This window comes from Triticum urartu, chromosome 3A, assembly GCF_056163025.1.
Source record: "Triticum urartu cultivar PI428250 chromosome 3A, HENAU_Tu73, whole genome shotgun sequence".
Lineage (NCBI taxonomy): Eukaryota > Viridiplantae > Streptophyta > Magnoliopsida > Poales > Poaceae > Triticum > Triticum urartu.
The window spans coordinates 54,983,700-55,124,720 of record NC_141875.1 but is presented as its reverse complement, the minus strand read 5'-3'; the positions used below and the strand labels follow the sequence as shown (position 1 = coordinate 55,124,720).

At 44.7% G+C, this 141,021-nt stretch overlaps 13 protein-coding genes, 1 long non-coding RNA gene and 1 pseudogene across 18 annotated transcripts; 9 read left to right on the top strand and 6 right to left on the bottom strand.

The window, feature by feature from the left end:
* Nucleotides 1-10,833: 10,833 nt before the first annotated feature.
* LOC147978494 (SUMO-activating enzyme subunit 1A-like) lies at nt 10,834-19,066 on the bottom strand. Its single transcript, XM_087546323.1, has 11 exons — nt 18,870-19,066; nt 17,843-17,965; nt 17,397-17,448; nt 16,688-16,883; nt 16,288-16,367; nt 16,067-16,183; nt 14,705-14,758; nt 13,870-13,936; nt 13,224-13,327; nt 13,035-13,142; nt 10,834-11,280 (listed from the first exon to the last, which is right to left on the bottom strand). Exons 2-11 carry the CDS (start codon nt 17,938-17,940, stop codon nt 11,158-11,160), a joined length of 999 nt encoding a protein of 332 aa, XP_087402449.1. The 5' UTR covers nt 17,941-17,965; nt 18,870-19,066; the 3' UTR covers nt 10,834-11,157.
* Nucleotides 19,067-19,985: 919 nt separating this feature from the next.
* On the bottom strand, nt 19,986-23,869 carry ALG3 (asparagine-linked glycosylation 3). The gene is made up of 13 exons (XM_087546322.1): nt 23,628-23,869; nt 23,508-23,542; nt 23,254-23,391; nt 23,068-23,136; nt 22,548-22,705; nt 22,303-22,369; nt 22,172-22,225; nt 21,571-21,659; nt 21,304-21,420; nt 21,057-21,163; nt 20,887-20,965; nt 20,738-20,794; nt 19,986-20,420 (listed from the first exon to the last, which is right to left on the bottom strand). Exons 1-13 carry the CDS (start codon nt 23,758-23,760, stop codon nt 20,237-20,239), a joined length of 1,287 nt encoding a protein of 428 aa, XP_087402448.1. The 5' UTR covers nt 23,761-23,869; the 3' UTR covers nt 19,986-20,236.
* Nucleotides 23,870-28,269: 4,400 nt separating this feature from the next.
* LOC147978493 (uncharacterized) lies at nt 28,270-31,483 on the top strand. Of its 3 annotated transcripts, XR_015618140.1 has the most exons (5): nt 28,273-28,756; nt 28,848-28,960; nt 29,480-29,693; nt 30,012-30,182; nt 30,819-31,483. It is a non-coding gene; the product is annotated as an uncharacterized LOC147978493 (long non-coding RNA). The 3 variants fall into 3 exon arrangements; XR_015618141.1 differs by having other exon boundaries at nt 28,270-28,756; nt 29,480-30,182; nt 30,869-31,483; XR_015618139.1 differs by having other exon boundaries at nt 28,270-28,756; nt 29,480-30,182.
* A 4,068-nt stretch (nt 31,484-35,551) lies between these two features.
* On the top strand, nt 35,552-36,108 carry LOC147978492 (uncharacterized). Its single transcript, XM_087514770.1, has 2 exons — nt 35,552-35,941; nt 36,010-36,108. Exons 1-2 carry the CDS (start codon nt 35,552-35,554, stop codon nt 36,106-36,108), a joined length of 489 nt encoding a protein of 162 aa, XP_087370896.1.
* A 2,289-nt stretch (nt 36,109-38,397) lies between these two features.
* LOC125546643 (uncharacterized) lies at nt 38,398-39,261 on the top strand. The gene is made up of 2 exons (XM_048710820.2): nt 38,398-39,029; nt 39,145-39,261. Exons 1-2 carry the CDS (start codon nt 38,442-38,444, stop codon nt 39,259-39,261), a joined length of 705 nt encoding a protein of 234 aa, XP_048566777.2. The 5' UTR covers nt 38,398-38,441.
* A 24,336-nt stretch (nt 39,262-63,597) lies between these two features.
* Nucleotides 63,598-64,412, top strand: LOC125546642 (uncharacterized). The gene is made up of 2 exons (XM_048710819.2): nt 63,598-64,245; nt 64,338-64,412. Exons 1-2 carry the CDS (start codon nt 63,598-63,600, stop codon nt 64,410-64,412), a joined length of 723 nt encoding a protein of 240 aa, XP_048566776.2.
* Nucleotides 64,413-76,592: 12,180 nt separating this feature from the next.
* Nucleotides 76,593-79,504, bottom strand: LOC125546640 (uncharacterized). 2 transcript variants are annotated; one of them, XM_087546320.1, is made up of 4 exons: nt 78,542-79,504; nt 77,959-78,026; nt 77,013-77,499; nt 76,593-76,891 (listed from the first exon to the last, which is right to left on the bottom strand). In XM_087546320.1, exons 3-4 carry the CDS (start codon nt 77,352-77,354, stop codon nt 76,787-76,789), a joined length of 447 nt encoding a protein of 148 aa, XP_087402446.1. In that variant the 5' UTR covers nt 77,355-77,499; nt 77,959-78,026; nt 78,542-79,504; the 3' UTR covers nt 76,593-76,786. The 2 variants fall into 2 exon arrangements, with proteins under 2 accessions (XP_087402446.1, XP_087402447.1); XM_087546321.1 differs by lacking the exon at nt 78,542-79,504 and adding an exon at nt 78,408-78,521.
* Nucleotides 79,505-83,212: 3,708 nt separating this feature from the next.
* On the top strand, nt 83,213-84,247 carry LOC147978491 (uncharacterized; annotated as a pseudogene).
* Nucleotides 84,248-88,635: 4,388 nt separating this feature from the next.
* On the top strand, nt 88,636-89,507 carry LOC147978490 (uncharacterized). The gene is made up of 2 exons (XM_087546319.1): nt 88,636-89,191; nt 89,247-89,507. Exons 1-2 carry the CDS (start codon nt 88,652-88,654, stop codon nt 89,505-89,507), a joined length of 801 nt encoding a protein of 266 aa, XP_087402445.1. The 5' UTR covers nt 88,636-88,651.
* A 1,907-nt stretch (nt 89,508-91,414) lies between these two features.
* Nucleotides 91,415-96,781, bottom strand: LOC147978489 (protein trichome birefringence-like 18). Its single transcript, XM_087546317.1, has 4 exons — nt 96,629-96,781; nt 96,379-96,517; nt 95,935-96,212; nt 91,415-92,421 (listed from the first exon to the last, which is right to left on the bottom strand). Exons 2-4 carry the CDS (start codon nt 96,494-96,496, stop codon nt 91,645-91,647), a joined length of 1,173 nt encoding a protein of 390 aa, XP_087402443.1. The 5' UTR covers nt 96,497-96,517; nt 96,629-96,781; the 3' UTR covers nt 91,415-91,644.
* A 2,131-nt stretch (nt 96,782-98,912) lies between these two features.
* Nucleotides 98,913-110,653, top strand: LOC147978487 (putative serpin-Z5). Its single transcript, XM_087514769.1, has 4 exons — nt 98,913-99,149; nt 99,255-99,545; nt 108,614-108,631; nt 110,051-110,653. Exons 1-4 carry the CDS (start codon nt 98,913-98,915, stop codon nt 110,651-110,653), a joined length of 1,149 nt encoding a protein of 382 aa, XP_087370895.1.
* LOC147978488 (uncharacterized) lies at nt 99,990-106,149 on the top strand. Its single transcript, XM_087546318.1, has 2 exons — nt 99,990-100,008; nt 105,236-106,149. Exons 1-2 carry the CDS (start codon nt 99,990-99,992, stop codon nt 106,147-106,149), a joined length of 933 nt encoding a protein of 310 aa, XP_087402444.1.
* On the bottom strand, nt 109,915-116,859 carry LOC125542761 (uncharacterized). 2 transcript variants are annotated; one of them, XM_087546316.1, is made up of 17 exons: nt 116,523-116,859; nt 116,360-116,416; nt 116,045-116,215; nt 115,878-115,943; nt 115,633-115,725; nt 115,073-115,216; nt 114,866-114,985; nt 114,612-114,758; nt 114,387-114,512; nt 114,175-114,300; nt 113,946-114,080; nt 113,702-113,830; nt 113,454-113,588; nt 113,204-113,329; nt 111,590-112,565; nt 111,256-111,503; nt 109,915-110,573 (listed from the first exon to the last, which is right to left on the bottom strand). In XM_087546316.1, exons 1-15 carry the CDS (start codon nt 116,689-116,691, stop codon nt 111,667-111,669), a joined length of 2,643 nt encoding a protein of 880 aa, XP_087402442.1. In that variant the 5' UTR covers nt 116,692-116,859; the 3' UTR covers nt 109,915-110,573; nt 111,256-111,503; nt 111,590-111,666. The 2 variants fall into 2 exon arrangements, with proteins under 2 accessions (XP_087402442.1, XP_087402441.1); XM_087546315.1 differs by lacking the exon at nt 109,915-110,573 and having other exon boundaries at nt 110,951-111,503.
* A 3,196-nt stretch (nt 116,860-120,055) lies between these two features.
* On the bottom strand, nt 120,056-121,272 carry LOC125547912 (uncharacterized). Its single transcript, XM_048711649.2, has 2 exons — nt 120,566-121,272; nt 120,056-120,453 (listed from the first exon to the last, which is right to left on the bottom strand). Exons 1-2 carry the CDS (start codon nt 121,199-121,201, stop codon nt 120,361-120,363), a joined length of 729 nt encoding a protein of 242 aa, XP_048567606.1. The 5' UTR covers nt 121,202-121,272; the 3' UTR covers nt 120,056-120,360.
* A 4,731-nt stretch (nt 121,273-126,003) lies between these two features.
* On the top strand, nt 126,004-126,963 carry LOC147978486 (uncharacterized). The gene is made up of 2 exons (XM_087516610.1): nt 126,004-126,756; nt 126,886-126,963. Exons 1-2 carry the CDS (start codon nt 126,013-126,015, stop codon nt 126,961-126,963), a joined length of 822 nt encoding a protein of 273 aa, XP_087372736.1. The 5' UTR covers nt 126,004-126,012.
* The last annotated feature ends 14,058 nt before the right edge of the window (nt 126,964-141,021 follow it).

Below are 141,021 nucleotides of genomic sequence, written 5' to 3'. Positions count from 1 at the left end.
TTCCATTTCGGCGAGAATTTTGGCACTATGCATTCTTTTTGGTCCTATTTTTAGGGAAGGTCATGCCAATTTTTTTCTTAGTTCTAAAATATCGTTTTGCTCTACCCCGCAGGCGACCATGGTCCGCACGATGACCGAAGGCATCGTGAATAGGTTTTTGAGCTCCGCGAAGGCCGAGATGCTTCAAAAGAACGAGACGGAGATAAGATGTCCGTGTCGAAGATGCAAGCTGAAGAGCCTTATTGCGGACCCGGATTCCGGGCAGGTGCGGGACCACCTGTTCTTGTGTGGTTTCATGGATGGCTATCGGTGGCAAGGTGATGAAGATGACTATGAAGTCGTCCATGGGGGCCGGGCAAGAAATGAGGAAGGGCAACAAGACAAGTACCACCGCGGCGAGGCCGGGTGAGAAGACGAAGAATCTCCAGGACATTATCACGACGGTGATGCTGTACACAGTCATCATGTAGAAGATGTCATACATGATGACGAGGAAGATCAAGACAAAGGGCATGATCATGAATGTGAAGATGCCGGAGCAGACGGCGATGGAGGCTGGGTGCAGGACCCTCATATTCAAGAGCTGCTTCTCAAGCAGACGGATAATGCAAGAGCTGCCGCCTGAGAGAAAGCCAAGCTGGATCAACTGGAGATAGACGCGGTTACTCCATTGTATGAAGGATGCAGGCCCGAGGATACCCGCCTGAAAGTAATGCTCATGGCTCTGGAGATGAAGGTAAAACACAAAATGACCGACGCATGCTTCGACGAGAACATGTCATTCTGGCACGAACGTCTTCCCAAGGGGAACAAGTGCCCGACCAGTTTCGAGGAGGCAAAGAAAATCATGTGTCCTCTGGATTTACCGCACATGAAATACCATGTGTGCATGAACAATTGCATAATTTATCGGGACGAGCACGCGGAGTCTACCATATGTCCGGTGTGCGGCGTCACTCGATACAAGAAGAGGAAGAAAGCTCCTCGAAAATCGGTGTGGTACTTTCCGATCACTCCTCGTCTGCAGCGGTATTTCGCGGACCCTAAGGTAGCAAAGCTCCTGCGTTGGCATGCGGATAGGGAGGAGAAGAAGCGGGAAGATGACGGAAATGATCCGGAGATAAATAAAAAATCCAAGATGCTGAGTCACCCTAAGGATGCGAGCCAGTGGCAAGCGTTGAACTTCGAATACCCAGAATTTAGGAAGGATCCAAGGAACATCGTGCTGGGCGCAAGCACCGATGGAGTCAATCCGTTTGGCAGCCAGAGAAGCACACATAGCACGTGGCCTGTGTTTGTGTGGATGTACAACCTTCCCCCCTGGTTGTGCATGAAGAGGAAGTACATTCACATGAGTATGCTAATTGAAGGGCCGAAACAACCAGGGAACGACATCAATCTGTATCTGGGGCTGCTGAAAGAGGAGCTAGACACGCTGTGGAAAACGCCAGCCAATACGTGGGACACCGCAGAGAAAGAATATTTCCCTATGAGAGCCGCACTGCTCACGACGGTGCACAACTATCTCGGTTACGGATATCTCGCGGGGCAGGTAGTCCACAGATTTTCTGGATGCGTAAGTGTTGGAAATATGCCCTAGAGGCAATAATAAATTGGTTATTATTATATTTCCTTGTTCATGATAATCGTTTATTATCCATGCTAGAATTGTATTGATAGGAAACTCAGATACATGTGTGGATACATAGACAACACCATCTCCCTACTAAGCCTCTAGTTGACTAGCTCGTTGATCAATAGATGGTTAAGGTTTCCTGACCATGGACATTGGATGTCGTTGATAGCAGGATCACATCATTAGGAGAATGATGTGATGGACAAGACCCAATCCTAAGCCTAGCACAAGATCGTGTAGTTCGTTTGCTGAAGCTTTTCTAATGTCAAGTATCATTTCCTTAGACCATGAGATTGTGCAACTCCCGGATACCATAGGAGTGCTTTGGGTGTGCCAAACATCACAACGTAACTGGGTGGCTATAAAGGTACACTACAGGTATCTCCGAAAGTGTCTGTTGGGTTGGCACGAATCGAGACTGGGATTTGTCACTCCGTGTGACGGAGAGGTATCTCTGGGCCCATTCGGTAGGACATCATCATAATGTGCACAATGTGATCAAGGAGTTGATCACGAGATGATGTGTTACGGAACGAGTAACGAGACTTGCCGGTAACGAGATTGAACAAGGTATCGGGATACCGACGATCGAATCTCGGGCAAGTATCGTATTGCTAGACAAAGGGAATTGTATACGAGATTGATTAAGTCCTTAACATCGTGGTTCATCCAATGAGATCATCGTGGAACATGTGGGAGCCAACATGGGTATCCAGATCCCGCTGTTGGTTATTGACCGGAGAGTTATCTCGGTCATGTCTGCATGGTTCCCGAACCCGTAGGGTCTACACACTTAAGGTTCGATGACGCTAGGGTTATAAAGGAAGTCTGTATGTGGTTAACGAATGTTGTTCGGAGTCCCGGATGATATCCCAGACGTCACAAGGAGTTCCGGAATGGTCCGGAGGTAAAGATTTATATATGGGAAGTCCTGTTTTGGTCACCAGAAAGGTTTCGGGTTTTATCGGTAACGTACCGGGACCACCGGGAGGGTCCCGGGGGTCCACCAAGTGGGGCCACAAGCCCCGGAGGGCTGCATGGGCCAAGTGTGGGAGGGGACCAGCCCTGGGTGGGCCGGTGCACCCCTCCACAAGGGCCCAAGGCGCCTAAGGGGAGGAGGGGGGCAAACCCTAAGGGCAGATGGGCCTTAGGGCCCATGCCTGGTGCGCCTTCCTCTCCCCCTCCCCTGGCCGCCCCACCAGATGGGATCTGGGCTGGCCGCCGCCCCTAGGGTGGAACCCTAGGTGGGGGCGCAGCCCCCTCCCTCTCCCCTATATATAGTTGAGGTCTTTGGGGCTGCCAACACATGAGTTCCTGACCTCTCCCTGGAGCAGACCTACCTCTCTTTCTCCTCATATCTCGCGGTGCTTGGCGAAGCCCTGCTGGATCACCATGCTCCTCCACCACCACCACGCCGTTGTGCTGCTGCTGGATGGAGTCTTCCTCAACCTCTCCCTCTCTCCTTGCTGGATCAAGGCATGGGAGACGTCACCGGGTTGTACGTGTGTTGAACGCGGAGGTGCCGTCCGTTCGGCACTAGGATCTCCGGTGATTTGGATCACGACGAGTATGACTCCTTCAACCCCGTTATCTTGAACGCTTCCGCTTAGCGATCTACAAGGGTATGTAGATGCACTCTCCTTCCCCTCGTTGCTGGTTTCTCCATAGATAGATCTTGGTGACACGTAGGAAAATTTTGAATTTCTGCTACGTTCCCCAATAGTGGCATCATGAGCTAGGTCTATGCGTAGTTTCTATGCACGAGTAGAACACAAAGTAGTTGTGGGCGTTGATTTTGTTCAATATGCTTACCGTTACTAGTCCAATCTTGATTCGGCGGCATCGTGGGATGAAGCGGCCCGGACCGACCTTACACGTACTCTTACGTGAGACTGGTTCCACCGACTGACATGCACTAGTTGCATAAGGTGGCTAGGGGGTGTCTGTCTCTCCCACTTTAGTCGGACCAGATTCGATGAAAAGGGTCCTTATGAAGGGTAAATAGCAATTGGCATATCACGTTGTGGTTTTTGCGTAGGTAAGAAACGTTCTTGCTAGAAACCCATAGCAGCCACGTAAAACATGCAAACAACAATTAGAGGACGTCTAACTTGTTTTTGCAGGGTATGCTATGTGATGTGATATGGCCAAGAAGAATGTGATGAATGATATGTGATGTATGAGATTGATCATGTTCCTGTAATAGGAATCACAACTTGCATGTCGATGAGTATGACAACCGGCAGGAGCCATAGGAGTTGTCTTTATTTATTATATGACCTGCGTGTCATTGAACAACGCCATGTAATTACTTTACTTTATTGCTAACCGGTAGCCATAGTAGTAGAAGTAATAGTTGGCGAGCAACTTCATGGAGACACGATGATGGAGATCATGGTGTCATGCCGGTGACAAGATGATCATGGAGCCCCAAGATGGAGATCGAAGGAGCTATATGATATTGGCCATATCATGTCACTATTATTTGATTGCATGTGATGTTTATCATGTTTTTGCATCTTATTTGCTTAGAACGACGGTAGTAAATAAGATGATCCCTCATTAAAATTTCAAGAAAGTGTTCCCCCTAACTGTGCACCGTTGCGAAGGTTCGTTGTTTCGAAGCACCACGTGATGATCGGGTGTGATCGATTCTAACGTTCGAATACAACGGGTGTTGACGAGCCTAGCATGTACAGACATGGCCTCGGGACACTTGCGAAACACTTAGGTTGACTTGACGAGCCTAGCATGTACAGACATGGCCTCGGAACACGGAGGACCGAAAGGTCGAGCATGAGTCGTATGGTAGATACGATCAACATGAAGATGTTCACCAATGATGACTAGTCCATCTCACGTGATGATCAGACACGACCTAGTTGACTCGGATCATGTAATCACTTAGATGAGTAGAGGGAGGTCTATCTGAGTGGGAGTTCATAAGATGAACTTAATTATCCTGAACATAGTCAAAAGGTCTTCGCAAATTATGTCGTAGCTCGCGCTTCAGTTCTACTGTTTAGATATGTTCCTAGAGAAAATATAGTTGAAAGTTGACAGTAGAGATTATGCGGACAGTAGAAAGCTTATGTCCTTAATGCACCGCTCAGTGTGCTGAACCCCAAACGTCGTTTGTGGATGTTGCGAACATCGGACATACACGTTTAGATAACTACGTGATAGTTCAGTTAAACGGTTTAGAGTTGAGGCACCAAAGACGTTTTCGAAACGTCGCGGAACATATGAGATGTTTCGAGGGCTGAAATTGGGATTTCAGGCTCGTGCCCACGTCAGGAAGTATGAGACCTCCGACGATTTTCTTAGCCTGCAAACTAAGGGAGAAAAGCTCAATCGTTGAGCTTGTGCTCAGATTGCCTGAGTGCGACAATCACTCGAATCGAGTGGGAGTTGATCTTCCAGAGATAGTGATGTTTCTCCAAAGACATTGCCACCAAGCTGCTAGAGCTTCGTGATGAACTATAACATATTAGGGATAGATATGATGATCCTTGAGGTACTCGTGATAGTAGAAATCAAGAAGGAGCATCAATTGTTGATGGTTGGTGAAACCACTAGTTTCAAGAAGGGCAAGGGCAAGAAGGGATACTTCATGAAACGACAAATCAGCTGCTGCTCTAGTGAAGAAACCCAAGGTTGAACCCAAACCCGAGAGTAAGTGCTTCTGTAATAAGGGGAACAGCCACTGGAGCAGAATTACCCTAGATACTTGGTAGATGAGAAGGCTGGCAAGGTCGATAGAAGTATATTGGATATACATTATGTTAATGTGTACTTTACTAGTACCCCTAGTAGCACCAGGGTATTAGATACCGGTTCGGTTGCTAAGTGTTAGTAACTCAAAATAAAAGGCTACGGAATAAACGGGGACTAGCTAAAGGTGAGCTGACGATATGTGTTGGAAGTGTTTCCAATTTGATGCAATCAAACATTGCACGCTCCCTATACCATCAAGATTAGTATTAAACCTGAATAATTGTCTTTTGGTGTTTGCGTTGAGCATAGACATGATTGGATTATGTCTATCGCAATGCGGTTATTCATTTAAGGAGAATAATGGTTACTCTGTTTATTTGAATAATACCTTTAATGGTCTTGCACCTAAAGGAATGGTTTATTGAATCTCGATCGTAGTGATACACATGTTCATGCCAAAAGATATAAGATAGTAATGATAGTACCACCTACTTGTGGCACTGCCACGTAATTCATATCGGTATAAAACGCATGAAGAAGCTCCATGTTGATGGATCTTTGGGCTCACTCGTTTTTGAAAAGTTTGAGACATGTGAACCATGTCTATTGGTGTATATGCATGAAGAAACTCCATGTAAATGGACCATTTGGACTCACTTGATTTTGAATCACTTGAGACATGCAAATCATACCACATGGGCAAGATGACTGAAAGCCTCGTTTTCAGTAAAATGGAACTAGAAAGCAACTTGTTGGAAGTAATACATTTTGATGTGTGCAGTCCAATGAGTGCTGAGGCGGTTAGTGGATATCGTTATGTTCTTACTTCACAAATGATTTGAGTAGATGTTGAGTATATTTACTTGATGAATCACGAGTCTGAATTATTGAAAGGTTCAAGTAATTTCAAGGTGAAGTTGAAAGATTGTCGTGACAAGAGGATAAAATATCTATGATATGATCATAGTGATGAATATCTGAATTACGAGTTTGGCACAGAATTAAGATATTGTGGAAATTGTTTCACAACTAATACAGCCTGGAACACCATAGTGTGATGGTGTGTCCGAACATCATAACTGCACCCTATTGGATATGATGCATACCATGATGTCTCTTATCGAATTACCACGATAGTTTATGGGTTAGGCATTAGAGACAACCACATTCACTTTAAATAGGGCACCACGTAATTCCGATGAGATGACACCATATGAACTATGGTTTAGAGAAACCTAAGCTGTCATTTCTTAAAAATTTGGGGCTGCGACGCTTATGTGAAAAAGTTTCAGGCTGATAAGCTCGAACCCAAAGCGGATAAATGCATCTTCATAGGACACTCAAAACAGTTGGGTATACCTCCTGTCTCAGATCCGAAAGCAATAAGGGATTGTTTCTAGAATCGGGTCCTTTCTCGAGGAAAAGTTTCTCTCGAAGGAATTGAGTGGGAGGATGGTGGAGACTTGATGAGGTTATTGAACCGTCACTTCAACTAGTGTATAGCAGGGCACAAAGAGTTGTTCCTGTGGCACCTACACCAATTGAAGTGGAAGCTTATGATATTGATCATGAGACTTCGGATCAAGTCACTCCCAAACCTCGTAGGATGACAAGGATGCGTACTACTTCAGAGTGGTACGTAATCCTGTCTTGGAAGTCGTGTTGCTAGACAACAATGAACCTACGAGCTATGGAGAAGCGATGGTGGGCCCGGATTCCGATAAATGGCTCGAGGCCATAAAATCCGAGAGAGGATCCATGTATGAAAACAAAGTGTAGACTTTGGCAGAACGGCTCGATGGTCGTAAGGCTGTTGAGTACAGATGGATTTTAAAAGGAAGACGGGCAATGATGGTAAATGTCACCATTAAGAAAGCTCGACTTGTCGTTAAGATGTTTCCCGACAAGTTCAAGGAGTTGACTACGGTGAGACTTTCTCACTCGTAGCGATGCTAAGAGTCCGTTGGAATTATATTAGCAGTCACTGCATTATTTATGAAATCTTGCGGATAGGGTGTCAAAAACATTGTTTCCTCACGATTTCTTGAGGAAAGGTTGTGTGTGATACAACCGGAAGGTTTTGTCAATCCTGAAAGATGCTAATAAGTATGCAAAGCTCCAGCAATCCTTCTAAGGACTGGAGTAAGCATCTCAGAGTTGGAATGTATGCTTTGATGAGATGATCAAAGATTTTGGGTGTATACAAAGTTTATGAGAAACTTGTATTTCCAAAGAAGTGAGTGGGAGCACTATAGAATTTCTGATGAGTATATGTTGTTGACATATTGTGGATCAGAAATGATGTAGAATTTCTGGAAAGCATATAGGGTTATTTGAAAAGTGTTTTTCAATAGAAAACCTGGATTAGGCTACTTGAACATTGAGCATCAAGATCTATGAGGATAGATCAAAAATGCTAAATGGTACTTTCAAATGAGCACATACCTTGACATGATCTTGAAGGTGTTCAAGATGGATCAGTCAAGGAAGGAGTTCTTGCCTGAGTTGTAAGGTATGAAGTTAAGACTTAAAGCTCGACCACGGCAGAAGAAAGAGGAAGGACGAAGGTCGTCCCCTATGCTTTTGTCATAGGCTCTATACGGTATGCCATGCTGAGTACCGCACCTGATGTGTGCCTTGCCACATATCTGGCAAGAGGGTACAAAGGTAATCTAGGAGTAGATCACCAGATAGCGGTCTAAATTATCCTTAGAGGAATAAGGATATGTTTCTCGGTTATGGAGGTGATAAAGAATTCGACGTAAAGAGTTACGTCGATGCAAGCTTAACACCTATCCGGATAGCTCTGAGTAGAGATACCGGATACATATAATGGAGCAACAATTTAGAATAGCTCCAAGTAGAACAGTTATTTGAAATGGCTCCAAATGTAGCATAGTAGTTGCATCTACAAGATGACATAGAAATTTGCGAAGTACATACGGATCTGAATGTTGCAGACCCGTTGACTGAAACCTCTCTCACAAGCATAACATGATCAAACCTAGAACTCTTTGGGAGTTATTCACATGGGGATGTGACCTTGAGTGTTAATCACATATCGATGTGAACTGGATTATTGACTCTAGTGCAAGTGGGAGACTGTTGGAAATATGCCCTAGAGGCAATAATAAATTGGTTATTATTATATTTCCTTGTTCATGATAATCGTTTATTATCCATGCTAGAATTGTATTGATAGGAAACTCGGATACATGTGTGGATACATAGACAACACCATGTCCCTAGTAAGCCTCTAGTTAACTAGCTCGTTGATCAATAGATGGTTAAGGTTTCCTGACCATGGACATTGGATGTCGTTGATAACGGGATCACATCATTAGGAGAATGATGTGATGGACAAGACCCAATCCTAAGCCTAGCACAAGATCGTGTAGTTCGTTTGCTAAAGCTTTTCTAATGTCAAGTATCATTTCCTTAGACCATGAGATTGTGCAACTCCCGGATACCATAGGAGTGCTTTGGGTGTGCCAAACGTCACAACGTAACTGGGTGGCTATAAAGGTACACTACAGGTATCTCCGAAAGTGTCTGTTGGGTTGGCACGAATCGAGACTGGGATTTGTCACTCCGTGTGACGGAGAGGTATCTCTGGGCCCACTCGGTAGGACATCATCATAATGTGCACAATGTGATCAAGGAGTTGATCACGGGATGATGTGTTACGGAACGAGTAAAGAGACTTGCCAGTAACGAGATTGAACAAGGTATCGGGATACCGACGATCGAATCTCGGGCAAGTATCGTACCGCTAGACAAAGGGAATTGTATACGGGATTGATTAAGTCCTTGACATCGTGGTTCATCCGATGAGATCATCGTGGAACATGTGGGAGCCAACATGGGTATCCAGATCCCGTTGTTGGTTATTGACCGGAGAATTATCTCGGTCATGTCTGCATGGTTCCCGAACCCGTAGGGTCTACACACTTAAGGTTCGACATTCTATGTGCCGCACACCAAGTTTCGCAAAAATTTGACATTTCGTGTCGCCCATGCAAAAAAAAGTCTCATAAAAAACAATTTTAAGCACCAATTTTTCTCTTTTTATACAAGATACAAAAAATGTGAACACATAGAATGCTAAGATGTGCACATAAAAAAAATATCCGAATTTTGTGACGTTTCAAAATATGTTCAAATCAGATTTTAAAAACCAGGAGCAGCAAAGCGCCACCCTGCTTTAATTTTGAGCACAAACCATATGTTATAGATGCCACAAATTCTAGTGCATCCCTTGGTGGCAGCTCAAGTTATCTGCCTCAACATCACACCAGATATGCTGGAGTTCTGCCTCAAGGAGAAACTAGGGCCTCCTATTTGTCATTCCTCAGAGGAAATGATCCTGTTAGTTTAGTTCCAAAAACAGGCCAAAAACTACCTCATCACCTATCCAGTGTAAGAATGCTTCAGGAAAAAAATTTCCTGAACAGCTAAACTTACTTGGGATGACCTTGATATAAGCGTTTTTCTTTCTTTCTTTTCTGATCCATTTGCACATAGTTGTTTCAGTTTCCCCCTGTTTTTCCTCGGAACAATGGTAACAGCAGGGGTTACTACCATCACCAGCGACCTGCCCAGTACTATTGTGACCAACTTGGAAGAAATGGGCAGCTGCCATTGCCATCCTCCTGCTGGAGCTCCCAGAACAACAGCATGCGGCCGACCACTTCCTCCGTCCTCTGCAAGCGACCCGCCAACCCAGGCAACCCTGCTTGGACCTCCTTCCAGTTGCCGCCACCACCGCCTCCCTACACGGATGACATGACCCTAGTGTGCAGACCACAGTGCAAGCTCCAGACGGATGACCTGCTTGGCCTTGTTCGGTCATTTTCTGGCCACTTCGGAGAAGGTGTTGAGCTCAGGCAGATTGCCGCACAAGGCACAGACCACCCTATTCTTGTTGTGCGGCCAATGAGTCGGACAGCTTCAACACCACGTCTGCATCAAGCTTGCACCTTCTTGGGTTAGGTGCCGTCAATGGCGATGGCAGAGGGAAAGGCAATGAGGCACAGTCATACCAGGACTTAGCTGCAGCGGCCAAGGCGAAGGGGTCCATGAGGAAGCAGAGGCCGGAGACAGACCAGTTTTGGCTGTGAAAGCGCGGGGCTTCGAAAGGCAAAGAGCTGAAGTCGTGCAGCGAGCATATTAGTCCATGAAACAGATTTGCCCTTTGGGCCGATGAACATCAGCAGATCAAGGAGACAATAATAAACTCCAGATACAGGAGTATTTCATATATTGCCTATTTTAATTTTCAGAATTGGACAATTGTACTGCCATGGCCGGTTTATGTTACCTCTGGAATAGAGTATGAACTACCTGTAAACAGACATGAACTACATGTAAGCCATTCTGCCCACCTCCAGAGGCAGTCATGAACCAACTCGTAATATCCAACTACTTGTACCAGCACGGGCACAGGGCAAGCAGAATCAATAAAGCATTTCATCATTCAATGAGAATGAAAATCTGGCTGACTTCAGCTTTAAAATTGGTCAGAGGAGATCAAGAGAATGTCAATTCTGTTCAATACAAAACTGGGGTGCCAACGCTAAAATATTAAGTACGCCCTCTGTCCCAAAATTCTTAGTTTTTGATTTGTCTAGATACGGATGTATCTAGTCACGTTTTAGTGTTAGATATATCCATATCTAGACAAAAAAAAATGGAACGGAGGTAATATGAGTTATCTGCCTCAGCCATGATAAGAAGTTGTCACATGTTCGGCTCTAATGATTGGGTACAATAATCAGCGATTAATGACCAATGCGAGCTAGACATCATGCAAATTGCTCTACGGGAGTTGGGGGGATGTCCTCCATGATCCCTTTACCATCAGCTGCGTCGTAATAAAAGAAATTCTTGATCGGATCGCCCTTACAAGATATTGACTTAATCACCTCCTGTTAGATCCAAAAAACAAGTGCAAAGCTGTCATCATTATGCCACAGAAAATATCCAAATATAAGAAGGCTTGAAATGAAAATAGATTCACACTCCTGCAGTTTTTTTTTTGCAGCAAAACATAAATGGAAGGTTTGTCTACCTGTTTCAGCAAACATCACAAGTTCTAATGCATCCTTCTTAGATCAATTACGTTTGTGTGCTTGATTTTTTTCTCTTTGAACAATTCATGTGGAAAATTTCAAACCACAGCTAGCTTCCACCAAGTGGTTTGTTAATGCAATTTCTAAACTTACCAAGAGCTATCCATAAACCATAGTTTTGAAAACCAAACCAGTGAGTACCTTGATCGGAACTGCCTTACATATGATTTTTTCTCATCCGATTCTGTACGACAAGATCTGTACGAATAGATCGGAACTGGCTTGATTCAATCTGATGTGGCCCACAAGCCCAGATTAGCCTTATCGTACACAACTTCGGATGAATTTTCATCGTACGTGTAGCAACACTCTACCTTGATTCACTGGTTCAGCGCTTGGAATGCCGGTTCATTCGTTTGATCGCTGGCCTAGCAAGTATAAAATTAGTAGTACTACTGTTCTTTGGTTATGGAGCAAGTAACTTTATTTCTGCATCACAATCACCAAAACAGCACAGCCAAGTTCACTAGGTAGGGGGCGCTAGCTCTGCACTGAAGCATTAGGTCATGAGTTTGAGTACTTGAGCCTGCAACTTTTTTCTAGCGCGAGTGATGTGCAGCAGGTTGAACTGCTCCCCGGTGTGCAAACAGGCCTGGTTTGACCATGGTTTTGTTGAAGTGTATATGTGGGTTGCCTAGCCCTTTTCATCGGTTCGGACTTTTGGTTGCGTTGGCTAGTGCATGAAGCTTGACATGATATCAGGGCCTAAGGTCTTGAGTTCAAGTCCACATATAGGCCTCATGTAAATTTTAAATTGATTTAGGAAACAAACATATCGAACTATGTAACCAGACAGGTAATCATTCTTTAATTATATTTTCAGTTTCTTGTTACAGAGATAGATACATTCACAGCGCAAGAACATTTTACAACGAAAAAAGAAGAGCAAAAGAAGTTAATTTGGAATAGAACTCAAATCCTTTCAACTCTCCTAAGAATCTAATCCCCTCTAACCAATTCAACTGAACCCGTAACTGATGCAATTTTTTATTAAACAAACAGTAGCATTATAAAGGCTGAAACAAATCCTACAACTGGTAAACAGAAAAGCTAGTAACCTTTGCATCCGATCCAACAATCTATGCAGTACTTGTCGCAAAAACATAATTATATATAGACATGGACTCTTTAGGCTTGCACTATGATTATCTCACCCACTATTTGAGGGCTCACAGTCACATGTGGGAAATCACAAGAGAGATGTATTTTATATTATCATATTTCATATTGATACATATTTTGGTTGCCTTCCTTTCCCTGCTAGCACAAGTACAAATGCCCTAGACTGCGAATTAAAACGGAAATAGTCCATATATAAGAATTCAAAGTATCATCTCCGTATGTCGCCTACTTTTTCCTAGTAATAACTTAAATACCATACGTTGCTTGAGATAACTACATTTTCTATTGAGCTACTATGTTCCGCATTTGAAGAAAAAAAAGACACTGATCTATACCTAAATTATATAGATTACTTTCTTATTTTCCGGCTATCACAAGAATTAAACAATAGAAGAAACAGAAAATAGCGGATGGAAGATTGGACCTACCTGACCAAGAATGCCACCAAGGATTGCACATACAGGAGGATGTTCCTTCTTTCCAGCTGCTAAAAGCCGTTCCAGGAGAGCCGTAGGAATTTGAGACTCACTTAAAGACTGCAGTTTACAGCAACAGGAAAAATATCTTAAGAAACGTGACTCAATTACTCAAAGTACGACAAACAACAAAAGCTGTACCATTCTATCACACATATCCTTCCTCCAAGCCAAAACTGCAGGTAGATCAGAAAGTCCTGTCTCACCAGGATCGCGCCCTTCAGATAATTCATAACTTTCCAAGACTGCAAAACGACATATTTATGCTAGTTACAAAACCAAGACAGCGAAAAATACACAGGTAACAGTCAAAAGGGTTCTGTATGGCAGATCAAGTGAACATACAGACCAGTAATTTTTTTGTTGAAAAATAAATATAGGAGTCCTACAGAAAATCTCAGAAAACTAATTGAATATAAGATGTTATGTTCTCTTTCTGTGAAATATCAGGAGCAAGCTCATTTGCTTTGAGGTACGAAAAAGAAAATAGTTAGTGAAACAACGATTCAATTTGATCTGTTCCACTACTGTACATCACAAATGAATCACATCGATCTTAAATCTTGCAAGGATATGGAACATGCACCCACCCCCTACATCTGATAATGTTTATTTATTCTGAAATTTCAACACCTGAATTTCACGAGTTCTCACCATAATCACATTTTTGCCTGATATTTACCCAGGAAAAAAGAAGGCCAAGAAAGCAAACAAACACCCATTTTCAGTTGTCACTATTAGACGAGATAAACCTTAGGAACAGTAACTTAAGTTATCATATCATCACCTCTCATGGCGTAGTACAATTTAGTTGTTTTCTTGGGCAGATTCTTCCAGGGCACAGAAATAGCTTCCTGTATAAAAACAAACAAAATGTAAATGCAGCCATTGTACTTCAATTTGCAATACTTGACGCCTGAAGCATGCAGAAGGGTAGTGATACAATTGCAATCATCGGAATTGATTGTTATATTTGGCAATTGAAGCATCCTAAAGGGTTTGGTAACATCTCCTGCAATCAAATCATATACAGGTATTCCAGTAATATTTTATAACTGGACTACATGACAGGAGTAATATAGCATCATGAGTACAATAACAGATTGAACCAGTATTTAAGTGGTGACAAACAAAGAAAAAACAAGATAACATTAGCAATCATGCATAAGTATCTAAGAAAGCACAGAGGCAGTGTAAAAAGAACAAAGACCAGACACCAGAGCTACCTCCAAGAAATGTTTTACACAAAAAAGAAAATGCAGGCCTTTCCAAATAAGGGTAGGTGGCATCGTAGAGCCACATCAGAACTAAAGGAAGAAACGAAAGGCAATAAAACCATTTGCTTTCATCTTTTTACCTGCTGTCACGAAAAATAAAATGTTTATCGTAGGAGGTATCAGCATGTTTTTCATATTATAATATAAACACATAACTTGAATTGCTTCTGTGCATCATGTAATCATGTAATATGTATAAGTTGCAAATAAAATACTCCTGAGAACAGCACATGGCAGCAAAACAAGGATCACCAACTTGAGGAATACAAAACATGAGCATGCATACTGAAAGAGTTTGTCTCAACGAAGACCAAACTACCAAAAAATCAAATCGAACTTCCATACCTGCAGGCTAGCATATGTCAACTCCTGCTGTTCAGGTTCTCCTCCAGGCTTCTTCTGAAAAAATAAACACAATTTCAGAAATACATTTTAAGAATGAACTGAAGATAGAAAATGTGTTCCACTAACTAACGACCTAACGTTAATTTGCAAAGCATAAGAAACTGAATCACCATGGTAATTGAACCAGAAGCGGTTTTTATAGAACTGAATCCCTGGTACCAGATTCGATATGTAAACTGTGCCCTGTTTAAGCACCATAAGGTGCCCACTTTTGTTTATCATCCATTTAAGAATTGACAGACCAAAATATAGACAGCCAGTGAGATCACCACAGGAATATTGGGTTTTTATATGCTGACAAGTTGAATAGCCCGCCACAATGCGACAATCAATCCAAAATCAAACATGCCAATGCAGAAGGTGCCACCATTATGTATCTTGAAAATAAAGTAGGCACGACCCAAGATTACTTCGCTGGTAGCCTAGAGTCGAACTTCAAAATAATCAGAAAGGCCATTTACTTTTAGTGGAGGGGAGGTAGATGGCAGTCAAACCATCATTGCCAACTCAAGTATTTATAGGAGTATAGGAGTAAAGATAAAGATATGGAAAAGATAACGAGATATTTATGAATTACAAGAGAATAGCACAAACAACAAGAAAGCTTTTCAGTCCCAAACAAGTTGGGGTAGGCTAGAGTTGAAACCCATAAGATACCGAAACCAAGTCATGGTTCTGGCACGTGGATAGCTAATTTTCATGCACTCCTGTCCATGGCTAAATCTTTGGTGATATTCGAGTCCTTCAAATCTCTCTTTACAGACTCTTCCAATGTCAAGTTTGGTCTACCCCGACCTCTCTTGACATTATCAACATGCCTTAACCTCCCACTATGCACTCCTTAACGGATGCACTCCATAACGGCCCACTATTCACTGGCCCTTCTGGATGCCCAAACCATCACAGACGATGTTGGACAAGCTTCTCTTCAAACGGTGCCACCCCAACTCTTATCCCGACACGATCATTCCATCTCAACATGCGCGGCTCTGCAACACCTAGCTGTTGGACATGTCGCCTTTTAGTAGGCCAACATCTAGCGCCATACTCAATGACCCTCTCCCATTGCTTCATTGCATGGCTCATCAGCTTAATTGCATGGTAATTAGTACAACTTTGAACATGCATGCACACAAGCAGGTATATCTTATTAGAGGTGACAACTGAACATAGAACAATCGCAGGCACACTTAGAAGGCATACATGTCCTTCAACTTCTAGTTGTGAAAAACAACGGAAGTAATACAAAGTTAACTGATGTATCAATAGACTAGATGTCACATGTCCTTGAGTAATACATACCTGAAGATAACTATGGTTCTGCAAATCAACAAATATTTCACCACAAGAATCCTTGCACTCTACAGAGTAGAAGGCAATATGCTTGCTTCTCTTCCGACAGTTGTCATTAAGGAACAACTAAAAACATAACACAGATGCAAAAACAGTGAGGATAAGAAACAGAACACGTGACAAAAGAAACTTTAGCTAGTGAAAATATTACTTTAGATAAGGATCTGCACCTTTGTTTTAAGAGATGCACAGCTAACTACAATGATGTCGAACCTGTCAACGAATCCTTCATCAATTAGTGATGGATCACCTGGAGGAAACAACATGATAGTCATAACTTTTCCAATCAATACTGTAAAAAAGAATATCAGATTTTATGGCCACCAAAGAATGGTTGAAAATTTCTCTTACAGAACTAATATTAGTAAAACAGACATAACAACTGCTTGTTCCTATCACAAAATGATCTTTCTTGTAAGAACTTTTTCAACTATAGCAGCATTATCAGTAGACACAATAAACTGAACGCCAATTCAAGAATACAAGACATGATCACTTTGTATAATATATTTTTCTTAAATCTAATAACCAAACTAATTAAAAAGAAGTGCATCAAACTATACACCACACCTATTGCGACAGCAACTCGGACCATTGGATTGAAATCTTTCAAGGACTCGCAGCAAGCCTCAGCTCGTGAGCTAACACCTTGCATACATACGTCATGAGGAATTAGGAAGTTTGCACTGAGATCATCCTCAGTGACTATGTGATCATCCATCAAGGATAAGCTGCCAACTCCTGCTAGAACAATATTCTTGCAGAACTGCGGAGCAGGAGAGAAATCAACTTAGTGTATGTGGGTACTTTCAGTAAATTAACTAAATTGTAAATGACATATGAGAAGTTAAATTATTGAAATTCGACTAAAGTTCAGAAGAATTGGGGACCTCTGTTTGAAAAATAAGTGCGCATTGGCAAGATGGAACATGAGATGACAGAGGGCGAAAAGCTAAGTTAAGAATATGCCATCAGAAATGAAAGGAACGATGAGTTCAAATTTAATTCCCTTTATCTAGCAAAGAAAAAGATTAAGCGCTTACAAAGAAAAGTAGCAGTCTAGCACACAGACAGTTTAAAGAAACTAAAAATGGCTGAATTGTAACTTATTCATTTGAGCGATGCAAACACAGAACATTACCGCAAATACTAGTTATAACACCTTGAACCCTAATTTTTCAATGCTATCTTTCCATAAACAATATGAGACCATCAAAGCTCCTTTTAAAGGCAAATTAACTGCGAAGCATAATAATAGAAGACAATTTTAGTTACACACCTCAATAGTAGTACCGTTCACGCCGCACACAAGCACGTGCGCTTTACTTAGCCTGTTCCAAGCAACACATATATAACAGTCAGTTAAAACGATGAATGCACCCAAACAGTGTTACAGAAGGTAGCAAAAACCAGTAAAAGACAGATGTTATAAATAAACGAAATAGAGCACAGAACATTGGCAGAAAAAAAAAACAAGTCTAAGAGTTTCTACCGAAAGGATAAAACCAGGTCCACATAATCAGGGGAAAATCACTAGTCGTAGCAGAAGGTTAAGTTTCATATGATCCAAAAAGTTGAATCTTGGTTTGAAAAATCGCATAAGACCAAACAAGGTTTTCTCGACACAAAAACCTAACATAAGTGCAAAAATGATGCAGTAAAAGAAAGAAAAGAAAAAGGAAATAGCAGCAACAGAGCTGGGTTCTTGGGAGGGGAGGGACACACCTCTTCTGAGCATCAACGCCCCAGACGCGGATCTGGCGGTCATAGAGCGCTGTCTCCTGTGCCGTCAGCTCCTCCTCCGTGCCGCCGTCTCCTCCCATCGCACGGAACGCCCGGATCCTGAGCCTGAGACGCAAATCCAGTTAGCAGCCAAGGAAGGGAGAAAGACGCAACGGCTTTGGAGTTGTCAGAGAAAATGAGTTTCTTTTCTCTCTTCCCCAGAAGGATATCCTACAGGTTCAAGGACATCCGTCCATCCGTCCTGGATGAAGGGTCAAAATTTCGACTCATGCAATTTAGTAGCCAAACTACTAGCAGAAGATGATCCAAGCCATGCTTTGGTCTGGGACCATCAAATCAAACTAATAGTAGGTTCGTCATCATCATCATCATCATCATCATCTAAAAAGGGAATCGGGCATATACTTGGACAGTACATAGGAGATTACTGTTTAATTGTTTGGCACGAAGACTTAATTCGTCCACATACCTACGGAAGAAGGATATCAGATAGGTCACATACTTGGACAGATCCATCATGCAACAACAAGCGAAACGAGAGAGAGAACGGTGCCTCCGGCCTCTATCTATATATGCTGCTCCCGTTGGTGTGAACAAATATGCGTGTGTACCGGTATATCACACCAAGAGACATACTAGCAGCTAGTAATCAAAGTGCGCCCCTTGATGTTCCACTGGGAGATTTGTGAGCAGTTAATTTTGTTGCGAGTGCTCGCGGAAATCAAAAGACAGACGGACATCAGGCTTCTCAGATTTCCCTCTGCACTAAAGCCTAGAGGCGGGCTTGGCAACCCAAGCAGCAGCCGGCATTAGTATTGCAAAAAATGGTAGTACTACTCCCCTCTGCCCTCCGGGAGCAGAGTAGAGGAGGGCCCCTCCCCGTCGGCCCTCTGTAAGCCGGCCGCAGCAGCCATGGCCTGCCTATCTATGCTGGTGACAGGACGCTAGCTAGCGTGCGGGCCGCGGTGCCAGCGCCGGACGGAATCAGGGAGGAGATGCAGAACCGAACCTGTTCGCCGGCTCCGCTGCTTGGCGCTGCCCCGCCTCTTGCCTGCCGCCGGTTCGCCGCCGCGCTAGGCAGGAAGGAGGAGATTGGGGAACCAAACGAGGAGCGAGGTTTGGTCGGGGTACTCCGGGGGGACGGAAAGGAACGAAACGAGTGTGCCTGTGGGCTTTGGGCTCAGTTGTGGCCTTGTGGTCCGCTGAATTAATCAAAGGCCTGTATATATCTGCCATAGAACAGGAAGCATCTTCCTCCTTGAAAGTTGAAACACCCCTCAAAAAAAATAAAAATTCTTCCTTCTTCAACTGATTCGGCAGATGAACAGCAGCAGATCAAGGGGGCAAAAGGGAGCTCCAGATACATTTCACGTATTGCTTATTTCAAATTTCAGATTTGGGCGATTTTTTTTAGCATCAACACAAGCGCTCATATACACGCGCATACACTCACCCCTATGAACGCACGCACGCACACCCTACCCTATGAGCACATCCGAGAGACTGAGCCGGCATATCATCTTGAGATTTACGAAGTCACCGTAGGCGCCTCGTCGTCGACGGGAACGTCTCCTCCCACTGAAAGCGCATCGCCGGAAATCCTGAAATAAATCCAGGAATACTGCGAGCACCGGGATTTGAACCCTGGTGGGTTGGGATACCACTGTCCACCTAACCAACTCAACCACAGGTTGATTCACAGATTTGGGCGATTTTAGTGCCATGGCAGATTTATTTAGGTTACTTTTTTCTCAAAATGGCAGTTATCCTACATTCATTAAGAAGAAAAGAGTTGCTCGGTTAATTAAGAAAAACCGAGCAAAAACCAGATTGCCCAGTTAATTATGAAGAACCGGGCAAAAACCATCACAACCGATGAGCGGCACACATAAGAAACCCCACACACGCCACTCCAAAGAGGGCCTGGCGAGACAGCACGCAGGGGTCATCGTCATCACTCCTTCCCTAGAGGCGTGAAGATGTTGGGTCAACCGACAAACTGCTTTTGCCTGGAAAAAATCATTATGATTATTTTGTCCAGTAATAAACTTGCTGGTATATATTTCCAGAAGATCTTTCAAGTCAAGGAGAAATGTATAACCGCAGTGGCTACACACAAGGAAGATAATACAACGCCATATTTGGTAAAACTGTTTTCATCTATGCTGACAGGTTACAAATGTTGCATCTTTGGTATGGCAAGATGTCCCTCTAAGAAACTTGGACTCACATCAAGAGTGTAACCATACTAAAAGACTAAAAGTACAGTGTGTCAAAGTACATAGTTTCAGATTTAGAGAAGACCTCTCTGATGTCTGTATCAAGGTTCTTGTAATACTGCTACATCAAAAGATCGCAATATCCTGCAGGGAAGCTTCACATTGCCTTGCCCGATTCTTTACTGTCCGCCTTTTCCTTTTTATCGACATAGGGGTACTCGGCAGGCGAACTCCATAGGCCGAACAAGATGAAGAGGTGCGCGAACAACAGAAGTAGTGACGAATAGGCGGTAGAAGGATAAATGTTCCAGCAGAGCTCGACGGCAACAAATAAAATTATCCTGAAATGATGAAGGATATGACATAACAGAGGAAACCAAGGATGAATACTAGAAAACAAAGGAAGCACCTCTGAAGAAACACATAAACTTTAAAAATTGCAAACAAAAGAACTTCTATTAGAATTTACCCTAAACCCATAACTATGAGTAATTTGTTCAAACAGCTACTGCTCATGATTATTATAAAAATTAAGGTGGAAAAAGGATGTAAACATGCTGGTGCCTCACGGAACAGAAGCACTCAACATGTTTGTTCAAGCAGTTACTAAGCGCTGATTTGAGGTGGAAAAACGATTAAGACGAGTGTGTTGCCTTACCTTACTACTGTTGGAAACTTTGTTCTCCACAACAGAAAAGGCAATGAATAGAAGTACCTGCAAACAAAAGAATAAACTTTAGTTCCAGCATCTGTAGGTACCGGGGTACATTTGGGCGGTGACAGTGGTGGTGGTGATGGGATACTTACCAAGAATAAAACTGGTAATGTAATGAACGGGCACACACAATGCCAATGAAGTTTCCAACAAACATCACAGTCACAATATCTGGATTGAAGTTTATTATCTCATTAGTCTGGTAAAAGAACAGTTCCAAATGCTGTGAATACAAGTAATTCAAGCTTTAGAGTCAACATACGCTCTTTACTGAGAATGGACTGTCTGGGCTTGCACGAAATGAGCTGTTGAATTGATGTAGCATCTCTAAATCTGGAATGCACAAAATGGAACAAACCACCTTCATGCCTGTCAACAAGTGCAAGAAGAGTAAGTATCGGGAAGAACCATAGAGTTTAGAGAACAACTGTGGTGAAACTTTTACATGCATATCTTCACCACAATTCTAGCATGTAACAACTGATTAGACCCAATATAAGTATACTCACTTAAACCACTTGTAGTGTGCAAACACCATAAGAGTAGTGAGGTGAAAAATCAATAACCCAATAGCTAGCTCTTTTGATACAAAATACTTCTCAGGAACAAACTTAAAGTTGACAGACCTGAAAAGCATAAAACAGGTAAGATTGTATCAGTGGCGTGTACGCAATAATAAATATAATAAATCTATGAAGCCACAGCTAGGAATGTGATATACTGGTATAGTTATAGTGCTGCAATGGTTTGAAATTCAAGAAGTATTGCATAAGCACCAGAAATGGATGAAGACACGCCCAAGATTGAAAGCTCTTGAGATGTACTCAACAGGATGCGACAATAAGAATGGGATACCCAACAAAACCTAGAGAAGAGAAATGCAAAGCGTTAGAGACAAAATGAGATACTTCTTATCCACTGGCAATCTAGCCACTTCACAAGCAACATAGAGCATGGTACTACAAAAAGTTCATGGTTTCCTGAGGACATTGTTTTATCAACAATCGCTAGCTTTTCCATGTAGAATCGCAATATCTTAAGACAGTCTCATATACTAGAACTGAAATTTGCATTTAGCAGAAAATTATAATAATCAAACTGTTCAAATGAGGGTGAATTTGATCCCTTACGATGCACTACTGGAAGATGTCACTACAACTAAAAATAAAAAACGCAAGACCTAGAAACATTCAGTTTTACCGTACATAGCATTTGTGAAATATAAACAACTCATGTTGGCATGCTAGAAGGAACTATCAAGCATAGGCGCATAGCACAGCCTAAATGTGGTTAACACATGGTGATCAGAAAACCATTCAAGAACTTGTAACAATGAAACTAAGATGACAAGTATGAATAAAGTAAAGCACGACACACCTGTACTCCTGCAGCTCCCAACAAAGCAAGAAAAACTCCTTTGATACTCATGGCCTTTATCGAGAACTTAGTAAGATAAAAGTTTATAGCATAAGTTGTAAGGAACAGAGGATGGTCATATAACATTATACCTTCAACATTAGTAGAAACAAAGATGGAGCAAAAAGGAGCACGTTCATCTTAACTGAGACAGCTCCACTGCAGCAAAAGTAGTTGCAATAGAAAGTGAGCAAAAGGCGTGTACTAACGGTATGGTATGTTAGTACTCCCTCCGTAAAGAAATATAAGAGCGTTTCTTTACAGAGGGAGTACTTTGTAAGAAACAAGCATGGATGAAATGATAAATCAATGTCATACTCACGCAGTTTGTAATCACCTGAAAATAATTAGGCCGAGGTACCACTTGTGATAGACAATCAAGACCATAGCAGCATGGAGCAACGTCATGGCAACGCAATCGTTGAAAAGACGGAGCACAAAGATGGAGTGAACTCGCTTTGATAAGCAAAGCAAACCTAAAGCCCACCAAGGAAGCTGGTCGTCATGATCAAGAAACAGGGAGGCATCAGAAACAAATCTAGGTAAACAGCTCTGCAGAAGTGCTGCCAATGGAAGCCTGGGCGTACAGATTTGCTACTCCCTCCGATCCATATTAATTGACGCAGCCTCTATACAACATTGTATAGAGGTTGTATAGAGGCTGCGTCAATTAATTCGGATTGGAGGAAGTACAATATTTCTTACTGTTAAAAGAACGCTTAAACGGTTTTGGAGTCCCTTGCAAAATTATAATTGGAGTTATCCCCCATTGAACTAAACAAACTAGTGTTTTAAGTTTGGAATTGTGAAACTGACGCAGAATTAGGTGAAACGCATCATGAATTTCGCACTCATACCACTTCAGTCTTGACGTAGAGCAGCAGAACAAGGCTCATGTTGACAAGGTACAAGACGCCGAACAGAATCTGCAGACACAAACACAAAAGCGCATTGAATCAGCACAGCTACCGGCATGACTGATGCTGGCAAAACAAGCAAAACAAGACGATGCTGGCAAACAAATTTAGCACTGAAAAGGTGACCTGAGCAGGGAACACTTGGCCTGCAGTGAGGAACTTGATGGCGGAGTAGACGTAGAGGAAGCCGGCCGGGTAGACCAGCGGCCCGGTGTCGCCCTCGATCTTGGTGTAGTCCCTCTCCCCCTCCCGAAAAGCGTCCACCTTCCACGCGAAATCAACACTCGGAAGTCAGAACCTCTCTGGTTTAACCCGAATTCGAGATTCTCCGCCCAAAAGAGGATAAAAAAAAAACGAGCTTGGTGCTCGATTGCAGGTACCTGAGACATGTAGGCGTCCCAGTCGATCTTGGTATCTGCACACGGAAGCAACAACGAGGAGGTGAGCTGCGAGCGGGGGATGGCTGGGAGGGAAATAGGGGGAAGGGGCAGGGCGCGAACAGGGGACGAAGGCGACGATGAGGGCGACGAGCGCGGCGTCGGCGAGCAGCAGGAAGGCGGCGAAGTGGATCGGCCGCCTCCGGTCCGCCGGCGTGCTCGCGGGGCGCTCTTTCACCAGCCGCGCCCGCGCCATGCTGGCCGGCGACGAGGCGACGCGGCCGCAGATCCAGAGGCGGCTGAGACGATTTTGGCCGGCCGGTGAGCAACTCGCCGGTTGGGTTGGTGGAGCTGTTGCGCGTTGTGGGCATTGGGCTTGTACGCTCTTACGGTTACGGGTTACGGTCTGCTCGGCCCATGGAAGGAGGTGGGCTCGAACGACAACCGCCCATGGAACGTTTGGGTTTCAGGCCATTATTCTTCTCTGCGTAAACTGGAACTGGCTCGGCCCAAAACCAGCTTATTTACTTTATTATTTTATTATTCCAAAAAGTTTTTACTTGAAAGATATTTGTACTAAAGTAAGTTATTTAAAATGCACAGAAATTAAAATGTTCATGTATCTCAACAAAAAATGTCCATATGTTTGGGGAAAAATGGTACTCTCGTATTTTGAAAAGTGATCGTGTTTACAGAAGAAATATTCATGTGTTAAGGAAACTCATGTATTTTGAAGAAATGATCACTGACAACTGGGGAATAAAATATGTTTATATACTTCTGGAAGAAATGTTCGCGCGTGTGCCGAAAAGAACATAAATAAAAAATAGGATAAAACTTGTAAAATCGGAACAGGCCGCCAGGTGTTGTGCTAGGGTGCGTGTTATAGGGGCAGTTTATTCCTGTGAGTGTAGAATACGAATTTCCTTCATCGCTCGATTTATATGCATCAGGAGCTCCCTACTAAATGTAAGTACACCTATGTATATGTCGAAAGAAAAAGAAATATATAAGCGTCTGTGTAAATGTCATCCTCAGGTATAAATTATTATATTATGTGTGTGCCAAAACTAACATTTTAGTGGTGCCTAGACAACAAAAAAGTATTAAATTTTTACTTAACCATCTAACTGGAAGTTAAACGTCAATGCCAACCTCTAGATTGGGAATAAATCCTATACAAACTACTTCCTCTGTTCCAAATTACTCGTCGCAAAAATGAATATATTTAAAACTAAAATACATCTAGATATATCCATACCTGCGACAAATAAGAACGGAGGGAGTAAATGACTAGGATTTTGACCTCAAGAATCTATTTTAAGTGTTCCACTGCAGATGACCTTAGCATGCAATAAAGGAGTTTCAACTCAAGGAGAGTAGGCCATGGTTGCCGCTCGGGCCAGCCCCATCCTGGCCTCCATCACCACCATCCAACCATTGTCACAATCACCATTGTCATGCCCCTGCCAGCCAACACACAACGTTGTCACTCCCTCCCTCCGTTCCGAATTACTTGTTTTGGATTTGTCTAGATACGGATGTATCTAGACTCATTTTAGTGCTAGATATCTCCGTATCTAGAAAAATCTAAGACAAGTAATTCGGAACGGAGGGAGTACAAAGCAGTAGCATCGTGACCTTGCCACCCATCTTGCCCTGGCCCTCACCGATACTAAGGGCATGTACAATGGTTGATAAGATAGTTTATCTTAGGTCTTGCATGTAATTAAAAGATGACAAAAAAAGATGTCTACAATGGGTCATTTCTTAGCCTTATCTTCATAACTAGTTATTCCTAAAAACATGGTGACATATATTGTGCTAAGATATCATCTCTTGTCTTATCTTAAATAAGAGAAGACAAGCCTTTTCTTATGAGTTCTCTCTCCTCCACCTCATCATTTATCCTACATGGCACTCTTAAGATAGCACCATTGTACATGCCCTAATGCGCCATCCCAAGAATCTTAATAAAACCCTAATCGCGTCGTCTCATCCATATATTATCGCCCACGGTGAACGAAAGCATTGGTGTTCTAATCAGATCATCCCTCTTTCTTTATAAATCTCACCCACTTTATTAATGCAGAATGTTCATAGGTAGAACGTTATCATTATACGGATTATCCAACCAAATACAGTGTCCTATGTATAGATTACATGCAAACATGGCGATATTGTGTGCTACAAAATTAAAATTCCTATGCTCGAAGATAAATTTACAAGATTGAAACCCAGTCTTGTGCTCCAATATTTCTTGTATAATTGAACCTTGACTTCCTCCGGAGCTACTGAATGTCCTACACCACTAAGCAAAGTTTATGTACGCCTAGATCCTCCACAAGTGACATAATGTCGTCTCGACAAGCCAAAGCTTCAAGTGTTTGTTGGGTCAGTGATGCCACTGAATACTGTCGCCGAAACTCCTTGGTAAACACCATTGGCATCTCTACAGATAGCCGCCGCTATTTCTCTACGGCCATTGCTTTCTACAGCCCTATCCACCTTGAATTTCATATAACTCTCCGCATGTGGCAACCAGCGTTTTGAGAGATCCCCCGTTTGACGGACAGGTCTGTGCATTGTCGCTGCCGGTGGTAGTGATGCTAAGTCCATCGGGTACGTGTTGATGAAGGAGTTTGTATGTCGCATACCAAATTGTCCACAAAGTCATAGCCAGCCTTGTGAACTTCTCATGGGATAAACTCTCAGCACTTCGCATTAGGCTCAGTGTTGTCGACCATCCGCTCAACCAAATCCTTGTCAGACAAGGCTCATGTGCAACGAGCCATGGCGCAACCTATCATTGCATTGCGTCATGATTCCAGAGTACTCCCCGCCGCAAAGAGGGCATGCATTAACACATGACATGTTCCTTTTGTGAAAACGCCCGTCGTCGGGAGCGAGTGGCAGGGAAAGTCGCCACAGAAACACCTTGACCTTTGAGGGGACCGAGATGTTCCATAGAGACGTCCAAGCCTTCTCCTCCATCGCACTATGTACCCATCCGACATTTTGGAAATCATGAAATATGATAATCGCCCAGAAACCCAAACTGGCGCCCTTAGCGGAGTGCTTATCTTTATCTTTACCTACCAATAAACCAGTTGTTGCTTCTGGTCGTTCGTCGCGGTTGTTTTGCAAAAACGCCCCTCGGTTTACAGGAAATCAACCCGCCCTCCCTGTTTAAGTGGATCTGAGAAAACGCTTCGTTTTTTCACAAAACACCCTGCCATTTGAAGCATTCAACCCGCGGTCCGAGCAAATTTGTGTAAAGGAAAAAAACGCGACCACAAAAGGAGCACGGGCTCGCCTCCTCTCCCTCTCGCACATTAAGTCATCGCCGCCGCCAAAGAGCAAAGGTGGGCTGGGGTTCAGGGATCTACATAGTTTCAATCTTGCCCTACTGGCCAAGCGGGTATGGAGACTGTTGGAGAACCCGGAGTCGCTGTGTGCACAAGTCTTAAGAGCGAAGTACTATCCGAACGGAAAACTATTAGAAGCGAAGATGAAGAGTGGGTGTTCTTTCACGTGGCAGAGCATTTGTGCAAGAATTAACACCTTCAAAAGAGGTGCCATTTGGAGGATCGGTGACGGTTCTCAGGTTAATATTTGGTCTGACCCGTGGATTGCTGAGAGCGCGGACGGACGTGTAGTTACCCCGAGAGGAGCTAATCTGCTGTCAAAGGTGGCCGACCTGATCGATCCGGTGACAGGTGTATGGGATCGAGATCTTGTAATGGATACGTTTTGGCAGGTTGATGCGGAGAGAATTCTGGCGATCCCGCTCGCGCCGCAGGGTATGATGGAGGATTTCGTGGCCTGGAGATTCACGAAGAACAACATGTTCATAGTCCGGTCGGCGTACCATGCTGAATGGGATCACCAGTTTGGACGATGGTTTGAGAAAACGGAAGGCCAACAATCACAGCGTTATCCAGTATGGGCGAAGCTGTGGGAGTCCTCATTGTCGAGAAAGATCAAGATTCACGCATGGAAAGTGTTGCATGGGTTCGTTCCATGCTTCGGAGTCCTGGCGACATATTGCTATGCCTAGGAACTGTCCTACGTGTGCAGGAGGATGTGAGGATGTCAAGCATGCACTATTTACTTGTCCAAGAGCGGCGGAAATATGGAGGTGTCTAAAACTAGATGGATTGGTGGAGGAGGCAAGTAATGTAGACAGAGCTGGTTCTTCAGTTTTGGACAATATTTTATGTATGCCGACGAGAGGAAGCCTGCTTCCAAAGGTGAGCGCACAAACATTAATCCTCGTTGGGATATGGTATATATGGTGGGAGAGAAGGCAACTAGTTCATGGAGAAGAGGTCCAATCGCCAGCTCGGTCGGCCTTGTCAATTTCTGCCCTAGCTGCAAATTATACTCATGCAAGGAAGAAGGATACAGGGGTGAACAAGGAACGATGGATCAAGCCTATGGAGGAATGTGTTAAGCTCAATGTTGACGCAACATTTCATGCAGAAACTCTCAATGGAGTAGTCGGAGCAGTACTGAGAGATGACAGAGGGGGATTCATAGCGGCGTCCAATGGAAAACTAGAGCATGTGGCGGACGTGGCAACAACGGAAGCATTTGCTTTGAGACATGGGCTCCTACTGGCGCAACAGGTGGGCGTGAACAAGCTGGTGGTGGAGGCGGATTGCCTGGAGGTGATTAACACGATGAACTTGGGTGGATTCACGGTGACAGGAGCGGCGGCAATTTATGCAGATTGCAATGTATTCGTAGTAGGTTATACTTCGGTGTCTCTCATGAGCTAGCTAGGCTGGCGGTCTCCAACCCACCCTCGCTGTGAGTTGAGGAACCACCGGCATCCATTGTAAGGTGGCTGGTGGAAGATGTAATGGTTATTTGATCTAATAAAGAGGCCGGAGTTTCAAAAAAAAAGTCATCGCCGCCGCCGCCACCCACGCCGTCCGCTTCCGGCGACCTCCAGCGCCGCGCAGCACGCCCCCGAGCTCTCCACGGTCCGCGCCTCCCTTCCCTCCGGCGATATTCTCCGCTCCCGTTCTCTACCACCCGCTCGCCCGTGGCTAGGGTTTCGGGCAGGGCTTCATCGGAGCCACGAGCGCGATGACGGCGGCGGTGGCTCAGAGCCATGAGCGTGACGGAGGCTGGGGAAAGAATAGAAACACTACTGCTCGCGATGACAGGATGGTGCCGTGCGTGCGCTGCCCCAAGGCTGCAACTGCTTCCTCCAGTCGCCCCCCCTCCATGGCTACATCTTGGTGAGACCCCTTCCACCCAAGCCTCTCCCCCTTCCTTTTTTTAAACTGATTCCCAATTCCTTGATCAAACCATGCACCTCTGCTCCTGTAGATCTCGCTTAGCTACCAGTACAGTGCAGATTGCTTTCTCTATTCAATTGATTTTGTTGTCTATGTATTACCTGAACTCCAAGGGAACCAACTTACATGGCGTAATGGATGGAGGTCAGTAGATGTTTTCCTGATATGTTCACTTGTTTTTAATAGTTCCCATCAGATTATAAGCATGGGCTTTGTGCAATAGGCAGAAATCTGTTTGTAATCAATCAAAGATAATGAGAACGTTTACTGAAATCTTTGTAATAGTCGATCCTATGAATTGCTTTGATTGGAAGTCCGACGATGATCTCATATTATTAGGAACTCACTTTTCAAACATATGCATTAGTAGTTTTTATGTCTTTGCTTTTGCCTTCTGAACATACTGGATTGCACTCTGTAGGAGATGGCACAGATTTCTCCTTCTGAACATGGTATTAAACATTGCAAACAACTGATTATAGTAGTTAGCAAATGCAGATCATTGTATATTGTTAGTTACGTGTCTTTTCATATGAAATACTATTATTTTGGGAAAAGGCATCTCGCTGAGTTTTAATAAAACTCCTTAGATTTTGTATGGTGAGACTGTCTTCAGCAAACAAGATCTGTATTGTTATTGGGGTTCTTTTATTTTTGTTCTAGGTGTTATTGGGGCGTATTTTTTCATGGTTGGAAACAAGATGTTGCTGCTGTTGGAGCTCACAGAGAATGGTGTTATGATAGTCTACTTACTTCTGAAGGTGCATTAGAAGATAAGTGGGTGTCCAGATTCTTTGGCCTCAGAAAAGTGGTGATAAAAATCTTGAAGTATTGTTAGCATTTTCCTCTAAAAATGGAAAGAGAACATACAAAGAAGGTACACAGTGATGTTCATTGTCATGGAAAATTATTATCCTTTTGTTATATTGAGTAGTTGTTGTTGGATGTTATTTGTCTCTTTGAAAAACATCTGATGTAAATTTGGTGTACTTCAACTCAAATGCCTACTACTAGAACCAAAACCTACTACTAAATGGTTCCAAAAACATTGCATGTTATTGTAAAAGTCTTGGTCAATATTCTCGTGTTACTGTGATGTAGTAGACAAATTTTTATGCTTGGACATTTTTAACTTTTCTTATAGCAACTATTGCTCTAAAATTCTTTGCTGGTCTCTTACTTCTATTGATGGCAGAAAAGAACACATTTGGGTACACCTACCAGGACAGTTTGTTCTACGTTTATCTTGCTTTGAGGTTGCAGACCCTAAGATATCAAGATAGCTCTTGATGGTATAACATGACATTGGCAGGAATTATCGATGACTACTTTGATGGGTACTTTTCTGAAGAAATGATTGTCCCAGGTACTGTGATGCTCGCAGTTCTATCTTTTTCAATACTTGCATATGCCATTGTGATACAAGATACTGCTACATTTTGCAATGTCCGTGATTCAGATTGACCATGATTGCTACTGCTGTTTAAGATCATAAACTTTGTCATGGTTGATTAAATAGGCACAGCTGATTTTAGTCACAGACCCTAAGATATCAAGAAAGCACTACTACAAATTTAGAACTAGGATGTAGTTTTAAATAGTTCCTGTCAAGTATGCTTATTTGCAATCTAGGATCACAGTTCTAAGGTTAATACTTTTAGTTGTGTAGCATTGCGAATCTCGGCTCTTGAAAATTTTCCTACCATACCAACACATTTGGTAGGATTTGCCTTATTTTGTAATGAGCAAACAAAAAATGTTGTAAATATAACAAATAATTATGTGCAGTAGTACATGGTTGGAAATTCCTTTCCTGTTCAATGCATATTAGAGTGGAATTTGTACTGTTTGGTATGCATTCACAATCAACATGGGGTGCTGTAGTGTAAATTGTTTGAAGTTGCCTTTTGGCCAGTATATATAAGGATGGAGTACTGTACTGTTTGGTCTGCCTTTTTGAAAATCGGAAGCGGTTTTAACATTTCACATCATGATATTGTAGTTTACGGTACTAAGCTTGACGCTGCTCGGTGTGCTGTTGTTCTTCGTCAGCGTGGAGCTAGCCGTCGCCACATATACCCGTTGCCTCCGCTTGACGTAGTTCGCTATGGACATAGACATGGGAAAGTCGCGACGGAGATCCCCCACTTCAACCCACGGATCCAGGGTGGCTGTGGCGGTCAGCTGGTGACCGAGCTCAAAATCTGGTTCAGCGTCAATGGTTGGCTGCGCTCCAGTGCGAGGGGTGGTGGCGCTTCGAGGAGACAGCTGCGTGCCTTCGTCAGTTGCTTTGTGTACTACTTTTCACTTTCAGAATAAATTCGTGATTCCATAGTGAGTCATTACCAACGAAATTATGGGGGGTTTTGCTCTAGGCATCAGATCAGGAAGCAACAAGCCCCGTCTCTTTGGTGGTCTCTTTGGTGCTCCAGTAGTGGATATTGCTGGAATAGCTGAAGGACTTGGTTGTAACACTTGCTCTGACCTTTACTCACCAAGCAAGTTTTCCAAAAATTGAAGTCGGATTTTTTCAAGGTTCCTATACATATACACAAATAGTGGGAAATTAATCACCCTTAGATATTGTTGTGCTCTTTTGAAAAGCAGGTCTGTGTATACAACATACAGTGGATTTCATATATATATATATATATATATATATATATATATATATATATATATATATATATATTATATATTCTAGGACCTATGGTGCCCAGCAAGCATAAACAAATTTAGCTTGCAGCTTTGTTAACGCATCGCTATGCTTTGATACAAAGTTTAGGCGTAGTGCCAGTCTATTGATAAATAACCCTCCGGCAAGGTTCATATCTAAGTCTTGGTTGATCAACTGTTGCACGCCTAACTAAAATCTTTCCTTCAGGATTTCCTAAAAGATTTTTCATTAATCGCATCATTGCCATACAAATGACGTACTGAAGTAGGCCATGGACCCTCTCGTCTAATATAAAAAATCCATGAGATCTAGCATAGCTAGCCAGCCCATGATCTACTTGGTTACACTCTCGACGCATCAGGGATGTGCATCACTACTGAAAACGAATCATCTGCTCCCTAATATCCACATACCCAACAAACAGTCTTGATCTGCAGGTCCCAGTGAATTGTAGCACCTCAAAAACTGCGAGCTGTCGATTTTCAAGATTACCGGGCCAGTTACCAACTTACCATTCATGTGGATGAGTGAGAGCAAGAAACAGCCTCAGCTTTTGCTTCCTCGGTGGTGTCCGAGCACTGTCGGAGTTCAGTTCCCAGCGAAAACTACAGCTGTCCTTTGTACTGGAATGATTATTCCTGTTGCAACGTACTCCTTAGTACTTCCCATTACCTATGGATATGTAATCTTAATGAAAATAGTATGTTTCTGAATATTGCCATGTATGCCTCGCTTGATTTTTCCACACACCAAAGTTTTTATCAATCAATGTGTGCGCGGGTGATTAGATTAGAACAAAAATACAGTTTTGAAATTTGATAAGGAGTCCTGATGGACGTGTATATATATGCATGTGTTGTTTATATTTGAATCGAGAGAAGGTACAAAAACAATATACACTTATGGCAAATGTGTTAGTTGGTCTTCTTAGATGCAGAGCCTGGGAAGATGGTGGTCTTCTCTCATTCTCTTCTAAACAATGTATACACTGCAGGTAGGGGAGAAGTATAGAAGTATTGTACTGCTTGGAGAAAGATATGAGAAATCAGCAGGCATAAAGTTGACTAGGTATACAGGCTCATGCCGCTCTGGTGCCTGCAGTATGGCGTGGTATTCTACCCAGAACTTGCCGCGGAAAAGGACAACCGCGCCTGCTCCGTCCCCTACAACAGGGGCTCAATTCTTCAATGGGTGACTGAATGAGACCACGGCCAGTCTCACTCACAGGGTGGCCCTGCTTCACCTACATCGACGTGTACTCCACCAAGTATAGGCTCATTAGTCGGGCCAAGAAGCTCGGTAAACGTTTGATGTAACCTCACCAAAGACAGTTAGCTACATGCTGCGATGAAGTTTGGAAGTCAATGTCGGTTGCTAGAATTTGCGGCCAGGCATCAAACTGGTAATGTTCAGTCTTCAGTCTGCAGTCTGCACTCGAAACTATTACCGTGCATCGACGGCAGTAGAGCCTCGGCAAGACATATTAACTTTCAAAGTCTGAAGGCCAAGCAAGGGACTGGCCCCACTTATTAGTATGTCGTTAATTCTCATGAATCCACCCATCTTTTTAATTAATTTTTTTCTTCCTGTATGTTTAATATGGCTTGCACTTTATATTGCTAATGTTCTGCTCAGTTTGTCTCACTTCTGCTATGTATTATATTAACAATTTTCGGATCACATTTAACAAGAACGACATTGTTAGATATTGATTTCTCATTTGCATATTGTTTAGGATTCAATGGATTTGATTTTTACAGTTACATGCCTACGCCTTGGTGGAAGTTCTATCTACTGCTACTTCGGAGAAGATTAGGTTCCGGTGCTTGACAATTAGGTTGAACACAGACACATCTGTTTCTAGAATCTTGCACTCTTGTTGTATGCAAAATAAACTATTGTACTCTACTAAACTGAATCTGTGCAATGGTTTTTTTTTTGAACGAGCCTGTGCAATGGTTGTTGACTAGCAAAGTTTGTTTAAAGGCTTTCCATTTTATTTCCATCCTTTGAACCATAATTAAGAGATTTTGTGGAATTATTTGAGTTGATTCATCCTAGCTTATTGTTTATTGTCATATGACGAAGTACGAAATATGATAGTTCTACATTCTCTCCATGGAGAGACATGATGCAAGAGAGGACTTTACTAGAGATGGCGAGCATTACTATTTAACCGGCTGAGAAATTAACTAATTAAATTTTCTTTTTAGTGGAACTGGCCAGTTAGTATTTGATTGGATAACTTTGAACTAGCTACTATTTTTAAATGGAGTGTCTTGTTGAAATAGAGGGTGTGTATCTGTTTGGGCTCTTGAGTCATGTTTATTGGGCTTGGGGGTTTGATATTTTTTCTTCCATTGCAATGCACTGACATGTTTTCTATAATCTGTAATTTTTATAAAGCAAACACATGGGTTTTCTCTAGCTTGAGGTCCAATTTTCTACGAGCATACGTTTTGTAGGTGTAACAAAACATACAAGATGCTCGCGTTGCACGGCACATCCTCACGTTTTCATATGTTTTCCCAGTAATGAAGCACTACTAGGAAAAAGCCTAGTAGTAGCGCGGGTTAAAAGCTAGTAGTAGCGCGGGTGCCTGCGCTACTACTACGGTGCTATAGCTAACTAGTAGTAGTAGCGTGGTGCATCCCGCGCTACTAGTACGTGTGTTAGTAGTAGTGCGTGTCTGTGACCCGCGCTACTACTATTAATTTGGAAAACCAAAAAAAAAGAAAATCTCGACCCCATGACGCGCGCACGTTGGCCGGGAGCAGGGAGATCTCGTCCATGACGCTTGCCTCGTGGAAGCCGTCGAGGGCGGCCGCGGAGGCCAGCCCGGCGTGGGCCAGGAGCTGGAGGACCTGCATCTTGGCATCGTGCGTGGGGAGCAACACCTCACGGCGGGCGTCGCCGTTGAGGTCGGCGACGAGCGGCGGCAGAAGGCGGTCCATGTCTTCCGGAACGAGAAGTCGCCCTCGTGCTGCCGGAGGAGGAGAGGGATGGGTCAGCTAGCGTTCCGGATCGAATCGGAGAGGGGGGGAGGAGGGCTGACCTAGAGCAAGAAGAAGACGAGGGTGAAGGCGGCGAGGAGGAGGATGCCGTGGTCGCGCTTCCGCATCTTGGCGGTGGCGAGGAGCTCCGGCGACCGCCCACCGAAGGGATCTCGGAGAGGGAGAGGGCGAAGAAAGTAGAGTGTACCAGCGGCGGCCACCGCTGGAGTATGAGGGAGAGACGAGGAAAGTGAGAGAGGGGGAAAGTGAGGGAGAGAGGAGGGATTCGGCTGAGGATACGGGGATTTCACCTACCTCGTACTTAGTAGTAGCGAGGGGTGTAAAACCGCGCTACTACTATCAACTTAGTAGTAGCGCGGGTTTGTACCCCTCGCTACTACTATGGCATGTCCCGGGAGGACACGGTAGAGACCGCTTAGTAGTAGCGAGGGTTAAAAACCCGCGCTACTAGTATCAAGTTAGTAGTAGCGAGGGTTAAAAACCCGCGCTACTAGTAAGTAGCAGTAGCGAGGGTTATAAACCCTCGCTACTAGTAAGCGTCTGTCTATAAGCTTTTCCCTAGTAGTGAAGCATGGCGTTGAGCTAAAGACATAAATGTCAAATTTATCGATTGAATAATATGTACATTTGTATACTAATGTAATTTGGAGTATGTTAGTATAATTATTGTAGGTATTATATTCTCAGTGGTATGATTTGAAGGTGCTATTTTTTCATCCCGTTGCAACGCACGGGTCTTTTTGCTAGTAGTCTATAACACATGTAAGAGCATCTCTAACACAACAACAATAGCGCGCGCGGAGCGTTTTCGCACGCTCGAGCGTGCATGGAAAATTTCGGCGCGACAAAGAATCGCGCGCGGGAAAACGGACCGGCGCGCGGCAGTTTTGGACGGGGCGTGCTCTATAAAACGCGTGTGCCCGTGCCGTCACCGCACACTCGAGCGTAGCTGTCCCCTTCTCCCCCCTCCCCGCCGCCCTCTAGTTCCTCGCACCCGGCGCCCCACCGCGCCGCCTTCTCCGACGCTTTCTCCCTGCCGCCGGCATGCATTCGCGCCGCCGAAGCGCCTCCGGCTACCGCGGCGTCCGCGTCCGCCCTTCCGGCGCGTTCTATGCGGAGATCCGCTCCGGTGGCACGCTTCTCGTTCTCGGGACGTTCAAGACTGCGCACGAGGCCGCCCGCGCGTACGACGCGGCGACGTGGCGCCTCTCAAGGCCTCGCGCACAGATGAACTTCCAGGACGTTTGGACTTGCAAGCAGGTGCATGACCTCGCCCCTCCGCCGCGGCTAGTAACTGACGCCGACCTTCAGGAACACCATCGGCAGCAGCGCCGCCTCCTCATCACCCAGGCGGACGAGCGAGCCATGGCGGAGTGGCGCCAGCGCCACCCGGAGGATGTCGCCAACGAGAGCACTTTCTGGGCGGAGAGGATGGCAAGGCGGCGCGCGGAACGGGCGGACATGCGTCGTCGAAAGGCACTGGCGATATCGCAGTGCGACAGACATCATTCTTCTCCGACAACGACGATCGGTGGGAAGATGTGTTTCTTGATATGTCAGACAACACAAGCGAGGAGGAGGAGGACGACGACTCAGAGTAGTCACTGTAGTTTCTAGTTTTATATTTGTATCGGACTAGTTTGTACTGTTTGGTTGAACTTTTCTATTTGTATCGTTGAATTTATCTATGTGGTTGAACTAGTTTGTGTTCTGCTTGCTCGCGTGCGCCCTTTTTTTGCAACGTCTGTTGGAGTGGGTCGCGCGCGCGCAATATTTTGCAGCCGCTGCTGAAGCCAGCGCCCTGCCGCGCGCAAAAAACCGCTATTTCTGCGCGCAAAAAACTGTTTTAGCACGCCGCTCGTTGCACGACTGTTAGAGATGCTCTAAGCATTGACGCCTGTAGAAGCCAAACAAGGTTTATACATTGCAGAATATTTAATTAACTCAACAAAGGCCAACTTAAACAATAAAGAAGCCCAAGAAAACCAAAAACAATTGCATCAAAATGGAGTTTTAAAAAAGCAAAACTAATTTTTTGAGTGGTTTTTAAACGCAAAACTAGGAGGTGCCTGTTGCCGGGAATTCAGGACGAGAAGTCCGGGCCTTCGATGGACAAAAAACAGGGCGGCTATTTCCATAGGAATGCCCTACTATATGGCCCAACCAACGCAGCCGCAAAACCCTCGCTGAGTCGTCGCCCTGATAGCTCGTCAAATCTCTTCTTCGATCGCCGGCGGGCGGCACCATAGGCGACACTGTGAGCGACATACTCTGTATCCACCGTGCTATGCACGGACTACTTCTCCTGCCTTTTGCTTTTTAATGTAATCTGCGCCGGCTGGGTGCTGTTGGGTTTGGGTGCGAGAGGCTAGGTAGATCTACAAGGGTATTGATCAGTTCATGGCCTATATCATCATAATCGGATTTAGGTCATAACTGAATGCTGATCCATGTCTTGTAAGATACTCCAGAACCTTGTGATGCCATATCATCTGAACTCTTGGTGTTTATATTTTGTCATAAATATACAATTTGGTAAGAGGGATTCGCACATTATGTGATGCCAGTTGACATCACAAAGTATGTGTAGCGCCACCACCGAGCAGAGTGGTCCGCACATACATACATACATACATACATACATACATACATATACGTTTATTGCGCTGCTAGATCTGCCATATATCATGATATTTGGTATTTGTTATCCGTTTAATTTTAATTCTCTGCTACATTGACATTGCTATATCATTTGAAGGATATAAAAACTTATATCTACCCCTAAAAAAGACTTATATCTGAAATGTACACAGTGGGGAAAAAACATGCATGGTTGGGCTTTGAGATATTTATAGGCTAACGTGAATGGAGGGTCGTTTCTAGAAGAAGAAAGCACTAACATTTGGTTTTCTGTTTGAATAAATCCTCCTAATTCCTTGGTCTTTCTACCAACAATCCTCCTCTGATCATTGGCTACTTTTTTCAGTGAATGTCCTCTGCTTCAACGACGTGTTTGCATCTCTTACTCTATTTGTGTTTGTCAGTTGTCCATAGATGGCAAAGTAATTATTGTATGTATATATATAGGGTAACGCTATTCTAAGCGTGAGTGTAGAATAGCTTATTCTACACCCTGTAGTAACGCTATGTACAAAATCTAGTAAAACGGTGTACAAAATGTAGTAATTCGGAAAATATTTTTTTATCATCTATGTTTGTAATTTACTACATTTTTATGAAAATTACTATATTTTACATAGTGTGTTACCATATTTTGTATGTACCGTTACTGGGGTGTAGAATAAGCTATTCTACACTCACGCTTAGTTTAGCATTACTCTATATATTTCTATATTTACAAATGAGCTAAAACATTTCCCCTATTGATATTCAAAACCGTTGGCTGAGTTGAATATCCAAAAATATATATTAACATCCACTATAGAGAAATGCATGCACTACCCCCACATTATGCATTTGTTGTTCATTGCGGTGTATGTATCCTAGAATTGATCAAGTGCACTGGATAAAATTGGATAGTAAAGATATACCCTGCATGAAGAAAGGGAGGGAGCATATTTATCACAAATATGAGCTACTAAAAGTTTCGTGTTGATTTAGTGTTTCATAGCTTGCGTTGTTGTGCTAATTACCTTGTGGTTTACCCTTAAATTTGACTACTAATCTGAAGTTATTTTCCATATGGGGATCTCTTGGTAGTGGGTACAGTCTACAAAAAATTTGTGGTTGTTCCATCTTTTTAAAACAGCTGTTGGAAGATACTGATATGCATATTTCTGGCCAAGTGTTACCATTTCGTAAGAACTGAACTACAACAGTTGTAAAGCCTGAAAGTTTAGTTGACTTTATTTTACTCCTGGCAGGCAGCAGGAACCAGATAGTTGAGAAGAAACATAGGGAACTAATAAATAGCATGGCGACCACCAATGAGTTATCGATGAAGCTCCTGATCGACACCAAGTCTCAGAAGGTGTGCTTTGCCGAGGCCGGCAGCGACGTCGTGGAGTTCCTCTCCGGCCTCCTCTCCCTGCCGCTGGGCACCGTGACCACCCTGCTCACCAAAGAGCGCATGGTGGGCAGCATCGGCAACGTGGTCGGCAGCATGGAGAAGCTGGACGCAAACTACAAGAGCAAGGAGCTGCGCCTCAGCCCGGAAGTTGGCCCTGCCATGCTCTCCCGCCTGCAGCAGCTGCTGAGCGCGCAGCTCACCAACGGCGATGTCACACACCGTAACACTAGAAACTCGTACAATGAGCATAGCAGTGAATACGCGGCCGCGATGCTCGCCCCCGCCAGAGCCTACGGGAACGTGGCTCCCGCCGCAGCAGCCACGACCACGGTGCTGCCTGCGTCCACATACACGGTCCGGGACGACCTCTCGGTGACGCCGGCGTCTTTTTTCACGACGATCCCTATGCTGGGCATCACGCGGTTTGCACAGTGCGGCGTCAAGGACTTCAGCGTGATGCAGGAGAAGACAGTGAAGATCGGCAAGGAAGAGGTACTTCTACTTGGTGTAGTGCCTTAATTTCTTCCGAGCCTTTGAACTTTAGGTGGTGATTTTTCCCTGAACTGAACCGATAATTGATTTTAATGCATTGGATTTTGAAATGTAGGCGCTGGGAATACTCGCTACTTCCCTCAAGTCGAAGACCGTCCTGACTGACGTCTTCCTGCTGAAGAAGAATGCTCGCTGCAAGAGAGAACCTCCTGAGGAAGTCATTCAGTTATGAACGAGTCCACAAACTTATTGATAGTGTTACGAGAGAAAGGAGATAGATTTCCATATGACTTTGTATTGTTATAGTAGTACTTGCTTGTTTAGCCGTGATGCTTCTTTGGTTTCTGTTGTGATTCTGCCAAAGTGCATATGAATTAATACAGGGACATTTCAATAATCCTAGTTACTACCTTTGCTTGGTGAGGAGCATTTTGTTAGAATTGCCAATTCACTCGAGATTTGAACTATGTTCCGACCATTTTAACTTTGTTTAATAATCCTAGTTACTACCTTTGCTTAATAAAGTTAGGGCAGGTTTTTCTCCGGGATTCCATTAATCAGTACAGAGCCATGAGGAGCAGAGGGATATAACAGAAAAGCAAGCTATCCTATTGCATGACCAATTTTGGAGCAAGACATATCAGCATATCTAGATACCACAGCCTTTTTTTTTTCTTGAATTATTTGGATTGCTTACCACATGTGTCACGTTGTCTCTAGATACCATAGCCTTTGCGCTTCATACCCAAGTTGACAGGAAGCACGCTCGGGATCAGGGGTTTAAAAGAAAAACCGGTTGGTGAGTAGGAGCTGCTGATGTAGTTCTCTGAGTCCATTCTCCATTCTCTATAGGGAAAATGCATATGCTACTTCCATATGATCAGTGGCAAATCCAGAAAAAAAAATGAAGGCTGGGCTCAAAGTTAAGTTAACGGCTAGAAAACTAAATCTTATTTTGAAGGTAAATAGACATTACCTCCTAATCATGTTGTCCAAATAAGCTCAAAATTTTCAGATTACTACTAAAAACATTACCTTTTTCACTTTTTTCAAAATTATCATTATCAAAATTTGAACCAAAAATCTGGATCTGTAGCAAACTAGCCAATATCACCTAATTTATTACCAAAATAAGCTCAAACTTTACTAACTAGATTACTATTTGGGAACATGCAGTATTTGCTGGATTTTTTGAAAAATATTTTTTTGAACCAAAACTTGGGTCTGTCTAGCAAAATAGCAAATATCTACCAACCTTGTTGTCCAAATAGGCTGAAATTTTCCCAGATTCCTACTGCAAACATGTACTACTACATGTTTGCAGTAGTAATCCAGTATAAGTATGACATATTGAGCCACTCCTTCTCATCCATTCATAAACGGGCCTTGACTAATTGGGCCCTCTATTGGCTTATTGGCTTGGGCTTCTTTACTTATTCCCTTCATCTTTAACTTGATATTTTATTTAGTACTATTCCTTTGACTTGTTGACCATGATGGCTTCCTTGGACTTTTTGTTAACCATGATGGCTCTCTTGGACTTCTGTTAACCGTCTTAGACTGGTGTTTATCAGCCATGTAGGACTAATGGGACCCACATATGCAATTAATTATTTCCCACAACAACTATTGTCTGTCCTCAGAATATCCAGGACCCGCCTTCAGTACTTCCCCCAATTCCCCAAGCAAGAGAATTGCAGAGTATACCTATTATCATTGAGTGCTTGTTTAAGAACGTGCTAAGCTAACTTCCATGTTGACCCCATGTTCTTGATGAACTAATATTGGATGCACTCCTTGTCCATACATATGTACTCTAGCCACTGCCATCCAACAAGTAGACAATGCCGACAAGGGATCTTCCTCCTAAAAAAAATCACATGGTCCAGATCTTCCTTCCGGAGTCCTAGGCGCTCCATCATGCACTCGGTGTCTTCCTTTCCCGAGGGACTAAAAGACAAACTTGTCGCGTGCCTCTGCCATAAAACCCTAATCAATCTACTATTTGGTGGAGAACATAAAACCTTACCATGACCATACCCCGGGTTTGTCAAGGTCAAGAAGCGGTTCGAGGACTACCCCTGAATCATGCTGAACGGAACCCTTGCAAGCCTAAAGGTATGTTTGGATTGTGTTCAAAAGTTACCCTACCAAAATTTTGGCCATGATGAAAACTTGGTATTTCTTTCGATCATGGCCAATTTTTTGGCATCCCAGTGCTCCTTGCCCCACTCTAGTTCAATTTTCCAAATCATGGGATAGCAAAAACTTGACCAAAATATTGGCAAGCCAAGGCTAAAACCAAACACATGGGAAATTGGTAGGAAAAGAAAATACTTAACACCGGTTAGACACCAACGAGAGAGCGAAATCCTAGTGAGAGGGGAAAATTGTGATCTTATGCTAGTCATCTCCCGTCACACATGTTGGGTAAAAAACTCCCTGACCACCCACTCCAACTGCATACACACCATCTTGAACATCGGTTAGTACTCCGGCTAGATCATGTATTAAGCCAATGCACACAACGGTATATAACATGCATAAAGAAGATATTTTGCCATTGAAATCAATATATCATCTCTACTTAGCCAAAGCGGTCATAATAAGACAAACGCTTTCACCCTTATTATAGTGCTAAACCTATTTGGTATCCCGTCAAGCCCGTGACTATATATATTAGCGTGTTAAACCTATTTTTACCATATACTTCCTGTGTCCTATAATATAAGAGTGTTTGTGACACTAGTGAGACGGAGGGAGTATCTAATTGTCAATGTGTCAGGTTTCATAAAAAAAAATTAGTGGGAATACTTGGAAGCAATGCATGCCAATTGTGCATGATTGCTAATTATCGGGAGGGACCGACAGCTAGCGGCGGCCCTGAATTGATTGAAATCAACTCGATAGGTCGTGATTGGAGGTTACTCCCTCCGTTTTGAAGATTTAGGTTTGTTCTAAGTAAAACTTCTTTAAATTTAATCAAGTTTATAGAAGAATTACTAATATCTACATCATCAAATGTATATAGTATAAAATTATAATTTACGAAGAATCTAATGAAATTAGTTTGATATAGTTGTAGATCTTGTTATATATTTTTCTATAAGGCCTGGTCATACATAGAGAAGTTTTTTTTAAGGGCAAAGCAAAGCTTTATAAATTAACGGTGTACGGGAAATCACCCGTAACACAAACAGCCACAGCAGGCGGTACATTCGAGTCCCACTCGATACAGCTATTGAAGCTACATGAGCGACCGAGTTTTGCTAATTCATGAGTTAATGGACTGGTTGGAGAATCACATCTTCAGCTGAAATTTGATATCCTCGATGATGGCCGCATGCGATGATGCGTCCACCTTCGTGAAGTCTAGCGCTTCTTGGAGTAGTTTGGAGTCCGTCTCAAAGATCGCCCTTAGTGCACCCACATCAACAGCCATCGAGATTGCTTGGGACATGACAATCACTTCTGCAGCAAACGGATCGGCGGTGTGTTCTGTGCGACCAGCTCGCGCCAGTAACACTTCTCCCATGTGACCCCGGATCACCACTCTCCACGTCATAAGATTCTCTCCTGGCGTGAAGGCACCGTCGAGGTTGATCTTCACTCTATCATGTGGCGGGGGCTGCCATTTGCAATCTGGAACGGGTTTTGTTTTCGTTGTAAACAGCTGCATATACTCCAAGGTGTTGCTCATGGCGCGCCTGATCAGATCGGCCACCTGGACAGGTAGTTCTCCCTCCCTGACTTTATTTCTATTATTCCACCAATGCCACCAGAAAGTGAGGATTTGCACTCGCGTGTTTTCATCTAGCCCCCATAGAAAGTCCTGCATTGCATGTACGGACGTAAACTGCTCTAGCTCAGCTCTGAATCGTTCCAGTTGCATGGCTCTCCAAGCTTCCTTTACGGATTTGCACTTGACAAAAAAATGAGCTCCATCCTCGTCCGCTCGACCACAAAATAGGCATTTTATGGACTCCAGTTTAACTCCTCGCCGGGTCAGATTTGTGCGAAGTGCCAAGGACTCATGTTTGATTCTCCAAGTGAACATTTGGATTTTACGCGGGCATGGCAGCTTCCAGATCCTCTTCCATGACTGTTCCGGGCTTCTCTCAAGGTTGCCAGCCGTCATGTCACTGCTCCCTGGTACCCCGCCCCGCTCTTCCCTCTCGATCTGAACCTGCAACTTGTACGCGCTCCAGACCGAGTGATTGCCTTTCTTGTCAAAGTGCCAAGCCCTGAAGTCATCCACCCCCTCCTGTAACGGGATTTTGAGGATATGGCTAGCATCATCCAGCCAGAAGGTTACCTTTACCAGGTCCTCGTCCCAAAACCCTGTGAGAGGGTTGATAAGTTCATTGACCGAGGTTAACAGGCTATGTCCTCTTGCGTGATGATTCGGCGAGACCATGCCCGGGGTATCCAAGGGTCAGACCAGATGTTCACGTTGGTGCCGTCTCTGATCCTCCATATGTAGCCCTTTTTTACCAATTCCAGGCCTTGGCACTGCTTCTAGGAGCTCACAGTGAGGGAAGTATCGGGCTTTGAGGATTCTGCCACACTATCCGGGTTTTGGAGTAGGCGCCAGCCTTGTCGTGAGAGCATAGCGAGATTGAAGTTGTGCATGTCCCGAAACCCTAAACCTCCCTCCGCTTTTGGTTTCGTCAAGGTGTCCCAACTGAGCCAATGCATTGTATTCTCCTTATCCTGATGACTCCACCAAAACCTCCCAATGAGTGTGTTTATCTCTTGGCAAAAAGTCTTTGTGAGATCAAAGCACGACATGGGGAAGGTCGGAATCGCCTGCGCCACGGATTTCACCAGGGTTTCTTTACCACTCTTCGCTAGTAGCCTTTATTGCCAACCATGAACTCGCCCACATAGGCTCCTTTTGATGTATGCAAAAGTGCGTCGACGGGACCGCCCAACGTGGACAGGAAGCCCAAGATAGCGATCCTTCCAGTCCTCACTGGTAATCTGAACCTCAGCCTTGACTTGATCCTTCACGGCCACGTCAGTGTTGGGCGAAAACATGATAGCCGATTTTTCATGATTGATGCATTGACCCGAACAATTTTCATACAACTATAGTATCTCATGGAGAGCAGCGGCTTCTTCCTGCTTTGCCTTCAGAAAAATCACCGAGTCACCGGTGAACAAAAGATGTGAGACACTGGGAGCATTTTGGCAGATCTTGACGCCACTAATTCTCCCCTGCTCCTCAGCTTCATGCAATAACGCAGATAAACCTTCAGCACAAATAACAAAGAGGTAAGGGGAGAGTGGATCCCCCTGCCTCAGCCCTCGTGTTGGCACAAATTGTTCAGTTAACACTCCATTCACTTTGATTTGGTATCAGACCGTTGTGACACATTTCATGATGAGTTCTACCCACCGTCTACGAAAGCCAAGTTTGCATAGCATTGCCTCAAGGAAACTCCACTCCACACGATCATATGCCTTGCTCATATCCGCTTTGATCGCAGCCACCCCTTCCTTCCCATTTTTCTTCTGCCTAAGAAAGTGAGAAGCTTCATATGCTATTAACACGTTATCTGTAATCAGCCTTCCGGGTATGAACACACTCTGGTTCTCTAAAATGATCTCTGGGAGCACCACCTTGAGCCTATTTGCCAACACTTTGGGCCGTACTATTGAGATTTCAGAAGCATATCAACGTGGGTCGTGGACCAGGCCGAGGGAAGCACATCAAACCAATATACGTGAAAGTGTTCCCTAGGAAAAAACTCACCGATCGCCTTCTCCTCCACATCGTCTCGCCGCCGCAGCACCCCCACCCCACCCGTCCGACGATGCCGCCGCCTGACGCGGCCACAGGCGCCCTCAGCACACGCGTCTGCGCCTTCAGGCTGCACCCCAACGTCGTCCGCAACTTCTTCGAGCACCACAGCCGCGTCAAGGACAGTAGCTCCTTGTCGTCGGAGGATGTCCCGAGGATGTCTGGGTGCGTCATCGGGATGAAGAGCAGGCGGACGGTTGAAATCGTGGACAGCCTGGACCTCCTGCTCGACCCCGTCTCAGGAACCCTCTGCCGCGCCTTGCTGGAGAAGAAGGAGCACTGTAAGCTGATAGGCATTTTCAGGATACCCAATTACCCAGCCTCATCAGAATCCTTCCAAGGGTTTTGTTGGGTTTGATGAGGCTTGCTTGTTGGGTTGTAGTTCTGCAGACAAGAAGCGCTTTCCTGGCTCCGTCGTCCTGGGGTGGTACTCTTCTGGGACTCGGAGCGCCGCCATGCAGGACACCGACATCCAAATCCACAAGGCCGTGAGTATTTACTTGAACAACCATTTATTTGTTCAAGTGCTTAATCCGTGTACTAACGCAAAGTTTCTTTGTAGCTCAGGCTACATGGAACCTCTTATCCTCAACCCTACAGCCTTGCTTTGAGATCCGTACTCTTCAACTAACTAACAACAACAAGATTTCTCTTTTTTGTTTCTCTAAAATGAAACAACTTATGAACTTCAAACTTTGCAGATCGAACAAACATTAGGACATTAATGTGTGAAAAAACTTTCAGATTTTTTGGTCTGATATAAATATACAAAATGAGATTTTGTTTGAATAAAAATATTATTTTAAGTATTTAAAATGCATGAAAAAATCTGAAAGTTTTTTTCCAGATTATAGTTAGAATGTATTGTTGTTCTGCAAAAATTGAAGTTTATATGTTGTGTCATTTGAGAGAAACAAAAAAGATAAATGCGCCTGCATGGATCGCGATGCATAAATGGATGGCAAAGATAAGGGATACCATGTAGCCTGAGCTACAGAAAACCACACTAATGCACACTGTGCAATACCTTTTAATCGTTGACCCCCTGCATATATAGACTTCTAATACTATTTTTATCTAGTTGATGGATGCTAAGGGAAGAGCTTTTTATCTTCTATTAGATCCTGCAATCAAGCCCCCCCAGATGGATCTCCGTGTATGTATTTATGACTCTGGTGAGTGAAGTTTCGAACCATTGAATGTATTGCAATTGACTTCTTTTGATCCTTAGTCTGATCTACCCTGAATGTGTCATCCTATTAGCTTCAAGGATTTTATATGTGCTGCATTGACTGCTAGAGGTTTGATTATGGGTATACATCAGTTATGCATGCACAATGCAAGTAACTTTTGTGAATCGTTGTCTAGCACTGGACATCTTATTTGGATTGCTACTGTTTTTTTTTATGACGAAAAACAGCGAGCGCTGATTTCATTTCATTAAGAGAAAGGCCAAGAAGGCCAGGGGTTACAAGTAAAAGTTAGAAGCTAAAATGTACAGTACGATGGGGTTAGTAGTGAGTAGTCTGTCTATGCTTCAATCGGGGGGAAACCACATTGCCCTCACCAAGCCTGCATTGGACTATTGACGTAGTTCGTCGTTGATCAGTAAGATGACGGTAGTTCATCTTATTGAATTGTTACTGTTATATTCTAAAAAAAAGAAAATTGCTAATGTTTTAGAGCAACAAATGATATTTGTTTAGTCGCCTAAAGATGTACTCTTGAAATGACGATGTTTCCTACTTCATATATAAGCTAAATCCTCTTTCCACTTACTTTGTTATGATATATACTGCCTTTTCCTACAAATGTTCATTTATCTATTTGCTAAGTTCCTTCCCATATGCCATTATTTAGCCGCATTATGTTCTAGTCTGATACACATAGCATAGCACTAAGTTCTTACCTCACAAGTGTTTTGCATTGTGCTAATGTTCTTATCTAGTTTTCTTTCGTGTATTTATGATGCTAATACTTTTTTTTATCTTCTGTAACTTTCAAGTGTTGTGCGCTACCGATGGGAGTCCTCAGCTCAACCTTGTCAAATTTAACTGTACAATTGAGGTTGGTGTTCTCCTCAAGTGTTTGTTTAGTTATAGGTATTTGCTAATACAAGCATATTTGATTAAAGATTTTAGAGCCGGAGAGGATATCTACAGACCGTGGCACTGGTTTCAAACGATGTTTCCTCTGTCCAAACCGGGCCCTTTATGATGTGAATCTACTGCCTCTTGAAAAAAAGTAAGTGCATACTTTCTTTCCTTCCTCTGAGATATGGCTTGAACTGCATTATACATAATGTGATATTGGCAAATGGTTGCTACATCCCTAAATATGCCACCATCTTTATGCCCGAAAATGGAAGAATAGTGATGATTAACCCTCCTAATCTCATGATAGTGAGAGGGCGGCGGGAAGCTATTATGATTCTTTGGTCGTTGGCAATTTCATTGAATTGCTTTGGTCTTACTTGCACTTGCAGAGACGGTGCACCTCCTAAGCATCATTCATTTAGGATGATGCTGCTTGAAACTCCGTCAGGTTTTGCCATGTTCAGTGTTTCAGCGCGATTTCTTCAGTACCCTGAGGTACCGCACTGTCCTCCAGGCTCCGGCCTGGTGTGATTTATAATCCATTTTCCTTCCCTTAAATATGAGCCCTACACCTTATCCCTCATAGATTTTTCTTTTGTTTTTACAGGAGATATGGGCACTAGTAGAAAAAGGGTCAAACGTGAAGCACATTAGTGCCGGTTTGAATTTGAGCCGGCACTAATGGTATCATTAGTGCCGGTTCGAACGACTATGCATTAATGCCGGTTCGTGTTGAACCTTTAGTACCGGTTCGTGCCATGAACCTGTACTAAAGGGGTGATGGCAGGCTGACGTCAGGCTGGGGCCCCACGATCACCTTTAGTACCGGTTCATGGCACAAACCGGTACTAAATGGCTAACCTTTAGTACCGGTTTGTGCCACGAACCGGCACTATAGGGCAATTCTCAAACTCTACCCCCCCCCCCCCCCCCCCCCCCGTGTGTCGCCATTTCAGTTCTGAAAAAATCAAAAGAAAATGATAAAAACTTCAAAAAATAAAATCCTTCGAGAGGTAGTTATATTACTACATCTACTAGTTAGGAAATTTTGAAAACTTAAATTTTGGAGATCGCCTACGGCCTGTTTGCAATTTTTTAGTATCCTCAAATTTCAAAAGGAAAAAAAGATATGGTCAAATTTTAGTTTTTTTAATTTTTTTTGTTAAATCTGGTCAAACTACTTATTCAAGAAGTATTAATGTTACTACATAATTATTCAAGAATATTAGTGTTACTAAATAATTATTTCAATTTTGGTCAAATCTGGTCAAACTATGGTCAAACTGTGGTCAAACTATGGTCAAACTCATTCAAGAAATATTAGTGTTACTAAATAATTACTGTTTTTTAGAATAATAGTTTCAAAATCAAATAGTGAAATGTGTGACTTCATGCTCAAGCTAAACTCCTGAGGGTTAATAGGATTGGCATCTTACTATTGTCAGGAAAACAACAAGTGCAGACTTGGAAACGAAGGAGAATAGAACCCGAAAGTTAAGCGTGCTCGGGCTGGAGTAATGAGAGGGATGGGTGACCGGTCGAGAGGTTAGATGATTTGGAATGAGTGGTCCACACTTGAGCAGTTAAGAGAGGTGATTAGAGACTAAATCACCAAATAATTCAGAAAAAATAAAAATCGAAAAAAATAATCAAATTTTTTTTCCAAAATTTTTTAAATTTTTTTTTAAAAAAACCATTAGTACCGGTTGATAACACCAACCAGTACTAAAGGTCCCCCATACCAGGGCGCGAGCTCACGTCACGTGGTGGCACTTTAGCGCCGGTTCGTGCCGAACCGGTACTAAAGGGGGGGCCTTTAGTGCCCATCAATTAGTGCCGGTTATGGAACCGGCACTAAAGACCCTTATGAACCGGTTTTAAAGCTCCGTTTTCTACTAGTGGGGCATCGTTTACTCGTCTAAGTGATGCACATGATGTACAGTATAGCTCCTGAATTTACTTCTTTCAGTGCTAAATTGTTTTTTTATGTTCTCAGTCTCTTAACTTTTAGGTTGTTTATTCTAGTTTTTGGACTGTTGTTGGGCATTTCCTGTTTTGTGCTCTTTTAGAGTACATGTTGCCGTCTGCAAGCCTTTAACATTTTGATGGGTTGACCACCTGAAATTACTTATTTCAATGCATATTTGTTCATTTGTGTTCTCGGTATCATACATTTTAGTTCATTTGAAATTTAGGTAGTTTATTCTAGTTTTTGGACAGTGTTGGGCCTTTATTATTTTGTGCTCTTTTACAGTTTTACTGTACATATGTTGCGTTCCAATCCTTTAATAGATGTGTTCCACACCATCCTATTTGCAGGCTATCTCCACCCTTGGTTTCATTAAGGTTGATAACAAATCTATTGCCTGGGATAGTGTTGTTGGTCCCGGTAAGGATCTGGAAAATTTCATCCCAAAATTCAATTTTATACAACCGTTGATCGTTCCGGACGCACAACTTAAGTATGTTTTTTAGAACAAACTTGTGAGTTAATGTTTACCCTAATCTACTCTATTGTTGTATTTCCTTAATTCTTTTATTTTAGTGTACACTAGTAGAAAACAGGGCTTTGGTCACGGGGCAATATTCACATTAGTCCCGGTTCAGTCACGAACCGGGACTAATGTGAGCATTGGTCCCGTTTCGTGCGGCTAAGGCTTTAGTCCCGGTTCATCTGAGCCCTTTAGTCCCGATTTGAGACATGAACCGAGACTAAAGGGTGCGATGCCCCACAAACCGGGACTAAAGAAGGGTGCGATGCCCTTTAGTCCCGGTTTGTGTCTCAAACCGGGACTAAAGGTCCCATTTTCAAACTCTACCCCCCTGTGGATCGCCTTTTTTGTTTTGAAAAAATCAAAAGAAAATGATAAAAATTTCAAAAAATAAAATCCTTCGAGAGGTAGTTATATTACTACATCTACTAGTTAGGAAAATTTAAAAACTTAAATTTGGACATGTTTTGCAAAAAATCTAGGAAAAATGTAAAACGGCTATAACTTTTGCATACGATGTCGGAAAAAAACGTATAATATATCAAAATGTTCGGAACGAAAATCCGCATCCGTTGGAGACTGCCTACGGCCTGTTTGCAAATTTTTAGAATCCTCAAATTCTAAAAGGAAAAAAAGTTATGCTCAAATTTTAGTTTTTTTGAATTTTTGTTAAATCTGGTCAAACTACTTATTCAAGAAGTATTAGTGTTACTAAATAATTATTCAAGAATATTAGTGTTACTAAATAATTATTTCAGTTTTTTTTGAATTTTGGTCAACTATGGTCAAACTGTGGTCAAACTACTTATTCAAGAAATATTAGTGTTACTAAATAATTATTGATTTTTAGAACAATAGTTTCAAACTCAAATAGTGAAATGTGTGACTTCATGCTCAAGCTAAATTCCTGAGGGTTAATAGGATTGACATCTTAATATTGTCAGGAAAACAATAAGTGCAGACTTGGAAACGAGGGAGAATAGAACCCGGAAGTTAAGCGTGCTCAGGCTGGAGTAGTGAGAGGATGGGTGACCGTTCGGAAAGTTAGATGATTTGGAATGATGAGGGATGATTAGAGATTAAAGGTTAAATTGAGCAGTGATGAGGGGTGATTAGAGATTAGAGGTTAAAATAATTCAGAAATTTAAAATTCAATTTTAAAAAAAAAATCATAAAATTTCCTTTAATACCGGTTGGTGTTACCAACCGGGACTAAAGGTGGACCTCCAGGCAGCGGCCACGTGGAGGGCCTTTAGTCCCGACCCTTTAGTACCGACCCTTTAGTCCCGGTTCCAGAACCGGGACTAAAGGCCCTTATGAATCGGGACTAAAGGCCCTTTTTCTACTAGTGGTAGTGATTAATATTTACCTTATTATATTATATTGTTATATTTGTTTCTTCTTCAGAAACTCATTTGTTGGCTTGATGCACGCATTGTTCGTGAGATGACGTGGAGACTAAAGTATGTCCTGGGTGAATTTGTACCTGAAGAAAAGGACAATCTAACTAATGAATATCATCTTCCGCTGAGCAAGGAATTGGAGAAGAAGGTAAAAGCATGTGGATTCAGTGTCTCACCACGAACGGTAAGTTTTCTCCCCTTGCTACTATACATACTGCTATGGGAAAGTAATGGCTACACCCAAGTCCGGTGCACCTCATGATGAACTGTAAAAAAAAAACTGAAACTTCGTGGCATTGATTATGAGCAAATGTTTTAGGTGCTTGCAAAGCTTGATGGCCAAATAACATCAAATGCTCTCCATACAAACAAAATACAAAATATGGTCAAACAATGCACATATGTTTGAGCACATTTTGTTTTGTTTTGTATAGATCTCTTCGGATGTCACTTGGCCACCAAATTTTGCAAGCACCTAAGACATTTGGTCATAATCGAAGTTGCAATTTTTTAGAGTGATTTTTCAATACGTCAGGTAGATGCACCTCCGATACACCTACAATCGGAAACATAGCAAAACAAATCAAAAAATAAATCTGAAAATTTGTAGTTTCGATTTTGGCCAAATGTTTTAGGTGCTTGCAAAATATGGCGGCCAAATGACATCCGAGGAACTCTGTACAAAAGAAAATTATGCTCAAAGATATGTGCACTGTTTGAAAAGAATTTCTATTTCATTTGTACAGAGATCATTTGATGTTATTTGAGCACCAAACATTGCAAGCACCTAAAACATTTGTTCATAGTCAATGCTATGAAGATTCAGATTTTTGTTTAATATTTGTTTTGATTTTATTACTATTCATCACGTGGGTCCATCGAACTTGGGTGTAGCCACTACTTACTGTCGATCGTGGGTGTAGACGGGGGTGCATCTACCTGGGGTATAGAAAAACCACTCTCGACTGCTATTGTGTGTTGCATTGCCGTATCTATAACTATAATTAAAGGTTTAGATAAGCAAACACAAAGTTAGAGACTGTAGATTACACCTATAGATAGTGAATGAACTAAACTAAGAAATAAACATGAGGGTAATAAAATACTAGTCCTTTTAAAGTGACAACGATCCACAGTTATTACCTTCCTTAAGCAAATCAACTCCTGAAAACTTTAGTAGGGTTTTCATGTACCCCTGTAACAACTTCACACACAAGATCCATTAAAAATAGAACTTCACAGACAAGATCACGAGTTCACCACGTAACACAAGCCCCTTGCCTTCGAAGGAACAAATTATCCATAAGACTGACGTTCTTTTCTACCCCCACACACATACTGCATGCAGTAAAGTTAATCTATGTGTTGTTCTCGTGTTTCATTGTTACTGAGCCCACTTACAAACTGCAGTGATTTAGGGGTGTTTCACTGTTATGCATCACTTTGGTTATTGAAAGCATGATAATAACCGACGCGCGCCTAAAAGAAATTAACCATTATTTGTGACGTTCCTTTCAATTCCTAGAGAGTCCGTTTCTGTGCATACATTAGTGGAGGTAATGGCATTAAGCATGAACAAAAAATCCGACTAACCTCCCAGCCTGGTAATACACGCATTTGCGAATTTTTTGGTTAATTCATTTCAAAAGCAACTAATATATCATATTCAGATATGAATTAATTATCATGACCCTTAATATATTTTAATTGCATTGATAATTAATTTCACTTGGGAGTTCATGGCGATGTTGTCAACCTCCTTAATTCATTTTGATTGCATTGATATTAATGTAACTTGGGAGTTTATTATTTAAAAAAAGTTGTCGTTGCACAAGATATATGAGAACCAAGCTGAAATGTGCAAAGAAGGTTGATCCTTGGTTTCTGCACTATGTCTACTACTCTACGTTGATGTTAATTTGTATCAGTGCATATAGCTTGCTCATAAATTTTCTACATTTGTTACATATTTTTTGTTGACCTTGCAAAAGCATATTTACTGATTGATGATTATTTGTAACATATATGTAGGAAGGATGTCAATACTCTTTTTTAGTCTTGGAAGGTTTCCTAGAAAAACAATCCACATTTTTTATTACAAATTGTCTAATCAAGCTATCTATGTGAAATTTAAGGGTTGATGTTTTTAATAGGTTAGCATCACATGTCTTAACCTGCGGTGCTTATATCTCCTTTTATCTTATCGATTTCAGATTGTCAGAGAGTTTATAACCACTATTGGTTACATGTACATACTAGAATTAACTTCAGATAGTCTCTTTGTGTTCTTGCACCATAAATTTAATGACTGCTTTTATGGGCGTCGCATGTCTGACCTCGAGTTTGCAAAAGCTATTGCAGACCGTCTCCATTTCTCTGAGGTTAGTGGAGTTGCTGCAAACGATAATTCAAGTGATAATTAAGTGGTTATTGACGAACAAGACATGTTTTCTTTGTTTGGCACAGGAAATTATACCAAACTATGGCGAGTATAGCAAACAAGATATACTGAGATTCACCGAATTTATTTTGGCAGCTCCTGATTTGAAAAATGATGCTATGTCACATCTCAAGCTAATGGAGGCAGCAGCTAGTGAAGATCCTTTGGCGGTTCCTGACAAGAAAAATTCATGTCTCAGAAAAGAGGAAGATGATAGACCCAAGGTTTGTGCTTGATGTGCTTCCCCCTGTTACATTTTTTTTCTCCTGATGATACCTGACACAAACACCATCTATGCAGAAGCCAGGGACAAGGAAGAGGAGAGCAGCTGAAAGTGCGTTCAAGATGCATGCTTCCAATAAGAAGGCAAAGGTCGCAACACCGCCGAGCCAGAAGACAGGTGTGAAATGCCAAGTTTGTGGCGTCTCCATTGTAATCTACGCGGCTTTGGTGTTTGATTATATGCGTTTCTTGCAGGTGACAACAAGGGGGCTGTCCATGTGGCGACCTTGCACCCGGCAAAGAAGATGGGCAAGACCCTTGCAAGTAAGGCTGGACAGAAAGCTTGGGGCTCAAGGCTTTCGAGGCACAGCTGGGTTTGGCTCGGGCTCGGCCCGGCTCGAAGGTCCAACAAGCCAAGCGCAAGCCTCCGACCAAGCTCGTGAGGCTTGACAAGCTGGCTAGTTGAAGCTCACAAGCTGGATTGAGGGTCGACGCACACAAAAAATGGCACAAACTTTGCTAAAAACTAGCAATACACGCCCATATATAGGACAATACAGGAATTTATTGATCAACAATTCACATATTTAAAAGAAAAATTAGTTCAATATGGTAACGTTCATACATGCGCTTGTCCATCAAATTTTCTCAAGTCTCTCTCAACAAGGACAATTCAAGAAAAAGATCATCACTATATTATCTTGTTCTCATTGTCGGTCATATTATATTTTTCACCCATTTCTTGTATTGGGTCAGTAGATCACACAACACCTGGTGGTTTGCCCCATCTCTGTTTTTGCAGATTAGAATCAAATATGTTTGCTAGCCTATAATCAATTCTTTAGTCAAATGACCCGCAATGAAAGAAGCGTCTCATACAAAAATCCAACGGAGTGAAATCAATGAATACCGACTATTCTTTGGTGTCATGGAGACACTAGCCGTTTTCCACGCCTCCCATAGTAGAGGTGTCGCTTAGCTTTTCCTTCATCCCATTGTTTTACTACTGTCGCGTTTCAGCTTATTCATTGTGACCTTTGGACTTCACCCGTTGTAAGTTTTTTCAGCTACCAGTACTATTTAATAATTCTTGATGATTACACACATTTTTCATGGTCGTTTCCCCTACGCTCCAATTGGACACCTCTCTCACCCTACGTCGCTTTTTTCGCTTGTCCAAAACCAGTTTCATGTTCTTATTAAAAGCATGCAATATGAAAATGGTGGTGAGTTTATTAATGGCTCCTTACGTGACTTTTTCTCTACTCATGGCATCACTTATGGCTTCTCTTGTCCACATACCTCACCACAAAATGGGAGGGGCGAAAGCATGATTCACACCACAAATGATATCGCTCGTACTCTTCTTCTTCAAGCCAACCTAACACCTCCCCTTCGATGTTTTGAAAAAACACACCTCCTTTTGGGTTAAGGCCCTTCACACCGCCACACACCGCTTCCGCCTCTGTTCGTCACACGGCACCATACTTTCTTGTATATGGCTAGCATCCACACTACGATCACCTACGTCTTTGGGTGTCTATACTTCCCTAACTTGTATGCCACATCACCACATAAGCTCACTCATCCACATCCGACACGGATCCCACCCATCCACATCCGACACGCACGGCTTCCACCAGTCTCCACCCGACACGACCGGATCCAATCCGCCTCGTGCTCATCTGCCTCGACACTATAGCAAGTTTAATTCACCGTGGAAGCCAATTCACCTGTAGATGCAAGCAGTTTAATTCACCATGAAAGCAACGTATTTATCCATTGGAAACGGCGAGAACAATCAAATTAAAATTTCTTCTTTTTCGGAGGGATTGCAGGCTATTTATAATTATAAGAATCGAATGTGTTTGTTTTTATGTTATTTTGATCCTTTTTGTTTTACGAGATTTTTGCTAAAGTTTCATTTACGCCTAATTAACATCGAGTAGCCTTAACGTTAATGGCGAGGTTCAAAAGAGGAAAGGCTTGCGGTGGATACCTAGGCACCCAGAGACTACTAAAAAAATAATAAAACAAGAAAAAAATTTGAACGATTAAATTACCCACGCCTGTATTGCAAATACGCAGTCACGAATAATCCCGCTATTACTTTTTTGTTAAGGAAGCCAATCTAAATAATAATGGAACAATATTTGCTTCCCAAGGAAGAGGACCGCCTGCTAACCATCGGAGCTAATCCCATGAAATATGGTAACAAATTACTGTAGAAGATGTGATTTACGCAAGCAGTTATGGAAAGAAAATCGCTGTTACTAGTGTCTATCCAAACAAACAGCATGCCTAGGCATCGGAAAAAAATTCGGTGGAGACCGGCTGCAAACCTCCTCCTGTGCAGCCCCACCTTCGATGCGCGCCACGTGGACAAGCTCAGCATCGTATGGATCGTCTCCGCATCAGTTCCCAAGCGTTGCGCAGCTCCCGGCTTGGCTCGGCTCCTTTGTTAGCGTTGGGGATTCGATCACTGCCGCGACCGGTTCACGAGCGCGCCGCCGCTGCCTGGATTCGCCTCCTCTGCCGCCTGACTTCGCCCCCGCCGTCGCCTGCAGTCGCCTCCATCAACGCCGTCCGTCTCGGAAACTCCCGCCGGCAAGGATAGTTTCCCCACCCAGCTGTCCACCTTCCGTACTCAAGTGCTTGCTATGTATATATGCCGCTGTTGTTGCTTTTGCTGGCGCTGGCTTGTCTAGTATATCCATACAGCACTTGTCAGAGCAAATACCTTTATATCGATTCATTTTCACCCATTGCAGTTCAACTGTATGCACTTTTTTTTGCACCAACAGTGGTAGTTGAAAAGAAAAAATATCGTAATATTTAGTACATACTCCCTCCATTAATTCCAATGCTACTCATGATTTTGGAAGATTATGTATATTGGAATATATCCATCATGTAGGAGGACCTTATCATGTTTTGGATTTCAATTGGTACTGATTGATAGTGTTCTGTCACCGTATACAATGTTTGGAAGATGTTGATCTATTATGTATATGTGCATTGTATCGACCATTTTAGATGATGGACACAACTGTGAACATAGTTTTAGTTATAGGAAATGAAACAAGTAATGTCAATATCTCATAATTCATGAACTGAAAGAAAAAGTTGTCACACTTAATGGCAGAAAGAGACAATTAGAAGCACAAGTTAATCATCTACATGACCAAAATATGTATGTAAATATTCTTACTTGTACACTTATTATATCATCACTGAATTTTGATAACGCATTAGTTATCACTTGCACTGCACACTCAAACTTCCTTCTAAGGGACAGCTTTTCACTGCAATGAAGCGAAGAAATCTGCTATGGGTCCAAAGTCAAGGTGTGATTTATACTACTGTTGGTCCAGAAAATGGTCGAACTTATGGTTTGCGGAAGGTATGTTGTGTCCAGTCTGGGTTCTCCAAGCCACCTACTATTTGCAACTTCACCTACAGAGGGAGACATTGTGGATCAAGCCTGCTGATATATTGATCAAATAGTATAGATAATTACTTTTGTCGAGATCAAATTATACATGTACAGAGATTTCTTATTGACAGGTTGAAATGTCAACGTATGATGTATGCAATGAGCTATTTGTAGATTGGGTCACAGGATCAAGTTTCAAGATTTGTGGACTGATGGTTTAGAAGATATGTATTCCAAGTTGGTTGTCCTGAAAGGCTGACATGATTCATAGTTGAGTCTTGCTCTTAGCCATCTTAGTGAGGTTTCCTCAAGACAAAAATGTTTATAGAGTAATATAGGATGAAAAAGTTCTTGCTCCAGTAAAATTGTATGATTTTTGTGCTTTTGGTTTGGAAGCTACAAAAACAATGAAGGAAAATTGTCTGAATTTTCAAACAGATTGTGTTCTTTTACTTGAGTTGAAGTCCTACTTAATCAAAAGACAAGAATAATATCCTCCATAAAGTTGTAGCTCATTTTGTGAAGTTTCGAAAAAATGAATTTATTTGGAATCTTGATTCTATAGATTAAAAGATACTCCCTCTGTAAAGAAATATAAGAGCGTTTAGATCACTACTAAAAGTACTTCTATATGAATAGCAGATCAGAGAAACAGTCACACTTTTTACCATCAAATTGAAGATTTCAAATCATCCATATATATGTGTTAGATAAAAAAAATACATTGTACATTGCCAGGGAGAGAAATCAACTCTAGATTCCTACAATATTTGTCATAATTCAACTCCAAAGTTGCAAGACCTAACATTTAGTCTATCTAAAAGTTGACGAAATCAACAATAATTCCATCTTCTACAATGGTTTCCACGACAGTTTTGTACTTGAGGGTCTTCGTCTAGGAGACTGTAACGCCCTTGATGCGGCTATAGCTCCTACGTGTCGAGGCACGACTTAGAGACATAACCGCATTGAAAGCAATGTCGCAAGTTAGGCAATCATCACAACATCCCATGCAATATATAATAAAAGGGGGAGGTACATAGTTGGCTTACACTCGCCACGTCACGTCAAAGTACATAAATAACATCCATCATTCAAACACTCATGGCCCGACTACGGCGCCAAAATAAAAAAAAAGAACCCAACATGCGACAAGGCCCCGAATCAAACCCCAACTAGGCACCACTACTGATCATCAGGAAAAGACACGTAGTAACGCTGAGAGTCTTCGTCGAACTCCCACTTGAGCTCGTACTCGTCACCTGGAGCGGAATCACCTGGACCTGCATCTGGAGTTATAGTATCTGTGAGCCACAGGGACTCAGCAATCTCGCACCCTCGCGATCAAGACTATTTAAGCTTATAAGAAGGGGTAAGGCAAATATATGTGGAACTGCAGCAAGCGACTGGCATATGTGGTGGCTAACTTATACGCAAAAGAGAGCGAGAAGAGGGGGCAAAGCGCGAGCGAGAAACTAGAGAGCAACCTGCGCAAATATTACTCCAACACCGTGTCCACTTCCCGGACTCCGCCGAGAAGAGGCCATCACGGTAACACACTCAGTTGATTCATTTTAATCAATTAAGGTTCAAGTTATCTACAACCGGACATTAACAAATTCCCACCTGCCCATAACCGCGGGCACGGCTTTCGAAAGTTCAATCCCTGCAGGGGAGTCCCAACTTAACCCATGACAAGCTCTCACGGTCAACGAAGGAATAGACCTCCTCCCAAGACGTTCCGATCAGACTCGGTATCTCGGTAATTCAAGACAACTCCGACAATGGTAAAACAAGTCCAGCAACACCACCCGTTGTGCCGACAAATCCCGATAGGAGCTGCACATATCTCGTTCTCAGGGCACACCGGATAAGCTAAGCGTACGGGAGCCAACGTAACCCAAGTTGCCGAGGGACGGCCCCGCACGGTGCTCTAGGTTGGACCAACACTCAGAGGAGCACTGGCCCGGGGGGGTAAAATAAGATGACCCTTGAGTCCATGAAACCCAAGGGAAAGGCTAGGTGGCAAATGGTAAAACCAAGGTTGGGCACTGCTGGAGGAGTTTTATTCAAGGCGGACAGTCAAGGGGTTCCCATTATAACCCAACCGCGTAAGGAACGCAAAATCCGGGAACATAACACCGATATGACGGAAACTAGGGCGGCAAGAGTGGAACAAAACACTAGGCGAGAGGCCGAGCCTTCCACCCTTTACCAAGTATATAGATGCATTAAGATAACATAGCAATATAATGATATCCCAACAAGTAAATAAATGTCCCAACAAGGAACGGCTCCAATCTTCACCTGCAACTAGCAACGCTATAAGAGGGGGCTGAGCAAAGCGGTAACATAGCCAATCAACGGTTTGCTAGGACAATGGTGGGTTAGAGGCTTGACATGGCAATTTGGGAGGCTGATAAGCAAAAGGTAGGCATCGCAGCAATGGCATAGCAAAAGAGCGAGCAAACTAGCATAGCAAAGATAGTAGTGATTTCGAGGGTATGATCATCTTGCCTGCACAGTTGTCAGAGTTGACTGGATCCTCAAGAGCAAACTCAACGGGCTCCTCGTTAGCGAACTCGTCTTCCGGCTCTACCCAAACAAGACAAACAAGCAACAAGGATACAATCAACCACGTGCAAGAACAAGCAATATGATGAAATGATGATATGCTATGCGGGATGCGATGCGGGATGCAAAATGCAAGATATGACAGGAAATGCATGAACCTGGCCTCAACTTGGAATTCCAAGGGTGCCACTGGAAAGATGAGATGAAATCGCTTGAAAACAATATAAAGAACGCCGGAATCGGAGTTACGGTTTGAAAATGGCAAGCGATTCAAAAATGACACCGGTCTGCGATTTACAGCAAGTAGGCATCTAAATGCAATGAGATGAACATGCTACAGCACCCAAGCATGACAAAAAAATACATGGAAGGGATGTACACAAGATGCTTAACAAAAGTCTAGCACTGAGATACGGCCAATTCATCCATTATGAGGTTCAAACAAGCATGTCAAAAACGCAAATGCAAAACAGATTTCAGACTTAGTGAAATCAACACTTGTCTGAAATTTCAGATCACGAAGCCCTTTTCGGAGCAGCAAAACAACATGAAACATGACCTGATTAAGACAAGTAAGAACATGGCATGGAGCTAATCAACAAGCTTAACAAAATACCCAAAGTGACCTGGGGCCAAAAGGGTTCACAAAATATACTAACGGGCACACGAACATAGCTAAAACACAATCAGTTTTCAGACTTAGTGAAAACTGAGACATGCTGAAATATAACTCACGAAGGCACGTAAACAAGCTCGATGCACTCACCACGGTGCAAGTCATGGCAAGGCAAGCATACATCCATTAAGAAGGCATAAAATTCAAGCTATACATGGCAAGAACAATGGCATAGCATGCACGGATCAACCACAATAATATCGGCAAAATCGCAAACAAGTTGACGATCTGCCTAGATTCACAATGAAGCAAAAGTAGAGCTCGATTGACTCAAGCTAGGGTGCTCCATAATTGAAAACAAAGATATGAATGGATAGAGCATAACATGATTAACAAAACTCCTTTACTGATCATCCTCAAAAGAGGCACGGATCACTAGGAAATAGCATGAACATATGGCATCATGAACTAAATAATCCCAGACTTAGTGAAAACTACTAAGTCCCTGAAAACAGGTTTACCGGGTGCCTCACTTTGCAAGCTTGCACAAGTCACCACACACATCCTAAAAATGCATGGATTGCACCTCTGGATAGATGACAAAATGCTTAACAAAACATATGAAGGACTCACAGGCATATCATGCACACATTAATTATGGCAAAAATGACAAAAGTCTAAGATGAACTAGCAGATCTGACAATTAACTCACGAAGCCCTCTTTTAATAGCATTTCTAGCATCAAGATGAACTCAAATGAAAATGATGCAATGTAATGAAATAATGTACTTTCTGAGATGAACATTTTGATATGCTACATGCCCAAATCGGAGCTACGGATGCAAAGTTACGGAGCCGCGAACATGAGCATGTGAAGTAAAAATTCTGAGACTTAGTAAAAAAAACTATCCCGGATCAGATCTAGGGTTCCGGGCACGCAACCCGAGGCGCGGCCGGATCTGCACTGTAGCTCCTCGCCGGAAACGGTGCCTTGGCCGGAGGAAGACGGGCGGCCGCCGGAGGGAGGCCGCGGCCGGGGCGGATCCGGGCGACGGAGAGGCCGGCGTGGCCGGTGGCGGCGGGCGGCAACGGCGGGCGGCGGCGAAGCGGCAGCGGCGGGGCGGCGGCGCGCCGGAGGGGAGGCGGCTCAGGCGCCCAGGCGGCGGCGCGGGGGAGCAGGCGCGGGGAGGCGGGAACCTTGGGCGCCGGCGGCGACCGGGCCCACGCGGGCCGGATCTGGGCCCCGCGGGCCGCACGGAGAGAGAGAGAGCTGCCAGGTGAGGTGGCGGGCGCCTATTGGCTTGGAGCGGCGGCAGGGATGACGTGGAAGAGGACTAGGGCTTGTACCGCGAATGTTTCGGAGGGGATCACATATATATAGGTAGAGGGAGCTAGGAGAGTCCAAATGAGGTGCGGTTTTCGGCCACGCGATCGTGATCGAACGCTCTAGGACATGGAGTAGAGTTTGGTGGGTTTTGGGCCAAATTGGAGGGGTGTTGAGCTGCAACACACACGAGGCCTTTTCGGTCCCTCGGTTAACCGTTGGAGTATCAAACGAAGTCCAAATGATACAAAACTTGACAGGCAGTCTACCGGTAGTAAACCAAGGCCGCTTGGCAAGTCTCGGTCCAATCCGGAAATGTTTAATCCCCACACACGAAAGAAAGGTAGAAATGACCACCGAAGGAGAACGAAACGCCGGAATGCAAAACGGACAACGAGGAAAATGCTCGAATGCATGAGACGAACATGTATGCAAATGCAATGCACATGATGACATGATATGAGATGCATGATAACGACAACAAAACACGAAGACAAAGACCCAAACCCGAGAAATAAATATAACTTAACGCCGGAAACTGCAAGAGTTGGAGTACAAATTGGGAAAGTTACATCCGGAGTGTTATAGAGACGGACGGTGAAGCTTTGTTGTTGCGCAGCGAGGAGGCCTCCCCTTTGTTCTTCCGCCGCCGAGGCTCCCGCCTCTAGGGAGGGCTCCGTCGATGTCAAAGATAGCCACCCTGCTTACATATGCTTTCATCCTTGGGCCAAGAGTAGAATCTTGAGAAACCTTTTATATCTCGGCCTCGAGCTCACTTTGATTCATTCAGAAGATGTCCTTCCAACCAGGCTTAAACATCTTGTAACTCTAGTCAAAGTTTTTCTCAAATTGACTTTATACAGGGCAAAGAGAAGAAAATGTCAGCGAAATAAAAATCCGATCCTCAAAACTGTACCATGCTAAGAAACCATTGGGTCCATATTGTCAGTTTTAGTTGTTGCAAAGAAACGCATTTTATACTTTTGCCATCTTCTTTGCCCTAAGCTGAAATCTACTCTAATATTTCCCCTTATCCATGTAAACCATCGAACCAACATGCGACTTGTCAATACAAACTGTAATCTTGTAAATTCTATACAAAGGTTTCTCTTTAAAGAACTCAACAAAATGTATTTTAACGATACTTCATGGGTATCTGAAAATGCATATATAATAGCTCTCTTTTTATTTATGATACAGTTACAAATGCAGTATTTCCTGAAGGCCTAATTCCACTACACCAACTACCTGTATGCTGATTTGTTGCTTAGTATTGGAAGCACAGGAAGTTCCTCACATGTATATGTTCATTATCACCTACAAAAATGTGTTACCTATCCAATGCTTACCTACAACCGGGTCAGGGCAGTGCTTGTCTCCTGACGCAACACTATATAACAACAGCAGTTCATCAGCAAGAACAATAGAAGTTGAACCGAAATACAAATCAATAGACCAACCCCAGCAATGGACAGATCAACTGCATAGCACCCAAATGAATCTCGAAAAGAATCAGTGGGCAAACCGAAGGGAGAAGGAACTGAAGCCGCATCTGCGTCGTGTGGCCGGCGGCCGCTGTCACTACCCCGTGGCAGACGAGGGGGCGGGGCAGAAGAGGTGACCGCGGTAGCGAATGGGGGTGCGGAAGTTCCGACTGTGGAAGCGGACGAGGGAGCCGGCGGCGGCGGCGGACGAACCGAGCGAGCGACTGGGAGAAGGGAAAGGAGCGCGCCTGAGCCGACTCATCTGCGTGATCACCTCGTCCAGGAGCCGAGACAGTGTCGATTGGAGCCGAGAGTCAGCGCGCGAGCCGAGGGAACGCGTGGAGCGGGTGAGACGAGGGATACCGTGGGATGCTGGGAACGTACAGGTGTCAGCAGATGCGATCGGGTACGCACGGGAGGAGGTTTGCAGCAGGTCTCCACCGAATTTATCCTAGGCATCACCACGCGCGCACACAACACATCGGACGTCCATATTATTTCCAATCCGATGGCGTATGACAGGTCTGATGGGTGCCTAGGATAAATTCGTGCGCGTGCTCATCTGCATCCGCACCATCTAAACCCTAGCTAGCCGCCGCCGCTCCCTGATCGACTGCTCTCTCCTCGACCTTCACCTTTGCACACCGCCGCTGAGCGCCTGCGCCGTGACTTAAAATGCCTCGCCGCCAGCGGGCGGCGATGTCGTCGGAATCGGATGATGCTAGTGCGCCGGAGTGGGGATCGGAGGATGAGGATGACGATGACGAGATAGCTGCACAGGGGGCAGCCGCAGCGACTTTGGCGGCGGGGTTACCGATCAAGCTCGTGATCGACACCAAGACTCAGAAGGTGCGGTTCGCCGAGGCCGGAAGCGACGTCGTGGAGTTCCTCACCGGCCTCCTGTCCCTGCCGCTGGGCACCGTCGTCGACCTGCTGACCAAGGAGCGCATGGTCGGCAGCATCGGCAACGTCCTCGGCAGCGTGGAGAAGATGGACGCCGGCTACAAGGGCAAGGAGCGGCGCCTCAGCCCGGCCGTCACCCCCGCCGCGCTCTCCCGCCTGCAGCAGCTGCTGAGCGCGCACCTCATCAACGGCCGAACCTGCTGCCATTGCACCAGTTCCACGTACAATGCTGCCGCCGCGGGAACATCCACGACGCGGTCGCTACCCACGGCCACGTACACTGTCGGGGACGACCTCTTGGTGACTCCGGCTTCTTTTTTCACGACCATGTCGCTTCTGGGCATCGCGCAGTTCGCACAATTTGGTGGCGAGGACCTCAGCACGCTGCAGGAGAAAACCGTGAAGATCGGCAAGGAAGAGGTATGTACGTGGCGTCCTTCGGTTTCTGACTAGGACTTTTGAACTGCTGGTGATTGATTTTATTTTCCCCTGCATGCGTTGGAATTTTGTAGGCGCTGAGGATACTCGCTGCTTCCCTCAAGTCCAAGACCGTGCTGACGGATGTCTTCCTCAAGAGTCAAGAGTGAAGCCATTGTCCACTAATAGTAATTCAGAATTTTTCATTATCATATATCATTATGATAGAAAGGATATGTTTTTCAATATCACTTGAATTTAGTCGTGATGGCATATTTTTCTTGTGCGGCTGCTGCCGTGATGAATCAAAGATTCTGCCAATGTTGCTTTTGGTGTCTCTCGGTTCATTGTTTCGATGAGTGGGTGTTAGAATTGACAGTTCGGTATAAACTTGAGCTAGTTTCGGATCAGCATACACAATCCCTATATCACTAATTAAACAAACACATACTGTATAACATAATCAGCCATGCAACACATAGTAGGACCTCACGAAATGGTACTGGAGTCCCATCGGTACTGATGGGGCAGTAAGTAGTGGCGGTTCTAATGTCGGTCTGAAGAAGACGTTCATCTTCTCCATTGGGGAGCCCTTTCAGGCGACCAAAATAACCTGGGTGATGCATGAGTACCACTTACTTACGTGAATGGGGGTATAGTAAGAGCACTTCAGGTAGTTCACACAAGTGGCCTCGCAAGAAGAAAGGCAACCCAGACAATCTGAGTACATGTTATTGTATCTAGCATTTTGTTAAACTATGCATTTAGCATCATAATATATGCATGACAAACGTGCCAACATGCATGGATGCAGAAATTGGGTGGTAATGCCGGGTGTTTGAGCCAAGCTATGATTCGCAAGTGATCTTCCACACAAGGATGACATGGAATTTTCATGCTTAGATGAGGTGTTCCTATCCCTAGATGACTATGATGAATTTAGTTTACCGAAGAATTAGAACCTTTGCTAGCATAGTTGATAGAATGAGTTTTGTGCGTATGATGCCATCTGATCATGGTGATACACATAAGAGAAGCTTCTTCCTTAATGATCAATTGGTATGGTAGGCATAAGCCTAATTAGCTCCATCTAGAACAAAGATGTAATTATTCTCCTCAAAGAGGTGTATAAAATATATTTAATATGTTTTGACTACTACAGAATATAAGTGTGTAATGGCCTAATGGGCAGTCTTTCAACTAGCGCTTACTCAATCATTTGATGGGTTTTCCTAAGCAAAGGGCATGTCCTGGATGATCATTGTATGAGGTCACAGTGAGCACTACAAAGAGGCTTGTGGGGGTTATGACTTAGCTAGGACTGGTTTTGGAGAGATGCAAGCAATGCTTGTGCCTGCCAACTACAACTCATTGTGTTTCTATGTGTTGTGAACAATGTTATTGTGCCCACAAATCAAAGGCCAAAATGAATCACTCAGATGCTTTTAGATCACATGGATAAAAATGAGCATGGTTATAACTTCCGCAAGCATATTGCTATGGATCATCAATGAGATGAGCTTCAAAAGGTAATAATGTATACTAGCTATACCCGTGCGGCGGCACGCCGCACCCCGGCAATATGTAATGCTTATAGATGGTGTCTTTGTTATATGCAGTGAATTTTAAATAAGTACTATGTGGATTGTCAACTATATACCCTCAAAGAGGGTTTATATTTCATTCATTTGCATTGTACAATAATCAGCTTTCCAAACGGAAAAAAGACATTACATCTTAAAACTTTGTTGCATATAAGAAGTAACACATAGAAGCAAACTGGAAAGGATACATTTATTCTCACCCTATGTGATGCATCTTGCACAAAAGGATGTACGCACTGGCAATTTACTAATAAGATTAAACGCTGTAGTCAATATATATTTACAAAGAAAGATGTACACATTGCTATCTCATACCAAGACCAGGCATGTTACAACCATTGCCATCTTATACCATTCTAGTGCGGCTGCCAGCGAGATGATACCGGTGATGATATGATTTAAAGCTCGTGCAAATTCTTGCACATGACTTTGTTGTGGTTTAGCACTTAATCGGCATATACTACGCTAAACAAATGTAGCACTTAGTTTAGAAAGCAACATAGCATGTGAATATTTCAGTACAGGGTATTCAGTAAAACACGAATCTGCATGATGACGGTCTACTCAAGATAACATGTCAGATTATAATTCAATATACCACCACTTGATCACTGAATATGCCAGCTTTACTGTATTATACATGGGCAACCTTTCTGAAGTCCCTCTGCCATATTTTAGGCAGGATCTCAAGAACATACATTCATTTTGCATGAGGCCTAGGATTATGTAAGGTGGAGGTGTCGGGCAGTAGATAGAGGAGCACAGTTGATTTTTCTCATCAATGTTCCGGCATGTGAGCAATTTGAGATCATCTCTAGGCGACCTCTCTACAACGCTAGCCAATGTGACATGGCTAATGGAGAGTGGAGTGAAGGTGAGTAACAACAGGCAGAGCTGCAAAACAATTCAGAACTTAGGCTACGACGCTACGTTACAGAAGTGTGAACCAAACACCTTATAAGGATACTTCATTATTACCACCTCTATAATCCATGTGCTTCATAACAATTTTTTTTTTGTTCCAGACCACATGTAGCAGCATAGTAGGATCAGAGTTACTACATAAATGAGTGAAATTACACTCCAAATTAGTAACCGTCCTATTAGTGAAAAATCACTAATTTTCACAATACATTGTTCCTCCTCAAACTATATACTACAATAGTTTTCAGTAGGCTAATTCAGAACTATTTCTCAATGGATGCACATGACATGCTATTTCTTTATCTTGTCGTCTTGAACGAATGGGAGATAATGAGCTCAAAGGTCGGGCAATTGACACTGAAGACTAAAGAATACCTACACTGAAACAATATCCATCCTGCCTTTCTATTCCAAAAAAGGGTTAACCATGTGAGACGTAGAAGTGCATATGAGCATGTCTTCACATATGAACATTGGAAATTAATGGGTAGTGAGGAAGTTAACATTGCAATGCATAATGAATGAACGAAAATCAATCTATCTAAACATCATTAAAAGAACTGAGGTAATGCAATATATGAAACTTTAGGGGGCAATAGACCTCACAGTCATGCTACAAACTTAACACTATATAGCCAATCTATTGTCTCATCAATGTAACTTGAAAGAAAAATCAAGTGACGTGTTTCTCAATTATACTAAATAAAATGGTCGAACTATGTAGCAGGATGTCCTGACCAACCACAAAAAGAACCTGCTAACTATCGCACGATGCCCTTAATGCTATAAGTGTAGAACAGAAAAGAGGAACTAAACTAACTTATGAGTTCTTGTCCATAAATGTGGCAGTTAAGAATAAGCATGACAGAGACGTGTTACCATACATAGAGCAAACAAACAAAATTAAGTCGGATCAATTATTTGGTTCATGTTCATTGCCTTCTTAGTGCAGACATGATGAACCAATAATATCCCACATTATCCTATTTGAGGTTAAAAAATTATCTCAAATAATTAGTCGCTCTGCATTCTTCTGCTACACACATCAACTATTCAGGTCCTACATTCAAAAATCACAAGAGTTACCTGGAAAATTGTCTATCATCTCCCAGTATTTAGTTATCCCGGTTTTGAAATCCCACTGAATACTTGATGGGTGTTGCATCATGGAAATTTAAACAGCTTGCCTTATACTAACCTCCCTGGCCTGCAATTAGTTTTTGTCCCCGTGCTCATGCCTGCTGTATCACATGGAAGGGGGTCAGTGCCAGGTACTCAGGTCCATGAACCATCACGATCAACAGTAATCTGAAATCGATTGATCAATACATAAGCACCTGCAAGGATAACCACCAAGACGACCATACTGTTTCCTTGTACACAGCCTGCAGCAGAACATATACTGTCAATCAGGAAGCACAACCAAAAATAGAGAAACAAATAGCCTATAACAATCTAATAGCTGGGCTGGATGTGTAACCAAATACCACAACGGCAAAATAGCTTTCGTTAGCACGATACAAGAGCACAGGCATATCATAGAAAATTGAGTACTCCAGAAATTTGAACAAATTGCTTCCGACCCATCCAGTAATGGGTGTGGCTCCCTATTCAGTTTACTCCAATACTTCAGTAACCCTCTGATTTTCAAGTCTGCTCAACAGATGGGACATCTGATTGTTTTGGAGTACAGGGTACTGGACCAAACAAAGGGAAAACCAGAAGATGTCTGTCCGTTAGAAAAAACTCATAATTTTCTGAATATTTTGATATTTTCTGGATTTAACTGTTCATGGCAGGAACATATGGTCTCGGTCCAGACCGGAACTCTGTGAGCTAATAAGTTACTTTACTTCCTGAACTTAATACAGTCTACATAATGTACCCAATGTACAAAGCTTATATTTCATCAAACCAGAAACCTTGAAAGAATGATACACATGCATCTAGTTGTCCCTAACGAATTTAAAGTAGATACGTGTATTGCAATGTGCATTGGTACTTCAAAACAATCATCTTGCATCTATTTTTTACCTGAGAGCTTCTCACAAAGGCAACCAACATCCATTACTAAAACATTATTTACGCATCTTCTATCATAGTAGCACTCACCCAAGATCTCATACACTGGAAGAGAAAATCAAGGGATAAATTAGGGGCAAGGTTGAAACATCAGCACCAAATGATCGCTGACAGTATGTCACTAACTGGAAAAAGAGCATTGAGAAAAGAAGTGCTCGCTACTCAGTAAAGAACTGTAGTTCCATAAACCTGAATAATGGATAATTGAAGAGAGCCGCAGTTGTACTAAAGGATTGAGAATTTTTCGGCGACAAAGGAAACTCCCTCTAGCGCAATAGAAACCATCTCCACAATGGAAGGGGGCATCCTCCACAACTTCATGGTCGCACGGGAACGCAGGGACGCGTCCTGCACGTGTGCCAGAGCTGCTAGGCGAGGCTGCCGGAGCAGGGCTGTCCCGCAGCCTGGGACACAACGCCAACCCTGGGGTTGCTGCAGGTGGCCGGAGGCTATGAAGGCGTTGGACCTGCGAGACAACATCGAGGTGCTCGCGAGAGGGGATGATTCACAAAGATTTGCAAAATTTGTATATAACTAAAAATATACAATCAGACCATAGGTGAAGACTTACGCTGGTGGTTCCTGGAAAAGCAGAAGCAAGCTCGAGCGGTCAGGCCACATCTCCGTATTCTCGAGGCCTCCTCGTCAGCGCCAACGCCGTGGGCGCTCGCTATAGTTCCCATCGACAGTAACCAGGGTGGCCTGCACACGAGAGGTTTTCGAACATCAAGCGCCGTTTTGGAGGTCCCGGCGGCCAAACTCGCTCCACGCTGGTCCGGTATCTAGACTTGGCTCGGTTGGGGCAATTGACCGAACACGTTACAGGCAGCTCAGCATCGGTGTAGAGTAGACGACGAACCTAGTTAGTGAGGTCGTTGGAGGAGGCCGTACGGGAACGGGGAGGGCGCTGGAAGAGGTCGGAGGTGAGAGGCGACGTTGGGGCATCGAGAAGCCGAGGAGCGGGACGAAAACCGGATCAGGCCATCGGTGGAGGCGGTGGTGGATGCCGAGAACGTGGTGTGACGACGGATTGCGACGGCGGTGGAGCAGCGGTTGACTGTTCTGCAGCGGTGGCGGTGGGAAGCGAGGCAGCCGTGCAGCCTTTATATAGGTATGTCTAGCGATGCCTTTTTCTAGAGAGAGCGATTGGAGCGGTGAGTCTGGAAACAACGAATCAAGCGGCAACCGACTCAGCTGGACAAAGTATATCCGGCCAACAGAGCCAATCCAACCAAAACAATCGCTGGATACACTTCAAAGCGTACACCGCAATATCCCCCAGTAATTAACGTGGCGGCCTTCCATTGGCCGGTTTTTTACTGATAAAAAAAATCAAAAAAAAAGTAAAAAAGAATCCTGGTTAGATTTAGTATATGTATAATGTGTGTACCACCATGCAGTGGTGAGGCTTGCCAAACCAGTAAGCACTGGATTTTGTAAACTTGTTTAATCATTTGCAGTGCATGATGCATGATGCACTGGCTTTAGATCACTAATCATGGATAGGAACTGTTTAGCAACTTCTTTTAGTACTATATAAATGGTTATTGACTTCTTAATCCAACCCTAGAAATGTGATTATATATTCTGTTTGTCCTAATAGAAGTTTTTTTTAACATAATACAGATGCTCGTATATACGTACATACACTCACCCTTATGAACGCATGCATGCACAACCTACCTCTATGAGCACCTCCGGGAGACTGAGCGGACACATCATCTTGAGATTGACGAAGTTGCCATAGACGCCTTGGTAGTCGACGACAACGTCTCACCTCCCACAGAGCACAAATTGCCGGAAGACCTGGAATAAATTCAGGAAAATGCGAGCATCGGTGTCAAGTCTAGGACTTGAATCCAAGTGAGCCGGGGATACCACTGTCCTCCTAACCATCTAACCACAAGTTGGTTCGCATTCTAATAGAAAAAGTTACTAGTGCCATCCATGGTTTCAGCATGATTGTCGTTACTTCTCAAGGCTTGTGCAATGCATGCTGACATTATACAAGTGTGAAACAAAGAACATGGATAAACAAAGAGAAAAACTCAACTAACTGTAACTATACAAGTGTTATGGGGCTGTTTTGGATCATTGCCCTCACTTGCCCTGCAGAAGAATTGAGCGTTGACCCCACCTTGGTGGTCACTTGGATGGAGACCAAAAAATTGGTGCGCCTACACTTCTATGACAACCCTAGTTCAATTCTAAGCCAATATTATGCCCAGGCACGAGAGGCAAAATCCTACGCCAATTATTTGGCGAGCCAAGATTGGTAAGGCCAGTGTGGGGTACAAACCAAACAACCTCTATGTGTTGTCATTTGAGTAGTCCATTAATGACTTTCCAATTGATGCAATACAGGAAGAGAAAAATGTGAAGTTAGCATTCCAATATTAGCAAACAAATAAAATATAATAAAATGTATGCTTTAAGTTTTTTTTTTGTACATTCTTTGAAAATCACAGTATCGAGTATGGTCATGATATTACTCGAGCCAAATGACTACGTATTATTTACAAAATAAATCTAGTTAATCTGAACAGTAATAGGAATACATGATAAAAATGCACCAAGACGTTAACCGAAACAATTGCAAGATTTACGAATAGATAACACTATATATATACCCAATAATCACTCATGATTTACCAATGCAAACATTAACCATTAGCCCATGTGAGTGCGCGTATAACTTATCATGGAAATCATTTCCTTAAATGAGCAAAACACTAATGGAAAGGTTGCTATCAAAGCCATTTCAAACCGGCAATTTTAGTATTAACAATATGTCAGTTTTATTATTTGAGAGCATGGCATTTCTATTATTAAGAGGATGACCTTTTTTTATTGGCATGGCAGTTTTATTTTTTCCTTGGCATGCCATTTTTCATGATTTTTGCAAAGTGGACAAAATAAATCAAAAATTTGTAGCATGTCATTTTGTGTTTGGTGCATGGCAAAAATAAAGTAAAAATGTTCTTCAACATGGCATTGTTCGCACAGTGAAACATCTCCACCGCAAAAATTTATTAAAAAAGTAGATCACATGGCACTTTTTTCTAAATCATACCATTGTAAATTTATAAATTAGAGAAATGGCAGTTTTATAAAGTAGCATGACAATTTTCGTTATTTTAGATCATGGCAATTATAAATTTATATTCCTCTATTTTTTATAAGAAAATATCTATTTACCCCCTCCTTTCCGGTTTATAGGGCTCAAATCTGAAATCTCATCAGCCAAGGCATTTTGTGAGTGAAAGAATGTATCTCGTACTTTACAAAACTACTCAAATTAAACTCATGCATTAATTTGAATTAATTGCAATGCATGCATGCTTGGCCACTAGATGAGTAGGAACATTACATGCATTGATGTGTTCTTTTTTAATTCTTACATGCAAAGATTTAATGCGCCTCGAAAACTAAAAATAAAATGGAGATAAGCCCTTTAAATTGAAAAAAAAAGTTGAAATAAACACTATAAACCGAAAAGAAGAAAGTATATTTTTTATTCATGGATATAGCATCGCACGTCACAGCGAACCACAATTTCAGGTGAGCGCGTGCAAGCAGGTGCGCGCGTGCAGCCTCTCTGTTTGACGAAAATACCAGACAATGCACACAAAAAAACAAGCTGCACGCGGTTAAACGGGTGAGATGCGGTTTTGGGAATCACCTGGTGGTTTGTCAGATATAAGAGCAACTCTAGCAGACCCTGCAAAAAATACGAAACCGTAAAATTCCGGTAAGTATATGGGCTTAGCCTAATTTTTCGGTCAGAACAGAGCCCGCATACTCGCCCGTCTCGTAAAAAAATTTGCCGCGGCCCGCAAACCGCATTGCCCAACCACTATATCTACGGTTCCGCGGCGTGTTTGTGAGTCGAAACCCTATCCCCAGCCACCACCGAGCCACGCAATTCCCCACCCCCCTTCTCCACATTTCTCGTCGCCGGCGACCACCTTCCGCCTCGATCTCTGGACGCGGCTCCGGCAGCAGATCCGGCGACGGAAGCAACCCCGAGCGCGAGTGGCGCGTCCGGTCGGACGGCGCGAGGAAGCGCGGGGCGAGGAAGTGGATCAACGGCGGCCTCTCGCCGCCGCCGAGCTTCCGCATCCGCGAGACGGACGAGTACGACCGTCGGCACGGCCGTACCCCGTCCTCTGCCGCGTCCTTCTCGTCCGCGGCGAGATCTTCCTACGCCGGGAGCTCCTACTCTTCCGGCGAGGGCCTTCTCCCCGTGAAGAGGAAGTGGTCGAAGGAGCCGGAGGACTTCGAGTTTGTCCCCGTCAAGGAGGAGCCCGAGGAGCTCGGCCGCCGCGGAGTCGTCGGGCCGAAGGACTTCGTCGCCGACGTTGACGCGGTTGCGGCAGCGGAGCGTGTACAAGGAGGCGGAGCACCGGCGCCACCACGAGGAGCTCGAAGACCTCCAGTTCCGGCAGGCGGCCGCGGCCAACCTTGCTGCCAAGGAGAAGGACGACAAGTGGCGGCACATCCGCGAGGAGCAGAGGGTGAAGTACATCGACCTCGGCAGCTCTGACGAGGAGGAATGAGCACCTCCACGGCGTCATCCATGGCCGCGAGCTTGCTGTCGTGAGATCTCCACCCCTATGGTACTAATACTGACGTAGTATATGTATGAACTAGTGTTTGTAGTGTTTGATCATATAAAATATATGTAGTACATGATGAATTACTCGCGTCCACGAGGTACAAATTTTTCCCGCGAAACTGCTTTTTCAAATTATGCAGTTTTATCTACGGTTTATGTTCGACCATGTTAGTTTCGACCCGCAAACGAGATCTTCGTGAAATTGCAAACGTGTTTTGCGGATCGAGATTTCGCGGGGTCTGCTAAAGTTGCTCTAACTCGCCGGAGTAATCGCCTCCCGCAACCAGAGGCTTCTCGTACATGACTGATTATTATTTTTTGAGACAATCGTACATGGAAAACGAGAGATGAAGAATGGAGGCTTTGGCCCGTGAACCCAACCGGCCCACGCGTCGTCATTTGGATTCCTTCTTAGCCCGCCCTCAGAGTTTCTGCGCGCTCTGAACTGAAGAGAAATCAGTCGTGTCTCGGTGACAGTCGGATTGCTCGCTCCCGCCGCGTTACGGCGTGTTGCCGCCATGGCGATGGCGACGCTGGGGATTTCAAATCCGACTCCGGGAAGAACTTGGAGCGTGACCGCCACGCCACGACGGCCATATTATCCCCCCACCCCAGCTGATTCTTTCGCGCTTTTCCTCTCCACCTTTTTTGTTTGGTCTGACCGCATCGATCGTACGCGCTTCAGTTCTTGATCCACTGCCATCAGGCGGCGACGATGGCGCTCGCGCCCGGCTCCAGCGGCGCCTCCGTACGCTGGCCGCCGTCCTACACCGCGGTTGCGCGCTCACCTCCGTCCCACTGCGGCCACATGCTGGGCGCCCCCGTCTACCTGGGCTTCCGCGTCGACGGTGAGTGCCGCAACCCGTCGTTTGCCAACTACTACTACGAGGACGTCGAGGAGGACACGCCGCCGTCGTACTCCCCGGGGGCCCCCTCTCCTCCATCCCAGTGCGGCCTCATGCTCGGAGACCCCTTTCCCCCGAGCTTCGGCGGCCGCCGCGGGTGCCACAACCCGTCGTCTGCCGACCACTACGAGGAGGACATGACACCGTCGTACACCCCGGGTGCGCCCTCGCCGCCGTCCCATTACGGCCTCATGCTGAAGTCCACGGACGCCGCCTTCTTTCCGGGCTCCGGCGTCGGCAGCGAGTGCCATAGCCAGTCGTTTGTCCAGCGCAACGAGGAGCACACGCCGTCGAGCTCTCCCCCGCTCGCGAGCTCCAAGGATTGCACTCCGTCGAGCCCTCTGCCGTCGCCGGGCTATACTCCGTCGGACACGGAGTCGTGCACGTCGCCGTATTACACACCATCGACCCCGACGCCCAGCACGCCGGCTCCGTCGCCCCTGGTGTCCGAAGCCGAGTCATCCACGTCTGCACCGCGCCGCCGCCACCATCCGTACCAGAGGAGTGGCGCCAGCAGAATCAACCGCGGAGGACGGCAGCAGACCTTGAGATATTGACATCTTATAACAGGAGTGCGATATTGGATTCTCTTTTGTATAAATTTTGCATTGTTATGCATTTGTTTATTCCTTTGGCAAATCTATATATTAGCAATATATCTGTACAACTTTTGTTGAGGATGTGAGATTGTTCTTGGTTATTGCTTCTCGTTTTTCATGGTCGGAGCAGATCGATGCAAATTGCAATTCCTACGTGAATCAATTTGTTGAAAATCACCTCCAGCAATTGTCATGCTCTGTGACTGTGTGATGTCTGAGAGTTTGTTACACGACCAGATTTTACTTTTTGTAAGAAATTAGAGAAACAATCTCCATTTCTAACACAACCATCACATGGCAGATATCATAGCATCCATATGTATTCTAGATAAATAAAACACATTCTGCACTAATCCTTCGACATGCATCTACAAAAAGCTCACAGGATACATCACTCATTCACACTTCATCCTGTCAATACAAAATGTCTCTACATCTACAGTTTGATCACTACATTGTTGGTTTGCTACTTCCTACATCCTTTGTCCAACACATTGTCACCTCTTTGTTTTCATGGGGTTCTGAATCATGTATAAGGGATACAGCAGAATAAAAATGCATCATGCCTTCGTGCCACCCCCACCTGCATGGATCAAGAATACCAGGTTTGCCGGGGAGAGTTACCAGCGCCATATTAGTACAAAATTTTCCATAAATTCAGTTCCAAAGTTGCAAGCTTTGATACTCCCACTAGAAGGCTAAGAAATCAGCAAGCAGAACTACATGATTATTTTCTAAGATTCCACAACTTGTCATGATGTGAAAGATTATTAAGGCGATCTCCAACGCTATCCCCTAAACCCGACATAGTATTCGTCCATGTGAGGCATCCGCAAACATTGATATGGCAGCCGGCCGTCTAACCCTAACCATCAAACGTCCGGATATATTTCAAACGGAATTTGAATAAACCCGACAAATTTCATGCAAACCAGGCGTTTCCATTTAAAGTGGACCAAATTAATTACATTTTTGACATATTTTGTCCGGACATACGGCAGCCGGCCAGTCGGAATGCCAATACCACCGACACCGGTGGCGGTGGAAACTTCTCTGCCATGACGATGTTGAACTGCACATGAACCTTCCCCATGGTGAAGCTGGCATGGATCCGCGTGAGCGCGGACTCCGGCTCATCGTTGGGCATCGTCAGGTCATCATCGCTTACCTCCGGCAAGCTTGCCTCAAGGCCGGCCAACTCGTGCTTCTACTACGGAGGAGGAACGAAATCAGAAGTGGTGATAGATTATGTGGTATTAGCTTTGACCCGTGAGACAACCTAACATCTGTGCTAGCCGCTGCCATCACCATGGCTTTGAAATCTACTCCCTATGTAAAGAAATATAAGAGCGTTTAGATCACTACTTTAGTTACCTAAATGCTCTTGTATTTCTTTACGGAGGGAGTATAACTCGCGTCAACAAAGAGAGTGGCTTAGGTGTTAAAAGATGGTTTGGTCGGAGTTGGGGGAAGCGGTTAGGTCACTTGCGCCCTGTTTATCACATCAGATGCATTTTGCATGAATGCTCCATGATTCGTCTAGCCACGTCAAACTAACATTGGGCACAGTTGACAGAACGGTGCAGAACTTTAAAATGTTGAAACTAGAACAACTTACTTGAATAGGGTAAAAACTAGAACAATTTTTATATGAAATATAGCACGAAATGTCCCAAAGGAGTAAAAATCGGATAAATGCAATCAGTACCAAGTCAATCATGTCTACCTCCTTGCTCTCGTAAATATGATATGTCAAAAAAGGTATCTAAAATTCTAAAATAGCGAGCACCAAGTAATATCCGATTAACTTCCTCAGGAGCTTCTCTCTAGTCTCCAGCGGCGAGCCTTCTTCTTTGGCAAGAAGACGTCTGTCAGGACGGTCTCCGACTTGAGGGAAGCAACGAGTATCTCCAGCGCCTACATTCAAAAATCCAAAACACACAAAACAAAAAATCAATCATCAATCAATCAAGTTAAGCAAAATCACAATATAAATAAGTTCATAGGGTCTTGAAATAAATTAGAGCACATCACACACCTCTTCTTTGCCGATTTTTACAGTCTTTTGCTGCAGTGCACTGAGGTCCAGGGTGCCAAGCTCTGTGATGCCCAACAACGAAATAGTCGTGAAAAAAGATGCCGGAGTCACCGAAAGGTCGTCCCCAATCGTGTACGTGGATGCAGGTAGTGACGTGGCTGTTGTTGTTCCAACAGGGTCAGGGGCGAGTGTCGTTGCGTTGTTGAGCTGCGCACTCAGTAGCTGTTGTAGGCAGGAGAGCGTAGCTCGGCCGACAGCCGGGCTGAGACGCCGCTCTTTAATCTTGTATTTCGCGTCCAGTTTCTCCGCGCTGCTGAGCACGTTGCCAAGGCTACCGCCCATGCGATCATTTGTCAACAGGTTGACAACAGTGCCAAGCGGCAGGGACAGGAGACCGGTGAGGAACTCCACGACATCGTTGCCTGCCTCTGCGAAGCACACCTTCTCAGACTTGGTGTCGATCAGGACTCAGGAGCTTCATCGATAACTACATAGTAGCCACATTTTCCTGTTATAGTTTGATTCAAACCTTCTTATGAGCAACACTACTAAGGGCATTTCTAATCGATCCCCTAAAAGCTAGTGAAGTATCTGGTGGAGTAAAGTTAGTGGAGTAAATTTTTATAAGCAACACTACTAACTGACAAAAAGAATGCATTAGTAGAAAAAAAATGATTTTCCAAGAGTTGGAGCAGATAGCGCAATATCATTTTTCTAGAGTGTAACCCAAAATCTTTGTGCCAGAGACAATTCCAGATTAGTGACAAATATCTATAAATATTACTTGTAAATGGATTATTTGTGTAATATGTATAAAATATAAAAATGGCGAGACCAACCAGATCTACTTTCAAAAATTCATAGCAAGCAAATTGCAAAGATTCATCCACTTAAATTTGGAGCTTCAGTATGCAAAATTTATGGTTAAGGAGGTAGTAATGTATACCTGAAACATCACTGGCTCCTCAAAATACTCCTCGTAAGAATAAGCAACAATACCCCGGCTATAATAAACTGTACATGCAGATGCAAAAAAATAAAATCAGTTAAAGCTTAGACTGCTACAACAAAGCTCAATCTTGAAAGGGTGAGTTTTACATTAGATTGAGCTCGGCTCAAAGGATCTCAGTGACTATCCAGCAAGGCATGCCCTACACTCGTAATTTCAGAAAGAACTAGTCCATCTAGTACTAGCCAGGCTTGATCTAAGTGCATGTACATCAATCAAACCATATAAAAGATTGGCACGACATTAGTTGATGGAGCCAACATTACAAACACAATAGATAGTTTCACTACCACATTAGTAGATCTAACTAGCGTATGGTTACCGAACCTAAACGAACATGCTATGATCAACCTTTAATATCCCTGTATCGCTCTACACCTACGTACCTCAAACCGCACATGCATCACCTCTGAAACCCATCAAATAAAGCCCTCACGAATCCTAGCAGATGACAGTTAGACGAATATGAACATGAAGCAAAAGGTAGCAGAAGGCGGTGGTGAGAGAGGAAATCGCTCACCTTCACAGCGTTGGAGTCAATTGCAAGAAACCACCACATTTGTGGCTAGGTTTGCAGAAAACCACCAACTCGTTAATCCGTTGCAAAAAGCACCGCAAAATCACTTAAGTCGTTGCAAAAAGCATTGATCGGGTGATTTAGCCCCTTTGATCACTTTCTGACAAGTGGGGCCTGACTGTTAAGAGCTGACTTGGCAAAACATTGACACACACACCCCCTAGACCTTTTAAAAAGTGCAATCAGCCCCCTCGGTGTGGACAACCTCAGCGCACTGGCCCTGCTGTCCGATTGGCACGGCGGCGCCCTCGTCGGCGTCGGAGACGGGTACGGCCGCGGTAGAGGACAAGGAGGCGGCCGAGGTGTGCGCATTTTCGAGGCGTTGGCCTGCCGGTGCTGCAGCGATGTGGACCACGCGTCGGAAGCCGAAGCAGAGGAGCGGCAGCCTCCTCTGATGTGGTCGGCAAAGAGAGTGGAGGGGGAGGAGGCGACGAGCTCCACCTGCTCGACAAGCCATTCCCGTCGCCCTCCTCCATTGAAGAGGATGAGCTCGAGCCGGAGGCCGCTCTGGCGCTGCCACGACAGAAGCACTCGCGGCGTCTGCCCCATCGAGGGAAGGCAGCGGGTGCGCTTCCAGCGGCGGCGACGGGAGCCAGTGGGGGCGGCGCGGTGACGGGATCCAGCGGCGGCGATGGGAGCCAGTGGGCGCGGCGCGGCGACGGGAGCCAGTGGGCGCGGCGCGGCGACGGGAGCCAGTGGGGGCGGCGCGGTGACTGGATCCGGTGGCGGCGATGGGAGCCAGTGGGGCGGCGCGGCGACGGGAGCGGGTGGGGGCGGCGCGGCGACGGGAGCGGGTGGGGGCGGCGCGGAGACGGGATCCGGCGGCGGCAACGGGAGCCGGTGGGGGTGGCGCGGCGACGGGAGCCGGTGGGAGCTAATTGGAGCAAGGGACGGGGATTGGGAGGGAGGGTTTGATTGCTTTTCATTTTTAGATACAGGGGTGTGTATGACATTTGGTTGCCAAGTCAGCACCTTACAACTCGGTCCTACCTGTCACAAAGTGATTAAATAAGCCAAATCACCCGATCAGTGTTTTTTGCAACGACATAAATAATTTTATGATGTTTTTTGCAACGTATTAATGAGTTGGTAGTTTTCTGCAAACCTAGCCACAAATGTGGTGATTTCTTGCAATTGACTCACAGCGCTTGCCTGACTTTGATGACCGCTGCCGCCGCTTGCTTGCCGGCGAAGAGACGAGAAACTTGATCAGGGCGACGGACGGCTGGCACGACGAGGGCTTTGTCGCTGCACCCGCAGGGTGAATCGGGGGTTAGGGCACCTTTTTTTTAGAAACGGGGGGTTAGGGCACTTATGTGGAGGGCCCGCATCAGCTCACTCGGAATTTTCTTGGCCCGTTAAAGAGGCCCATCCGCTGCACGTTGGACGACCTTAGCATGTCTGCCTATTCATCGCTCCTTGTATTTTGGAAAAATGTTCATGTTTATAAAAAAATGTTCATTTTTTTTTGCGGGAAAACAAATATGTACAAAAATGTTCATATTAACAAAATATGTTCATGTTTCTTTAAAATGGTTATGTTTTTTTTGAAAAAAATCAACCATGACTAGATTTATGTTCATGTACTTTGAAACAAAAGGTTCACTAATGCCCCCCCCCCCCCCCCCCCCACACACACACCCAAAAAAACAGGAAAAACGAACAAAAACACGAAGACAAAAAGGTTGAACCGAATGGAAAATCAGGAAAAAGGGTGGGGCAATCGAGCATGGGCCTCTCTTGGACAAGAAGATAAGAGGGAAACTAAAGACACATGTACAGAAACCAACTGATCTCAAAAATAAAATGTACATAAACCAATTGTTCAATTCAAAATTGCTTCACGGCAAAGGCGTTTCGGAAACTCATTCTCAATCACTCTGAGTGGTGGCCGTGTCAAATGGTGGTGGTTTGTTTGGGTCAACATCGGTATTGTGATGATTTTTCTTCCATTTTCTTTGTGTTTTTCTGTGATTTTGGTATAGTTTTCTTTATAAACCAAGCAACTATATTTTTTTTTCTATCTATATGAAATGTGCATGAACACCATGCCCTCAGATGAAGTTCTGTAAAAGATAATTCTGGTTGTAGTGCATCTTCTTCCACATTGACACCACACAAGAAGGCAATTGAATGCCTTCCTCCTCTCTCCTCTTTTTTTTGGGCAAAATTCCTCCTCCCTCTTCGATGTTCTCTAAACTCAACCTTTTGCGTTGATCTACCGTCCCACCGGCAAGGACGTGCTCTGACTTCCTCTTCTTCTGATTACACATATCCATAAATGTGTGCATGCATGTGTACGCAAAAGCTATTCCGATGTGTGTATATAGTTAGGCCCTATTCAGGACGAAGGAATTTTACAGGAATTGTAGTGGGTTTTTTCCTTCGGATTTTTTTCTTTAGAGACGTACGGCACGAAGGAAACTGCCTAGGAGATTCCTCGGGAAAGGCTTCTTAGCCTACGCTTTTCACGGGAACTGAAACATGGGGCGGAAGCTCATTTTTCGCATAGGGTCGTGGCAAACTGGTGCAGCGCATGAGTGCGGGATGTGATACGGCTGGTTGCCCTTGATTTTTTTTATCCGACCGTCAGTGCATTCTCTCCTATACAACTATATTGACTTCCTGCGTTCCGATCACCACTTGTTTAAAATTTCCCTCCAATTTCAAGCCTATAGGTTTTCACTTTAGGCTCCACCCTATTCCTACGCACTTTCTATTCCTTTGTTTTGAGCACCTACGTTGCGAACATGGATGTCACGAGACTTAGAATCCTACATGAATTGGAAACATAGGAATCAGCAATAGACGTTGTTTGGTTGCAGCTCAAGAAACACACAAGAATCTTCTACAGATATATGGCGTCATTCGGTTTGAAAGATTGTCATAAGAAAAACATAGGAATGGGGATTCCAGAGGAATACTTCCTTGCATCTGATTTGTAGGAAACGGGTACATGATTTATTTTTGATAACTAAATGGGTAAATGAATTCCTTAAGAATGCTACTCATTTTTTGTGTTTTTTAGGAAACTACACATCCACTCAAAGCTCTTCTCTTTTTTTTGCGTAGGAATGAGGCAATAGAATTGCTTAGGTTGGTCACAATGGGGAGGAACTTAGGAGTAACATCACACACTCCAATACAACTTTGCTTATGTGGCACATATTTAATGAAGAGAGAGGTGCTTGTGGTAACTAGCTAAGTTACCGGAACATCACGCACTCCAAGAAACAATGAGTCTATAACCTAATAAATACATCGTTGCATGACACTACATAGATGTTCCTACCCACTATGGAGGTAGTAACATAGTCTAGGGAAGTGTGTAAGTTACTAGCTTATGTTCTTGCCCATTGTGACCAGCCTTAATTAGGATGACAAGTGCTGTCCTATCATATTTCTGTACTACATCTATTTTCTAGTACGTTTTGATTTCCGGCAAACCGAATAAGCCCATAGAGTGGATATGATAGTTGTCATATTCGAAGTAATTTTCCATAGGAATTTTGGATTGTATGACATTGTAGTGTAGGAAAGCATTCCATAGGAATTTTGGAGGATCCATTCCTTTGAACCAAATGAACTCTAGAAGGAAAAATTCATAGGGAATACTACAAAGTTCCTTTGAAAATTCTTTGAACCAAAGGAAAATTCTGAAAATATTTTTGAAATAAACTTGACCTTTCATTGTACTAGTGAGAAAAGTTTCACAAAAGGAAAATTCCTCTTTGACTTGTTTTCAAAAAAGACAAATTTTAGGTCAAAATAGCGTGAATAGTGACCTATAATAGCAAATAAATTTTGTCTTTTTTGCTGTGAAGTCAACGTTGGTTCTTTTTTGGTGAAAATGTATATACTAGTGCGCAAGTAAGTCAAGTTTAATCTAAAAATACTTTTGAACTATTTTGACTTTTTGTTTAATTATTTGAAAAAAATACTCCATATAGGGTGTATATACATGCGAGAGCCAAAGGGTATTTCCCGGCAAGTGCTATCTTATCATATTTTTGTACTACTTACATTTTCTACGTTTGGTTTTCCAGCAAACCGAATGAAGCCCATACTAGAATGGATGCGGTAGTTGTCATATACAAAGGAATTTTGGATCCTATGGCATTGTAGTGTAGGAAAGCATTCCATTGGAATTTTAGAGGATCCATTACTTTGAGCCAAATGAACTCTAAAGGAAAAATTCATATGGAATACAAAATCCCTTTGAAAATTCTTTGAACCAAAGACCCTTTTAGGCTGAGGCGGCCGGAGCCAATCTCATGCGTTTCAACCATCCATCAGCATGCACGCGTGCCAGAATGCCAGTCAATGTTGCATCCTATATGATCTTCCCAATGGCCTTTCAATTGAACCGCCGCTTTATCTTCCCAATGAGCTAGCATGCGCACTGCTGCGCATCGAGCAAAGCCCAAAAATGACGGCAAGCAATAAATCTTCGCAAGTTCCCCATGAACTGAACGGCGCATCAATTGCACTCATATTCCCCATGAAGTCTAAGGTGCCTAACCGTGTGTATAAATACGGCTGTTACGGGCATCTCTCTTGTATCGGTCTGTCCAGCCTCCATACTCCATAGCTACTCCACACAAACTCAGGTCGATGGCTCCCAAGGAGAGCTCCAGCAGCAAGCTAACCATGAAGCTCCTGGTGAACTCCAAGACCCAGCGCGTTCTGTACGCTGAGGCCGGCAAGGAAGTCGAACTCCCTCCTCACCTTGCCGGTGGGCACGGTCGTCAAGCTTCTGAGCACCGACACCATGGTCGGCAGCGTCGGCAACCTGTACGGCAGCGTTGAGAAGCTCGACGACACCTACATCAGCCGTGAGGACGCCAAGAAAGCCCTTCTCACCCCTGTCGCTGGTTGTCAGGGCGGCATGCTGCTCCAGCTTGAGGCAGCGCCGCCTGAATCCGCTTACTTCTACCGTTGCAACAGCTCCATCCACAGCTACCCAAACTGCAGAAGCTACGTGACCAAGGTAAGTGGCTCGACGTGCAAGAGTTGCCACACTAAGATGACCACGCAGCTGGTGGAGGTTGTGGATCCGGACGCTGGCGCGGTGCCTTCTGCTGCTGCTGGAGCTGGGTTCGTGCAGAGGATCGTGACGTACACGGTGATGGACGACCTCAAGGTGTCGCCCATGTCTTCCATCTCTGGGATCACCCTCCTCAACAAGTGTGGGGTCACTGACATCGGGTCGCTCCAGGAGAAGACCGTGCAGCTTGGCTCCGATGAGGTAACAACCCAACCCCTGCTACGTACAGATCAATTAGTTTTGATGGGAACAAAAGCTGATCCTGCCCGCATCAACATTCTTGCCATTCGATGTGCAGGGACTGGAGATACTGAAGGCGTCGCTGCAGTCAAAGACGGTTCTCACTGACGTCTTCCTTCCGAAGAAGCAACGCAAGGGGTGAAGAATTTCCGAGCATCCATGCATGCATGCGCCGGTTCAGCCTTCACATGTTGTCTTGTGTTCACCGGAGCGTCCTTGGCGTCGTCGTTATTGTCCGTGGTGTCCTAGCTTATTTCGTTCAGTTTGTCCGTCTCAGTGTTAATGCATCAGCTACTATTTGGGGAGTTCATCGTCAGTGTTACCTTTTGAAGTGTCCAGTTTGTTTCTGTTGTTTAGTTTGTGTGTCCGGTTTAAATTCCATAATTTGGAACTCTTGTCTGGTTTGAAGAAATGTTTGGAATCGCCTTATTTGGATGGGATGATGCTTTGGTAGTACTCTACCAAGTGCTAGTCTGCTACGGACGAGACTTGCCTGCTCCCCCGTCGTGTGCCCATCCATGCTACGTGGCTTGATTTGATTGGAACAAAATAAAGCCCGGCTCCACCCTCTTAAAATCAGGGGGAGAGATGATTAGATTAAAAAAAGAGAGGAAAAAAGACTACCGTAGGATGAAGTGGGAGGATGGATGGGAGCATGGGGAGGGAGCAGTCAAGCCGGATCCGTTTGCTACTACCTCTACTTGCCAGCCTAAATGCCTAATACTCGTCCAGCAGGAGATCTCACTATAGGAAATCAATTTTATGCCGAATGTCAATTACACTTGGTAAACACTTTACTGGGTGTTACGATTGGTAAACGTAATTGACAGATGGGCTACTAATCGTATATTTGCAAGAATTGTTTCTCTAGTTTCATGTGTGAACTTTTATGTACACTCGTAAAGGTTAATACGTGCCTATTGTCACCATCCATGCAACAGAACATGTCTAATCAGCCATGAATTCTCCATCTAGCAAGGTTTCCAAAAGAAGCAAAGCCATTAATTGACCATAAGATGCTCCTTGCGTTTGCATCCTCTTTGATCTGAAGCCAATAAAATTCACCCTTTGTCAAAGGAAAAAATCATTGACCATAAAAGCAATGTGTGTTCCGTCTAGTTCGGTCTATCAAGTTGCCCATTAGTCCATTTTGTCCGACACCCAATAAAATACATTGCACCGTCCGTCTTGAATCCTACCCCCCCCCCCCCCCCCCCCAAATAAAAGGCGTTGCAACAATCAAGTTGCCCTAATATTCCTTGTTAGGTGTCGGGGGTGGGAAATATTTTATACCCCTAGGCAAACCTAGGGTTCCTGAGTTCCTCTAGCGGTATTCCCGATAGAGTTCCCATCTATCCAGGGTTTGCTACCAATTCTCACGTCAGATCTCCCCAAAAAGGATATGTGGTGATTTCCCGAGCACATGCAACCTGTCAAGTGGCTCTGCATGGTAGAAGAAACGATGAAGTCACCGGCGGCGGACATGGTGGAAATAGGCGATATGCGGATACTAATCTGGAGGATAGCTTTGGGGGATGAATCCGCATAGGGAGGATGAGGAATATCTTGACTTGTCTGGAGAATTTGATGCACCAATTGAGGAGGTGCGCTGGCTAGGTATATTTAGGGTCCATAGTCAAAAGCACTTAAGTCATATGTAGCTCTATTTAAGGCTATGCGCAACGCATGGGCCTCGGCGTAGGGGTGACCCTCAAAACAATGAATGATAATTTGTTCCTTGTCTAGTTCTTGTTCGTGGGAGACTGGAATAGAGTTATGAGTGGAGGTCCTTGGGTATCTGGGATGTTGTAGTTATCATCAAAGAATATGATGGTTTCACTAAAGTATAATCTGGATGGGACTCTTGTATGGGCGAGAATTATGGGTGACTTATGAATTATTGAGAGATACTCCCTCCGTCCGGTGAAAAGTGTACATAGAGAAACTTTAGGACAAATTATGAAGTAAAGTAAAAAATGCATTGGAAAGGTTCAAGCCACCATCTCTCTCCTCTTTAATTACCCAACCCCCAATGAGCTAAGTGCATATAGAAATTAAGAAGACCATGTGTAGAATGTTATTGGTCTTGATTACCGTGTGATGAGAGAGAAGCATTTTTTTTCTATTTTAAAGTGCATTTGAAAGATAGAGGTACACTCTTTTGTGGACAAATTTTAAAGCGAAACAGACACTCTTCACCGGACGGAGGGAGTAGTATCATTGTTATGTTGTTGGTATTTTTATATAATATGTTAATAGTTACTTAGTCATTAGACCATGGAAATATTGTGGACCAACATACCGGATAGTTACCATAGGGTTACCTAATGTCACTCAGTAATTGGATTTGAATAAAAGTGACTTACGGGATATCGGAAACATATGTCTTAGTGTCGGTAGTTCAAGACTGCGATATTATCCTTTGGGGAGATCCTCTTTGGACTCGTTTGGTATTATAGTATCATTATCGTCTAGCCGGACACTTGTGATTATGATCACGAGATACCGGCGGATACGAATACGAGTAGATAGAACAAAGCCGGTAATGACGATAACCGGTATACTGATCAAAGTGTTGATCATGGGGATACTGGTACTCTCAACTCGGGTTTTGCAACCATATGACAAAGCAAAGGGAATGGTATTCATAAACAAAGGTTCACTCGAGAACTTCATGAATAAGCGGGAGTTGTCAAGGGTGTCCAGATCCAACTTCATGAACAACAGGTTTAACATTTTTCAAATACAAGTTTACCAAATTTTTTAATACATGGTCGACATGTTTTATATACACATTTTAAACATTTTCAAATGCTTGATTAACAATTTTCAAATGCTTGTTTAACATTTTTCGAATACAAGATTAGCATTTTTTAATACATGGCCAATATGTTTTCTATACACATTTTCAACATTTTTTAAATATAAGCTTAACATTTTTTAACACATGGTTAACATTTTTCTATGCACATGTAATATTTTTAAAATGTTTCACTAAGATTTTTCAAATGCAATATTAACATTTTTAAATACATGGTCAACAATTTTTCTATACATATTTAACATTTCCCAAATGTTTGATTAACATTTTTCAAATAGTTGTGCAACATGCTTTTTTTTAATTCTTGATTAACATTTTTATATACATGATAAAAATCATCATTTTTAAATTTTAATACATGATCAACAACTTTTCTATACGCATTCAAAAAATTTCCGATGCTAGATTAACATTTTTCAAATACTTGTTCAATATTTTTCAAATTATTATGTAAAGTGTTTTTTGCAATATATATTAGAAATATTTTAAAGTATAAACAAACGATGAAATTTAAGCAAAAATCAAAAACAGAAAACAGAAAACAGAAAAAAAAACAGAAAAAGAATGTTGTGGCATCCGGCGCTCCTTGGCCGTTCCATCTCAGTCTCCGCTTCCGCGAGGGCTCCTTCCCTCTCGCTGAACGCGAGATAGGGGCGCCCTGGTCTAATTGTCCTAAAGGATTAGGCTCTGGATTAGACGGGCTCTAATCTCGGTCTAATTGGTGTAATAGAATTAGACTCCAAATTACACAAGAACACCGCGTGGGACAATGTCCAACCCAGCCGCTCCCGTGATGTGCCTCCTCGCCAACGCCTGCCCAGTGCACTAGAGGTGAGCACCGCACCCTTGTCCATCGCCCGCGTATCGTTTAACAGTCCGCTGCTCATATCGGTAAGATGGGGCAGGTCCATAGGCGTAATACAATGAATTCCCACATTAGCATTGTGTAGTTATTTAGCGCCACTCTGTTTCATCCCAGTTCTCTCAGATTCGGCTTGTGTCGGGTTATATATCTTTGCACATTTAATAATTATACAGGTAAATAAAAGTATTGTGTCGCACAATACTTTGGATCGGTTCAGACTTCAGAGGCACATTCGGCGCGAATATTGTTTTTTTCAAAATCAATCCCAACGCGGTGATCCGGTGGCCTGCTTCTGAGAGCGAACGCAAGACCCACGCTCCATCTAAAATGTCACTTTGGTGAACGGGTGCATTGAACACCTATATTTTGAATAGTGTGACAACAGTATTTTTGAAGTTTCAAAACTTCCAAAAATAATTCCACATGTTCATATGGATGTATGTTACACATGTGCAAATTTTGATGATGAGATAAGTAACCATGTGAGTTACACATAAATGACAAAACCGTTATTTTGGAAAGATGAGTAGTGCATGTATTATTCACAATTTAGAAATGGCCATTTTGTCATTTTTGTATAGCTCACATGTTTACTTATTTCATCACCAAACTTTACACGTGTAATAGCGATCCATAATTCCATATGATCTTGTAGAATTCTTTTCGGGATTTTTTGAAGTTTTCAGTGTGATTTTTAAACTATTTAAAATAAAGTGCTCCAATGCACCCATGTTCCAAAAATCCACTCTCACCCTCCATCTCTCTAGCTTCTCTTCCATCTTTTGTACGCAGTTAATGCAGCTGTGGTCTTTTGGTCTTTCCAATATTTCATCTTTCCCAAGTTCCACACGATGATCATGCGTATGCATGGGCATCGAGCATTGCGCTAATAAACTCACCACGCGTACTGGGGTAAATCAATTCCCCAAAAATCGCCGCAGAAGATTGCCCATGAATTCTGCTTCTCTTCGCATGTGCTGTACTTATATATATATACACCCAAAGAGAAGAACTACACCGTCCAAAAAGTGCATCCAGACCCTCAAAAAAAAGTGCATCCAGAAAACAGTCGCTACTCAGATGGCCAACGCAAAGAGAAAGGGAGCCGGCTCTCGCAAGAAGAAAGCAAAGAAGGGAGCCACTGCCAATGGCACTCTAATGACCATGAAGTTGCTGGTGGACACCAAGGCCCAGCGCGTGGTCTACGCCGAGGCCGGCAAGGACGTCGTCGACTTCCTCTTCTCCCTCCTCACCTTGCCTCTCGGCACGGTCGCCGGCCTCCTCAACCCGGGCTCCATGCTTGGCAGCGTCGGCAACCTCCACGCCAGCGTCACCAACCTCGACGACTCTTACATGTGCCGCGACGATGCCAAGGCCGCCCTGCGCGCGCCGGCTGGTCGCAAGCTTCTCCAGGTGGCGCCGGCGGGGTCCGGTGATGGCGGCGTGGCGTCTCGTGCTGCCGCGTCTGGATTTGTGAAGGGGGTCGTCATGTACACGGTGAGGGACGATCTCAAGGTCGCGCCCGTGTCAGCCATCTCTGGGATCATGCTCCTCAAATCCCTCGGCATCAAGGACATCGGGTCGCTCCAGCAGAAGACCGTGCAGCTTGGCCACGCAGAGGTAACAAATGACTTGTTAATTGTCAAAACTTTTAGCCGAAATTGGATTTGTGTAGTGCTTGGGAATACTGAGGGCGTCGCTGCGATCCAAGACGGTGCTCACCGACGTCTTCCTCGGGAAGAAGAAGAAGCGGAAGGCTGCTGAGGCGTCCCGCCATGAAGCGGTCTCTCGAGTCGTCAGGAGGCGCCGTGCTTGGGCTGGCTCGTGGCGCCCGTGGTACTTGAGCGCCGGGCCATGCTCGGCTTGTGGCACTCGTCGTGCCAGCTGCACGGCCCGCGAACCTGCTGCTGGCCAGTGCAAACAGGGCTTCGTTTAGAATTGGTCCAGAAGCTTCTGGTCATTGACCTCATTGTTGTGAGGATTCTTGCGGAGTTGTGGTGTTACCTCGTGAAGTTTGTATTCCTATTAAAATTCATGTTAGCTTCGGATGAAGAAATGACATGTCACTTCATTCATCGTTACTCGTGTGCTAGAGCATGTCTAGCAAATCCTTATATCACGGTACGGGAAATCACTATATAAGGAAAAACTAAAACCTGTTTTTCTGTATCGTCCGGGGTGCGGCGGAACAGATCCTGCAAAAATTTACCGCAAAATCAAATATTTCCCGTGGTCTCCTTTTTTTTCCTCTCACGCGCGTGCGCGTCTGTCTAAATCCCAAGCGGAACAGATCATCATCAACCATTGCATACATGGTGTAGATTGAATCAGGAAGACTGGAGCGTGACCCCGAGCGAGTCGCCGTACTTGGGGTCGACGGCCCCGGGCAGGTCAGGATGGGAAGCAGCTTGGGCCGCCGCACACCACACATTCCGTTGCCGCACACAATGAACCAGGCGCTGCCGCACACAGCGCAGGCTGCCTCGCGCGCGTTGTGAAGCATCGGCCAGAACCGCGACTTCTTGTGCAGCACCACCACCTCTTCAGCGATGCCGACGTACCTCCCGTCCACGAACAGCCGCGGCAGCAGCGGCATCTCGCCGTCCGTCCAAGGAGCAGCACGCGGAGCTCATGCCAGCCCGCCCAAATCAACTAGAATTGCTATGAATCGAGCCTGTCCGGCCGCCAGAAATTAGGCGGAATCGAGACCGGGACGATGCATCTTGGTCGGAATGGAAACTATTCTGACGGTTGGACCTGAAATTTCCCTCTTGTCAACCATCTTTTTTGTTTAAGGTAGACGACACACAACGATCTCGTGGTAGATCAACCTGTACATTATACTCCATCCTAAATCAATACAACATAGGCATGATGTAGGGTTTTTATCTCCTAGGAGAGCCCAACAAGGTTAAAATCCCTTGTTCATGTTACCATCACATCTAGGCTACTAGTTTGGGAACCCTTATTTGAGATCTGTCGGAATCGACTCTGTCACACGTACGTGTATATGAGTTTTTCTATGAACCTCTTGGTTTGCACAGGTTTGAGAGCTATAGCAGTCATAGCATAGAATATAAATATTCATTATAAACATGGAAATAAATAATGACATGATTATTATTGTTTTTAGTGCATATCTCCATCAGGAACAAGTCAAGGGCTTGTTGCACCACAATTGTTTGTCCAATAGTCGCCTTGAAGAAAAAGTGATTGTCATCGGCAAATATGAGATCCGAGATATCGGGGCCGTTGTGAGCCACTTTAATAGGTGTCAAAATCACTAACATTTGAGGTATTGGGCCGTTGCATATGCATATACATTAGAACATTCCATGCAGGCAAGCCTACAAGATTCAAGTTGGTTCGGTTTATGTCCTCGCAACCTCATGTGTAACTGTATATCATTAGACAATTTTTTGTAAAAAATTGTTACTCAATGTTGTTATTTCCTAGCAAATCATGCACAAAATAGAGTCAAAATTACACCTGTGGCAATGTATCAATGCCTAAAAGGTGGTCTATTTTGTAGTATATAGATAAATAGGAGAACAATCTGTCTTCACAAGATTCAAATAAATATAATATATTCGACATACTAAAGGTGATACCCTTGCCATAGGGAGGGCCACTGTGCTAGTTTTGACGACAAAAATTGTAGTTTTAGACTAGAAAAACACAAATAATCACTTCTTTGCACTAGTTTTATTCTCATGCATGACCGCTAGTGCTCTGATGGTTCCAGAGGATGTTCCAATTTTTTTGGCAATTTATCATATTATATGTCCAACTCCATCAATAATCGTGTCATGCAAAAAGTACAACAACCTTACAAGATACAAATCAACTATCAACCTCTCTTATCAATTGGATTAAATTGGAAAAATCTAAATCACATGCTCAATCATGCCAAAAGATTCTCTACTATACACTCCCCAGGGATGTAGCTATCATTATTTGCGGTAAAACAACATCAAGATGGGTGCTGTCTCAAATGCTACGGGACACATCAGGTCAGCTGATGGCAAATATAACCATCAAGACTTCTTTCTTCACATCTCATTTCCATCCAGTTATCTTCGTATGGTCTCAAATAGCATCTCGTTCCATGTATCTATAGGTCCTGGCATGCACCAATGCAGACAATCCTGAGATGGAGGCCTTCCATCCGGCCCTCTTTGAGTCTTCTTGTTTGGGTCCAGATTTGTGTATGGTCCAGGATGCCCATCAACCCTTAAGGCAAAGGGTTCTGTGATGCTCATCAGTTTCAACTTGGAACCCTGTTTCCCAGAATTCTTGACTACCTTTTTGAAGGCCGCAACTTGTTTTCCATACATTGCATCTATGAATCCATCCTTCACCGCCTTATCCAAGGGCTTATCCTTCCCAGTGCATGATCCACCTACATTCCATGCCCCACGTTCGTAATGGTCTGGAGAGTATGTTCTCAAAATAGCTATACCTTTGAAATTCGGGTTAGTAGCCACAGCAGTTAGGAAAGTCTCAGTGGATGCACCAAAAGCATCAATGTTGTTCATCTGCATCTTTCCTGCTTGAAGAGGCCACCAGCCCTGCCCTCCAACGACCTTGCCATTCAGGATATAGGCTGATGGTGTGACAAACCAATGTCCGGAAGAGAGGACAAGCACATCGAAACTTGGAAGCAACTCCATCAAAGTCTTATCCGGGACATCGAGGAAAACCTTATTAAGACCCTCGGGAGCAATTCCCACAGCTTCTTTTGAATTGTGTAATAGCCAAGCTGACCAGATGCGGATGATAGTTGTTGAGGTTGAATTGAAGATCCACTTGCTCATCCTACGATCACTAAGGTTTATTGGGGTGTCCACCTGTTAAAAATGAAATATCACGCTTAAGGATAATAAATCATATATTGTCCCACTCTAACAAATAAGCTACATGTACGCACAATTCTTTACGCTGGTCTTGCCATTTCGGTTATCATAGGGAAAAAACATATGAACAAAAATAAGTATGACATACATAAGGAGGAAATTTGAAGCAACAATGCCTATTCAGAGTTCGGTTTTAATCTTAGTGATAGTAATCATAGAGCTCTTTTAAGATGCTCCCACATTGATATGCCCGTTAACTTTTTATTTTCTGATGGCTAATCTTACTCTTGCCTCTTTGTGGTGTAAGGTGTTGTCAATGATTATGTGGGGGCTAATATGGACTTTTCACTTCAACAAATAAGGGAATAAATTATAGTGCTATTAAATCATGAAGTCAAATAAGGAAAGATTGCCGACAAACAAATATTAAAATGAGAAAAGATAGATAAATTCCAGTTCATGTTATCTTTGTTTACAACCCTTGATTTGTGAGTTTTTTAAATAGATATATTCAGCACATAGGCAATTTAGATAAACTCTATTCTTGACATTAGAAATAGATACACATATATACTATCAATAGGAATAATTAAGTATAAACAATATAATATTTGAATATTTAAGTGGCATTGATGTGATTATATATCATATAATTTTGTTTTCTAAATCCGTGGGATGTCATAATATGAAGAAATCACACTTCAATATGGACATTCTACTAAACAAATGGTTTGTTGTTTCTAAGAAATGCCCATGAATATATCATATGTGATTTTCTGAATACATAAATTGATTTATTAGTTATCAGCCACGTAATTAATTTATAGAATTATATTTATGACATTAGAAACACATGCAGATATAAATTATCATTTGGTATACTTAAGTACAAAAAATATAATACTTAAACATTGAAGTGGCGTTTGTGTGATTATATATATGTCACATGATTTATATTCTAAGATCATGGGGATGTCATAATATTAAGAAAAAAAATCCATACTTCAAGATGCATATACACATCTATCTCGCAAAAAAACACATGTGTGCATATTTTACTTTAAAGGAACATATATAGTATAAATAAAAGTATATGTTTTGGCAGAGGGGAAACTCTTGTGTTTGTAGAGAGAGAGAGAGAGAGAGAGATCACTAAATTAATCAAGAATATTTGCTCCTTATTTTATTGCTGTACTTATCATATTTGTATGGTCAAAATTGCCCTCACTAATCAACGGCTAGATTAAACTATCCTCTTACCTCTCTTAAATCTTGCCGCAATCGTAAGTCAAGGTTTTCCAAAATGTGACGGTCTTAACTTTGAGAAAATACGAAGAGTTTGAAGCAATTCTAAATAGAAAGGTTGTCTGCATAACCACGCAAGGGCTCATTCATAGGGCAGTTCCAACGCTTGTATCTTAGCATTGCTCTCATAGGTTAAAATTTCACACGGCGTCCTATTTAATGAGGAAAGAGAGAGCAACTTTATCTTAATCTAGATATAGATCTTAGCACCAAATTCAATACATCTCATAACTTTTCTCTCGCAAAAGATATTAAAATGAGGATTGTTTTAGGTACAACATATAGTGCGAGTGAGGCATTTTTGGCTCTCGGCCTCCATGGAGGCCGTTTTTTTGGAAAATTCAAAATTTGAACTTTTTAGTTTAAAAAAACTGAAAATGGTTGTACAAGTAAACAAGGATGTTATATGTATGTGTGTAAAAATTCAGGATGAAATACCTTGAAATGCGACATGTACAAAAAAGACAAATTCATGACCTAGGAGGATGAATAGTATCATGTGTTAAAAAGCCCTAGATTTGTTTTTTGCACAACCCTCATTTCAAAGTATTTCATCTTGAAAATTTACACACTTATGCTGCATTATGCCTCCATGTATATTTTTTCAGCATTTTTTGAAATGTAAAATTATGAATTTTGAATTTTTCAAAAACCGGCCTCCATGGAGCTCGTCCTTCAAAAGGGATTTTCGACTGGGACTACTATATCTAACTATCTTTTTCGCTAAACAAATCTAACTAACTGTTTAATGTCATTAAATTTAGCTTTAGATATAGTGCATTGGGACTACCATAAACGGTTCAAGACAAAAACCAAGGTAATCAAGCGGCGATAGAAGCTTGTCTTTCCAATAAAAAGGTGCGGCAAAGGGAACTTTCTATGTGGTGAAACCAGCCCACGGGGATTCAAGTCGTAGACGTGGCACTGGTGCTCACATTTTTCTGAATTAATTTCAATCTTTCCAGTGATGTTTGTTCTGTGGTAGAAGACGTTCCCGTAGATTAAGGAGACGCATGTGGTGACTTCGTCAATCTTAAGATAATGTGCTGACTCGGGTGAGTGTATATGCGTATATACGAGCGTGTACGTGTATATTGTGTTGAAATGACAAAAGGGAATTCGGGAAATTACTTTGCTTTCCGGGCTCAAGTGCTCAACACAATAACTATCCTGCTACTTATTGGTAGGCTTATTTTGACTTTGTCCCAAATTCTTCCACGTGAAAAATAAAGGACTGCTATTTTCTTATATAAAATATTGATAAGCACGAACAATCATCTACTCCCTTTGTCCCATAATATAAGACTTTTTTCAAGCTAACAGGAGGCAATATTTCTTTTATAAAGGGGATTATATTTTTTATAATATGATTATTCCCAGGAATTATAGATCTTGACAAAACGTCCATCCATTATCCGTAAAACAAAGGGAAAACTTTGTTTTTGCCACTCTAGCTTTTGGCTACTTTACTTATGCCACTCTAGATTTTGACATATCACTTTTGCCACTCTTAGTTTTTGACAATACATCACAAATGTCATTAGTGGCAAAAGCAATAACTTTTCATTTCACTTTTGCCACTCTAGATTTCGACAATGTATCGCAATTGCCACTCTAAAATTATTGCTTTTGCCACGAAATGGCAATTGTGATGTATTGTCAAAAACTAAGAGTGGCAAACGTGAAATGTCAAATTCTAGAGTGGCATAAGTAAAGTGGTCAAAAGCTAGAGTGACGAAAACAAAGTTTTCCCTAAAACAAAGCAGCATCAAGTCAGAATGCATCATTGTTAAACAACCTACTTACTCCCTCCGTCCGGTGAAAAGTGTATATATATAAATTTTAGAACAAATTATGGAGTAGAGTAAGAAAATGTATTGAAAAGGTGCAAGCCACCATCTCTCTCCTCTTTAATTACCCAAATTCAATGAGCTAAGTGCATGTAGAAATTAAAAAAACCATGTATAGAATGTTATTAGTCTTGATTACTGTGTGATGAGAGAGAAACATTTTTTCTATTTTAAAGTGTATTAGGAAGATAGAAGTGCACTATTTTATGAACAAATTTTAAAGCTAAATGTACACTCTTCATCAAATGGATGGAGTAGACTAATTACACTGCCAACATCAAACCATCAGTAGTAATAGTACTAGTATATCAAAAAAAAATAGTACTAGTATATCAGTGAAGTGTGTGGTCACCTGCCATAGGATGCAAAGGAGAGAGTCCATCTGGTTCTGGGCGATAGAATCCCCAGCGAAAGCAAGTGTCTTGCCCCTCATCATCTTCAGGAACCTCCTCGCATCGAAGCGCGGGAGAGCGCACCGCTCGGGTTTCCATCTCCAGTTCTCATATCCCTTGTCCGGCCGCCCATTCGCCTGGCAGTTCTCCGCGCGTATGATCTGAGGGCAAGAGCTGCTCGTGTACAGCGGCCCAGAAGAATCAGGAACCCACTTCCCACGAAAGATATCACAGCTACCTACACAATGAAGAATGAACGTACATTCAATTTGTGTAATGAACTACCATTGCTGGAGATCATTAGGAAATGACACCGGTGGAGTCCAGTTGAGCACACATCTCATTCGTGTCTGTAAGATGTTGTGCATAGATCAAAGAGGGGAGTGAACTGGCTAACACCTTACCTTGAATATGTGTAGGTCCCAGGGTCAGCAAGAGAGCCACCACGAACATAACGATGGTTGAGAGCCATTGCTGGGCTCCTCCGGCCACGGCGCGAGACTTCTTCCCCGACAAACTCATGGCCACACACACACGCCTGACCTGCAGTTGAGAATCAATGCCGATAAATCATTGAAAGGGCAGTGACAATCATCACTAGAACAATGCTGACACTTGGTAAGCTAAAGCAGCTAGACAGATGTTGGTTCAAACCTTGAGCTCGACACTGCCAGAGGAAGGCGCGAGGAGCTGCTCTGCTTGTGCCCAGGGTAGGAGTTTTATGAGCTACGGAGAGGGGATGGGGGTTCGTAGATGGTCGTGGTGACGACCCGAGAGAGTGCTGGCCCTGTCGAATTTAACCGCGCAAACTCCATTGGAGATTGGATTCAGATTGCAAAACACGCCAATCGTTGGAGTCCGATTGCAAAAGGGGCGTCTAGTCTCGTGCCTATGGGCAGAGCCGTTGACTTGGTGCATTGGCCACGCCGGTGTGTTCATGCCGCTACCATATCCTAGTACTACTAATACACTAGTGGAGTAAAATGGGGTATCTTTTAGTATTTCTTGAACGTGCAAGCCAGGTTGGGAGGCCATGTAGTGACAAGAAGTGTTAGTTGGTGAGTAATCACACGGTCAACTGCTTAAGGCTTCTCTAGATTAACGGAGCCGCCGGAGAATCGGATTCCTTGGGACTTCGCGTGATGGCATCCAACGTAAGTGCAGCCATGTTGTAATGTCAGAGAAGAACATGCTTCGCAAGCCATAATAACCCAATTAACTGCAATGATCTCCAGCTGCATGCATGCATTTGGAGAAAGTAACAATACCAAAATAACCTAGCCACTGTCTTCAAATACGCTTTCGTCCCATTTCATAGATAAAGCACAAACCAAAATACACGGTCAAACGATACAAGGCAGTGAGGAAGTTCTCCTACAAAGTAGATAGAGAGATAATCGGACAACATAAAAGCACACAACTATGTTGCCGAGAAATAGCATTGGAAGGCCTAAATACAATGACACGGTATGCCGTAGGACACCAAACCACCACGACAACACCCCAAACTGGGAAACGAAGCAAAGCGTAGCCACTACCGAGACCAAGATGGACAAGGGACTTCGCTCGGAATCCTAGCACGGAGAGGAGAACCACAACGACGCCCTCAAGAGGAGAGCGACACCCGTGGGCATCGCCGCCAAAGCGCAAAGCTTTCGCTTAGCAGCTCACCCATGCTACCACGAGATGCCCAGGACAACCGTGCCGAACACTGGCCTCCATATCCAGATTCGGGTGTTGCCACTGCCATCAACAAGGAGCAAGCCTAAGTCATCTGATACTGCACCCCTCACGACCCACGCGGCCAAGAGGCATAGCCACCACAGACGCCATGCTGTCTGCCGGAGAGCCAACCATGCGGACCGCCATCTAGGGTTGCCGCCCCGGCATCCATGTCTGAGAGACCACCAATCATCCACATAACAGTGCATCAACCATGCGAGGAAGAGTAGAAAGTGCCTCCTTCCACTCCTAGCCTGGCATTGGCCATTGAATCTGGGTTGACGCCTGCATGGTAGGAAGCGCCCACACCTACGTCCCCAATCAGTCCCGGGGAACACAACCCCGTCACTACCGAAGGCCGCCGCCAAGCAAGCCCCAGACATAGCCCTCGTCCTCAGCCAACGAGCCCGCACGACATCAGATCTGTGGGCTTTGGCTCTGATCTGTCCAACAGCGCAACAGTGTCATGACTTTAGTTGTCAAATTTATTTCAATGTTGGTCTTCGGCTCTGATTTAGTTGTCAACAAAAATATTTCCAAAATATATTCAATGTTGGTCTTGTTTTATGATTTTGTTAGAGAAAACACAAATGTACAAATAGAATGTAAATCAAACTTTTTATTTGAAAATACCTTAGCCATCTATTTATTTATTTGAATGAACTCGGTTAGTAGGGAATAGCATGTGATTGTATGTGATGTGTAAGAGAAAAACACAATAGTCCGAGGGAGGAGGGAGGGAGAGACTATAATGTGAGTGGTCTCGCACAATAATAATGAAAATGTTGCATGCATGTATATATAGGTAGAAAATCTTCTTTTCCTTTGGTTCTCCGAAAATTGATCCGACGTATAAACTCATCACAAAGTCAAATTTTGGCTAGTCCCTAACGTATTCCGCTTTATATCGATCCGTTGCGTTTCCATGTTGGATTCTACCCCAAAAAATAACAGTTGATCACCACCCATGGGGTTTCGATCCTACGCCAAGCACATAAGCATCGCCCAGTGCCTCGATCTCACTTCTCACCAATCACGATGGAGGCTACACCGACCACGGCCAACACCAACCCACTCGCGTGCCACGGCCTGACGTCGTTCGCCCTGCGCCTCATCAGGGCGCTCTCCTCGACGAGCGCGGCCGGCAACCTCGTCTTCTAGCCGCTGTCCATCTACGCCGCACTCGCGCTCACGTCCGCCGGCGCCCAGGGCATGAATGACTCGCCAGGAGCTGCTCGCCCTCCTTGGCGCCGAGTCCAACGAGGGCATCGCCGAGACCGTCGGCGGTTTGTCGAAGCACGCCCTCGCCGACCGGTCATGGAGGGGCGGGCCGCGCATCTCGTTCGCCTTCAGCGTATGGCACGACGAGACCCGGAAGCTCAACCCCGCCTTCCGCGCCGCCGCCGCCGAGTACTACAAGGCCGAGACCCGCGCCGTCGATTTCCACGGAAAGGTAAGGTCGGTGCATGTGCAGGTGCAGCCACAACTCTCTCTTCAACATTTGTTCATGTTTGGCACACAATCTTATTAAATTTCTAATTGATCACGCTGGCTGCAGCCAGGAGAAGCCGTGAAGCAGATCAACGCGTGGGCGGCGGCGGCGACGGACAACCTCATCGACTCGGTCCTCGCCGACGAGCAAGTGTCCGCTGAGACCGACATCGTCGTGGCCAACGCCATCTACTTCAAGGGCAAGTGGCACGTGCCCTTCCGCGAGGAGAACACTGTGGACGACAAGTTCCACCGCCTCAACGGCAGCACCTTCCATGTCCCCTTCATGCGGGGTTTTGGGCAGCAGTACATCGCGTGCCACAAAGGGTTTAAGGTGCTCAACCTCCGGTACAAGGAAGTGTTGGTTTTGATCTGACGGCTTAAACAGGCCCGTTAGATCTATTAGTCTAACAGAAGAAAAAAAAGGATAAAGGGATAACGATAAGTGAAGGGGTCCACGTACCAACGTACGTGAGCCTCGATCAGAACTAACGCGCCCTGATCGGGGGCGCTCAAAAACCAACTCAGGTTTTGAGTCCCCTGTCGCCAGCGCCATATTAAAAGGATACGGGAGAGAGCTGGCCACCTGCGAGATCACAATTCACGTAAGGTTTACTCTTCTCCCGATATTCTCTCACCCCATCCGATCAGGGGGAGTGCTGCAGCGACGGGAAGACCTAAGCCTGCCGCCGCCGCTGTCACCGGGCAGTGCCGGTGGCGTCCTGAGGGCATCAGGACGTTGAGGAGGACTGCTACCTCGACTACATCACCTCTGCATCACGCCTGCATCGAGCAGGCGATCATGTCCACTATCGTGACATGTAAAGATTCCCTAAACCTTCTCTGTTCATGCCTTTTTTTTTGAACCGGGTATTACCCCTTTCCATTACTATGACATAACGGAAATACAAAGTCCAGGTCTTAAGGAAACTGGAAAGGGGAAAGCGGGTTCAAGACACCACTGGGAAACCCACTGCAAGCACTCATCATCGAGCAGCTCACCATGGGGCGAAAACCCAGTGCCATCTAAAACCACCTATCCTAACCAGAGCAAAATAAGAAATCCGGAGGTAACTTCCACATTCAGGGGGGAACGGCTCACAAGTGAGCATCAAGCAAAGCCCATGCAGGGGCAAAAACATCAAACGGAACAAGAATCAGGACAATAATATCCACTGAAGATAAGGCAGGAGAAGGCATAGACGACAGCTTCATCCTTCAGTCCATCGCTGATCCAGCTGGGGCTGCACAAATCCTCATCATGGCAGCAGCGTTGGTCTTGAGCATCTTAGCGCCGCGCTCCATCGCCTCTCGATCAGCTCCCGCCATCATACCTGCCTAGTAGTTCATGTAGCCACATGCAGAGAAGACCACATCAAAAGGGGATCTCAGTTTTTTGCCTTCGAAACTGGCCCTGTTACGACAAATCCACATGGCCCAGCAGATCGCAGCTAGGCCAAAAGTATAAAATCTGACACCATTAGGTAAGAAAGTATAGCATCAAGAGAAATATTTCCATATGTTATCAGGGCACAAATCTGTGCCAAACACACAGCCAACCGTTCTCCAAACCACTCTTGCAACTGGACAGGTGAAGAAGAGATGTTGAGATGTTTCCCTTTTCTGACAGAAGGAACATCTGGGGTTCCCCGCCCATTTGCATCTTTTCATGACATCTCGTGTCAACACCACATCTTGAAACAATTGCCAAAGGAAAATTTGGACCTTGAGAGGTAGCTTAGCTTTCCAAATCCATCTATAATCACACCCAGCGAGGCGGCTTTCCAGGTGACTATACATGGATTTGGTGGTAAAGTGCTTGCTTTTTCCAAGTTTCCACACAACCTGGTCTGGTTCATCAGATATCACCCAGGAATTTATCATTTTTTTCACCTCATCCCATTGACTTGCAAGCCGAGGATGTAATCGTCTTCTAAAGAGATCTGGGGACCCCTCGCCCCTGGCTTTGGCCACTGTGATCTCTTGGTTGTTACAGATATCATACAGCTCTGGGAACTTGATTCTCAAAGGGGGGTTCCCTCAATGTTGTCCATCCACAGCCGAGCCAGGTTGCCAGCTTTTACATTCACCCCCCCTCCCAGCGAAATAATGTTCCTTAACTTTCATAATAGCTTTCCAGCTCGGAGAGTCGCCAAATTTGCATCGAACCGAGGCAACAGTGTCTCTCTTCAAGTACTTGGCTCGGATAATATCCTGCCAAAGCCCTTGTTGAGTCTCAAGTTTCCACCACCACTTAGTTAGCAGGCTTATATTGTGTCTATATAAGTCCTTCACCCCCAAACCCCCTTTTTTCTTAGACCTACAGATCCTGGTCCATTTGACAAGGTGATAACGTTTCCTGCCGTTGGTTTCTTGCCAGAAGAATTTTTTACGATGTCTGTCGAGTTTGTAGATCACCATCTTAGGGAGTAGGAACATTGCCATGTAGTAGTACACAATACTGGACAGGGAGGAGTTCAGGAGAATGAGTCTCCCCCCCGAGGATGCAGCGTTACCAATCCAGGTTTCACAACACTTAAGGAATTTATCATCAACAAAGTTCCAGTCCAGGTTGCGCAAAGTTGAGTAGCTCACAGGGACCCCCAAGTATTCCATTGGGAAGTGACCAGTTTGACAATTAAAGATGTTCGCATAAGTTGCCAGGATGTTTTTGTCTCCACCCACACACAGGACTTCACTCTTAAGGAAGTTAATCTTTAAGCCACACATAAGTTCAAAGATATATAAGAGAAGTTTCAGGTTGACAGCAGCTTGTTCATCATGTTCAAAACAAATAACCGTGTCATCGGCGTATTGCAGAACAGCAACGCCATTTTCAATGAGATCTAGGGCCAACCCAGTTATCATCTTTTCCTTTTGAGCATTGCGAATCATCTTAGACAAGGTTTCCACCGCAAGGTTAAACAAAAAAGGGGAGTGAGGGTCGCCCTGACGCACTCCCTTGTGGCTTTGAAAGTAAGGCCCAGTCACATTATTCAACTTAATGTTGACTGTGCCATTAGTTAGTATATTCTTCACCCAACCACACCAGGTTTCACCAAAACCTCTGTTATTATGACACTCAAGGAGAAAATCCCAATTAATTTTGTCGTATGCCTTCTCAAAGTCCAACTTCAGGACTACCCCAACTTTCTTCTTATGGTGTGTGTGGTGCAAGATCTCATGGAGAGTGAGGATCCCATCCATGATATTTCTATGTTTGATGAAAGCATTTTGGTGTCTGCTAATAAGTTTATCGGTAAAGATGGCTGCTCTATTGTCCATTACCTTAGTAATTAGCTTATAAGGACATCTAAGCAGGCAAATGGGGCGGTATTGTTGTATTTTCTTAGCACCATTGGTTTTAGGTATCAAGGTGATCACCCCATAGTTCAGACGTTCCACATCCAGGGTGTTATTGTGAAAAGCGCGAAACAAGCGCATAATATCTGTTTTAACAAAGTCCCAACAGTGTTTGTAGAACTCAGCTGGGATGCTATCTGGGCCCGGGGCCCTATTGCTCTCCATGCCAAATAATGCTTTTCTGACCTCCTCCTCCGTGAATTCACTGGTCAGGAGTATATTATCCTCTTCTGTTAGTTTCTCTTCTTCCGACCAGGTATCCGTGGACAGGTGAAAAATGTTTCCCCTGGCCGGGCCGAAAAGATTCTTATAATAAGCTGTGGCATGAGCCAGTAGGTTATCTGTGCCCTCAATCACCGTTTCGCCATCAGTGAAAGAGTGAATAGTGTTTTTCCGTTTTCTACCATTGGCCGCACGATGAAAAAAGGCCGTGTTTTGGTCCCCTTTTAGCAACCATCTCTCACTGGATTGTTGGAGCCAGAAGAGCTCCTCATTGGCCATTATATCATCGAGCTCCATCCGCAGGTTTGTTCTATTTTCATAAGTTTCTGGGTCAAGGGGGCCCTCTTCTTCTAAGGTCTCGATCTCTTCCAGCTCTTTTTGAATATATTTTTTTCTTTTCTTCGCATGGCCAAACAAATGGGAGCCCCACCCTTTGAAGTACTTTTTCAACCTTTTGAGCTTGATGTTTAGGATGTCAATGGGATCATCAGAGGCAACTGGTTGTTCCCATAACTTCTTAGCTATGGGATAGAATTCTTCATTTTTAAGCCAATTGAGTTCAAATCTGAACTCACGTTGTCGAGTGGGTTTTGAAACATTTGAGTTAGAAGACAGTAGGAGAGGGTTATGGTCTGACACATCCCGTACCAGCTTCCGGACAGTGACCAGGAGAAAGAGGTCTTCCCATTCAAAACTCATAAGGACTCTATTGAGCTTTTCTAAGGTAGGATGTCTCTGGTGGTTGGACCAGGTATACTTGCCCCCTCCCATATATATCTCACACAGGTTCAGAGATTGGATGATGGAATTGAATTTATCCATGTAAGGAGACCGATTTAAGTTCTTATTGCCTTTTAGGTGATCTAGATGCAATCAGTTCCTGCTAATGGTATCCTAGAGATGCATAATTAATTCAACAATGGTATCAGTCGCCAATCTTGATTGCAATAGATCCCTTTATTGTTGATCAGTAGATCACTACCATGTTTAGATCAATGTCAAGTTTAGGGTTCATGATCAAGATTGAAAGTTTTATCCCCTGGTTAGCCCAAATATGCATGCTACTGTCTTGATGCCCCCTGTACATCATCATGTTGTTTTCTAATTGCTACGGATTAAGTACTGCTATCTTTTGATCAATCAATTTTTTAATTAATCTAAGTTAAGATCTAATGCTCACTTTCATGTCAAGTTGATTAAAATTGACCATGCTTAAGTACTGTTTCCATGTGCATTAGCAAAATATTAGGCAGAGGGATACACGCAAGTCTACAGTAGCAACCCCTCATGATGAAGAACCCTAGAATTAATCCCCAATTCGTAAGAACCCTAATTTTGCAATTATGACTGTTTTTCCCCAAATCAAGCACTGATGTACACGAATTGGAGAAGGAATGAGGAGAATCCTCACCTAATGCGCCGCGTAGCCGCCTCTTCCCTTCGGGGCCCGCACTGCATCCACCGCGGTGCGAGGGCGGAGACGTCGTGACGCCGCCGTCCCCAGGACGACGCGCGGGAAGAACTCGGCAGCCGCCGCTGCTCTAATGGACGTGCCTCTGTGTGGCCGACGCCGCGCAGGTCGCCGTCACTTTTTCATGCCGCGGTGGCCGACGCCCATCCTCCTCCTTGATGCGCCATGTACACGGACGCTAGCAGCCACGCTCGACGAAGGAGCACACCGGACGTCGTCCACGGCATGCTGCTTCGGCGAGCGCAGCCGGCGCGCCGCCATGGGCGGCGCGCCTTTCGGGCCGCCGTCGCCCCGCCAGTGAGTGGGAATCGGGAGGAGGGTTAGAAATGGATAGGGTTTGACCCAGCCGCAGGTTTTGCTCAGGTTTGGGGCGATCTGAGCCGTCGGCTCGATCCGACGACTCAGAGCATCGCGCGGCTCCCTGCTGGGCCGGCGGGCGCTAATGGGTCGATTCCGGCTGTGGGCTGCGGCCCAGGTTATGTCAGTCCAGCGAAAACACAAAAAAAAAACTTCTTCTGGGCTGGGCCGTTTTACGTGTAGCTGTGGGGTCTTTCGGGCTAAAATGACTGTCGCGATTTTCTGTTTTTACAATGCGTTTAAGTTAATAGTTATTATGTTTTTGCACCGTTAAAAATAGAAAATGCCTAAAACTAAAATGAACACATTATTATTCTGGGTAAAATTGAACCAACGAGATATTTTATTCAGGATTTATTATGTGTTTTTGCATGATGAATTTTTAGACATCAAAAATAATGATATTTTCTTTTATGTTGATGTTTAAATTCAGAATGAAATGACTCTAATTTTAATTCGGACCAACGTTGTTTTATTATTATGAGTCATCCCCTATGATATTTTAATTCCATGTTTTTTCTGCCCAACGGTGTTTTGACATGGAGTTGAAATTAAATACTTGGCATGTTTGTTTATTTACCAACGTAAATTTATAATCATGCAAGTTTACTTATGAATTTTTATGATGATTTCAGCTTCCGCTCCATTTCGGTCCGACACGAGCGAACCACTTACGGGGAGTAACTTCCCTCGTTGGAAGTCCCAAGTCGAATTATGTTTGGGTTGTAATGAATTTGACTATGCCTTGAGGGAAGAAAAACCTGTGGCACCTGTTGCACATGCTACAGGGTATGCAGAACTCAAGAAGAATTATGATGTTAAGATGGAAAAGTGGAACAAGTCCAACCATATTGCGCTTCTCATCATGAAAGCGACAATATCCCCGGACATTTCTGAAGCACTCCCTAAGAAAGACACTGCTAAAGAATTCCTCACTGAAATGGAGGAGCAATTTAAAGGCTCCGACAAAGTGTATGCTCATGAGCTTTTTGCTAAACTTCTTCAGAAATACACTATTGACGGAAACGTTAGGCAACACATATTGAGGGTGGTAAATGCTTACACCAAACTTAAGGCTTTGGAGTGTTCTTTAAGTGAAGCCCTTCTTGTCATAATTATTCTTGAGTCTCTTCCAGAAGAGTTTGAACAATTTAAGGTCAACTATAACTCTCTAAAGGAAAAATGGCCACTCTCTGAGATGACCGCAAGGATCGTCCAGGAGGAAGAGAGGATCATGAGGCAGAAGAAAGACCATGTTTTTCATGTTGGCTCTAACAAGAGAAAGCATGACGGGCAAGGTTTTCCCAAGCCTCAGAAAAAGCAAGTCAAGAAAGAAGGCACTAAGCCATTCAACCCTAAGGCATTCAAGGGTAAAGAAGCCGGCAGTTCTTCTTCTGCTCCTAGCAGCTCCACTGCTGGAGAAAGCGCTTGTAACTTCTGCAAAGAGGAGGGACACTATCAAAGGGACTGCCCAGGCTTTCTAAAATGGATGAACAAAAGAGGGATTCGATACGATCCAAACTATAAGAGGAGGAACAAGAAAGCTTAAGGTTGCGAACGAAGTTGAGGCCGATGTTGAAGCTGTGGGATCTCTCACGTTGGAGCTACACACTAGCCACACTTTTAGATTGAATAATGTTATTTATGTGCCTACCTTAAGTAGGAATTTGATTTCAGTTTCTCGTTTAGATGATGATATGTATGAGTGCCATTTTGGCAAGAAACAATTTGTGCTTTGATCAAATGTAATAAGAATGTAGGCATCGGTGTTAGACGAGGCCAACTATACATGTTATCTCTTAATAATGATTCAGTTATGCATGTGAGTGATGAAATTAATGTTGAGAAGAAATGGAAAGGAGTTAGTAATTCTTCGAAATTGTGGCATTGTCGTTTGGGCCACATTTCGAGGGGGAGAATGGAATGCTTAGTTAAAAATGAAATACTCCTCCCATTAGACTTCTCAGATGCAGACAAATGTGTCGACTGCATTAAAGGAAAATTCGCAAAAACAATTAAGAAAGGAGCAGAAGAGCCACAGGGGTTTTAGAATTAATTCACACCGACATATGTGGACCCCTTAATGTTAAGTCTGTAGATGGTTTTGATTCATTCATTACATTCACAGACGACTTTTCCCGCTATGGATATATTTATCCCATACGTGACCGATCGGAAGCTTTGGAGAAATTCAAAGTCTATAAAGCGGAGGTTGAAAATCAACTGAACGCGAAAATCAAAGTTGTATGGTCTAATCGCGGGGGAGAGTATTATGGTAGGCATGCTCCTTATGGGCAGATTCCTGGACCTTTTGCCAAGTTCTTATCTGAAAATGGAATCATTGCTCAATACTCAATGCCTGGTGAACCACAACAAAATGGTGTGGCCGAGCGTCGCGACCGCACCCTTATGGATATGGTGCGAAGCATGCTTAATCACTCTAGTTTACCAGTAAGCCTTTGGATAGAGGCATTAAAGACAGCTGCACACATACTAAATCTTGCTCCAACTAAGTCAGCACCGAACACACCTTACGAGATGTGGGTGGGAAAGAAACCGAGCTTGAATTACTTACGAGTGTGGGGTTGCCCTGCTGAAGCTAAAGTTTTCAATCCACAACTTAAGAAATTGGATCCAAAAACAGTTAGTTGTTTCTTCGTTGGATACCCTCATAGGGGAAAGGGATATCGTTTTTATTGTCCAAGTCATACCACCAAGTTTGTGGAGACTAGACAAGCGGTATTTTTTGAGGATAATAAGGTCACTAAGTTAAGGGAGATCGATCTTGAGGAGAAGCGGGTTTGTGCACCATCCCCGATTATCCAAGAGATTGTTTTTCCAATACGAAGAAATGTGACAACTGATGATCCTGAATCTCATGGTTCAGTTTCTCAGTCAAATGGTGATCCGGAGACTAATAATGAAAATCCAGACACAAATGAGGACCACTAGGAAAATAATGATTCACAAAATGATGATGTACCACCACCACCTCCTCCTGTGGGTAGACCACGGCGTGAGAGGAAGAAAGCCATATCAGACGACTATATCACCTTCATGATTGAGGATATGAATGATCTGGGAAAGGTGGAGAATCCAACCTCTTATAAGGAGGCCATTAAAAGCGAAAATTCGTCCAAATGGTTGGTTGCCATGGAAGACAAGTTGAAATCTATGGGCTCAAACGACGTATGGGACTTAGTAGAAGTTCCCGATGGAGCTAAGAAAGTAGGTTGCAAGTGGGTCTACAAAACCAAGTATGATTCCAAAGGGAATGTCGAACGGTTCAAGGCAAGGCTAGTGGCAAAAGGGTATACACAGAGAGAAGGCATTGATTATAAGCAAACCTTCTCTCCTGTGTCAACCAAGGATTCTTTCAGAATCATAATGGCATTAGTAGCTCATTACGACCTAGAACTACACCAAATGAATGTTAAACGGCATTTCTAAATGGTGACTTAAAAGAAAACGTTTACATGGCTCAGCCAGAAGACTTTGTTATGGAAGGGAAGGAACATTTGGCATGTCGTCTAAAGAAATCGATTTATGGCTTGAAGCAAAGCTTCAAGAGAGTGGTACCTCAAGTTTGATACAATTATCAAAACTTTTGGTTTCACCGAAAATGTTGTGGACAACTGCATATACATTAAGTTTAAAGGCAGTAGGTTCACATTTTTAGTCATATACGTTGATGACATATTGTTGGCATGTAGCGATAAGGATATGCTGCATGAGACCAAGAATTTTCTGTCATCCAGTTTTGATATGAAAGATCTTGGTGAAGCCTCGTATGTCCTCGGCATCAAGATTCATCGAGATAGGTCCAGAGGAACGTTAGGACTATCTCAAAAGGCATACTTTGAGAGAGTACTGAAAAAATTCAATATGCATAAGTGCTCACCCTCACCTGCTCCTATAGTTAAGGGCGATAAGTTTGGGACATTTCAATGTCCGAGGAACCAATGTGAAACTGATCAGATGAAGTCGGTTCCTTATGCTTCAGCTGTCGGAAGCATCATGTATGCTCAAGTGTGTACACGCCCAGATTTATGTTTTGTAACCGGGATGCTTGGTAGATACCAATCAAATCCAGGACCGGACCACTGGAAGGCCGCAAAGAAAGTCTTGCGTTATATGCAAGGAACTAAAGATTTCATGCTTACATATAAAAGAACTGATAACAAAGAACTGATAACCTAGAAATTGTTGGTTATTCAGACTCTGATTTTGCCGATTGTGTGGATAGTAAGAGATCCACGTCAGGTTATATATTCACACTCGCGGGAGGAGCTATATCGTGGAAAAGCTCCAAACAAACCTTAACTGCTGGATCTACGATGCAAGCAGAATTTGTAGTATGTTATGAGGCCACCGGGCAGGCTGTATGGTTAAAGAATTTTATTTCCGAACTTAAAGTGGTTGACAGCATATCTAAACCAATTTTATTATACTGCGATAATGAACCCGCAGTTTTCTATACGAGTAACAACAGGTCAAGTGATGCTGCCAGACACATTGACATAAAGTATCATGTTGTGAAAGATAGAATCCAGGATCAAACAGTTGATGTTAAACACATAAGAACGAAGCATATGCTTGCGGATCCGCTAACAAAAGGCTTACCACCCACTATTTTTCGTGAGCATGTTGCCGGCATGGGACTACTGAAAGCCTTATGATTCTGGAATAAGAGGACCATTAAAATGAACCACTCCCCAATTAGCAAAATGTTTTTCCATTTCGAAATAGGCGGGTGTGCTATAAATGTTGAGGTTCCATGGCGTTTCGAGCTGTAGTAACACCTCACTTTGGTACATCATTCCTATGTAGAATGGGCGAATGAAGTTAAGCCTAACGATCAAGGGGGAGAATGTTGGTTTTGATCTGACGGCTTAAACAGACCCGTTAGATCTATTAGTCTAACAGAAGAAGAAAAAAGGATGAAGGGATAACGATAAGTGAAGGGGTCCACGTACCAACGTACGTGAGCCTCAATCAGAACTAACGCGCCTTGATCGGGGGAGCCCAAAAACCAACTCAGGTTTTGGGTCCCCTGTCGCCAGCGCCATATTAAAAGGATACGGGAGAGAGCTGGCCACCTGCGAGATCACAATTCACGTAAGGTTTACTCTCCTCCCGATATTCTCTCACCCCATCCGATCAGGGGGAGTGCTACAGCGACGGGAAGACCTAAGCCTGCCGTCGCCGCTGTCCCCGGGCAGTGTCGGTGGCGTCCTGAGGGCATCAGGACGTTGAGGAGGACTGCTACCTCGACTACATCACGCCTGCTCGATCACGCCTGCATCGAGCAGGCGATCATGTCCACTGCCGTGACATGTAAAGATTCCCTAAACCTTCTCTGTTCATGCCTTTTAGGTGATCTAGATGCAATCAGTTCCTGCTAATGGTATCCTAGAGATGCATAATTAATCCAACAGGAAGGACGCAAGCGGCCTTCACCCTTCTCAATGTGCATCTTCCTCCCGGACGCCCGTGACGGGCTCCATGCCCTCGTCGAGATGATGGCGTCGAGCCCGGGCTTCATCGGCTCACACCTTCCGACGAGCCTTGTCCCGGTCGAGAAGTTCAGGCTGCCTAGATTCAAGCTGGCCTTCTCAAAAGACATGTCCGGCATTCTCCGGGAGTTGGGACTCGCGGTGGCGTTCGACGAAAAGAAAGCGGACATGTCCGACATGGTGGAGGACGACGGCACCGGCAGGCCGTTGGGTTTGAGCGAGATCATCCACAAGGCGGTCATCGAGGTGAACGAGGACAGTACCGAGGCTGCAGCCGTCACCGCGTCTATGATGGTTGGCAAAAGCGCGCCCAAGCATCCGCGACCGGTTCCCGTGGATTTTGTTGCTGACCATCCTTTTGCCTTCTTTGTGATTGAGAAGTCGGGCACCATCGTCTTTGCAGGGAACGTCCTTGAACCCTCGCCATCGACGGTGCGTATGGGGCAAGCCCAGTCGCCTGCCACAAAAGAAGACGTCAACAAAAGCATGCTGTCATATCTTCGTCACTACCTCTGTACCTTTTGTTCGGCTAGCTAGCTTGCAGGGACTTGAAGAATGCATTAGATTAGAAGATCGTGTTTCGTGTACTTGCTGTCAGTGTGGAGACTGGTAAAAAAACATGCAGCAATTGTAGCCTAGGTTAATGAACTAAAATCTTATAATGAACCCAAGAAAATTGGTGTGATCTATGAACAATTCAATTCTAATCAAAAGTTTCCTGCAAATCAAATGCGGAAACAATTCACATGTATGAACTAAATATTTCTGCTATAGGAGATCAGCAATGTCAAACATGCTAGTGAAGGAGGCATGCGCCTAGCTGAAAGCAGAAGGTTGAAGAGAAAGGGCTCTGATTACCATGTAAAACTAGGTGGAAGTGTATGCTATCAGCAAGGATGCATGCACGTTATAAAAAGGTTCAAGGCCAGGAGATTACAGAAGTTACGAACCAGTCGTTATGGGCTTTGATCTCGACGTTTACTACAAGCCTGTACAGAGGAGATCAAGCCTAACTTAACCGGATCAGGATACGAACTCACGCGCATGCTATAACACCCTATACAATACATATTTCAACAACTACCAGTGAGCATCCAGTGAGGACAGTAAACTCTGCAGAACTTCCAACATTTTCTTACATTGCTTCCAGAAACAGCAGCACCCATTTTTCCATGGTAAGCTTCCTTAAGAGAGATAACCTTCTCTATTTCCAGAAAGGGCGTAACGGTTAAAAAGCAGTCATCGCCGGCAGTTGGGCAAGAAAAGCTTACTGCTAGAAGACAATCATCTTCCTTTTAGATCCGTCTGAAAAAAAAGATCCACTGCCTTGCTGCTGCATAAATAAACGTCGCCAGCATGCAAAACAACACATGCAGTGTCAAACTCACTGCAGCAAAGATACACATTAGGAGATTCATTCACTAATACATAAAACATAAAATATAACACCTGCAGTATAGGCGATGAACCTACCATTGACAGCAAGGGCATAGCAAAAGCATGGCATCAAGGAGTTTACAGCCTGCTAACAGGGATGCAAATCAAAGGATCTATCTGGAAGAGCGGGGGCGTTTAAAGGAAGATGCAGTGTTTCTTCCCTCAATTCTTCTCTTCTCATTAACAGCATGGTCAATATTTCCAGAATGTGTGCCCATGAAGTTACTAATGTCAACCAACGCTCCAGCTGGTATATGGAGTCGCTGGGTCTTATCTTTAGTGTCATTTGCATTGTCAGTTTCAGATAAACACATGGAAGAGGGCTTCGGGATCTTTGGAATTTCACTGATTGAACGACTCCCAACATGAAACATATTGGGTTGTTTGTTAGTCGCCGGGATAACAGGTACAGCATTTTCAAAGGATCCAGTGTGCTTCCTATCAGACATTGCCTGGTGGGAAAATGTTGTAAGTTCGGTTTTTCCATTGACCCTACTTATTTTTGATAAATCAGGTCCACCTTTTGGGGCGACGGTTGAATTTGGCATCTCAACATTACATGCAGATGCCAAAGAGCGGCCTACTAAATTATTTGTTGAAACCACGTGATCTGATTCACCCAGAAGGCTTCTCGCACGTTGAAGTGCATCACTAGAAATAGCCATTGATCTGCCTCCCGCGGTACTGAATCTGATAGAATGTTCACCAGAATCAGAAACTGTGTTATTAGAAAGTTCAAATGGCCGGTGTGGTTCCTTACGCACTTGGTTTTCTGTTGGACCAGATGCAAGCCTCTGTTCTGGATTTTTCCGTTCAAATTTTATTTTCGTGCCAAGCTTATCGCCCACATGTCCAAAAAATTGTGTTGAAAGGGTATTCTCCTCCAAGCCCAACAAAGTAGCAGCTCGAGATACACCAGCTGAAGATATATTAACTGTTCTTGCACAGCTTGTCTTGAGAGGTGAAGCAAAGACAGGAATATTTTTGTCCATGTTAAGGAGATTATGATTATCTGAAACAATAACGCAAGATCAGATCTCTTTAAATGGCAAATGTGTACAAATTAAAATGCAGTAATATTATGCAATAAAGAAGTGCATGTTGCCACATCAACATGCCACTCCAATGCCTGACTTGATCACTAGACAGCTCACCGTGATCATACATTGTATATTAGTATGCTTGAAATTTGGTACTATTGAAAACATACATTTGTTTATTATATGATTGAAGAATAATACATTCTAGACAGTATAGGCTAAACAGCTGCCTCGAAAGTCAAAGGCAATAAGTGTACCATTCTAAATGAAAGCTGCGACATAATCAGGTTACACATTGGTGGTTCACTGCTAGGCTTTACTTCTGTTAACTTGGTCTAATGTTTACTGAAAAGCATTGCAGAACCATGGGATTAGCACACCAGTATAGCAATGAACAGCTGCGTCAAAAGTCTAACAGAGGTATAACAGACTGTGATGGTTAGCTAACCTATGGGCCGCGCGGTATTGTACAAATGAACTACGGGACTAGTTTGAGAATAGACACTTCAACTATACATGCATGCTGAACTTTTATACCATCTTCTATTGAAATAAAGTAGCAGTGGCTGCATCAGTGAAAGTCTCAGAAAAGTTTGATCAGCTGTTATACCTCTGTTTATTTTGACCTCTTCCTCCAGAACAGCCTTTGCTTTCTGCACTGAGCTTTCACTAATCAAGACTGACTTTCCAGATCCGGTTCGAAACATTGGCAGTTGACTTCCAGAGTCTTTGTATCCTTTCAAAATAATATTGCATATGTCAAAGGAATGGGAAAAGGAGTCTCAAGTTACTTTCGAGATCCAGATGTAAAAAGTCTGTAAAATGCCTCCACTATATAACCGAATGATTCCAAAAACTACCTTTCTCCGTGAAGTTTCGTTGCTCCAAAAGCATACTGGCCTTATGACTTGAACTTCTGTTTTGGGGTACAAACGTTTGTATCCCAGCTTGGAACGCTGGCACTTCAACAAAGGCTTCTCTGTTGTAATTGTTTACTGGTTTGCACATACAAAGCAATTGTTAACTCAGTGCAGACTTTAAAAGTTTATTTCTACCTACTTTTTAGACCCATGTGCAGGAACTCTTATAATTCGGAAAATGAAAGTACCACTTTTGACTGCTTCTTCAGCTTCTAAGATACACAATTCAGTTCTACAGCCATCACTTGCTAAGTTAGACCTTCCTAATCCAGTTTTGAACATGGGAGTATCATGGCCACCATCTAAATGAGCTTCATCTTACAGACAAAAAATTTGACTGTCAGTAAATATAAATGCACATTTATCACAAATTTAGTGACAAGAGAGCACACTTGTTATGAAACCATGTCATGTGTTTAGAGAGCAATTTACCTTCCAATTCCTTTGTAATATTCCTTGGCTCCAGAACTGCAGTTGCCCTCTTAAATGAGCTCTTACTTATAGCAATTGACCTCCCTGACCCGGTTTGAAACAACGGCAAGTGGTTGCCATCCTCGTGATTTTTCTCTATTCGAGTGACCGAAAAAGATTATTTGATATATGAGGAACACCCCAGATGTGTCAGTAACACAGACATAGTCAACTTGAGAAAGTCAAGTACCTTGCACTGCACTATCTCCATTCGGTGTAACACTTCTATCAGTCATGATCAAACTGCTACTCATCAAAACAGACCTTGGCGTTTCACTTTGAAGAGTTGTGGCGCAAACACTGCTATCTCCATGTCCTGAATCTCAAAGAATACAAAGAAAAAATGCTGATCTTCTGCATTAACATTACACAAATAAATAACAAGGCCATATGTCTATGTACCAGTTGTTTTAATTTTTTCTTCCTCCAATACTGCCCTTGCCTTCTGAACTGAGTTCCAGCTCACAGCAACAGGCTTCCCTAATCCTGTTTGGAACATTGGGAACTGGCAACCAGTATCCCAATGTCCTACACAAAGAAGTACCACTTTAGAAATAATGTGTGTGGATAAATCAAAAGACAGATAGTCCAAGCTTTTTTTAAAAGGCCCAGGTACTCCAATCTTACCACTCTTTTCCGCATCTCCCTCATTCACCGCATCTATAGATCGCTCAATGGATCTTTCGCTGATCATGACTGGTCTTCTTGAACCAGTTTGGTCAGGCCTACCAAAACTCTCTGTATGGTCAGGCCTACCAAAACTCTCTGTATTTTCTAATAAGAGAGGAATGCCATCAGTACACCAAGAAAGGCATGCATTTCACAATAAGCAGGCAAGATCATTAGCTCCGAATTCAAACAGCAGAATAAGCAAAGCTCACCCTTGCTTGTATTATTATCCTTCAACACAGACTTAGCTTTCTGAACAGATGCTGAACTGACAGATACAACTCTTCCTGAACCAGTTTGGAACAATGGAAACTGTTCCATGCCGTCCACACCTGCTGACAGAGGGGTCGGTTATTCAAAAATTTAAGGCATGCTTGGAATCTATATCTTTAAGAAAATATCCAAAACTTTTATCATACTCTCATCATAATGACCTTGTTCTACAGCTGTTTGTCCCTCCAAAACAGCTCTTGCCTTGTCAATAAGGGTCCGGTTCACAGGAACCGCCCTACCCGTTCCAGTACGGAACATTGGTTGTGCGGCACCAGCAGCACTATCAACATCTATTGTGCAACAAACGTTACAGCTTTCCAAAAAAAACTGCTAAGAAAAACTGGAAAATATACCAGAAGTTCTCACAAACAAAAAAAATATACAGCCATCAATTTGATGGACCCTAATTAGTATAAATAAAACTATTTTAAGTCACTGTATAGTACTATGGAGTAGAATGGCTCAACAAGCTAAGCACGTCTAAATATATCTTCATTTGTAAGTATAACAAATTGTCAGGCAGCTGCGGAAAATCTTGCTAGTTTAATAAATATTATATTATTAATTATGGCATAATTTCTAACAGTACACTGAGTGAACAAATCCTAGATTACTCCGAGCCATATACATGTCAACATGAACAAAGTGATAACAAAGCACTTCCAGCATTTACATAGAAAAACTAAACAGGTGTTAAACTTCCTACCTTCTAAAATAGCTCTTGCCTTTTGGATTGAGTTCCTGCCCGGCAAGACCGCTTTTCCTGACCCAGTTTGGAACAATGGGGGCATGGTTCCACCTAAATTTCATAAGATGGAAAACTGATAGTAATGCATAACCTCAAGAGAAAAGAAAAAAAATTCATACAGCTATCAAAACTAGGCACTTTGTTGCTATTATTGCAACATTCAATCTTGTCTCTACAGAGAAAAAGGTGAAAGCAAGTCTTACCTCTAAATGGGGCGCCCATTTCTCTCAATCCGCCCTCTACATCAGGTACATCGCCAAATGATTGCTCTGAAACGCAAAATCTGGTCAGCCCAGCACAAAACATGCAGAAACGGACAATGGAACAATTTGACCAAAGCAAACCAGAAGTTGGACACATAAGCTCTTACTTCTCTTAATACCAGCCTTCTCCACATCCTCCCCGACCAACGCCCTGGCCTTCCTTATAGCCCTCTCGCTGAGGGACACTGGTCTCCCCGATCCAGTGCAGAACAGCTCGCCTTTTCCTGCATCCCCGGTTGCTCCGGCCATCCCATCACCTTCGAGCAGCTTGTTCCGCGCTGCAGATTCCATCAGTAACAACCGGCCAATCACCAGTTAAATACAAGCATTTGTGTTCAAACGCCGAGACGGTATACACATGAGAGCACACACGTGCTCACACTGACAGGACCAAGTAGAAGAGTGAAGGGAGGGGGCCTTACCTTGGACGAGGAGGTCGGCCATGGACTCGACGCGGCATCCGTCAGCAGCGCCCCGGCCTAGGGTTTCGGATCGGAGAGAGGGGAGGCAGGATAGGGGACAGCCACGTCAGTATCCAGCGCCATTTCTACGACGGAATCCAATGAGATAACGATGGGGCCGTACCTTTGACCTGCGCGTCCTCAAATGAAGCGGCGGCTGTCCCCGCGGCGCGCCCCGGCGGAGGAAGAGGCGGGGCCGCGGCGGGCGGCGGCGGCGGCGCGTCGGGGTCGGGGGCGGGGATCCAGACTTGGCTGCCGTCGGGCCGGCCCCAGACCTGCCACCTTCTCGCCATCGCGGCGGGGGTCGCGCCTGGAATCTCGGCGGGGATCTCTCGCTCGCCGGCGCCGCGACGGGTCCGAGAGAGGGGGAGGAGATTGGGGACGAAACACTTTTCGAAACGGAGACGTGGCGACGGAAAAGGGTGACGGGGAATGGCCAGGCGGCGCGCAGCGTGCTCGCTCCCGCTCTTTTTTTTCGTCTCGCCCTCCTATTTGCGCCCGTGACGAGGTGTGTTTGGCTCATGAACAAAGTGAAATGGCATGGTATGGTTCCGTTTCATTAGAATTGTCGGTTTCGTTTCAAAAAAATGGCATGGTTACATTCTAGTTTTGGGTTGGAAAGATAAAATGGAATGGAATTGTTCATCTCGCATTTTTATGTAGAAAATTGTTTTTTCACCCAACACAAACACAAACACAATCGTTGTTGCCGCTCATACTTGTTGCCGGATGTGGAAAGGCGTTTGAGGGTTGTCCAAATCAAGGGCCGGAGTGGCCGAATTGAGATGGCTCGGCGCACGGGAAGGTGGGAGGTGCCCGGGTCATCGCAGCGGCGATATCCTGCACGGGCGAAGCGAGCATAGGTAGCTGGGGCTGGAGGTGACGGCCAGGGCGGCCACATCTGCACCGACGGGAACAACAAGCTCCTTCGGTGACGACGCCAGACATCGGAGTGAGGGAGAGAGGAAGAGATGAGGGGAGGATGGTGGCAGAGCTCCTCCGGTGACCGTAAATCTCTACTCCGATAGGGATCGGGAGGTGAGGGAGCGGCGGCAATGCGTATATGGGAGAGGGAGAGACGATATAAGGGGAACTATTGGGGGAAAGGGGTGAAAGCCCCCAACTAGAGGTCGTTCCGTGCGATTCCTCCGCTTTGGAGGAACATGTGTGTTCAACGTATCAAGGGTATATTCGGTTCGAGGACGCGAATTAATTCTAGTCCCCAATCCAACCAAACACGAAGAGGCCTGTGGCACAGACCAAACACGTCCCATATATCTAACTTATAGCGATGAGTGCTCCTTTCATCCCCAAATGCTATATCTCGTTTATAGCGAGTATAGCATTCGTCTCGCGTGAAGGCTCCTGCATATATGGCCGATCTATTAACTTTGGTGCTTATTTGTCGGCTTTGTTCGCTACGTGGTTTTGTTCTCCTTTTTTTTTGCCTTTTTTTGTTTTCTTTTTTTCTTTTGATTTTCTTTTGTTTCTTCCTTGATTTTTTGCTTTTCTTTTCTCCTTCTTTTCTTCATTTCTTTCACAATTTTATTCGTTCCTTTCATGGCTTTACTATTTTTTTTCTTTTCTTTTTTTTTGTTTCTTTTGCGATTTTCAAATGGTTTTTTTGCGTTGGTTTCTTTGTTTTTGTTCAACACATGTTAGTTGTGTTTTTTCATATAAATTCAACATTTTTAGTATACATCAGAATTGTTTTATATGTACATGTTGGCGCTCCATTTTCCTATTAGGACGAATCTCAACCTATACTCGAGAGATAGCTCTCCATACACTGATAAGGGATGTACAAATTCTCGAGAAAAGAGGAGATGTGGTGCCCTCCCCCTCCACCCCGGACCACCCGGATTTTACGAGTGAGTAGAAAGTTAGATCTACATGGACCTCACTTAAATCGTTGAAAAAGTGGTTTTCAAGGTCTCATTGCTTCGGTGAATCACATGAATCGTTCAAAAAATGCGTTTTCTTCTTTTTTTCCTTTCACGAGAGTCACGGTTTTGCTTCCGCGAGAGGCACGGTTTTGCTTTTGCGAGAGTCACAGTCGTGCCTTTCGGAAAACGGGAAAAAAGTGTGTTTTCTGTTTTTTTTCTTTCGTGAGATGCACGGTTTTGTTTCGCGAGAAGCACGGTTTTGCTTTCGCGAGAGTCACGACAGTGTCTCTCGGAAACGAAAAAAACGTGTTTTCTATTTTGTTTTCCTTTCATGAGAGTCACGGCCGTGCCTCCTCGGAAACGAAAAAAGCGTGTTTTCTCTTTTTTTTCCGCGAGAGTCACGATTTTGCTTTCGCGAGAGGCATGGTTGTGATTTCGGGAGAGGCACGGGCGTGCCTCTTTCGGAAAGGAAAAAAACCCGTGCTCCCGGTTCGGTTTTTTCGTCTGTTTTTTTGTGAAAAAAAAGTTCGTCAAAACCTATCAACATGGGATCTAGTTTTAAAATCTCGACGCGAGGAATCCAATAATGAAAACGGTTCGAGATTTGGACGCACGGCTTGAGAGATAAAACGTTTTGAATAAACGGATCTACGAAAAAAAGGGAAACTCCCAGGTTACGACAAGTGACGCGCTGCATGTGCGCCACTTGTCGTAACCAGGAGAGTTGGAGTGATCTTTGCAACGAGTACTCCTCAACTAGTGATTTCGTCGTTCGCTGCTTCAGTTGTTTTCGCACACTTTTATTTTATTATTTTATTTTGTTCGTTCACTATTTTTCTTTTTTTCTCTTGTTTGGTTTTCTGTTTCTGTTTGTTCGTTTTTGTTCTTTCCTTTTATTTTTTCTTTTTTTGATTCTTTTTCCTTTTTGCACATTTTCTAAAAAAAATTGTACCATTTTGTGAATAGAAAATCATAATATATAGTGAACATTTTTCAACACGTGGTTTAGTACCTGATGAGCATTTTTCAAATATACACTGAATATTGTATTTTTTGTACAAGATGAACATTTTTTAATACACATTGAATATTTTTATAATATACAATGAACTTTTTCAAATATACACTAAACTTTTTAAAAGAACATACATAAATTTTTAAAAATATATTTTGATCTAATAGTATATTTTTAAATATCTAGCTCCTAAATAACCGTGTACGTCAGGCTGAGCTTACGTAATGCTAGGTGTGCTGCTCTCGAGCAAAGCTCAGATTCACCGCCGTGTCCCGTGTGTCACTCTTTTTATTGTCTTTGTGACTATTGGGTCTTGGACCTTTTTTGTACTTGGACATCGGCCTCCCCTTCTTCTTCAATGGAATCACAACAATTCTTCTCTTGTCGTTCAGGAAAAAAGAAGTTAAGTTAAGCTGCGCTTGCTGCCGAGCGCCAGGATAATCATTCCCTGCGAGCGAAACGACCAGGATTTGTATCCCTTGTGCCCGCTCTAAGCGTTGTGTTGTAGATGGCCTCATGGATCCAACGTCCACAACCTAAACCCGAATTAAGTTCGAGACAAAATAAAATTCATCGTATCACTCTCAACCTCCACCGAAACCCCCAAATTTTGTAAAATGTTTATGATTACACCAAACATACGGAGTACGATTGACATTTTCCAATGTTTTGTTTCCTGTCTTATTCCGGACTTTTGGATAATCCGATCTACTATACTATTCAAAAAACCATACTATTCCGGAATAAGTACACTTTGCCTGAAACAGGAAGAAATGATATCCAATCCTAAGAACAGGCCTTGCTCCCCAGGAGAACGCATTACGTCCACTGAAAATGCAACCAAAGCAGGGCATAATTAATCGCACCTCCTACAAATTAACGTTCCATCGGTACTACTAGTAATTCAAGTCTTAAATTCTGCAACATTCAACCAGGAAATGGAAGACCACCCCCTTAATTAAGCTAATCTACTAGTAGTAGAGTAGTATAGATATAGATAGCTGGCCGGAGCTAGATGGATCGGCGGCGAGTTCTCCTCTCCATGCCCCTGGGTGCGTCAGTCAGTCGTACACCGGACCTGTCTTGCAGCCGGCGAGGAAGACGTCGGTGAGGACAGTCTTGGACTGCAGCGCCGCCTTGAGAATCGCCAAACCCTACACATCAAATCAACAATGGTTAATGCTCGATAAGCAATCGTTCGGTGCGGGCCAAGTGAGAGAGATGGTGTCATATTGGTATGGTCGATCAACAATGGTCACCACTCACCTCCTTGTAGCCGATCCGCACGGTCATCTCCTGGAGCGCGCCGAGGCCCCTGACGGCGAAGGTGTTGAGCAGGGTGATGCTGGAGATGGCGGACATGGGGGTCACGGCGAGGTTGTCCATCACCGTGTACGTCACCACGCCCTGCACGAACCCTCTCGCCCCTCCGGCGGCGGCCTGCCCGGAGTCGCCGGAATCGGGCCGCACGCACTGGATCGCGTCCGCCATATGGTTGCCACATCTGGGGCACTTGGCGCCTCTCACCTCCGTCACGTAGCCCGGGCTGTGACAATAGCCGCACCTGAAGAAAGCCGGCGACGGGCTCGGCAGGAGGAGGAGGGACAGGGAGATGCTGGGGGCCGCCGCCGGCGAGGGCACGGCGGGGCATAGGAGCGCGTCGGTGTTCGCCCCGGGCAGGACGTAGGAGCCGTCGAGCTTCTGGACGCTGGCGTAGAGGTCGCCGGCGCCCCCGACCATTGAGTCCGGCCCGAGCAGCTTGACGGCCGTGCCGACAGGCAGGGCGAGGAGGGAGAAGAGGAAGTCGACGACGTCCTTGCCGGCCTCCGCGAACAGCACGCGCCCGGCCTTGGTGTCCACCAGCAGCTTCATGCTCATCGCGGCCGCGGTGGTGGTCGACATCTTCACCTTGAGAGCTCTCTGTTGGAAATGGAATACGCAAATGCTGCAGGCTTCAGGTGGCTAACTGCCAAAGCCGGTTCCCCGGGAGCTTTAACAGCTCGTGCTCTTCGTGCGTTCGCACGTCGTGCATGTCAGGCGTTGTCGTTGTACTTCCATCTCTTTTTTAGGGTAAAGCCCAGTTTTATTCCTCAAAAATCATAGTGTGGGAGTGGGATACAATTCGGTAGATGAGGTTGGTCAAATCAGACATGATACCCAACCTCAAGAACCCTTTGTGATGTCTGAAATAACTTGCTCGGAGTCCGAAGCTACGATGAAATTCTGCACAAGAAGATCTTTTTCGGCTAGTGAGAGCGCCTTTCAGCACGCAATAGCCTCTAGGGTTATCGGATCATCAACTCCTGCTATGACCAATGCTGACCTGCCAATATAGTTCCAGTCTCTGTGTCGACATACCGCTACTGTCGAGCCTCCTCTTCCTGCCTTGACTCCGGCGTCAACATGGATCTTCGCAAAACCCACATGCGGAATAATAGCACTCTGAACCGAAGCATACTATTTCTCCTTAATCATACCGAGCTCCTATATGAACCTCTTGATGAACGCATGGGTTACCTGGGGACTTTGGAAAACACCCTCATGGATGGCCTTGCGGCGGTCGGACCAGATAGACCATAGCGTGACCGAGAGGAGCACAAAAAGATTATGCGTTAATATATCCATAAGCATGAATAACCATAGTTTGGCACTAGGCTTGGTAGTGGTCATCATTTTATGTGCCAAATCTTCGTCAACTAGAGCCCATGTACATCTTGACATGGTGCACTCAATCAGGGAGTGTCACCAAGAGTCGGGCGTCCCCCACAGAGCCCGCACAAATTAGAATCAGACATGTGCCTATGATCTCTGACATCTTCGGTCGGTAAGAGTATTTCGAGAGCCTCCATAAAAACATACGGATCTTTGTTGGCACTTGTGTCTGCCACATCCGGGGCACTTGGTGCCTCTCACTTCCGTCGCGTAGCCGGGGCTGTGGCAATGGCCGCACCTGAAGAAAGCCGGCGACGGGTTCGGCAGGCGGAGGAGGGAGATGTTGGGGGCCGCCGCAGGTGAGGGCACGGCGGGGCGTAGGAGCGCGTCGATGTTGGCCCCGGGCAGGACATAGGAGCCATCGAGCTTCTGGACGCTGGCGTAGAGGTCGCCGGCGCTTCCGACCATTGAGTCCGCCCCAAGCAGCTTGACGGCGGTGCCGACGGGCAGGGCGAGGAGGGAGAAGAGGAAGTCGACGACGTGCTCGGCTGTTCCCCGGGAGCTTTAACAGCTCGTGCTCTTCGTGCGTTCACACGTCGTGCATGCCAGGCGTTGTCGTTGTACTTTCATTTCTTTTTTAGGGTAAAGCCCAGTTTTATTCCTCAAAAATCATAGTGTGGGAGTGGGATACAATTCGGTACATGAGGTTGGTCAAACCAGACATGATATCCAACCTCGAGAACCCTTTGTGATGTCTGAAATAACTTGCTTGGAGTCCGAGGCTACGATGAAATTCTGCACAAGGAGATCTTTTTCGGCTAGTGAGAGCGCCTCTCAGCATGCAATAGCCTCTAGGGTTATCGGATCATCAACTCCTGCTATGACCAATGCTGACCTGCCAATATAGTTCCAGTCTCTGTGTCGACATACCGCTACTGTCGAGCCTCCTCTTCCTGCCCTGACTCCGGCGTCAACATGGATCTTCGCAAAACCCACATGTGGAATAATAGCACTCTGGACCCCAAGCATACTGTTTCTCCTTAATCATACCGAGCTCCTATATGAACCTCTTGATCGGTTTTACTGTTTTTCCTTTTCTTTCTTTGTTTTTGTTTCTTTTGCAATTTTCACTAGGTTTTTATTGCTTTTCTTTTTGTGTTGTTTTTTTAGTTTTTGTTCAACACATGTTAACTGTGTTTTCAGTACAAAATTAACATTTTCCGTATACATCCGAAATATTTTATATATACATGTTGGTGCTCCTGTTTTTCATTAAGGACTAGATAGCTCTTTATACACTCATAAGGGATGTATGGATTTGCAAGAAGATAGGAGCCTCCCCCCCCCCCTCCCCCAATCCCATGAGTGAGCAGAGAGTTAGATCTATATAGGCCCTCACCTGAATCGTTGAAAAAGCTGCTTTCAAGGTCTCGTCACTTCAGTGAATCACTTGAGGCTTGAGACATTTTCGGCGCCGTGGAGCTAGACTAGTGAGATACTACACTTCCTTTAAAGTATGGTCGCTTCCAACCCCATCTCCTAGTTATCATCGCTTGATCACTTCATTTTCACTAAGTGATTGCTTAGGGACCTTTAGCGTACGATCTTTGTTGTTTCCCTCTTGACTTTGGATCTTAGCACCCAATCAATCGGTACGTCCTAAGAATGACGACCTGTATTCGGAGTTTCCCTGGGATAGGTAGAGCGAAATGGGGGCCACCCTAGCCCATCGAGTGCTCTACCTCGGGCCATCGACATCACACGCTATAGTGAAGTAGATTTCGTGCCCCCTATTACATCTGCATTTAAAATATTAATATATTTGGTACGTTTCGGATATAGCACCTCCCTTCTTTTTTAACTATATGAGATTCACACTTTGACATCTAAAATTCTGTTACGAGTAGATACTTTTTTAAAACTCATATTTTGTATGTATAATTTCTCCACATACATTGTACATCTTTGGTATATATCTAATAATTTTCTAATACATGTTTGATATTTTTCAAATACAAGATTAATAGTTTTCCACTTGATTCTAGAAACCGAGTATAAAACTATCACAACTGAGCGACACACACAAGATACTCCAAGCACACCACTTCAAAGAAGGTCTCGTCGAGACAGCGCGCATGCGTCATTGTCATCACTCCTCCCCTAGAGACGTCATCGCCATCCCTAAACTCTGAGCAAACGACTCCGACTTCGTCATAGGCGATCATCAACCCAACACACACTGAAGAGACCACGTGGAGAAGCATGAAGATCCCCGCGAGAACTCGGCCACCTGTGACCAGACAACGCAGCTCCGACTTTGACGAAGAACTATGAAGGACATTGTCGGACGTCGTCAAATATAATCGAACGAACCACCTACTGCCCGTCGTATACCGCTAGGACCCACCACCGCAACTTCAACTTCACAACAACAAACCAGCAAAGTCAATCTCGCAGACTCGCCAGAGAAGAGCCAACTGTCACAATCATAGCCACGTCACCGACTTCGCTCCCCCATCATTATTGTCACAGAAGCCTCAAGGCCAACACAGTCATATTCCACCGATCCTGCTCGCCCGTGCCCAGCTCCAAAGATGAAACCCCCAAGGATACAACACGAAGGAGCCGCACTTATTCGATCACACCAGATTAAGCGTTTCCCCGGGAGCTGCAACGATCCGCACGGTGTGGATTGTGGCGTTCCCGCCGTTTGTCCCAGACAAAAGAAGAAGAAAACAACTGTAATAGGTGCACCTTCGGTAAACCGTAAACGGATGTCTGTCAGGCGCAAGGCAGCTACCGCGAGAAGTCATGATCGCCGAAATCTCTTGGCTTGAGACTCGCGCGCGGCAAGCCTTCAAGGCAGAGGCGACGACGACGCACTAGTAGAAAAAGGGTCTAATATGAAACTTATTAGTCCCGGTTTGTAATTAAACCGGCACTAATGTGACCATTAGTACCGGTTTTAACGGCTAGGTGGGCGGCGCTCATTAGTACCGGTTCGTGGCGAACCTTTAGTACCGGTTCGTGCCACGAATCAGTACTAAAGAGGTTGTGGCCATTAGTACGGGTTGTTGGCTCCAACCGATACTAGGGGAGGGGGGGGGGGTCTTTAGTACCAGTTGGAGCCACGAACCGGTACTAAAGGTGATGGCCTTCAGTACGGGTTGATGGCTCCAACCGGTACTAAAGACCCCCCTTTTAGTACCGCTTGGAGCCACCAACCGGTACTAAAGGTGGTGCGCTGCCACCCGCAGTGCATAATGTTTAGTCCCACCTCGCTAGTTGAGTGGAGTTCGCACCGGTTTATAAGCCCCGCCGCGGTTATCGTATCGAGCTCCTCTCTAAGCAGGCCTTTGTGGGCCTATTGCAAGTCTTCTGCCCTGTGGGGCCTACTGGGCCGTACGTGCCTCCATCCTGGCCCAACTAGAGATTGGGTTTCTAGTCGTACGCAGGCGGTACCGGCCCAGTAGGCGGGTTGTTTTTACTTTATTTCAAAAAAAAAATCCTTACCAACCGGGACTAAAGGTCCTCCAGACCACGGCGCGCCTCGTGCCACGTGGTTACCCTTTAGCACCAGTTCGTGCTGAACCGATACTGGGAGGAGGGGTGGTTAGTGCCCACACTTTAGTGCCGGTTACCGAACCGGCACTAAAGGGGCTTACGAACCGGTGCTATTACCCGGCTCTGCCCTGGTGACGGGACAGATCGACCGGGCCTGCGTGAAATGTTGTGCCAAATCCTGGTCATCACAATTGCTCTACTACTCCTGTCACAAATCCTTGCTGCAGCGCCGCAGATCACGCAAGCTAGATTTAACCCGGCTCGAGAAAAGATCGTGCAAATCGTTTCTCTCTCGCCACACGTCTACGGTCTGCCCATGCATGCATGCATGCATGCTCGTGTCCCGTCATCTCAATCTAACCAGATGGCCAGCTCTGCTCTCTCCCCCTTCAAATACGAGAGTACACTTCCTCTTGGTGTCGTAGTAGTAGTCAAGCCTATTTCTCCACAGTTCTCACGCCCTCACCACCACAAACACAAAGGTCAGTCAGTCCAGAATGGCGACCACCGCGCTGAGCATGAAGCTGCTGGTGGACACCAAGGCGCGGCGCGTGCTGTTCGCCGAGGCGAGCAAGGACGTGGTGGACTTCCTTTTCTCCATCCTCTCCCTGCCCGTCGGCACCGCCGTCAAGCTGCTCGGCAAGGGCTCCATGGTCGGCAGCGTCGGCAGCCTCTACGCCAGTGTTGAGAAGCTCGACGGCACCTACGTCCAGCCCGGCGCCGCCAAGGACGCGCTCCTCCACCCCGCCGTCCCATCCCCGGCCGTCAGCAACAAAAGCTCCCTCCTCTTAGGCTCGCCGCCGCCGCCGGCGTCGTCCATCCGGGCCCAGCCCCAGCCGACGACGTTCTTCGGATGCAATAGCCAGTGCAGGTCGCGCAACTACGACTACGACAGCGTCTACGTCTACGACGAGGGCGAGTGTGGCCGCCAGCAACTTTCTTGCAGCGGTTGCCGTAGCTACATGACGGACAAGAGAGGCACCGCCTGTCCGTCGTGTGGCGGCCAGATGTCCAAGGAGTTGAAGCTCGTGCCGTCAGCGGTGTCCGGACGGCAGGCGGCGCAGGAGGCGGGCGGCGTCGCCGGAAAGGGGTTCGTGCAGGGCATCGTGACGTACACGGTGATGGACGACCTCACCGTGACGCCCATGTCGTCCATCTCCAGCATCGCCCTGCTCAACACATTCGGCGTCAAGGACCTGGGCGCGCTCCAGGAGAAGACCGTGCAGCTCGGCTACAACGAGGTACAGTACATACATACATGCATGCATGATCCACACTTGCCCCGTCAAATGGATGCTTCCATGTTCCTTCTCCGTTCTTGAAAAACCGCATCAAGTACGTATCAATCAACCGTCACGCTTGCATTGCAGGGTTTGGATATCCTCAAGGCGTCGCTGCAATCCAAGACGGTCCTCACCGACGTTTTCCTCAAGCTCAGCAACGTTTGAAGGCACGGTCCTGCGTCTGACATGCTCATCGACATGGAAAATGTAGGGTTAAGTAGGTAGGTAGGTTGGTCCTTTTGTAGTATGAACATGTGCAAGGGCTAGTAGCTCCATCCATCTAGCTAAATTAGGTTGGCTCTTCGTGTGAGCATCAGAACTATCGTACCGTCGCATCTTTTGGTAATGTCTAGTATCAGGTGGTATTACTCCAGCTGAATTTATCAATTACTCCAGGTTGTCGTAGTACTCTGTGTTGATGCTTGATGTATGGGCTTGCATCGCAGTTAATGTCATGTTCTGTTGGTTGTCAAAATGCTTCTTCATGTGTATGTTGTATGTGTCAATCACATGAATGTCTCTAATCCCTCCAACCGTTGAAGCATAAACCAAGTATAAATTTAAGCCAATGTGCACTTATAAGTGTATAGCGTCAAATGGACTTATTTTTCTCCGAACAAAGAAAAAAATATTTCTTCATAGCCATGTGATGCAACAACAATAAGCCATCGCACCGAGCACATTATGGGAACCAAGCGGGTTCTCAACTTTGTACCAATGCACTATTACGAGTTCCAAAATATATTTGAAACATAACAAAGGTGAATACAAATCAGATGCCATCTGCACAATAAACAACATAGAGAGGGAGAAAATTGCCAATCAAAGGATAAGTGCTTAATAGTCTTATTAGTGTGGCAAAAACACATTTTTTTATTACCTTGTCACTTTCCTTTCAGAAGGTTAACTTTAGTCAAAACTCTACACATCCCTGGTGCCAAGACTTCAATCATGTGTTGTCAATTTAAAGTTGTGTAGTCAAATGTATGTGTCTATATCTTTTTTTGTGTGTGCAGATTTCTACTTGTTATATGCTCTATTTGCAAAAACTTTGTGTAGTCAATTTGGCTACACAGCTCTTGTGTGGCTTCACCACTAGTCTGTGATGTAACACCGGTGATGGAGCAAGGAGAAGATTGGCAGTAGGAGTTGGAAGTAGATCAGCAGAGAAGCCGATGACAGATATGAAAGATGGTGTTGCATATGCACTAGCTGGTTTGGAGGCGAGAATTCGGGCTGGATAGATTTGACGATATTAATCACTCAAAATTGCTACAACAAAATGCGAAGAACTTCCTTCACAAGTGGATGTAAAATTATTTCCTTCATCCAATATATGTAGTTACTAGATATTCATTTTTTTTAGAATTTGACGCGCAAGTTCATGACTATACGCTGTGTCCAACCAATTTGTTATCTTGGTGTGGTCACTTTTGTGCGATTAATTTAACAAGGAACGATCGCTTGCTGCGAAAAGGCTTGTGAGCTCGCTCCGAGCTGCTACCGCCGTCGTTGCTCGCTCCGAGCCCGGCGGCCACCGCATACCACCGTTGCTCGCTCTGAGCTCGGCGACCACCGCATACCACCGTTACTCGCTCTGAGCCCGGCGCCACGGACCCTAGCCCACTGCTGGCGACCTCAGGTAACCCTAGTCCACGGCCTGCTGGCTACCTCAGATAGACTTGCACTTCGTGATGCTAACAAGTTGAGCTCTTTGACCCTCTCTGCTTTGTCTGATCTCACCGAGTCCACACTAACTTGCACTCCTCTCCGTTAATCATATAGTTGCATCCTGCGTTTTTCTCTTGCATCCTCTCTGCTTCCGTCCACCTTGTTGTCAGTTGCATTCTGCATTTCTTTGCATCCCCTTGCATATAGCTACACCTGGTCTTTCGCATTTAGCTACTTCGGTTCTCTTGCATCTTCTTTGTCCCTCCGTACGAGGCTGGTACGCTGTTAGCTGCATGCTTCTGCTTCGGTGCCCCTAGTTCGCTCGCGCGATCGGGCCTCTAGTTACGCGCGCCCGCTGAGCGACGAGTACGCCATGCAGCCGCCTGATGTCTTGGGTGTTCGCTTTGAGGATCGCATGTTAGCCCTGTATGGCTCTGGTACGGTCGCGCCCGTGGCCGGCTCCCGCCAGGCTTCCTTCCTCGACGGCCACCTCCTCACCCCGGGGGTCTTTTGCTCGCCGGAGTTCTTTGCGAACCTCCTCCGCCATTGGTTTGGCGGCTCTCCGGCCGGCTTCCGTGTCCGGCCGCTGACCGTTGGGCATTTCGAATTTGAAGTTGCCCATGCAGGCGTTGCATGGGAGATCGTGCGACGTGGTGCATGGCGCTGGGGTGCACTGGCTGTCAGCTTCTCTGTACGCCCACGACCCACTCGGTACCGCTCGCGTGCATTGGGCAGTTCCGCCATGCACGCTGCACGTCCAGACCTCCCGTCGATCCTAGGGCCGGGTTGCATGCCCCATGCAAACGCAATCATGCCCCACCTGACTTAAATCCTACTGCCACGCTAGTGACCGAACACCTCCGCCAATCAGCTTTCCCTGCAAGCGGGCACGCCGAAGACACGCGACCGCCCGGACGAGTCGATGCTGACGACTGTTGCGATTACCAACCTAATGGCACAGCGGTTCTTCGTCATAATTCCTACCTGCAAGCCCTCCTGTCTAATCTAGTCCCTGGGCAGCGCGCCTGTGCTGCACCTCGCCCCACGCCCAATGCTGCAAAGCGCTTCACAAAGCCAAAAGATCTGCATCTTAGATGCTTTAGATGCCTTTCTTACAGCCACTGGAGAAAATATTGCCGCGATCCCATTGTTTGTTGGTCTTGCCGACGAGTGGGCCACACTGCCTCCCATTGCCATACCCAACGCCTAGAGAGCCAACGTGCCCTCCCGGCTTCTCGCGCCACAGCCCCAGCTACTTATAGCAGCCAGGAGCGTTTTCCACACCACAACACCTCTCAAGCCCTACAACCTTCCCGCCTAGTGCCCCACCAACCTTGCTCCTCCGAGCTCATACCCTCCTCCACCATGGAACCTGTCGTGCGCGGACGCCCCACCTCCCTTGACGTTCACTACCCACTCCTCCCCGACCAGAACGCCCTAGTTTGCCTAGTTAACATCACCCCACCCCTGCCCGGCTACCTCCCATGGCTAAAGCGCCTCTTCCGCGAACGTCTACAGATCATGGACGTGCGCTACGCTGGCTACACAACGGGCACTGTCTATGTCGTCTTCCTCCGGGAGGCGGAACAGGCAGCAGCCATGTCTGCCAGCCCTATCGAAACCGGCACTCGCCGTGTCGACATCCTCCCCCACAATGCCGGAGACAACGCTTTCACCTTCTCCTTCCGCCATATTGTCAGCCTCTCCCTTGAAAAAATGCCACTCGAGCTGTGGGATCGCAAAGGAGTCTCGTCCAGCGTTGCTGGCTTTGCAAGTCTCCTTGGTGTCAATCACCTTTGCCTCCATGGGAATGATTTCTCATGCATCCTTGTGCTGGTTAAGGTTGAAGCCCTCCAACACATACCACACCACCTAGCCTTCCACCGCATTGATGGGGCTGGCATTTACGCTGACGTCCTTATCAATGAGATATGGGACGTGGCCCGCACGCTTGGCTCCCCCTCCTCGCCGCCCCTGCCACCTAGCTCCTTCTAGCCCCCGGAGGACGGCTATGCCCCGTCCCGCGGCTTCCGTCGTGGACATGCAAACCCGCGGGCCACGCGTGCTACGAACGAGAGCATGTCTAACCGTGCCTTCCGAGCTTTCCAATACCCACACTTCGCCACCTTTGGCGACTCCATAGCCATGCTCAAAATTTCCGCAAAACCCACGCTCCGCAAGCATACCACCTTTACCATACCCACCATTCAAGAGATCGCGCATGAAGATGAAGACCGCCTTTGCCTTAAGTCCGTACTGCTTGCTGCGGAGGTAAGGCGTCCCCATGCCCTGGAAGCCTTTGACGCCGACACCTTAACCTACACCTTCTCAGTTCGACTGAGCAATTACCGAACCACGTCTGGGGTTGTTATGGTTGGGCAGGCCACCACTAACCAAGGACACTTTCCGTGCTTCGACCTCAACCTTGAGCGCACTGAGCATCACAGCTGCCGCTCTATCCTCTTCAAGCTTTGGCCTAAAACCATCACGGGAGAGTTTTGCTCCCGTACCCTGCCCTTACTGCCCTCCATTGCATGCAAACACCCGCAGAAATCTTTCGTCCCACACTCCTTGGTACCAGATGTCGGGCCACTTCTCTCCCTCGCTTCTTCACAAGCCTTCCCAACGCTCAATATGCCTCTGGCCCAGATAAGGGTCCAAGCCCATAAGGTGCTCATCTCTCGGCCCATCTGCACTAGGCCCATCCAGCCAATTCCTGGGCCTTTCGTCGGTCTGCTACCCACCAACTTCTTATCCCCTGTTTCCTGCACTGACATGGAGCATGGGGCTTGCGCTATCCTGCCGCCGCAGATCGCCACCAGATTCTGCCACTGCCGCACGCCGCCACCTGAACCCGCTGCTGCCGACAAGCGCTCCTCCCCAGCCACCATACAACTCCTAGAGCCGGCTGTGATCTCCATCTCCGATGACTTGCCCGTGCCGGATGCTGAGCATGAGGAGACTGCTCAGGAGGCCGCCAATCCAGACCCTGCTGCCGCCGCGGGGGGGGGGGGGGGGGGAGGGGAGCACGGCTGAGGCGGAGCAAGCCACGGCTGCCTCCCCACGCCGCAGCTCACGCATCCAGAAGCTCTACGACGGGGCACGGATGGGCTCTGTGGAGCGCGCCTCCAAGCGCAAGGCTAGCTCTAGCTCATCTGACAGTGCCGCCTCCCGTCGCCGCCCGACGAATCAGAAGAAGAGCAAGATGTTGAGGGCGGCGGACATCGTCGAGCTGCCGCTCCAAGACACCCCTCGGCCGCTCACCAGGGGCAAGGCCAAGCTGCTCGCGCGATGCTGCGACCTCAATGTGGATATCGTCCTCTCTGACGCGTACCACTCGAATGACACGGGTGGCGCCTCTGCTTCCTCTGAGTCTAGCAGGTCCGCGCATGACTAGATTCCCCGTCGTTGTCGTTCGTTCGAAGGTCCGAAGTGACAGCATGCTAGCTAAATTTGCAGCGTTATGTACCACCTATGTTTTAGTTCATCATCAGCATGTTTGGCCCTTTGAGGCTTTGTATCTGCTTTGTAGTACATGTTTCCCTTTCAGTCAGAACATTTCCCTCTTCTTAGCTCATGTAAGCTCTTATGAGCGCCACCACTGTTATGTCATCGCAATGAGATGTCTCTCTTTTCCATATGCGTATTTCTAGCTGGAATGTTAGAGGACTTGGTGATTCTGACAAATGCTCACTCGTCAAAGATGCTCTCTTGGCTAGTAGATCGAGTGTGGTTTGCTTGCAGGAGTCCAAGCTGCAAGAGGTGGACAGAAGAAAGGCTGCGACCTTTCTTCCACAATGCCTGCGGAGGGTGGTTTATATGCCAGCGTCAGGCTCTTCGGGTGGTATTATTGTGGCCTGGAATGATGATGATCTACAAGGGGTTGAGATTGCCAAGAACAGGTTCTGCATCACCATACATCTACAGTCGAGGAGCAACAATGACTGCTTTTTTCTCTCGGCCATCTACGCTCCCTGTGACGACAGAGAAAGACCTCTTTTTTCGAAACTATGAATGAGATGGCTGCTACAATCACTGGGCCTTGGATTTTGCTAGGAGATTTCAACATGTACAGATTCGAACATGAGAAATCAAGAGGCAGAAGAAACTGGGCACTCATGGAGACTTCCAACTCCTGGATAAGAGAGCATGCGTTGGATGATGTGGATATTGCTAACCGCAGCTTCACCTGGTCTAACAAAAGGGAAGAACCAACTCTCGTCAAGTTGGACAGAATTCTTGTCAATGCAGATTGGAACCTAGGCTTTGCGGACACCACGGCCATGGCCCTTCCAACTGTTACATCAGATCATATACTTTTTGCGGTGGATTGCTGCCGGGCGGCAACTAAGTGCCCATTCTTCAGGTTCGAAAATTACTGGCTACAAATGCAGGAGACACGTGAGCTGATTAGTACATGTTGGTAAAAGGGCAGCAGAGTGTTCGCTTCAGCGTCTTCTCTTATTAGTTTCAAGTTAAGGAGACTTAGGGCTGCAGTAAGGAAGTGGAACAGGACCAAGAAGCCAATACAGCTCACTCTTGACAACTGTAAACATGTCGTCCAGTTTTTGGATGCAGTAGAGGAGAAGAGACAGCTATCCAAGCTGGAGTGCGCGCTGAGGATTCATGCGCGTGAGAAAGCACAACAGCTCATACTTTGGCAGACTATGGCATGGAGGCGTCGCGCAAAAATTAGAGGCTGCACCCTGAGTGATGAAAATACAAGGTTCTTTCATGCCGCGGCCAACCAGCATCACAAAAAGAGTAAAGTACGACTACTGATCAAGGAAGGGGTCCAGTTCTTTGGTGAACAGGATAAGTTGTGCATTGCAACAGACTATTATCAGGAACTGCTCGGGCAGCCATCCCCATCCTTGCCAACGGTTGACTTATCTGAGCTCTATGTTCCTTCTGATTTAAGGGCATTGGAAGAACCTTTTACTTGGGCTGAAATTACTACTGCAATTCAGAAAAGCCCTAACAACAGAAGCCCAGGGCCTGATGGTTTTACTAATGAATTTTACAAATGCTTCAGAGAGCTTTTAAGGGAGGACCTGCTGAGTTTCTTCCACGAGTTCTATGAGCTTGGCAGCAACCTGAGTGGTATTAATGTTGCCAACATTGTGCTAATCCCCAAGAAGGACAACCCAACAGATATTAAGGATTTTCGGCCAATATCGTTGGTGCATAGCCTGCCCAAGCTGCTTACCAAAGTGCTCGCTACACGGCTGCAACGACTCATTCCAGCCATGATTCATCCGTTACAGTCGGGTTTCTTGCCAGGAAGATGCATTATTGAAAACTTCGCCCTAGCGGCAGAGTTAGTGCGGCAAGCATCCAAGAGAAAGAAGCCTATGATTGTACTAAAACTTGATTTTGGAAGGCTTTTGACAGTGTCAGCTAGGAGGCTCTACGGCAGGTTTTTACAGCAAGAGGATTCAGAAGTCGTTGGAATCATTGGCTTTCCCATATCTTCACCTCCAGCTCCTCCCAAATCCTACTTAATGGACAGCTTGGAGAGAAGATCTACTCCAAGTGTGGCCTCAGGAAAGGCGATGCAATATCGCCATACCTCTTCATACTACTGGCGGATATTCTACAGCAGCTCTGCCACAAGGAGCACCGAGCTGGCTGGCTCCAACACCCGCTTGGAGTAGAGGGACCCTTCCCCGTTCTTCAATATGCCGACGACACACTTCTGCGCATACAAGGAAATACACAGCAGGCCACCATTGTCAAGAGGATACTGGACTCGTTCTTAGCTTTCACTGGCCTCACAATTAACTTCCAAAAGAGCTCCTTTGTTCCCATTTGCGTCGATCCGACGGTCTGCCAACAGATTGAACTAGTGTTACAATGTCAGTCTTCTGCTTTCCCTTGCACCTATCTGGGATTACCCTTATCTGCGCACAAGATTACCCATGGACTACTAATGCCGGTTATTCACAAGGTCGACAAACGCTTGTCAGGCTGGTTGGCCACTTTCCTATCCTGGGGGGGACGGCTCACTCTGATTAATGCCATTCTAGCGATGATACCCAGCTACTTCATGGGCTGCTTACTCTGGCCAAAACAGTCTATACAGCAGCTTGAGCAAATCATAAGGGGCTTCCTATGGCAAGGGAAGAACCAGACAAAGGGGGGACAGTGTCTTGTGGCATGGGACTATGTGATTATGCCGCAGCAAAACTGAGGTTTGGGAGTACGGGATCTCGCAGCACACAACAGGGCAATGATATGCAAAGCAATGACGAAGATACTACAGTCTAGCAACGTATCGTGCTACCAGTGGTTTGCATCAACATATTGTCGTACAGAACTGCCACTTACAGTACATAATGCAGATACTGCCATTTGGCGATGCTTCAAATCTTCTCTGCAGTTAGTTATCCAGTCAACCAAGTGTGAGCTCGGGGATGGCAAGACGGTATCCTTCTGGTTTGACCATTGGATGGAAATTGGTCGACTCTCTCAGTCTTTTCCGACCCTTTTTACGTTCTCCAAAGCCAGGTACTACACTATTGCTTCACAGTACGACAACGGCCATTGGTTGATACAGTTGCATCCCAACCTGCCCTACACCGCGTCGCGGGAGTTGGGCACACTGATGGATCTCCTGGTTACCATCTCACCAACCCCTAGTACATCAGACGTTAGGAAGCCAGTGACGCTGGATAACAAGCTATCAATAGCCTATTTTTATAGGCTACTCACCTTCAGAGGCATAGATTGCCCCTCGGCTCCTTATATCTGGGATCGAATTATACCCAAACGACACCGGGTCTTTCTATGGCTGGCCATCAGGGACAGGCAGAATACTAGGGATAACATGGTGAGGAAACAATGGACAAGGATTGTAAACCACAACGGATGCGATATGTGTCCAGCAGCCGAGACCATGCACCACATTCTGCTCAGATGCAAACTCGCACAAGCTGTTTGGGCCAGGACTGGCCTCCTGGATTCGGCCACATCTGCTGAAACTACTGCAGCTTTCATGACCTCGGAGGTAGCAAGGGAAACATATGGAACACTTTGGCATGTTCTCTTTGCTGCAAGTGCAGTGGCGCTTTGGGATGCCAGAAACGCAAGAGTCTTCCATAGCGTTTGTTGGACAACTGCAAAGGTTATCACTGAGATTGCTCAACTACTGATGCTATGGAGGTTGAGAGCACCAGAAGGAAATGCAAGGGAGGTCATAAACTCTTGGGCTAATGTAATGATGCAATAGTAGATATAGACATAGCTTACACCACTAGCCCCTGTCTCTTCTTCCGCCTTCCCTCCTTTTTTTGCTTTCCTCTTCAGGCTTGGCGATGGCCTGCTGCACACTCTGTGCAGCGCTTACATCGCCTTCATGTAAAACGACTCCGGTCTATCGGGCTACGGCCTGTTTTGAATGCATAAGGTAGAACAAGATCTACCTTTTCTTTCAAAAAAAATTTAACAAGGAGATGCCATACCAATTTTTATGTGGTGATTAAACTAAAACGAGATAAAACAATCATCTGAGTGGTGATTGGTGATGGGACGTTAAGATGCGTGCACATTGGGGCGGACTGACTTGGTTTATTGATGTGTGGGTGTATGTTGTTATCCATGAGGAACGAGGGGCACGTCTCATTCATATGGTCATTGATCCTTATGGTCTGCTAGAAGTTCTCCTTATAGATTAAATCAACGCAAAATCTAACGACCAGTCGACTAGTTAGTGGTTTGCTTCAGGCAGACACGCTTCGCCAGACGCACGATCCACGTTCGACTTCTTGCACTGCATGGATCGCTAGATTTTTTTTTCTATTGGCTGATTGCTAGAGCCAAGGAAGAAAAATAAAGCGCCTGACAGGAATCGAACCCAGGACACACAGCCTCCGCACGCTCCCTTTGACCAACGAGCTACAACATGTTAGTGGTCCAACTTGAAAATCATAAGAACTTAACCTTTTAAACCTTGTAGCATCAAAAATGAAAGTTGTGATAATTCTCAAAAATTTTGCTAGGAGCTGGAGTCAAACTCCAGACTCAAGAATTCTGACGAGGGACATGAACCACATGGACTAAGCTGCTTGTTGTGATAAATATTGTGTGGTGTAGTACTTGCGTCAATTCTTAAAGCTCGACTGAAAGTTAGCAATAGATATCTACTGCCTGATTGTTGCTCGTTGTGGATCGCACGACCCCGAGGACCCCGTCCGGATTGCCCGCACAACCCACGTCTCTCCCGACGCTGGCCCGTTCTCTTTTACTTTTTTTTCCCGACGCATGCCCGTTCCCTCTACTTTTTTTCCTCACATGATCACATCCCATCGGCCCATGTTCCTAAATTAAGAGGAACATTTACCGATCGCATCCTTGCCCATGTTTCAAAAAAAATTGATGGCTTCCTGTGCTAGATAAGAATCGAACCATGTACCTCAAGTAGTAATTCCTACGACACAAACCACTAGCCCCGCTTCAAACTTGCTGTTTTTTAAACAAGTTTACATGATACTTGTTCTTGGTTAATACGAGTTTGAACATTAAAACTTAGTGGTCAGGTCAATGATTTCCCCACTAACGTGGTGTTGGAAATATGCCCTAGAGGCAATAATAAAATGATTATTATTATATTTCCTTGTTCATGATAATTGTCTATTATTCATGCTATAATTGTGTTATCCGGAAATCGTAATACATGTGTGAATACATAGACCACAACACGTTCCTAGTGAGCCTCTAGTTGGCTAGCTCGTTGATCAAAAGATACTCATGGTTTCCTGCCTATGGGCATTAGATGTCATTGATAACGGGATCACATCATTAGGAGAATGATATGATGGACATGACCCAATCCTAAGCATAGCTCAAAGATCGTGTAGTTCGTTTGTTATAGCTTTTCCGAATGTCAAGTATCATTTCCTTAGACCATGAGATTGTGCAACTCCCGGATACCGTAGGAGTGCTTTGGGTGTGCCAAACGTCACAACGTAACTGGGTGACTATAAAGGTACACTACGGGTATCTCCGAAAGTGTCTGTTGGGTTGGCACGAATCGAGACTGGGATTTGTCACTCCGTATGACGGAGAGGTATCTCTGGGCCCACTCGGTAATGCATCATCATAATGAGCTCAATGTGACCAACTGGTTGATCACGGGATCATGCATTACGGTACGAGTAAAGTGACTTGCCGGTAACGATATTGAACGAGGTATTGGGATACCGACGATCGAGTCTCGGGCAAGTAACGTACCGATTGACAAAGGGAATTGTATACGGGATTGATTGAATCCTCAACATCGTTGTTCATCCGATGAGATCATCGAGGAGCATGTGGGAGCCAACATGGGTATCCAGATCCCGCTTTTGGTTATTGACCGGAGAGTCGTCTCGGTCATGTCTGCGTGTCTCCCGAACCCGTAGGGTCTACACACTTAAGGTTCGGTGACACTAGGGTTGTTGAGATATTAGTATACGGTAACCCGAAAGTTGTTCGGAGTCTCTGATGAGATCCCGAACGTCACGAGGAGTTCCGGAATGGTCCGGAGGTGAAGATTTATATATAGGAAGTCAAGTTTCGGCCATCGGGAAAGTTTCGGGGGTAATCGGTATTGTACCGGGACCACCGGAAGGGTCCCGGGGGTCCACCGGATGGGGCCACCTATCCCGGAGGGCCCCATGGGCTGAAGTGGGAGGGGAACCAGCCCCTAGTGGGCTGGTGCGCCCCCTTTGGGCCTCCCCCTGCGCCTAGGGTTGGAAACCCTAGGGGTGGGGGCGCCCCACTTGGCTTGGGGGCACTCCACCCCCCTTGGCCGCCGCCCCCCTTGGAGATTGCATCTCCTAGGGCCGGCGCCCCCCTGGGGTCCTATATATAGTGGGGGGAGGGAGGGCAGCCGCACCCTATCCCCTGGCGCCTCCCTCTCCCTCACGTGACACTTCTCCCTCTCCCTGAGCTTGGCGAAGCCCTGCCGAGACCACCGTTGCTTCCACCACCACGCCGTCGTGCTGCTGGATCTCCATCAACCTCTCCTTCCCCCTTGCTAAATCAAGTTGGAGGAGACGTCTTCCCAACTGTACGTGTGTTGAACGCAGAGGTGCCGTCCGTTCGGCGCTAGGTCATCGGTGATTTGGATCACGACGAGTACGACTCCATCATCCCCGTTCTCTTGAACGCCTCCGCTCGCGATCTACAAGGGTATGTAGATGCACTCCCTTCTCCCTCGTTGCTAGATGACTCCATGGATTGATCTTGGTGATGCGTAGAAAATTTTAAAATTCTGCTACGTTCCCCATCACGTGGTTCTTTTGGCCTGATTTTTTTGTCGAAACATCCCCCAATAATGTTGTGTGAATAACATGGTCATTAATGCACCACGGACCTGATAACTTACACACAAACACCCTGATAACTCACACATCACAGACCTAATAATTTATGTACCCCGGTCCTGATAAATTTGGCATTGGGGGGGTGATCAAGTATCCCCCGGTAACTTTCCTGTGAATAGCCTGGTATCTCACACATCGGAGACCTGATAACTTATGCACCCCGGTCCTGTTATTTTTTGTGAGGGAGGAGTGATGAAGTATACCCCCGATAACTTTTATGTGAATAGCACGGTAACTCACACCTTGTAGACCTGATAACGAATGCACCCGTCTTTTGGTAAATTTGGTGACTGGATGGGGGGAGGGTGGTTGATGAAATATATGCTTGGTAACTTTTTGTGTGGATAACATGATAACTCACATATCGCAGACCTGATAACTTATTTTGTCCCAGTCCTGGTAACCTTGGCGACGGTGGTGAGGGGTGGGGAAGGGTTGTTGATGCAATATACCTCCGGTAACCTTTTTTTCAATATCATGATAACTCACACATCATATACCTGATAACTTTGGCGTCGGGGGGGGGGGGTGTCATCAAGTATCCCCTGGTAACATTCGTGTGAATAGCATGGTAACTTACACATTGGAGACCCGATAATTTATGCACCCCGGTCCTAGTACTTTTCGCGAGGGACGGGTGATGAAATATACCCCTGATAACTATTATATCAATAGCACGGTAACTCACACCTCGTAGACCTGATAACTAATGCACCCAGTCTTTGGTAAATTTGATGACTGGGTGGGCAGAGGGTGGTTGATGAAATATGCCCTTGGTAACTTTTTGTGTGAATAACATGATAACTCACACATCGTAGAGCTGGTAATTTATGTGCCTCAATCCTGATAACTTTGGCGACGAGTGGGGGAGGGTTGTTGATGAAATATACATCCGTTAACTTTTTTCTCAATATCATGGTAACTCACACATCGTAGACCTGATAACTTAGGTATAAACAACGCGGTAACTTTAGACCCGAATAAAAAGTTATCGGAACATACCCCAATTACTTATGTGCAAATAGCACGGTAATGCATGCATCCGGAGCTGATAACTTAGATATAAATACCACTATAAATTTGACCCAGAGGAAAGAAGTCGTTTAAAACACATCTCCGGCCACTTCTGTATAAATAACATGTTAATATACACATAACATAATTGATAACTTTATAGTAACTTTTCACCAAAAAAGTGATCAAAACATGTCAACATGAGATCTAGTTTTGAAGTTCTCATCGTGATGGATTTTTTTATGTGAAAACGATTTTTCAATAAAAACGACAGTTTGAGCAATAAAATATTTTACATCTTTGAAATAGCGAGAATTTACAATGACATCAGGTTTTCTGTGCTCCACTATTTTTGCATGTGGAGAGAATGTTGGAGGAGCCATTTTTATGCCCCGGTAATTTTCATGTAAACCTAATGGTAACTGGCGTACCACATAGGTGATAACTCATTTAGCCTAAGTCTGGTAACTTTTCATCCGAAAAAAAAGTCATCGAAACATCCCAACACGGGATCTAGTTTTTGAGGTCTCGTCGCGACGAATCTTTTATGTGAAAACGGTTTTTTCAATCGGACCAATGATTTGAGCTACAAAACATTTTGAAGTTTCAAAATATGGAGAATCTTTGCTAACATCATCTGTTTTGTCTTTTAGTATGCATGCATGCATGCATAAATTTATTAATCATTGCTAGCTGCATGCGATTGATTTCCTCAGGATTAACTAGCTACTAAACTCGCATGCATGTGTGATTGTTCGGGCACTTGTTGCTTCGATCAGGAGAAAAACGAGAGAAGCGGGAGCCATCGAAGGGATTATGGTTGCTTAACGTCCAAACGACTGGACGTTAGCACAGTCCTTAAATCAAATCTATTACTGCAGTACAATGTGTCTTTGGTCTTCTTGGTGCTAAACCTAAAGAAGTGGTTTATTGAGATGTCACGTGTGACACAATCAACACTTGCGAAATGTCAATCTCCTTCTAGTCACGCTGCATTTTCATGGGTTCACAGTTTCATCCGATTAGGAATGATTAAGAAAGCATCCACCAAAGAAGGCAGGATACATACATACTATATGTTGATCCATTGTACTATTTGTGGTGATATAATTCAAGGATCAGACACCTTTTTGCAGCAATTGTTTACAAGACTTAAAAATTGGTGCGAGAA

What these genes read in the sequence shown, in the direction of transcription:
- LOC147978494 (XM_087546323.1), bottom strand. Translation starts at nt 17,940, where the DNA reads ATGGGAGGAGACGGCGGCACGGAGGAGGAGCTGACGGCACAGGAGACA. An exon ending in GGCGTTGATGCTCAGAAGAG is followed by an intron (nt 17,449 to 17,842) that starts GTGTGTCCCTCC and finishes TGCTTGGAACAG; the next exon opens with GCTAAGTAAAGCGCACGTGC. An exon ending in GTGCATCTCTTAAAACAAAG is followed by an intron (nt 16,184 to 16,287) that starts GTGCAGATCCTT and finishes TTATGTTTTTAG; the next exon opens with TTGTTCCTTAATGACAACTG.
- ALG3 (XM_087546322.1), bottom strand. Translation starts at nt 23,760, where the DNA reads ATGGCGCGGGCGCGGCTGGTGAAAGAGCGCCCCGCGAGCACGCCGGCG. An exon ending in CTCGGCCTAATTATTTTCAG is followed by an intron (nt 22,370 to 22,547) that starts GTGATTACAAAC and finishes CTTTTGCTGCAG; the next exon opens with TGGAGCTGTCTCAGTTAAGA. An exon ending in AAGTTTCCAACAGTAGTAAG is followed by an intron (nt 20,421 to 20,737) that starts GTAAGGCAACAC and finishes TCATCATTTCAG; the next exon opens with GATAATTTTATTTGTTGCCG.
- LOC147978492 (XM_087514770.1), top strand. Translation starts at nt 35,552, where the DNA reads ATGCATTCGCGCCGCCGAAGCGCCTCCGGCTACCGCGGCGTCCGCGTC. An exon ending in CTTTCTGGGCGGAGAGGATG is followed by an intron (nt 35,942 to 36,009) that starts GCAAGGCGGCGC and finishes GCAGTGCGACAG; the next exon opens with ACATCATTCTTCTCCGACAA.
- LOC125546643 (XM_048710820.2), top strand. Translation starts at nt 38,442, where the DNA reads ATGGCGACCACCAATGAGTTATCGATGAAGCTCCTGATCGACACCAAG. An exon ending in TGAAGATCGGCAAGGAAGAG is followed by an intron (nt 39,030 to 39,144) that starts GTACTTCTACTT and finishes TTTGAAATGTAG; the next exon opens with GCGCTGGGAATACTCGCTAC.
- LOC125546642 (XM_048710819.2), top strand. Translation starts at nt 63,598, where the DNA reads ATGCCTCGCCGCCAGCGGGCGGCGATGTCGTCGGAATCGGATGATGCT. An exon ending in TGAAGATCGGCAAGGAAGAG is followed by an intron (nt 64,246 to 64,337) that starts GTATGTACGTGG and finishes GGAATTTTGTAG; the next exon opens with GCGCTGAGGATACTCGCTGC.
- LOC125546640 (XM_087546320.1), bottom strand. Translation starts at nt 77,354, where the DNA reads ATGGGCGGTAGCCTTGGCAACGTGCTCAGCAGCGCGGAGAAACTGGAC. An exon ending in TAAAAATCGGCAAAGAAGAG is followed by an intron (nt 76,892 to 77,012) that starts GTGTGTGATGTG and finishes TTTTGAATGTAG; the next exon opens with GCGCTGGAGATACTCGTTGC.
- LOC147978490 (XM_087546319.1), top strand. Translation starts at nt 88,652, where the DNA reads ATGGCCAACGCAAAGAGAAAGGGAGCCGGCTCTCGCAAGAAGAAAGCA. An exon ending in TGCAGCTTGGCCACGCAGAG is followed by an intron (nt 89,192 to 89,246) that starts GTAACAAATGAC and finishes GGATTTGTGTAG; the next exon opens with TGCTTGGGAATACTGAGGGC.
- LOC147978489 (XM_087546317.1), bottom strand. Translation starts at nt 96,496, where the DNA reads ATGAGTTTGTCGGGGAAGAAGTCTCGCGCCGTGGCCGGAGGAGCCCAG. An exon ending in GGGACCTACACATATTCAAG is followed by an intron (nt 96,213 to 96,378) that starts GTAAGGTGTTAG and finishes TTCATTGTGTAG; the next exon opens with GTAGCTGTGATATCTTTCGT. An exon ending in TCCTTTGCATCCTATGGCAG is followed by an intron (nt 92,422 to 95,934) that starts GTGACCACACAC and finishes CATTTTTAACAG; the next exon opens with GTGGACACCCCAATAAACCT.
- LOC147978487 (XM_087514769.1), top strand. Translation starts at nt 98,913, where the DNA reads ATGACTCGCCAGGAGCTGCTCGCCCTCCTTGGCGCCGAGTCCAACGAG. An exon ending in CCGTCGATTTCCACGGAAAG is followed by an intron (nt 99,150 to 99,254) that starts GTAAGGTCGGTG and finishes CGCTGGCTGCAG; the next exon opens with CCAGGAGAAGCCGTGAAGCA.
- LOC125542761 (XM_087546316.1), bottom strand. Translation starts at nt 116,691, where the DNA reads ATGGCGAGAAGGTGGCAGGTCTGGGGCCGGCCCGACGGCAGCCAAGTC. An exon ending in TGAGGACGCGCAGGTCAAAG is followed by an intron (nt 116,417 to 116,522) that starts GTACGGCCCCAT and finishes CCGAAACCCTAG; the next exon opens with GCCGGGGCGCTGCTGACGGA. An exon ending in GGCCGACCTCCTCGTCCAAG is followed by an intron (nt 116,216 to 116,359) that starts GTAAGGCCCCCT and finishes TGGAATCTGCAG; the next exon opens with CGCGGAACAAGCTGCTCGAA.
- LOC125547912 (XM_048711649.2), bottom strand. Translation starts at nt 121,201, where the DNA reads ATGTCGACCACCACCGCGGCCGCGATGAGCATGAAGCTGCTGGTGGAC. An exon ending in TGCGGATCGGCTACAAGGAG is followed by an intron (nt 120,454 to 120,565) that starts GTGAGTGGTGAC and finishes TTTGATGTGTAG; the next exon opens with GGTTTGGCGATTCTCAAGGC.
- LOC147978486 (XM_087516610.1), top strand. Translation starts at nt 126,013, where the DNA reads ATGGCGACCACCGCGCTGAGCATGAAGCTGCTGGTGGACACCAAGGCG. An exon ending in TGCAGCTCGGCTACAACGAG is followed by an intron (nt 126,757 to 126,885) that starts GTACAGTACATA and finishes CTTGCATTGCAG; the next exon opens with GGTTTGGATATCCTCAAGGC.